General features: G+C 33.1%; 8 protein-coding genes and 3 long non-coding RNA genes across 25 annotated transcripts in view; 5 read left to right on the forward strand and 6 right to left on the reverse strand.

Moving 5' to 3' along the window:
- LOC111429114 (1,5-anhydro-D-fructose reductase-like) overlaps positions 1–6,264 on the reverse strand; it is a 19,013-nt gene extending 12,749 nt beyond the window's left edge. Inside the window, exons 1-2 of one of the 2 annotated variants that reach the window (XM_023064926.2) lie at positions 5,769–6,249; positions 5,461–5,664 (exon numbers count right to left, since the gene is read on the reverse strand). In XM_023064926.2, the coding sequence (XP_022920694.1) occupies positions 5,461–5,664; positions 5,769–6,005 (441 nt within the window). In that variant the 5' untranslated portion in view covers positions 6,006–6,249. Of the gene's footprint in view, positions 1–5,460; positions 5,665–5,768 lie in introns of both variants that reach the window. The other variant, XM_023064935.2, reaches the window with a different exon arrangement.
- Positions 6,265–12,336: 6,072 nt separating this feature from the next.
- Positions 12,337–25,014, reverse strand: LOC111428995 (KICSTOR complex protein kaptin-like). Of its 2 annotated transcripts, none has more exons than XM_023064781.2 (6): positions 24,707–25,014; positions 24,564–24,646; positions 24,170–24,516; positions 23,849–24,112; positions 23,030–23,165; positions 12,337–12,498 (listed from the first exon to the last, which is right to left on the reverse strand). In XM_023064781.2, the coding sequence occupies exons 1-5, from the start codon at positions 24,921–24,923 to the stop codon at positions 23,030–23,032; spliced, it is 1,047 nt and encodes a 348-aa protein (XP_022920549.2). In that variant the 5' UTR covers positions 24,924–25,014; the 3' UTR covers positions 12,337–12,498. The 2 variants fall into 2 exon arrangements, with proteins under 2 accessions (XP_022920549.2, XP_022920554.2); XM_023064786.2 differs by lacking the exon at positions 12,337–12,498 and adding an exon at positions 21,719–21,910.
- Positions 25,015–25,369: 355 nt separating this feature from the next.
- LOC111428988 (DNA polymerase iota) lies at positions 25,370–27,580 on the forward strand. 2 transcript variants are annotated; one of them, XM_023064759.2, is made up of 2 exons: positions 25,370–25,558; positions 25,612–27,580. In XM_023064759.2, the coding sequence occupies exon 2, from the start codon at positions 25,612–25,614 to the stop codon at positions 27,400–27,402; it is 1,791 nt and encodes a 596-aa protein (XP_022920527.2). In that variant the 5' UTR covers positions 25,370–25,558; the 3' UTR covers positions 27,403–27,580. The 2 variants fall into 2 exon arrangements, with proteins under 2 accessions (XP_022920527.2, XP_022920537.2); XM_023064769.2 differs by having other exon boundaries at positions 25,370–25,553.
- Positions 27,581–35,809: 8,229 nt separating this feature from the next.
- Positions 35,810–54,301, forward strand: LOC111429125 (pre-mRNA processing factor 39). The gene is made up of 11 exons (XM_023064946.2): positions 35,810–36,004; positions 36,080–36,318; positions 36,590–36,958; positions 41,301–41,441; positions 43,434–43,706; positions 44,488–44,613; positions 45,209–45,492; positions 45,961–46,249; positions 46,498–46,662; positions 47,297–47,500; positions 53,224–54,301. Exons 1-11 carry the CDS (start codon positions 35,968–35,970, stop codon positions 53,944–53,946), a joined length of 2,850 nt encoding a protein of 949 aa, XP_022920714.1. The 5' UTR covers positions 35,810–35,967; the 3' UTR covers positions 53,947–54,301.
- LOC111429132 (acyl-coenzyme A thioesterase 13-like) lies at positions 54,297–55,132 on the reverse strand. Its single transcript, XM_023064956.2, has 3 exons — positions 55,016–55,132; positions 54,696–54,883; positions 54,297–54,642 (listed from the first exon to the last, which is right to left on the reverse strand). Exons 1-3 carry the CDS (start codon positions 55,082–55,084, stop codon positions 54,477–54,479), a joined length of 423 nt encoding a protein of 140 aa, XP_022920724.2. The 5' UTR covers positions 55,085–55,132; the 3' UTR covers positions 54,297–54,476.
- Positions 55,133–59,456: 4,324 nt separating this feature from the next.
- LOC139430746 (uncharacterized) lies at positions 59,457–59,920 on the reverse strand. Its single transcript, XR_011641128.1, has 2 exons — positions 59,791–59,920; positions 59,457–59,734 (listed from the first exon to the last, which is right to left on the reverse strand). It is a non-coding gene; the product is annotated as an uncharacterized lncRNA (long non-coding RNA).
- A 345-nt stretch (positions 59,921–60,265) lies between these two features.
- Positions 60,266–67,562, forward strand: LOC139430745 (uncharacterized). 5 transcript variants are annotated; one of them, XM_071197992.1, is made up of 5 exons: positions 60,266–61,006; positions 61,071–61,453; positions 61,511–62,858; positions 62,910–63,121; positions 63,177–67,562. In XM_071197992.1, the coding sequence occupies exon 5, from the start codon at positions 63,964–63,966 to the stop codon at positions 65,221–65,223; it is 1,260 nt and encodes a 419-aa protein (XP_071054093.1). In that variant the 5' UTR covers positions 60,266–61,006; positions 61,071–61,453; positions 61,511–62,858; positions 62,910–63,121; positions 63,177–63,963; the 3' UTR covers positions 65,224–67,562. The 5 variants fall into 5 exon arrangements, with proteins under 5 accessions (XP_071054093.1, XP_071054092.1, XP_071054094.1 ...); XM_071197991.1 differs by having other exon boundaries at positions 61,511–61,999; positions 62,286–63,121; XM_071197993.1 differs by having other exon boundaries at positions 61,511–61,801; positions 62,286–63,121.
- Positions 67,563–69,583: 2,021 nt separating this feature from the next.
- On the reverse strand, positions 69,584–77,162 carry LOC111429348 (uncharacterized). Of its 7 annotated transcripts, XM_071197599.1 has the most exons (14): positions 76,657–77,160; positions 76,511–76,596; positions 76,417–76,447; positions 76,295–76,337; positions 75,931–76,231; positions 74,119–74,224; positions 72,838–74,066; positions 72,188–72,315; positions 72,023–72,124; positions 71,583–71,828; positions 71,348–71,520; positions 71,102–71,286; positions 70,653–71,048; positions 69,584–70,590 (listed from the first exon to the last, which is right to left on the reverse strand). In XM_071197599.1, exons 7-11 carry the CDS (start codon positions 72,917–72,919, stop codon positions 71,479–71,481), a joined length of 600 nt encoding a protein of 199 aa, XP_071053700.1. In that variant the 5' UTR covers positions 72,920–74,066; positions 74,119–74,224; positions 75,931–76,231; positions 76,295–76,337; positions 76,417–76,447; positions 76,511–76,596; positions 76,657–77,160; the 3' UTR covers positions 69,584–70,590; positions 70,653–71,048; positions 71,102–71,286; positions 71,348–71,478. The 7 variants fall into 7 exon arrangements, with proteins under 7 accessions (XP_071053700.1, XP_071053702.1, XP_071053701.1 ...); XM_071197601.1 differs by lacking the exons at positions 75,931–76,231; positions 76,295–76,337 and having other exon boundaries at positions 74,119–74,217; positions 76,657–77,162; XM_071197600.1 differs by lacking the exons at positions 75,931–76,231; positions 76,295–76,337 and having other exon boundaries at positions 76,657–77,161.
- Positions 77,163–99,912: 22,750 nt separating this feature from the next.
- On the forward strand, positions 99,913–117,038 carry LOC111429343 (uncharacterized). 2 transcript variants are annotated; one of them, XM_023065225.2, is made up of 10 exons: positions 99,913–100,334; positions 100,394–100,608; positions 100,667–100,738; positions 108,747–108,806; positions 108,863–108,910; positions 109,124–109,201; positions 115,669–115,943; positions 115,997–116,173; positions 116,222–116,634; positions 116,691–117,038. In XM_023065225.2, the coding sequence occupies exons 1-7, from the start codon at positions 100,234–100,236 to the stop codon at positions 115,887–115,889; spliced, it is 795 nt and encodes a 264-aa protein (XP_022920993.2). In that variant the 5' UTR covers positions 99,913–100,233; the 3' UTR covers positions 115,890–115,943; positions 115,997–116,173; positions 116,222–116,634; positions 116,691–117,038. The 2 variants fall into 2 exon arrangements, with proteins under 2 accessions (XP_022920993.2, XP_022920991.2); XM_023065223.2 differs by having other exon boundaries at positions 115,997–116,634.
- Positions 100,745–105,515, forward strand: LOC139430398 (uncharacterized). The gene is made up of 2 exons (XR_011640879.1): positions 100,745–105,382; positions 105,455–105,515. It is a non-coding gene; the product is annotated as an uncharacterized lncRNA (long non-coding RNA).
- On the reverse strand, positions 112,899–115,362 carry LOC139430397 (uncharacterized). The gene is made up of 2 exons (XR_011640878.1): positions 113,838–115,362; positions 112,899–113,766 (listed from the first exon to the last, which is right to left on the reverse strand). It is a non-coding gene; the product is annotated as an uncharacterized lncRNA (long non-coding RNA).
- Positions 117,039–124,174: the final 7,136 nt, after the last annotated feature.

Below are 124,174 nucleotides of genomic sequence, written 5' to 3' on the forward strand. Positions count from 1 at the left end.
ACGTTGAAGAACATTTCACTTTAGCGCCGTATTGGAAATGACGTTTGAAGAAAAAATACTATGTTTTATTCGGAAGAGAAGCAGATTCGTTTGTGGCTGGTCCGTCATTGCCGGACTCACTTCGTTCGTCCGGCAAACTGTCGGACACGCCACAATTTTAACGGCTCATCTGTCATTAGCGACTCACTGCGTTCGTCGCTAAGCGACAGACCACGCCATAAAAAGCACTGCTTCTCTTCCATATAAAACAATATACTATTACCTGCCGTATATGCGGCAGACAAAGTACTTTACCTGCCGCTAATTGCTGTCAATTTGAAAAAAATGCCGTTGAACAGCTGGATTTGAACCCGGTACCTTCTGTATGAAAGTGCACTTCCCTCTCCACTATACTACCGACCTTTGATACCTAGTGTAACTTTATCGAGATATATTAACAAAACAAATCGTTTGACACATGTCAAAATATTGGTAAGTTAGAATATCTTCATATCGTTAAATTTTGCGGTTGGCGATAAAATGTTGTATGCAACACGTCAGCAAAATGTCTTTATCGAACTCGCCTGTTACTCGCCTCGCTCGCTCGACTCGCAAACTCAGACTCGTTCGATAAAGCATCACTTTGTGGACTTGGTACATAAATAACTATTATCGCCAACCGGCAGCAAAAACATAATTTAAGCAATCCATTTGCGGCAGTAAAGTGACAGTTTGTGCTACTGTACTAGTAAACTGTGCATTTAGCGGCAAATAAGTATTTTTACCTAATTCCATTATAAAAATTAAACTTTACATGTCTTTCTGACGTTATGTAACGTCACTAACGTTTTATAACTGGTGATGCAATGATTTCATTACATAAATTGACATCTGTCACTAATAGAATAAGTCAAGTTTTGAACAAACATTGCTTTTTTAATGGAATTAGATCAAATTTTGTACTTAACACGTTATGAAACGGCTAATTTTGTTTGACGAACGTAGTTTTGCAAATTACGTGAGTCTTTTGATAACTGGTTACGTAAATAACTATTACCTAATTCCATTATGAAAATTAAATTTTACATGTCTTTCTGACGTTATGTAATGTCACTTTTTTATACCTAATTAGTGATGTAATGATTCATTATAAGTTTTGAACAAAAATTGCTTTTTCAACGGAATTAGATAAAATTTTGTACTTAACGCGTTATGAAACGGCTAATATTGTTTAACTCACGTTATTGGCAAAACTCGCCCGCTTCGCTCCTTTTGACAAATATTACATTTGTCAAACAAAATTAGTCTTTTCATAACTGAACACGTAAATAACTATTAAATAAGGCATTAAAAAGGCTTACTTTGTTTGCACGGTACTGGATTTGAACCTGGTACCTCTAGCCTGTATACAGGTGTCCCGATACTCAACGTCAAGCGGGTTCCCAACCCAACCCAACCCATACCTGTTCAGGTAAAAATAAAAAAAAATCCACGTCTCTTAGTTAAGTGGTAATAGACATATTTTTGAAAATGTTAAAAATCGTTCCCAAACATCATATGTTTAGTTACTAAGGTCAGAAATGTTCTCGATTGAATAGTGATTTTTTTAATACTGGAATCCTTATTAACCATGTTACTACTATAGTAGTCACAAACTAAACAACAAAAGTCATTAGTTTTCCAAAAAAGAATATTAGTTTGATCGAGTTAAGGTTAAAAGAATTTGTCTATTAAGTTTGACACACGATTTCTAAAAAAAAGGGTAGTACAGCACCCTTGGCAAATAATTTTAAAAGTTGGCCTGTTTAGTCAAGTCTCCAAAATGGTACAGCACTTGCCATTTTTCATTTCATAAAAAATATTATTGCATGTTTTTCTGCAAAAGAAAACACGTTATTTAAAAAATTCATACTTTCGTATGCTATTTGTATTTACTCTTTATTTCGTCTTAACTTTGTTAGAAGATGTGCCACGCAATATCTACGAACTACAAAATGTGGTTTCAAAAAGCTGGTCTTATGTCTTGCAAAAGGACTGTTTTGAATAAGGTTAACCTAAAGACAAAATTAAACAAAAGGAATTATTAATTTATTTATTATTAATGTTCTTGCATTATTTTCATAACACTAAAGCAAATGCTCAAATTGTTTGCCGTCGGCACTAATACAAGCTTTGCGTCATCGCAGAAAAGATCTTTTTACTAAATAGTTATGGAAATCTCTTTGCATTTATTTCTTCTGCTGCTGTATAAATATGGTGGCGCAGTTCGGCAAGATTTTCAATCGGTTTTTAATACACTGTTTCTTTTAGGCAATCCTAATAAAAAAGTCAAGGGAATTTAGGCCCAGAGAATGAGGAAGCCACGGAATCGAACCAAGACGCTCAATCCATCTTCCTGAATATTCTGTATTCAATCCCGTACAAGCATAATGAACTGGGCAACCATCTTGTTAAAACCACATTTCTCTGTAGGTATGAAATGGCACATCTTCTAACAAAGTTGTTAAATTATTTTGGAAGAAATACAAATAACATAAAAAAGTATGAATTTTATAAATAAATTTTTTCGATCGCAGCTATGAAATTGCAAACCTATTTTTTTGGGTTCTGTATGTTTGGATATATTTGTATATTTACGATGGAAATCAAAGAAAAAATTAATTTATTGCAAATTTATAGCTCGTATTAAGTAACGTGAAACATTTATAGTAATACTATAACCAGTAAAAACCCCCTTTGTATGTTGTAAATAGAAGTTATGTTGTGGTTCGTTGTTATTATACTATGTATGTTGTACCACTAGCTAATAAAGTCAACTTTTGGCAAAAAGATGTGTTTGTTATAAACTATACTTAATTCACTATAGTCAATTAGGTATATTTACTAAAATCAGTTTTAAACATTTGCAAGATAATCACAACCTCGGTGTTTTGCAAACCGTAACAACTTTACTATTCAAGCTGGAGTTACTCCAGGTATTCGACTTGCAGCTACAATCTATAAATTACAATAACAAAGAAAAGTAAGAACAACAAAAGTATTAATTAATAATTACCGTTTGTGGTTGAAAAGTCATTAATTTTTCTCTCTCTTCAAAACTTAAATTAAGAGATTCTGAATTATAATTGATGTCTCTTGGTATTAGATAAGCTTCATCTCGTTTCAATTCGGCCACTTCGTTTATTTGCATTGCAATAGCAGATTCGTAAAGTGCTTCAATTCGTAATCTGTTTTTTACTGCTATATCAAAAGTTAAAGGTTTTAATTTAGGTATAATTTGGGCTAAGTCATCGACGGTAATGTTCGCGTTCGTTGATAACATTTCAAAAGCCCCATAATAAAAAGCGTTTTTTGAGCGTTTTTTTTTTTGCAGAAAAACAGGCAATAATATTTTTTAGGAAAAGAAAAATGGCAAGTGTTATACCATTTTTGAATCTTAACTAAACAGGCCATCTTTTAAAATAAGTCGTCAAGGGTATTGTACTACTACCTTTTTTAGAAATCGTGTGTCAAACTTAATAGACAAAAATTCTTTCAACCTTAACTCATTCAAACTAATATTTTCTCTTGTAAAACTAACGACTTTTGTTGTTTGATTTGTGACTGCTATAGTAGTCACAAATAAGGCATACATTATTAAAAAAATCACTATTAAATTGCGAACATTTCTGACCGTAGTACCTAAAGATATCCCGGTACCCGCTTGACGTGGAGTTTCGGGACATCCTGTATGTGGTAACAACTGAAATCAAGACACTGTACGGGGTCTCTCGTTAAGGATACGGAGCGGCTATATCTCGACAACGGTAAGGTCTAGAGGTTTGGGAAAAATGCTTATAGGCAAAGTGAGCAAGAGAAATAGCTAGAAATTATTTTGAAGTTCGACCACTAGGGAGCGTAACTGCCATAGAGAAACATAAACTTAACATTAACATAAAATTATCTCAGAAAGTTAGATGATGCGCTATTACTTTGACAACATCATTTGATAGCTTGGACAATACCGCATGGCTTTTGTTTTGCGGTATTTCGCATATTTGCCATAATAAGAGAGGGGAGGCCAATGCGTTTTCAAATGTTTACATTTTAATGTCTCCTGGACTATTCAACCGATTTGAAAATTTTTGGTATTGTTTGAAAAAGAATTTATGCTCTTTTCAAAGATAGTTTCAGTAAGACCGTTTGGTTTTAAACAAATAAACAGGGAATATATTTTGTCTGCAAGGATTACATATTTTTGTGGCCTACTTTACCGTTGTCGAAATACAGCCGTTCCGTATCCTTAACGGGACACCGATATATAAAGTATATCATACGTAGCCGTGACGTTATACTATACATTGTGTCCATAAAGTAACTGATAGAGGCAATAAAATCATTATAAACGCTTTATGGAAAAGTTCCTGAAAAGGGTCTAAAGATTTCCGCCATTTTTAAACGAGTTATGACGTCATCGATATATTTTTTTAATAGCAATTCCCCATTTTTATTACAGTCCTGTTTAAAGGATTTTTTTCTGAATCTGGTACAGTAAAAAAGTACAGAAAAATTATTTTAAAGTTTCATTACTTCAAATTCGCATGAAATGATAAAAATAGCAGTACCCATGAGTAACTATGGTAACCGTTGATTTACAAATGTTCAAATTCCACCCAATACCCCTTAGAGTAACATGTGGGTTTTCTTGCCTAGCCAGAAACACGTTTCCTTAAACCTATCCTGAAACATTTGGTCGTCCAGACTTCGAGAAATCTCGTAATGCCTATGCTTTTTAAATTTCAGTCACTTTGGCTAATGAGTTGGCGATCACGATATATTGCATTAAAGAGATCAACTACTTACTAAATCAGTTTTTGACACTTAGAAAATTGTTTAATATAATTGGTTACCATAGTTACTCATGGCTGCTGCTATTTTTATCGTGTCAAGCAAATTTGAAGCAGTTAAACTTTAATGTAATTTTTCACGAAAATTTTCTTATGTAAATCTAATATTAATATTAATATTGACTGTACTACATACAGAAAAAAATGTTCTTTCATATTCTGTAACAAAATGGGGAATTGCAATTTGAAAGAATATCGATGGCTTCATAACTCGTTTAAAAATGACGGAAAGAATTTAAATCTATATCAATACATTGCAAAATTAAATCTTTAGACCCGTTTTAAGAATTTTTCCATAAACCGTTTATAATGATTTTTATCGCCTGTATCCGCTACTTTACGGACACCTGTATATTAAACTGTCTTCTAGTACTGCTTATCTATGTTATCTCTAGACATAACTAGTCACTTTTTTTATCAAAAAAAAATTCTTTATTATAAAAAGTAATAAATTCGCATTTTTATTCGTAAATAAATTTGACTGGCCTCCTGTCTATTGTCTGTAATCGAGACTTATTTAATATTTTGCAAGATATGTTTGAAACGCCCTTAAAACAATAAACATAAAACATTTACACTTAAATTAGATACAAACCGCCCAAGTTGCAACATTATCGGTTTCTAAATCCAAAACAAATGTTCCATCCGGATTTTGTAACGGCGTCATTGTGCTCTCATTCATTTGGAATGCAAAGGGCATGTGAATCAAGTACAAATCAACATAGTCGAGTTTTAAACGGTTTAACGACAGTTTTAGGAACTGTTCAACGTCCTTTGATCGATTGCCAATATGAGGGAGCTAAAAACGAAATACAATCTCAGCAAATTTTAATATTTAGTATATATACATACCTATATATGTATACCGTAATTTTCATTCGTTATCAATCTAAATAAACTTACCTTGGTTGTTATAAATAAGTCTTCGCGACTTCCTTTTCCCATTTCCAACCATTTTTCGATGGCCAAACCAATCGCTTCTTCATTATTGTAATTAAAAGCAGTGTCGATATGCCGATAACCGATGTCTAATGCTTGTAGAACACTGTTTTGAACTTCTTCTGGTGGAGCTCGCCAAGTTCCCAGTCCGATCATCGGCATTCTTAGATGTCTAAGGCCGGTGATTGTTAAATAATTCATGTTTGTTTCTAGATTAGCCAGCTTTAAAGTCGTTATGTTTATATTTATATTGAATTGTTGTTGGGTTATCTCTCTTGAGCTTTTTGGGAAATAAATTTAGAATAATGCGTTGACTCTTAGATCATGTGTAGGATAGTTTTTAAATTTAAATTTAGACGGTTGGTTGTGTACTTGAACTTATTTATAGGATGACGTGACAATTACACGTGGTTTGTTTATGTTTGGTATTTTTGATTTTGATCAACTTGATTTTTTTCAGATTATATTTAGGGATTATAATTCATAAAGGTAGTAGCTACAAAACTTTAGGTATAATTAAACAATTGGACACTTTTGTCAATATTATAATTTATTACAAACATTAAGTTTTACAAATATATAAAATTTATAGTTTTATACTAAAAATGGATTTGCTAAAGTTAGATGAGGATAAGGAGTGATTCTTTTAATGATTGTAAGTTATAAACTCAGTTAATTCTCATTATACTTTGCTTATTTCTTTTACTTTTAACACATGTTTTTTAACTTACTGTGGCCGTCTATCTTCTCACTGTTATAACGCTGTTAATTTTCACTTTCTCATATATACGAAGTATATAAAGAGATAGCAATTTAATCATACAAAAATTTGACCTCAAGATTTCGATGAATATATACGCTTTGATTATCCATCAACCATTTTGACCATTTTTACTGAGTTATTTTTCATCTCGTTTGGTGAGAGCACAGGTTTCCAATCCATATGTTCTGTCTGCTTAGACAGATTTCGAGACCTTAACTGTGAAGAATGTGAAGATAGGCCGAAGTGGCACCTATTGGCCATGAATATTCTTTTTTATTTCTTTGGTTGTGTCATTTTGGCAGTCTTTAAGTTACCCTAGATACTTAAAATCCTCCACTACTTATGTTGATTATATTCCATTGATATTCTATCATATTCTATTGATATTTCCTTGTTGAATCCTGTGCTGAAACTTCTCAAGGGCAAGGTTAAATAGGTTGCAAGACAAGCCATCTCTTTGTCTTAGTGCTCTATTAGTCTCGTATCAAATGGGCCTGATAGATCTCCCCGGTCTCCAATTACACACTCGACCATTTTCATTGTTAATTTTATTATTTCTACCAAGGAGCTTAGGACTCAAATTCCAATATTGCTGACCATAACTTTAATTTATCATTAGTGTCGTAATCTTTTTCGAAGTCCACGAAGATGTAATGGCAATCGACATCAAATTCATATGTGTTGTAAAGTATATGCCTAATAAACAAAATTTCATCAATTGTTGAATTCTTTCTTTTGAATTCCTTCTGATAAGCTCCCAGTATGATTTCCACATACGGTATCAATCGTTTGTTAAGTATTACCTACAGGGCTTTATATACTGTATTCCCTTCTTGTATCCTGGGTATATAATTCCAGTGTTCCATTTCTCTGGTATTATATGTTCCTGTCAAACTTGTGTCAACAGCGTGTGGAAGTGTATTGTACAGCATTGTACAGTACAATATTGTTTATGTCCGTAATGGGTAATATCTGTCAGTAACTCTGTTAATAAATCACTTCTTCGTACAAGCGGTTCAGGCACACACAAGACAAACAAATCTGCTTAAAATGGGCGTTTCTACAAATAAAGGTAATGTCAAAGTACAAACCATTTTTTTTTATTTTTTGTAATGAATTGCCATTTTAACGTACATCTAAAAAGTACGAGAGATACCACATCTTATTATAATATATACAGGGTGAGTCAGAAAGAATGGGAAATCCGAATACCGGAGATACTAGACACCAAAATATGATGATTTAACCTAACATCTCTTATACAAATGTCAGTGGTTTTCGAGGCACAGGGTGTTGAAAGTTAAATTTTTATTTCGAAATTTCTTGATAATTTTGAAACTTTTTGTACTATTAGCATAAAATTTGATAGTTTTATGTTTTCAAGCATAAGAAATACGAATTTGAAATTTGTTTTGTTACTCGTAGAGGGCGCTAGATACACACTACTCGTTCGATAAATCAAATCATAAGTTTTTTGGCTGTGAAGCTACGACCAATAAGAGCTACAAATCACAAAGAGCATTCAATTTTACATAAAAAAGGTACTCTTATTTAAATTGTCTAAGTCTATCGGTTTTCGAATTATTTACTAATTGTAAAATTAATGTAATGTAACATTACAGTTATTTTAATTTTATTTATTACATTACTTTTTAAATGTTGGCTTATTTTTCCGCTCATGTTTCGACAATTGCTTGTTAATTGTCAACATTGATCTAATTTCCGTGTGCAATAATTATTTTTACCAACAAGAAAGTTATTACCAATTTGAAAATGCCACGACGTAATGAGTTTTCTAATACTGAGAAATCCAGATTTAAATCCACTGGATTTTTGAATATAGTCACAATATTCTATTGTTATTAATTAATTGTTATTGTTATCGATTATTATCGTACTAATTGGTATTGTTACTGTGTGTTATTGACTTTAAATGTTAACCTTAAAATTACTTTGAAACAATTAAAAGCAGATAACTTGGAAACCAGTAGACTTAGACAATGTAAGCAAGACTACCTTTTTTGTGTAGAATTGAAAGCTCTTTCAGATTTCTGGTTCTAATTCACCATACCTCAACTGACAAAATAGTCGTGACTTGATATCTCAAACATGCAGTGTGTATCTAGCGCCCTCTACGAGTCCCACAAACAACGTTGTAACAACATCTTAAACAAAAAATTCGTGATGCTTGTAATACGATAAGTCGTGATACTCTTAGAAAAGTTACTCATAATGAAGTGAGAAGCCGGTTTCGGCACTGTTTGGCGGCGAATGGCGGTCGACTTGAGCACACTTTGTAGGTGCAACATATTATGTTTCTGTTGTTTTGATTTGAAATCAAAATTTATTGTTTTAAGTTTTAAAAATTTTATGATTGTCTCAACAAATTGTTCTATAGTTTTATTTCGTTTTTATTTTCTTACAATTCAGATTATTATAATGTTTTGTAAACCAACTTCCTGATCTATTATATTTTATATTAGTAAATTTTTAATCCATGGCTACCTATGATAAAAGATATATCAGGATAACACTCGTCAATATTAATTTACATATCCTGCTATACAGTACAGTTTAAAGTTTATACAGTTTAAGATATTTAGAAAAATGTGTTAAAATTTCCTAACTTTGATGGCCTGTATCTTTGCAATTTGAAGACTTTTACTAATTTTTTTTTATATGAATCGTCATCATTTTCACTTGAGTACATGTGGTTACATTTGTTCCCCGAGTCACCGAAACAGCCTGTATATTAAAAACTACTAGATATAAAAAACTTTTTTATTCAATGTTGCTAAGAATTATATAGGCATCCTATTTTTAAACAGAAAAAAATGTGTTCGTTGAAAAAATAAATTTGTGTACGTCGCGACGCCTAGCGTCGTCGTCCAAAATTTGTAACGCCTGAAGTTTCTTAAGGCTGAGAAGATACTATTTTAAAGGGTATACATGTTTTTTCAAAAATTTTACCTGTTTCCCATAAAAGACGTGGGGCGTCGAGTTTGGCTGACCCTGTACATTAAAACATAGTAATTTCAAACAATAAAAACAGTTTTAGCAGCAACGGGTGTGAGTTTAAAACGTGGGGGCTCAAATAGACAGGGCTTCTTCGGTAACGAAGTCTATTATCGTGCCAACTGAGCTACAATTTCAGTCTGCTTTTTACCCATTAACCTCTTCATATTATCGGAGTGCACACGCTCGATTAGCTCTTCCTTTCGACTCTATGGTTTTACCTGGGCTTCGAGTTACTCGATTCGCCCATCCTTCTGGCAAACTGGTATCATCCATGAAAATGGAATCCCATCACGAAAAATGGATGACGCTGTCCGCTTCCCCCGAACGTCGATTTCGAGATTATTTGTACGAACTTGAGGTACTGTATAATGTACCACCGAACTTGCTTCGGTGTCTCACGTAACTGAGAGTGCTGATCCTTGTGGCACTCCCGTTGTCATGGTCCTGGCCGTAGATCGGTGATATTCAAACTCAATTTAGAACGTTCTTTCGCGTAAGAATGACCAAACAAGTTGTAGCACCCGAGTCGATAAGCCGGCCTGGTGCATGTTGAATGAACGCCTTGGATACGTCTAGGAATACTACCCCGGTGTATTCCAGGCGATTGAATCCCTCGGAGATGCGTTTGGGTCAGAATCCGAACTGGGCATCTCGTATGACATTCAGTTCCTTCACTTACTCTGCTAGTCCTCCTAGGGATTTGTCCTGGTTTCAACAAGACGATTACGTCTGCGGATTTCCACGTCTTGGGGAAATACCGTAGCAGAAACATCGCGTTTACGCTGTTTGTGCGGCTATCGCCTTCCTGGGAAGATACTTTAGCGTGTGATAACCGTTTCATATTCCATTACGAGTACCTTGGTCGGGACTCCGTCGTTGCCTGAACATTTCCTCAGGCTGAAACATTTCAGTACCACCCTTACTTCCTCGAACGTGCTTGGGTTGATTTCGTCTCCATCAGCTTCCTCCAGCATCAGTCGTACGGTTCGATGGATGCGTCGGAGGTGGTTCAAATTGACGTCCTCAATGTTCGGACTGAATTGGCGTTTGATGGTTTCCCCGATATCCGCTTTCTCATCGATTGTAAGGGCCATTCCACGTGTGCCGTGAATGAGAGATATCTTCGACGTCAGAATCTTCACGGTCTTCGAAAAGGCGTCTCGGCTTTCGGCTGGCCGTTCGATGACTTCATCGTGTACTTTTTAAATTTAGTCACAGCTAGGCTTACCATATTTTGACTAATGAGTTGGCGATCAGGATATGTTGCATTAAAGAGGTCAACTACTTACTAAATTAATTTTTGACACTTAGGAAATTGTTTAAAATAATTGGTTACCATAGTTACTAATGGGTACTGCTATTTTTATCATATCCCACTTTAAAGTAATTTTTCTCGATAATTTTCTTATGTAGCTAATATTGATTTTGACTCTATTAAATTCAGAAAAAATCCTCTTTCATATTCCATAATAAAAATGGGATTGCTATTAAAAAAAAACAATGACATCATTACTCGTTTAAAAATCTATACCAAATAATTGCAAAAAATTTAAATCTTTAGACCTGTCTGAACAATTTTTGCATAAACTGTTTTTAATTGTTTTAAAGAATTTATCCGTTACTTTTAGGAAACCTGTATATGAAAAACATTTCTCAAAAGCCTGATGTGATAGTCAATTTTTGAAAATAATTTCAGAATTAGAATGAAAATGTAATCTGTTAACCAGTTTAACTAAACAATTCTTGCCAAAAGTTGCAAATCCAAATCAATAATTCAAATTTTTTGTTTTACTTTACAACTATGTATTCTTTATTTTCTTTAATTTAAAACGGGCGTTAAATTGTAACTGTTCTTATGATAAAAGAACTGGGTATTAGCCACTTAAGTGTTAAAATAATATACTAACAAAAAGAAACCATCGAACAGTTAATTATTTTTTTCAAGTTGCTTTAAAGACACAGCCATAGTGTATTACACCTATGGAAAATTGGAATCTGGTTCTAGTTTATTAATGGAATTTTACAACAATTAAAAGCAAAAATAGAATTTTTGAAAACTAAATGAAGGCATTTTACCTAGTATTGCTAGCAATTATTCTAAACGACAAACACTTATTGAGATTCATTTGTTAAGATGGTTTGCAAGACGATGAGACATTGTCTATGTAAAATAATTGAAATAAAATAATCTTGTATTGAGTAACATTCACTCTATTTTTTCGTATATAATCAATTTTAACATATAAAAATTTCGTTTTTACATTTCATGTTGCTGAAAGTGCCAATTATTATTATTCACATTTACTTCTCTTGTTGCAATTTGTACACATCATTTCACGTCTATCTACATTTAAAGTAACAACTGTATTAAGCACAAGAACTGCCTAATTGATTATTCAATCATCCTCCCAATCTTTTCTAGTAACTTTTTCTCTAAAAAATCAGCATCGTGCTAAAAAATGACAGAAAATATATAATAAAATATATATATATAACGGGTGCCAACTTTCTACTTGCCAAACAGCCATAAACTTTACCGAAACATGTTATAAATACGTGAAAAATCTAAGAAAATAAGTAGTCATATACAATGCTTATCAAATGCTGTATGTTCCATTAAAAACAAAATTGATTTAATTTTATCCGCAAAATATTTATATTAACAAAAAATAGAAATCGATATGTTAAAGTTTATAATTCACACCCTATCGGCTTTTTGGTAAGCGAAGGTGCCCTTGGCATTTTAATTACCTGAAAAACATATAATCCTTTTAAGGTAAACACAATCAACTCTTTAACTCTGTCTGCGGTTAAATCCAAGTATTTTATTCGAAAAATTGGGCTCACCACGTACTTTACTTCAAAAATCTTGTATTCGTTTTCTTCGCGACTTTTTTTATATAACAAAATTTCCTTAAATTCAAACCAGAAAAATACATAAACATTTTTGTTTGGTTCAATAAATATTGTATAGGATTATTTAAAGGATTCATTAACTCGACCCGTTTTATATGAAAGTCACATTATACGCCTTTGTTTACAAGTACTGTAGTGTGGTTGTACATTTTCATATGACTTTTTTTGGAGACTATTGTTTTTGTAATTTAATAAAGGGAGATGGGGAATGGAAATAACCATATTATATGACAAAATCTAAGCACATATAACTTTAAGGTTAAAAAACTGCACAATGTTTTTAAAATAATTTTTTCTTCCTTTCATTGGTCTTAATATAACGCATGTCTCAAAATTTCATCAAATAATCGCTAATAATGAAAAAAATTGTAATCGAAAAACAATTCACGTGGACATCTTTATGATGAAAGTCCATATTCACAGGTGTCCCCATAATGGTAGGAGAGGCTGTATTTCGACAATGGTAAGGCCTAAAACTTTGGGAAAAAAAATCCTTATGGGTAAGGTGGGCAAGAGAAATAGCTAGAAATTATTTTGAAATTTTAGGCATAACTATCATGACTTTATTTGTCCCATTAGATGTACATTGACTTAGTATACATAAAATTATTATAAATTAAGACAGGAAAAATTTGGCTTAATTTGCTCTTCCACTCAAACCTAATAAAACTAATTCTATATAAACCTCATTCTGTGACGAAACAACCTTAAAGAAGTGCTACATTTTATAGTTGATGGCAAATCATTAAGAATATGTGTTATTTGGTATGAAAAGCATTTCTTAAATAGCTGGTGATGATGGATCGGCAGGGTAAGAGTGCCCTTGAATCGAATATTCAAGGTATGAACATCGGTACGAAATTTTATTCTATTGAACAAGTATGGAGGTTTCTTCAAAGTAATTATATTAAACAACAATGCCGAATGAAGGATGCGCCTGTTTTTCATGTTGAGCCAACTCAAATCCTTTAATTTGTGCGAAACATGCTGACGCCCCCGTAACCCAAATATCACAAGCGCAAGCAAGAATTTTGAATTTTCTGAATTTTTTTCGTATTACGATTTATGTATCATAATTAAAATGCGATAACACCAAAGCCTCAGTCTTCGCACAAAAGCACCCTTGTTCTACGATTGAGGAACGACCGACCGTCATAAATCGGCTTAAGAGCAGCATACGCGGAACCAGTGCACTTATTGATGTGTTTATCAAAACTCAAATTTTCGTCCAATAAGACACCCAAGTTTCTCACACAATCTTTCAGCGGCAATACTTGATTGTTGACAACTATCTTGACCCGATCCCGAACAGAATTGTCACTTATAACCTTTCTTGGCCCGAATAAAATCATCAAAAGCCCTAAAAACCAGTTCCAAAGCCTCTATACCCGAAGTCAGACCAAAATAAACATCATCGACATCCGATGGCAGAAAAGATATATATAACTGGGTGTCATCCACGTAGAAATGATGATTACAACTAAAAGGGATGAAATTCTCCATATTTCTCAAATAATTAAAAAATAATATAGGAAAAAGTAAAAACTTTTTATGAGAAATACTAAAATATTTAATTTAATTCAAATAGTAAACATGTTTCGAAACTATTGTTTCATCTTCAGTACCTATTAGTGATGGGCATAATCGAGATATATGAATAATCGATTATTTGATTATTAATCGATTATTTTACAATCGAATAAAATAATCAATTATAAAATAATCGAATGAGATAGTCGATTGTTTTTTCATTCGATTATTTTTTCACTCGATTATTTTTTCACTCGATTATTTTTTCATTCGATGATGAAAGTTGAAATAAAATTTTATCTAAAATATTTACGGTATTACTACTTCAGAGGGCTGTTTCGGGGATTTACCGAATTCTTTGAAACTTGATGTATATACACGTGCACACCCCTACCCGAACTACGTTCGGCGTTCACTCGAGCACAAACTACACGGCAAAAAACCGTGTTGTTTTGAAACCAGGTCAAGTGTTTGTGTATTGTTCTGTGTTTATTAAGATTTAATGATATGCCGCGTCAAACTGCAAAGAGATCCTTCGTCTGGGATCATTTTGTACGAAAAGGAGATGTCTCAATGTATAGTGAATGTAAGCGAGAATTTAAATTCTTTAGCAATACTACAAATTTAAATGAACGCCTAAAACGAAAGCACCCAGCCTTATTATTACAAAAATCTAAACCTACTGAAGATACATCATGCGAAGAAATTCGAGGTACACTCCCGTCAACTTCTACAACTGAAACTTCCTCACAACATTCTATAATACATCCATCGCCTTCCAAACGTAAACGCCAACTTGCTCTTTACGGAAAAACACAAACATATAATACATATTTCAGAAAATGAGCAAACCGAAATAGATCAAAGTTTAGTTGAAATGATAGTTTCTGATTTTCAGCCCTTATCCATTGTTGAAAATAAGGGGTTCATAAAATATACAATTAAACTTAATTAAAAAAATTACAACTTCCCTGATACCAAATATATATACAGCAACGTTGAGTAAGGTTAAAAATGAGTTAAATTTGTCGTCAAATTTGTCTATAACAACAGATATATGGACATCATTATCGACGAAAGCAGTTTTGGCAGTTACTGCTCATTACATAAACGGAAGCCAATTGAACAGTTACCTACTGGAAACAAAACAATTGGTTGATCGTCATTCAGCAGGAAATGTTGCCAGTGCACTTCGCAAAGTTTTTGAAAGTTGGGATATCTTTGAAAAAGTTCACTGTATTATAACTAGAGCTCGGATTCTTCGGTACCTAAGTCCAGTCGACCAGTTCACGAATGTTGCGTTATTAACGAACGACGCATAGCCAAGGTCCCGAGTTCTCTGGTTTGCAGCGTTGTCATGGTAATCCATAGGCGCGCGTTAGCAAGGGTCTGTATTAATGCTAAATAAGCAAGTAATTTATATATTTTATCATAATTTTTCTCGACTCTCAGTTCCTATTTGGTGAAATGATTGAATAATAATGACTTTTTCTAAATTTACTTCAGAAAATGACCACCGTTTGGGTGTTAAAATGTCTTTAAATCTAGAAAATGTTTTTTCGACATCACAACTGGTAACTGGCGCAAATTTAAATGCTGGAACTAACGGGCCATATTTAGAAGATATTTCTTGGTTGGAAAATGAATCGGTTGCAATTTCTTTTAAAATATTATAATCGGGATTGCGTGAAATTACTGCATGAATTTTATGCTGCAATTTTGTAGTAAAATCCGCATCTACATTTTTTAATTGGTTCAAAAGTCTCTCAATTTTAAAAATCGACGTAGCAAGTTCAATATTCTGTCTTTCTAAAAACTGTAGCGTTTCTGGTATTTGTTTAAAATTTTCGTAAATAAACTTGAGATCATTGTGTAAGGTTTCCCTCTCTAAAATTTTTTTACATTCTTTAATACTCATTGCAGTGTCTGTTAACTTTTTTATAAAAGATCGTATGTTCTCAAAATTTTGGTAATAAAAAAAGCAGCTTCTAACCAAGTTCCCCAACGTGTAATTACAGGTTGTGGGGGTAGACACAAGTTGGGGAACATTTCTTTATATAAAGATACCCGAAATGGTGCTTTAAGTAAAACTTTTTTAACATTGTTAATTAAGACGTTAACGCCTGGATATGTTTCTCTGATAAATTCGCAAATCCGATGTAATTCGTGGGCTAAACATGTTAAATGTAATGCATTGGAAAACTGTTGCTGTAAAAGCTTTCCGGTTTTGAGCATCACAGCTGCAGCATCAGATACAAAAAGTAATACTTTTTCCGGAGAATTGGACACTTTCAAAATAGCTTTTTTAATAATCTCAAATATGACCTCTGCATTTACGGTATTTCTGAATTCCGTCGACACTAAATAGGGCCGATAATGTCTCTGAGGATCCAAAATACCTACCACTACGTTGACCACACATCTATCTTTAATATCTGTTGTCTCGTCTGCGCTTACCCATATGTAAGAATCAGATACATTATCTTTTATTGTTGCAGTGGTTTTATCATATTCAGGTAAAAGGTACAGTTTTCTAATTGTGGATTCATCAGGAAGTTCTCGCCCGGTATATTTTTTAAATAAATCTCGTAAACTAGGATTATTGAGCTTTGAAAGAGGTATATTTTTTGCAGATACAAAAGCTTGGCAAAAATTCTTTGGTCGATGGTCCCTTCATGTTTTGCTGATGTTTTTTTGGTATCTATATGCACCTGCAATTTCTGCCGCTTTGCAAGAAACACGATATTTTCCGAACAGCAGTTGCAAAATGCTACATTATCGTCAATTAAAGTGAACGTATCGCCAAAAGTCGCTATTAAGTGTGCCATTGAAATAAATTATAAAAACTAAAACAATAGGGCTGAATATGGTAATTCAGTTAATAAAAATCAAAAAATTAACTCTTAATAGAAGTAGTTTTAAACTACAAAACTATATTGATGATAATTAAATAAAATAATCAATCGGTTTGAAATTATAAAAACTGAAACATTCGTACAGTTCTAATTCATAAAAACAAATGGCTTTAACGAAGATAACAAGGATATTAAATGAATACTCGGAACGCAACACGGATAAATGCAGGCCTAGCGTGCTTGTAGATGTGTGAGCGATCGGAACGGTATATCGGGTGGTCGGAGTGCATTTACAATCGTGCCCCATAGGTTCTGCGCTGTCGACGCTACTGAGACAGTACCGAAATATCCGAGCTTTGATTATAACAGATAACGCTTCAAATATGAGAAACGCTATCACTGTTCATCTCAATAAGACTCACCAACCCTGCATAGCACATACGCTGAACCTATGTACCATGGACGCCCTTAAACATGCAGATCTACAGCAATTGCTCGAGAAATGCAAAAATATTGTGGGGCACTTTAAAAGAAGCACTGTAGCATCTGGTGAACTGGCCAAAATGCAGGATCAAATGAAACTTCCTCTGCTAAAAGTGAAACAGGACGTTTCAACAAGATGGAATTCTTGCTTGGCGATGATGCAAAGATTAGAGGAATTAAAAGTTCCGTTGTCAGCAGCAATGTCCAATTTTCCCGGATCACCTTCACTTTTGTCATCGGAAGACTGGGCACTAATTAAAGACTGCATATGTATTTTAAAATCTATTGAAGCTATGACTTCCGAGTTGTCGGGAGAAAAATATATAACATTGTCCATTATCATCCCCTTAATTCGTGGTATCTAACACGCTGTTGAGAATGCACAACCAATAACTTCCACGGGAAAGATATTGCAAACTAATTTTTATGATATCCTATTGAGAAGTTTGGGTTATGTTGAATCTTCAAAAATTTGTGCAAAGGCGACATTATTGGACCCCAGGTTAAAGATATTGGCCTTCGATAAGGTAATAAATGGTAATCAAGACCTTAAATGGATTACAGAAGAAGTAGAGGATTTGATTGTGACTATCACTCAACATCTAGAAACTCCAAATTCTGAAATATCTTGTACTCAAATTATTACTGTTAACTCATTTTCGTTAAAAGTTTTTTTTTGTTTGTTATTGCAATAGTTCGATAATAGAGTATATTTGAATATAAATTTTAGATTCCAGCGAGAACAACCAAGCTAGTTTACTTTGGGAGCATTGTGATATAAAGGCTAAGCAGGAATTCAGCGCGTCCACACCTACATATTCTACCGAAGCACAAATGAAGCAGTACCTAGACCTACCATTGGTAGATAGGAAGCTGAATCCTTTCGGCTTTTGGGAGTCCAAGAAGGAGATGTTCCCGGAACTATATAAACTTGCAAATAAGTACCTCTGCGTGCCAGCAACATCAGTGCCATCTGAGAGGGTATTCTCAAAAGCAGGCGAGTTAACAAAGGACAGAAGGAGTAGGTTAAGCAGCAATATGATCAACGAAATCATGTTTTTAAATAGTAATATGTAGTGCAATAAATATTTTCTTTGAAATATGTATTTTGACTGACCATCCTCCATATTATCATGGGGAATCAAATAATCATTCTTTTTTTACTTCATATTAAACAACTAGTAATGAATACAAACATAAAACGTGGATTCTAGTAATCATTTGAGGCTCTATTTAATTTAAATATTAAAATGAGACATTCAGAGAAGTCGGTAAATTCCCAAAACAGCCCTGAAGTAGCATGCCAGTCAATATTTTATATAGAATTTTAACTTTCAACATCGAATGAAAAAATAATCGGGGGTAAATACACAAGAGCTTGACTTTTAATCGAATAATTTTATTTTTACACGAACGTATTATTACCATGGAAATAACTCAAAATCAAAAGCATGATAAAATCGCGACAGCTTCAACTGGAGCGATTTTATCTTCTGATTTTGATTACGCTCGAGCTTGATTTTAAATCAGGATAATTTTATTTTTAATTCACTCAAGTTTTGTTACCCTTTAGAAATAACTCTCAATCAAAATCAAAAGATAAAATCGCTCCAGCTAAAGCTGTCGCGATTTTATCATGCTTATCATGCTTTTTTCCTATATTATTTTTTAATGATTACAACTTTTTATGTATCTGTTAAAATGCGATGTGTAAAGTGAGTATAGCGATGGACCCAAAATTGAACCCTAAGGAACGCCGGACGTTGTCGAAAGAAACGATGAAACGCGACCATTCACCTTCACGCACTGCATTCTGCCCGTCAAGAACTGTACAAGAATCCCGATGCAACATCATCAAACCCAATGTAGCGAAGCATGGCATATATCAAGTCCTATAAAGTAATACAAGTCCTATATGCTAAATTATTCAGACACCTCTCAGAATTCCTAGGCTACACATCGAAGAAAATATTATTATTTTGGCTTTCGTGTAATACGGTCCCACATTAAGCACCAGCAAAATTTCCGGTGACCTGCGAATCCCAAAAATAATTGTCCACAAGGTTGAGAGTATAATATGCATTCCTACGACACTGTTTTACATCTAACCTCAACAGATACCGATTATGATAACAGATTGAACTATTGTCATTGGCTGTTAAATATGATTCGGGAAAATCCAAACAAATTACGGGAAATTCTGTATCACAAATACTATGAACGGATGAAGCATCTTTCAATAGGCAGGTGGTTTGTTCTGAATTTAGAATAGAAGTAATATTGAAAACTATGAAAAATAAACAGAACAAACATAATAAACTGAAAAGACTAATTGAAGAACGGAAACATAACGAAAAATAATACAAGGACAAAAAGAAAAAAGAGAATAAAAAAGAACAAAAAGATTTTGAAAGTAAAGACAATGAAGAAAAATTCTTTAAATTCACTACCTGAAGAATAACAGTATAAGATCCCGTTAGAAATATTAATATTAAAGATGAAGACTAGAAAATACATAAATTTGCACTTAAATATACTAACCTCAGTAATTTCAACTTAACTGATAAAGATAAAGAAATACTGAATTTAGGACACAAATTCTCAATTCCATACAAATACAAACCGATTGATATCGCTCGACATCAAAAACAGTAACTCCCATAACAGTAATATAAGTAATAAATACAATTCAATTAAAAATAATACTATAGATTTAAAGAAAATAATAAGGATTTAATTGTAACTTTAGGTTATAAAAATGTCGGTCTCGTCATCTTAAATAAGGAAACCTATTTGAATAAAGCATATGACTTATTTAAGGATAACAACATAAAATAAATTAAATATAATCCCACCATAAAATTTAATAACGGTTTAAAGAAATTATTTAGAGAAAAACAAGATTTGCTGGGAAAATTTAATATAACTAAATTCAATTCATTAGAAATGAACCCACTAATTCCCACCTTAAAATCTCTAATAAAACTTCATAAAAAAGATAACAGCATTAGACCCATAATAAGTAATAAAAATACCCCCACATGTCGTGTCGCTAAAATTATACATACATTTTTATACAACATTTTCAATACTGAAATCCTATATAAAATATACAACTCATTAGAGTTGATAGAAAAGATAAGAAAAATTAAACTCCAAAAAAAACTCAAAACTGATATCATTCGACATAAAAAATCTGTAGACTAATGTCCCCATTAATGACTCTATATCAGTGGTTCTCAAACTATGGTACGCGTACCACTGATGGTACGCGAGAAGTTCTCAAGTGGTACGCAAAACAGTTTATATTTGCATTATCATTATTGTTTTTTTTTTGTTCAGTGGTACTACCTGATTTTTAAAATAGCCTTAGTGGTACGCAAGGATATAAGTTTGAGAACCGCTGCTCTATATCCATCATAGAAAGGTTTCTGATTTCCAACTTAGACAAATTAAATTTGAATAAAAAGGAAATCAACGTCTTCATCGAAATGTTGACTAATTCTAGAATACTATTCTAGAATTCTAAAACAATATTAACAAATTAATCTACCCTCGTTCCTATGCTTAACATAAATACATTTCTTTACCATACAACCCTGCAATACAAAGACTTTTTAAAAACAATAAGTATATCCCAGTTCAATACAAAAATCGTTTTTTCTTCTAATAACAATATTGGGAAGACCTTAATTAATAATAACCATAAAGTTAATCAATTAGAGTTAAGTGACATATACTATAAACTGTAAAGATTGCGAAGGTTTTTACATAGGCCAGAAATTTGTACACAAGATTTAAAGAACATACGACCCAAATTCTTCAAAAGCTTCCATAAACACCTAACACAACAAAATCTCAAAACGAATATTATTAAAATATATTATGTCTTATAAAGAAATTAAAAAAATCCAAAGAGTTGGATCTACAAGAGCTACTTATCAGGTCGTTGAGCTGCCGTGCGCTCCGCCAGGACGTTGAGCTGCCGTGCGCTCCGCCAGGTTGCGGTCGAGATGATGTGTGGGTCGGGGGGTTGGGGCGGCGGTAACTCGTCATTGGCAACGAGTAAGCGGTATCGTCACCTAACGAGATGCTTTCTCATACCATCTCAAGCCTCGAAAGGAGAATGCACAAGGGGCCCACTGGGGCCTAAGTGCGCGCGTAAAAACTACGCACTCCACGCTTACATACATACATAAGAGCTACTTATATTCAAAAATAAGAATAATCCCAATTTACTTAACGATACTACCGATTTTAACGCAACAAGATGTTTTATGAGATTTATGTAATTTTTCATCCTTCTCTAATACTACTGTTAAAAAACTTTTTATACTATAATACCTACGTTCATGTCATTGCCTTCACAGTTTATGTTTTCGTTACCTTCACCAATATTATCTACCTTTAGAAATAATTTGAGGTCATTTTACTTGTTTTCTATTCTTCGTTGTATTTTACATGTTTGATAACTAAGTATGCGTAAAACCTAATTTTATTTTTACTGTTATTTCTCACAGTTGTGCTCGATGAAGATAACCCTGTAATCAAAACAATTGCTACACCGAAATAAATATGAAATAAATGAAATATTTACATATATCATTGTTTGAAAGCAAACATAATTTGTTTTATTGTTTTTATACTAAATAAGAAAAACGATGAACCTAAAATCCACATTAGCTACATTTTTTTCAGTTAGTAGATAAGTATAGCTAGATATTAACCGGTGGATATTAACCCCTTTATGCTGTACCTTTGACGTTGGAACGTATGGAGCGGAATACTGGAAGGAAAACTTATAGGCACAAAAATTATGACCAACAGGTCATAATTTATCTATAGGGTAGACTAAAATACCTGTTTTTTTCAAGAAAAAACCAACAACCAGGGAAATATGATGGAGAGAATATGAAATGCTATTAGAAAAGTGTCCAGGACTGATCGTCAAGCATCGTTTTTTTTCCGCCGAAACTAGACATTTTGAACATTTGTCAGCTATTTCTGGCTAAAATTTTAGTAATTCTAAGTGTTTTGGTTTATTTTGTTTTATTCTTATTATAAAGTGTGTATGGTGGCCCTACAAAAATTTTTGTGCTGTGTGATTTGTTTATTAAGGTAACTTGATTCGATTAAAAATTAGGCAGCCCTAATTTTGAAAAACTGATAATGGAATCCGACAACCGACATTATTTGACATATTTTGGTCAAATCCGCGCGGAGTTCCGCCAAGTCGTTTTCGAAATAACCGCATCCTACTAAACCGCGATTTTCCGCGAAACTATATGGAATATCGAAAAAATAAAATATGCCATTCATTAAGAACACATCAGGCTACCACCTGTTCAAAACTCAAATTTTTTCGTTGCCGGACAACAAAGTTGCCGGTACCGTAAAAAAACCCCTTTTTTCATTTAATTCGCGATAAAAAGAAAACCGGGGATCCAAAAATGTTCAAATTAACATATGTTACGTAGAAATGTTCAGTGATTACAATAAACTTTACCGCAATTTGTTTCATCGAGTGGTTACGAAAATATCGATCCCTAAAGGGCATTATCATTATCGAGAGTTGCAGCCAATCCATACCTTTATGGGTACACCCGGCATAACAAGGATATTTTAATAACTAAACTGTAAAAGTTTCTAAAATTCATTACCTATCTACTATTTCCTAACAATATCTCATCCTCACCATCGAAATCCAAATCAGCAACTTCCACACATGAACTTATACTAACAACTTCAGATCTTCTTAATGTTTTATATTGATCCAATCCGTTTTTAATACAATCACTAAAATCGATATCAATATATTATTAGTTTATATACAGTGTGTTTGGTTTTAGTTGTCACAGCAGATATGTTGGTTATTGTTGTAGATATGACAAAATGTTATAGAAGGAAAGTTGCTCCACACTTAATATTCTATTGTCTGCCATATTCAAAAAAACAATTGAGCATCAAATGTGTTGTTAAAACATTTCCAACTTTATTATGTATTATAAAACTAAAAAAATCTATTTACAATGATAGATTATTTAATCAATTAATAACACAAATTAATAATTAAGTAGCAAATGCACGGTTACATAGATTAGTGTTGTTCTCAAAAGAGTAGGCGGTTAAACAATTGACATTATTTGGAAGCTGTCAGTTTTAAATAACAATAACTTAATAAGTCAACCAAATTAAAATTTCAGAATTTGTTTTTAATTGATTAGATAATTATGGCATAAGTCATTGTAAATAGATTTTTTTTATAGTTTTATAATATGTAATAAAATTAGGCATGTTCCATTTAAAATTTTGACATGTTCCCTGTATCTAACACATTTGATACTCAATGGTTTTTTTGAACAGGGTAGATAATAGAACATTAAGTGAGCAACATTTTGTCATACCTCTAACAATAATCAAGATATCTCTTATGATAACCAAAATGAAACACACTGTATATAGTTTTAGTTTAATCATACAAAAATACCACTGATGGCAGTGAGGTATTTGTTACAATAACATTTAAAACTGGAAAATCATTTTCATCCATATCTTTAAGATCATGTTTATTATTTTTGATTAAAGTTCTAGGCTTTTGAATAGATTTGTGCTCCTCAAAAATTTTCACCTGAGACACATAACTTATAAAATTTGTGCTGTGATTAAAAATAATCGTTTTCGTTTTCACACAAATTCTACACATTCGAACATAACCAGCTTCTGTACCAAATACAGTCAATCGCCTAAAAAAATAAATAATAAAAATAAATACACTATATTAAATAATGTAATCAACTTACTGGGAATAATTATTAAAATATTGTATTTCAATCCAAGTAATCATGTCTGGTGTTTTATAAAATTCAGGGAAATATTCCATAAAAAGGATTTCTTGAAATGTATGGAGCAAATTATCTTCTTTATACATATGAACTTGTCGGTCATTTCCAGTCAAAATAAACACAGGTTCTCTCTTAACTAACTTATTATCCTTCCATTTAATTAAGTCTGTGTGACCATGAAAATGTGGAATAAAATTCAGTTGAACATTAAAACAATTCTGTGCAATATTATCAATATTAATTTCCTCATTGTCCTCATATTCTGAGTAAATATTTAGATATGTTTCCACCAAATCCTTACAACTCTAAAAATTTCTAAGTAATCTGCATTAAAACAATGATAAGAACCTACTTTTATTATAGTGATTCCTATAACAAAATCGTTTCTTTTGTCTGATTTATTAAAAGCATCAATAGTTATAATTTCGGAACTAGCTAAAAACTTCAAAAATAAATCTTAATTTAAAAGAAATATAGATAATAAAGATAATTTACATGGAATATAAGTGAATGGAATCTCCTTAGTAGTTGGAATTAGGATAGAATTAGGCTTTTCTAAATATTCCAAGCAAAAAACTTGTCGTTTCAAAGAAGCCACCAATATTTTATAAGTACCATTTATCAACTTTAAAAAACATATGGTATTCACATTTCCTTGGGATGGCATTGGAAAATAATGAGCGTGGTTTAAATTTTCCATTCCTTCTTGCATTTTGCCAAGATGGAAACAAGAACCATAAAATATTTATATAAACCATAAACACCATAAAACAATTATTTGTTGTCAAATTTTGACATGTCCAAAACAATTGGTTCGATTGAACTGTAATTTTAAACTAAAGTAGATAATTATTTCAGTAATTTTAGATATCGATATAATTTATGTTTTACTAAGTTTATAAATGTAAACCGATTTAACAAACAAATTAAATTTATAGTATTTTAAAAATAAGAATGGTTCGATTAACTTGGTCGCTAGAATTTCAAGAATGTTTAAATTATTATATAGGTATATTATAATCTTTATATTCATATAATTATGTATAAATACATTTTTCATATATTAATAATATAAATATAAACAAAATATTAAAAAAGTATTTTTGATAAATTAACTGTTTAAATTTCCCACTCTCATCAAATTCTGCCACAATTTCATTTTACCAACCCACCCAAAAATCACATAACCATACTTTTAATATTAATTTGGAAATTCATAAGATTTTATTAAATAATTAGTATTTTAATAATGTATTTAATCAATTAATTATGAATTCATCATTATAAGTTACGAACTGTAAGAATCTCATCATCATTTAAGCTTCTATCGAAAATAGAAAAAGTAAGGTTAGTTTAAAAAACTAATTAGTGAATATTTTTCACAAAGCCCTTCTTTCTAGATGAATCCGTCAACATTAAACGCAAATTCCCACGACCGAACGATCATCCATGTAGATATGGACTGTTTTTATGCCCAAGTTGAAATGAACAAAAACCCATCCTTGTTTGATAAACCTCTGGGAATTCAACAAAAAAACATTGTCGTCACTTGTAATTATATCGCTCGTGAATATGGCGTAAAAAAATGCATGTTAATTACAGACGCTCAAAAAACGTGTCCTAATTTAGTTTTAGTTAATGGCGAAGATCTTCATGATTATCGTCAAATCTCTTATAAGGTAACAACTTTTTTACAACAATTTACACCTCTAGTCGAAAGATTAGGTATGGATGAGAATTATTTAGATGTAACCAATTTGGTAAAAACTAGGTTAGGTTCAGATTGTGTTAATAAAGTTTGTAGTTTTAATGCTTTAAAGCCCGTGGGCCACATTTTTGGTGATTTAAAGTTTGATGAGGATGATGATTGTGATTGTGGTTGTTTTGAACGATTAACTATGGGAACGATTATTGCTAAAGAAATTCGTGATGCCTTAAAAGCAAATTTTCAATTAACTTCTTGCGCAGGAATAGCTCATAATAAGTTATTAGCAAAAATTGTAGGCGGTATTCATAAACCTAATCAACAAACGGTTTTGTATCCCAATAATGCTTTAGAATTAATGAGTTCCTTATCATCGTTTGCAATGATCCCAGGAATTGGTAAAGTAATGGAAGAAATTTTAACTAAGGAATGTTTAAAACTGGACGATTTGCAATGTATTGAAAATTTGGGGCGATTAAAAACTTTATTTGGCGCCGAAAAGGGACGTTTGATTCATAATCTAAGTTTAGGTATTGATAACTCTTTAGTAAAACCGTCAGGAAAACCTCAAAGTATTGGTTTGGAAGATAGTTTTAAAAAAATTACAGCAGTAGGAGAAGTTAAAGAGAAATTTTTATATTTATTAACCAGATTAATGATTTTGGTAAGCGAGGATGGGCGAATACCACGAACGATAAAAATTACAATACGATTATTCGATGTTTTAAAAAAAACCAGTCATAAAGAAACGAAACAGACTAATTTAAATACTTCATTATTCACAATAGAAAATACTAAGATCCGTTTAAATCCCCAATCGAACGAAAAAATCATCTCAATCATAATGAATTTGGCGAATAAAATCATTTCAAATCATACCAATAAACCATACAACATAACCTTATTGGGTTTATCTTTTACTAAGTTCATCGAAAGAGCAAAAAAGTCTTCATCAATTAGCTCATTTTTAAGAAAAAATGTCGAAGTTCAATCCATAACTAATATAGAACACAAAACCGATTTAACTCCGATGGAGTGCAGTTCAATATCTATGCCAGAAGTAACCACAATGACTACGGACGGATCGGAATCCGATTACGAACCGTCGCCAAAGAAAAAAATTAAAAGACGATCATTTCCGGCGATAATTTCAAAAAAACGATCATCATGTTTCGATCAAGATCTTCCATCGCCGTCGAAATTGAAAGTCGCTGATTTACATTTGAGTAATAATGATGGTAGTGCTGACGATTTTGAGAATGCAACATCTTCTAGTTCAAGTTTAAAGCCGATTCAATGTCCACTAAACGCAACCGAAGAAGTTTTCAGGGTCCTGCCTAGAGATATTCAAGAAGAATTGTGGGCAGAATATACTGCTTCTTCAGCTGTCGCTTCTGTGAGAAGTAGTAGTTGTAAGGAAGAACGTGAAAACGGAACAAAACCGAAAATAAATACATTGTTAAATTATTTTGTAAAGAATTGTTGAACGGCGAGGTATGAATATTTATTCAATAAAGACATGGAAGTTAGGGAAAAAAAGTGTTACACAAAGTTATTTTTGTATCGAGAGAAAATGTTAAGCTAAATACGACTTTTAATTTTTTAATTTATAATTTGGTTAGCGGTTTTATAATACAAAAAATACATTTTTTAAATAAAAAGTTTGCAGTTTTTTTATTGAATATAAACACAATATAAAAAAATACAGCATGTTGTGATTTATCCAAAATTATTCTCAACGAATGCCGAATCCTGTTTAAGATGGTAAAATCACTTTTAGCGAAATAGTTGTATAAAATGTGTTATTCTATCATGATATTATAACTTGCCAAAGCTTTATAACTTACAACTTTCTCAAATTTAGGAAGACAAAATACAAAAATTGGTCATTTTTCTGTGGTATAATCATGCGGTATTTGGCTTACTCTATGACCGGCCTATAATATAGTAATTTTTTTTTGATTAGAATCGTTTCATTACCACAATCCGGATGTTTAATTAATTTTTCTGGTCTTTAATTTTGTTAAGATTATTGTATTGTTGATTATACTGTACGGTTGTATGCAATGTGTATTGAACATACATATACTGAGTTTATATAGTGATAGTCCACACCTTTAACTGTATTTATAATACAGTTAGTATACAGTTTGTCCGTAAAGTAACGGATATAGGTGATAATATCATTATGAATGGTTTATGGAAAAAACCCTGAAACGGGTCTAAAGATCTAAATTTTTTGCAACTTTTTGGTGTAGGTTTTAAATTTTTTCCGCCATTTTTATTCGAGTTATGACGTCATCGATATTTTTTTCAAATGGCAATCCTCCATTTTTATTACGGAATATGAAAGAGATTTTTTTTCTGAATCTATTACAGTCAATATTAATATTGGTTACATAACAAATATTTCGAAAAAAATTACTTTAAAGTTTAATTACTTCAAATTCGTTTGACATGAAAAAATAGCAGTAGCCATGAATAACAATCGGTTTAATTACAAATAAAAAATAAAATTAATAAATTAAATGAATAAATAACAAATAAAATTAATAAATTTAATGAATAAATGAAAAATTAAAATTAAGTTAAGTGTTCAAATTGTGCACCATGGGCAGCTTGACAGTAACCTAAACGATTTTTAAATTCTTCCTGACAATTCTCTAAGATATCAGGAGTTATTCACTGAACTTCTTCTCGGATTCTGATTTGTAGTTCAACCAAAGTATTTGATCTAGTGGTATAAACTTTACTCTTCAGATATCCCCAAAGAAAGAAGTCCAGCGGAGTCAAAATCAGGTGATCTTGCAGGCCATTCAATTGACCCTCTTCTCCCAATCCATTGATTGGGAAATAATTGATTTAAATATGCACGAACAGGAACCGTATAGCGTGGCGGCGCGCCATATTGTTGGAAGAACAATTGCAGTTGAAATCGACTTGGGTCAATATCATCGGGAAATCTGGCCCTTATGGAATGAGATCTGTTTGTAGAAAATCTAAATATCTCTCTCCAGTTAAGGTTCCCTCAAAAAAGTAAGGGCCCAGGATAGTATCCTGTACTATTCCGCACCACACATTAATCTTTTGCGGATATTGGGTATGCGATTCTCTTGTCCAATGTGGATTTTGGGTAGCGCAATACCGACAATATTGTCTGTTAACTTGCCCACTCAATGTAAATGTTGCCTCATCGGAAGAAATTATGTTTTTAACGAAATCACCGTCATTGAGCTCATGAATGACGTTTACCTTACTTATAGGGATGATATTTTGCGGTTTTTAATATTTTGTGAACCGTTGTTTTACTAATGGCCAGATTCGACCCAATATCCCTTACTGTAATATGAGGGTTTCCTTGCACAGCCATAACAACCTTATATTGAGCCTCGTCTGAAACATTTGGTGGGCCAGACTTCGAGAGATCCCGTACATGCCCATGATTTTTAAATTTAGTGACAATGCGGTTTACCGTACTTTGGCTTATGGGTTCATGGCCAGGATATGTTGCATTAAAGAGCTCTACTACTTCTTTTTGAGTTCGAGTTCAATCCCCAATTCCAATCAAACACACAATTTCTATTCTTTCCCGCTCGGTCAAACGTACCATTTTAATAAATTAACAACGAAAACAAATAAAAGTAAACAATAAACAAAAATTAACTCAAAAGTGATGTAAGAACAGTTTAAATCAGTGCTATAAGAAACAACAAGCTTTACTAAATCAGTGCTTGACACTTATAAAACTTATAGAATTGTTTAAAATGATTCGTTACCATAGTTACTCATGGCTACTGCTATTTTTTCCATGTCAAGCAAATTTGAAGTAATTAAACTTTAAAGTAATTTTACTCGAAAATTTTCTTATGTAACGAATATTAATATTGACTGTACTAGGTTCAGAAAATTTCTTTCATATACCGCAATAAAAATGGGGGATTGTCATTTGAAAAAAATATCGATGACGTCATATCTCGGTTAAAAATGGCGGAAAAAATTTGTAACCTACACCAAAAAGATGCAAAAAATTTAGATCTTTAGACTCCTTTCAGGGCTTTTTCCATAAACCGTTCATAATGATTTTATCGCCTATATCCGTTACTTTACGGACAGACTGTATATAACTACGTTTATTTAGTTCACTAGGCTTTAGTTTTTAAATTAAAAAAATAAACATCACATACTCACATTTCTATTTGATTTTTCTTACACGATTCATAATGAATCATTACAATTCTTTTTTTATTTTGTAACCTGAAGCATTAGCTATAAGATGGTATATAAGACATTACTTACTTCCACTGACTTTAGAAAATATTGACTATCAAATGAGGAATGTGACAAAAATGAGGTAACATAGTGGCGTAAATTCGGGGTTAAATCTCAATATTCTGACGCTTCGAAAGAAAAGCAGAAGTGATATGATTATGACACTTTCATATCTCAAGTAAAGTGGATTCATATCCCCATTGTCAAACCCAAAGGAAATGAAACAAAGAGTGTCACAAACGCGGATACTTTAAATCAAAATTTCAATAGAATTTATGCGCGATATTAAATTTCATTTTATTTTTTTATAATACAATTAAATTTGTATAGTAAAAAATTAAATTTCATTTATCGTAATAAACGGTTGGTTAAGTCAGTTGAAAAGCTATACTAACGCATCCTCCCACATTCTACAGTTTATATTACAATTTAATTCTAACAAAAACATATAAATAGACATGAATCCATAAAAATTCATAAAATACTCCAAATTAATCGACTAGAACGTTTTTCGTTAAGTTTGTATATGAACCTCATAAATAAACAAACTTGACCACTTCCGGTTACGCAATTTAACTGATATTTAATATTTACATATTTTCATGACTACAAAGAATTTATTAATAAACTTCATACATTTATTATTACAAAATTACTTTAAAGTTTAACTAATTCAAATTTGATGATATGATAAAAATAGCAGTAAGCATGAGTAAACAATTATTTTAAACAATTTCCTAAGTGTCAACCTCTTTAATACAATATACCCTGATCGCCAACTCATTAGCCAAAGTATGGTGAGCCTAACTGTAACTAAATTTAAAAAGCATGGGCATTTCTCTGTCAAGTCTGGCCTACCAAATGTTTCAGGGAAGGTTCAACAAAACGTGGTTTGGCTGGACAAGAAAACCCTCATGTTACGGGTAAGGAGTATTGGGTATAATTTGGACATTAGTAAATCAGCGGTTCACAAAATTTTAAAACCAACAAAATATCATTCCCATAAAGTAAACGTCATTCACGAGCAATGAATCGTAGTTTTTGCAACAACAATTTTGCAACGATGACGAAGACTGTCAAAAGCATAATTTTTTCCGACGAAGGAACATTTACACTGAGTGAACAAGTAAAATAGACAAAATTGTCGGTATTGGGCTACCCAAAATCCAAATTCGCCAAAAAAGTCGCACACTCAACATCCGCAAAAGATTTGGGGAAACCTTAAGTGGAAAGAGATATTTAAATTGTTTCAAAACCGTTGTCAATTTCCTTTCAGGCAATTGTTTAAAATAATTGGTTACCATGGCTACTGCTATTTTTATCATTTATACAAATTTGAAGTACGAGAACTTTAAAATAATTTTTCTAGAACATTTTTTTATGTAACCAATATTAATTTGACTGTACTAGATTCAGAAAGAAATCCTCTTTCATATTTCGTAATAAAAATGGGGAATTGTCATTTGAAAAAAATATCGATGACGTCATAACTCGTTTAAAAATGGCGGAAAAAATTTGAAATCTATACTAAAAGATTGCAAAAAATTTAAATCTTTAGACCCGTTTCAGGGATTTTTGAATAAACCGTTAATTATGATTTTATCGCCTATATCCGCTACTTTATGGACATACTGTATAAAAAACGATGGATGGTGGGCTGATAAAGGACAACCTCCGGTTACGCTATTCGAGTGAAATTTACCGTATGAATGTTTCTCATAATTTTAATCGCTTATACAATAATTTCATTTGTTTAACTCTCTTTAAACAGCAAGTTTATATTGAACTGATGAATTTTGTCCTCCTAAATTCATGAAATTGACCACTGTGCGTGTTGTAAATAAATTAAATAAAAATACACGTTAGGCAACCAAGGTTGCACGAACGCAAAAAACAGTTGGCAACATCGATTTTAGTTAAGTTTAAGATATACAGTCATGCTTATTCTCCTTGTAAGAACTAGATGCTAGTTGCAATAGTAAAACCACTATCAAGCACAAACGGTCAAAGTGTGTGATATAAAACCTGAAAACCTTCCTGTCCCACTGCGAACAACAGTGCGTCGTGGTGTCATGTTTTAGGGAGGATTAGTCGCTGCTGCTGCCTACTTGGATTTGCTGTATCTCGGTAGAACACACAAAAGATTCACTCACTTTATCACTAACTTTAACTTTTCTCGATGATGTTGGTTCACATTCATCACTATCCCTAGCTTTTCTCTTAAAGAAGTTTGTAATCGGTAGCTGTTTTTGACGACTTTTTAACTAGCTGTTGAAATGAACCATCGCAACATAATCAAATAAATCAATAGCCGTAACCACATTGAACTATGAGCTTCAATCTCTGCTGTTGATAGTTTCTTTTTCTTCCTCTTATCTTCCTCTGCTCCCGACAAACCTTCGTTTAGCTGATGGTGTTCATGTAATTGCTTCAACTCATGGAATCTGAGGTCCTTGCTATGTTCTGCAATGAGTTCTTCGATGTCAGTTTCGTCTATCTCAAGGCCTAGAGATTTGCCTAGTGACACGATTTCTTCGACAGACTCATTTTCACTCGCAACGTCCTCTAAGTTTGCTTCTAAAACCACCTCAGGCCACAACTTTCTCCACGCAGAGTTGAGTGTTCTTTTTGTGACACTAGTCGACACATCATGGCAGGCTGTGTCGATGAGTTTTAAGCAAAGTACACTGTCGAAGTGGTTTTTCCAAAACTGTTGTAGGGTAAGATGTGTAACCTCGGTACGTCGAAGCAGAGTTTGAAAAGCCCTTTAGCAAATTGTCTTTCCATTTTCTTTAGATAGCTCAAAGTTTTCAGTCTTCACAAAGTAGCTAATAAGTCGGAATTTCGTTATTTTGTTAAGTTAGTTGTTATTGGTAATAGTTGAGAAATGAAGCATAATATTATAAACAAACTTTTATAAGAAAACTTTTATTTCATTCTTAACAATATTGCTCTCTTACACTTTTGTTATCAGATGCACAGATATTGAGAAAACTACGAAAAGTTTGATGAATTTCGTTGTTTTATAAATTGTTAATGGTAACACCGGGATTCAAAGCATATCACAAAAAAACTTTTAGAGTAAAAGTTGTAGCAAATCTTACTCTTAACAATATTGCTCTCTTGCATTTTTGCTATCAGACAATTGACAATTTCTTGAAGTTCTTGATCCATCGGCTACAGGATGGAAATTGTGTTGGATGGAAGGAATACAATTGTTATAAAACTAAACTCCTCCAAAATTTTATCCTGTACTCTTTTTGTGTGGGCAGGAGCATTATCCATAAGTAGTAAGGCTTTTTGAGGAAGATTGTTGTCTAGGAGGTATTTTTTTAACTCATGGTAGATCCACACCATCCTCACGCTCGCTCGTCTCGCCTCGGCTGTGCTCCATCCGGAGTCGGTTTTTTTGCACGAGTCAAAGGGCTCTCGCCGAGTCTCGTCTCGATGAAAAAATAACCCCTACACACTTGGACAGTCTCGCCGAGAGATTTCGACGAACACCCTCGCCGAAAGTGTAACGCTAGCATCAGGACCAGCAAAACAGTTTAACCATTGAGCAAACAGCTCTTCGTTGATCCATGCCCTGCTGACCGTTGACCTCCACATAACAGGCACTTGCTCTTTTGCACATTACATCTCTTGAATGCTGACAAGGAGAGGCATTATCTTCATGTCGCCACACGCATTCGCACAAAAGAGAAGAGTCAGACGGTCTTTTATTGGTTTGTGATCTGGTAACTTGGCCACCTCTTGTGTTATATAGGTCCTCTTCGGAATTTTTTCCAGAAGAGGCCTGTTTCGTCGCAATTAAAGACCTGCTGGGGGATGTACTGGCCCGAATTAATAAGCGGTTTGAATTGTTTTATAAATTTTTCTGCTGCTTTTTCGTTGGCACTGGCTGCTTCGCCGTGACGAATGAGACCATCTTCGGCTTTTCGTATATCCACATCAGCAGCAATTTTTCAACTTCTTCTATCACACGTGGTCGCTGCCTCGTCGACATGTTAATTGCGAGACCCTTTGTTGCATCTAAGCTTTTTATTGTCTCTTTACTCCTCAGAATGGTCATATTGTAGATGTTGTCTTATTATACAGGGGGTGTATCTGAATGACGTGCCCAAACTTATCTTAGTTTGGGCACATCATTCAGATACACCCAATGAATGATGTGCCCAAACTAAGATAAGTTTGGGCACGTCATTCAGATACATCTTGTATAACGTTTTGCTTCGAAATTTTGCTTGAGACATGAGTTTCAGCTCGTAACCCGAAAAACTCATAACCTGATTCACTCGTAATCCGAGGTTCCACTGTATAAGACACATTGAATACCGAAATTGAAAAGATATAACGACTGAAAGGTGCTCTCATATTATATCGCTAAAATCTGTTGTGAGAATAATCATTTAAAGAATCATATTTTAACCATCGCCACCTGCTTTATTTATTTTTGTCGCGTGATAATTGAACGAAAGCTACTTATGCTTAAAGTCAATGCCAAGTGGTGTAAAAACTTTTTGTGAAAATGTCTAACTTTGAAAAATAATTATTAAATAATTAAAAAGGTTTTATCTACATGACCAAGGGGTGATTTTTCAGCAAAAATTAAGGGTGTCTTTCATATAACTTTTTGTTCAAAGCCCCTTCTCCTCAAAGTTATAGCCCTCTAAAGTTAAGGGAAAAAATCTGCAACTTTCTTATCTCTTGACATTTTACAACTAACAAATTGTTAGTTTGATCACAAAAGATAAAATAATGCTTCATTTTTTTGACTAATAATAATCAATCTCTAAATTAATTCATTTGAGCCTGTGTATTCCAGTTACAAAAATCATTCCTCTAAATTTCTCCATAGTAGATTTATTAAATGAAAACAATTTTTTACGCCTGACTTTAGAGGGCTGTAACTTGGGAGGGAGCAGAAGGAGTTTATGTTAAAGTTATAGTTAAAGAAGGAGTTTCTTGAAATCTTTCGCATCAATTTAGAAACACCTGTATATAAGCTTATACACAATTGCTATCAACCTTGCTACGTGACGCCATTCTGAGCTAGAAACATGAAAAAGTAACAAACTAATAAGAAAAACACAGCTAAAAGCGCAAATTAATACATCAAATAATGCACATTATAATCATAAACAATTAATCACAAGTGAGGTTATGAAGGTTATCACTCTTTAAGAAAATGGCGTCGTTACATATACACACATAAATTTAAAGTTAACTTTGAATTCCTCCACTATCCTTTCTGGTTATTCTGTTATTTTGGTTATTAACTAAGCTTTCGTAAAAATAAACGGTTCATTACAAGAAATAACAAAATTTAAAAAGCGCTTGAAACAGCTAAACGTCTAAAAAGTTGCTGTTCAAAACCGCCATCTATTGTCATACATTTTAACTGAAACATGTGTGTTTTTGGTTCGATTGATTTAAGCCTACATTTAAATTAATTTAATATTTATGTATATAGTAACAATTTACTCTACTTTATATGTCATTTGCTCTTCTCTTATAAGACGTTTAAAGTAGTACAATTTCTTAAAGTATATCATAGTATTAATATTTAGCTACATTCACAGCACAAATAAAAATCTTCCATATCGAACATCGAAAAGCGTTTTACAGGCGCCCTCTACAAACGTTCATAATCCGTGTGCGTTGTCCTGTTGTCATTTCCTGTTCAATACTAAAACGATTACATTAATTTTGCATTTCAATATCGTATTTGTTTTTCCTGAATTAATAATCGTTTAATCCATTAGTATAGTTCAGTATAGTTATGGATTTGTCCGATGAAAATTTCGATCAACCTCAAGGTAAGTGTTAGATAAACCCGCTTTTATTCCAGCCGAACCGCATTCGTAGCATATTCTGTAAATTTATTTTTTTAGGTCGTAAAACGCGCTCAGGTCGCACTCCTGCTCCCCCAAAACCGAAGCAAACTACACGAAAAACAAGGAAAAAAATGGTTTTGATGGAAGTTGAAGTTTCGGATGAAGAGGAGCTCACAACGGGTGATCCCTTGAGGATGGAGGAATCCAACAAGAAAGAAGAAATGGTTGATGAAAATGGATTGCAACAGGATGAAGGTGAAAGTGAACCCCAAACTAAATTTGTAATGGAGATTGAGGTAAAATTAATCAAATAATAGCTGGTTTATGTTTACTTTTAAATTGGTTTGAAATATAGCATAATTCAGATGCAAAATGTTTATCTTTGAACATCATTTGTATTTCAGAAAGGAAGTTTTCTAATTTAGAATACATTTCAAACCAATATTTTAAACATTTTGAATAGGTGTAAAGTTATTTGTCGAAGTATGGTGTTAAATTATTTCGAAAGTGTGTGAAATTGTTGTGTGCCAAAAACTTTCTTTTTGAGTTATTTATTGATTGTTTCAGGAAATATCTGAGAAATTAGATGAAGAGATTTCAGATCAAGATAAACAAATTCTTGGGAAAGAAGAAGATATTATAGAAAAAGATGAAAAAACAGGAAATGAAATTGAAAATGAGCCCATAATTACTATGCCTTTAGATGGTGAAAATGATGAAAAGAATAATGTAAATGATGAGCAAGGAATCACATTTGAAGAAATTGAAGGTGTAAATATGTCTACTAACAATAAATTTGAGGAAGAAAAGGAGATGGAAGAAGATAATGGCAAAAAACGTGAACAAATTGAACCAAAAATAAGTGATGAAAATTATGAAATGGAAGAAAAGGATGAATATGATGAAATCAATAATGTTAAATCAGAAAAGACTTTGGTAAGTGCAATTTATTTAAATTCAATATTTTAGTAGTACAGTAGTCCCTCCATTTACGCGGGGATTACAACCGCGAAAATCCTGCATAAATAGAAATTGCATAAATTGAAGCATTAAATTATATGGAATTAAGGGGGTTCGGTTCCAAGGATTAAGAAGATCTTGAGTTCTAAAATACTACATTTATTCTAAATATATTATTAGGTATATATTTTATTAATGATGCATTATGAATACACTATTGTTTATATAATTAAAAAAATAGGTTGGTATATTTAGTTCTCAGCTGCATACTCTGAAAATATAGAGAATTTGGATACAGATAATGAATATGGAACTGATTTGAAGTTTAAACTTCTAAGAAAAAAAAATCTGTAATTTTGCGCTATTTTGTTTCATTTTGCAGTGTCTGTTACAGATCTCATGTTGTGTCTTTAAATTTTGTTTAAATTTATTTCTATCGTCCTTTTCTATCAACATTTCTAGTTAGTCTTTCTCCCATTTCTAAACATTTATTAACTGGTTTGAGAGTTAAAATAGCTGGAAAAGTGTTTTCGTTATTTTCGTCACTGTCAGTGCATTCATGATTATCATCAGTTACTAAATCTGCAAGCTTTTCTTCTTTCAGTTCAGAATCATGTAACTTAAGTAGCTCTTCAATGTCTGGCAGTTGAATGATGGTCACTAAAACCATCTTTTGGTAACGACTGCCCTAAAGCTACTGTAGCCCGGATATCATTCTGCGAATTCTCATCTTCCTTCTCTGATCTGACAACGTTTGGCCAGATTTTTCTCCAGCATGTGGATTTTTTCAATTCACGGCACGACTGTTCAATACTTTCTATGCAATCAGCAATGTTATAATTTGTCCAGCATTGTGGTAAAGTTTTCACTGTCCAAATTAAAAAAAGAACATGTTAAACTCACCTCCCCCTTATGAACGAAAAGATAAGAAGAGAATCTTTAAATTAAAAAGTAAATTTGACTCTTTTAATTGAAATAATGGGCGGTGTTAATGTTTCATTATGATTACAGCCTTCAATATTGTTTGAAATAAATGCTGGTTTCAGCTGGTCAATATTTGCATTGTTATTTGTTATAATGGTAAAATATTTAGGTGTTCTTTTAACAACTTTGTAAGGACCGTCATATCTGAGAGATAAAGATGACTTAATTTCATTAATTTTGATTACTACAAAATTGGATTTAATTATAAATGGTATAAATGGTATAAATGGTTTCATATTCAAATGAAAAGCTGTATTTACAGGTTTTAGGTCTGCAAATGTTGGACGAATGTAGCTGGAATGTAGTAATTCTGCTTCTAGAGATGATTTAGCATTAACGAAAAATTCTCCAGGTAGTTGAAGTGGTTGACTATATACTAGCTCTGCAGATGAGCAACTTATATATTCCTTGAGGAATAACTGAGTATAGTATTTCCTCTAGCGATGATTGCGGTTTTTAAAGTGTGGTGAAACCTTTCTAAAATCCCATTGCTTTATGGATGGAAAGTCGATGTATGGATTTGAATTGTCCCTATAAGGGTGTTGAATTTTGAAAATAATTTTGATACAAATTGCCGGCCTTCGTCGTGAGTTACGGTGCTGGGGATGCCAAAGTATCTTTGCAATTGTGTCTGAATTGATATCTTTGAGGGGAAAGGCCCTCAAAGGCCAACAAATAAAAGGTTCTGTTACAGTGAGAACATAAGAACAACCAAGTGAAGGGGTAAAAAGACCGATTAAGTCAATGTATGAACCTATGAACAGGATGTACAAAAAGTATGGAATAATGGTTCCTAAACTTCAACTTATATTAAAAAAAGTTTTAATAAAAGTTACTTGAAACTATTTTCCGCATATCTTGGCGTAGAAATAAAATAAAAATCTTGACAGCAGTCTGAGTTACGACATGGTGAGTGTGTTTTTTAAATGGAACACCCTGTATATTTTAAGGTTTTTTGATTCCTTTTGACAAGGTGTTGCAAAATGCTATAAGGTTTTAATACTTTGAACTGCATAGTTTTCGAGATATTGAAACTTTTATTTAAAAAGATTTGACGTAGCGACAACCAAATTATGACGTCATTATAGATAATAAGAAAATAGACAACCTAAGCCTTGAAGTCACAGTCATGGGCGGAGTTTATACCGACTCCAAACATCTTCGTTGCTAACTGTGTTGCTAACGAAAAATTCCCATATGCAATTTTTCAATAGACTGTCTAAGTCTGACGTCACAGAGATGGGCGGACCTTATACGGACTCCAAACAATTTCGTTGCCAACGATAAATCGCCAAAAAATGTCATTTGAAATGTCATCACTTAGTTTATTTTATTTTAACACTAATAAAAAATCGCATATGGTGATTTACCGTTAGCAACACAATTAGCAAGGAAAATGTTTGGAGTCGGTATAAGCTCTGCCCATCTCTATGACGTTAAGACTTAGGTTGTCTATTAGTGTTAAAATAAAATAAACTAAGTGACATTTTAAATGACATTTTTATGGCGATTTATCTTAGCAACTGTGGTTTAGCAACGAAATTGTTTGGAGTCGGTACAAGCTCCGCCCACCTCTGTGACGTCAGACTTACAGTCTATTGAAAATTTGCATATGGGGATTTTTCGTTAGCAACGAAGATGTTTGGAGTCGGTATAACCTCCGCCCATCCCTGTGACGTCAAGGCTTAGGTTGTCTATTCCATAATGACGCCATAATTTGGTTCTCGCTACGTCAAATCTTTTTAAATAAAAGTTTCAATATCTCGAAAACTATGCAGTTTAAAGCATTAAAACCTTATAGCATTTTGCAACACCTTGTCAAAAAGAATCGAAAAACCTTAACATATACAGGATGTTCCATTTAAAAAACACACTCACCATGTCGTAGCTCAGACTGCCGTCATCATTTTTATTTTATTTCTACCGCAATGAAATTTGGGGAATATGTTTAACTAATAACAGGGCACGTTTTGACCCTATTTGTACTTTCAACCTACCCTTCTAAACTACTAAACGTAACTACCCCCTTTACATTTTTGCTAAAATTTTTTTATGCAGATGATAAATACATTAGAAAAATTATACATAGATAGATGAAAGTATCCTAAAACTTTTTTGTCTCTCTAAAATTTTTTCAAAAACGACTAATTTTTGAGAAAAAAAATAATAAAACAAACACAACGGGGTTGTTGATCAAAAGTTGGAATGAATTTTTAATGACAAAATCTTAGTAGGCTTTGCAATCTTTGTCAGAAATATTTTTGACGTTTAAATGTCAGTTTTTCTTACTATTATTATTGTTTTTCAAATTAATTTTTGAATAAACTTCTATCGCATTTACGCTCGTTCACTCGACATTTCAAAATTTTAAATAAAACAATAACAAAGTAAGAAAAAAATATTTTTGACAACGATTGCAAAGCCTACTAAGATTTTTCATTAAAAATTAATTCCAACTTTCGATTAACAACCCTACAGCTTAACAGTTGGTGTTTGCTTAATTATTTTTTTTCTCAGAAATTATTAAATTTTAGACGAACATCAGGGAGACAAAAAAGTTTTAGAATAGTTTTATCTATCTAACTGAAATTTTTCCAATGTATTTATCATCTTCATAAAAAAAATCTAGGCATAAATTGAACGGGGGTGGTTACGTTTAGTCGTTTAGAAGGGTAGGTTGAAAGTACAAATAGGGCCAAAACGTGCCCTATTATGAGTTAAACATATTCCCCAAATTTCATTTTCCCAGCGTTTATGGTATTTGAGAAAAAAAAATTTAACCAAAATTTTTCGCCATTTTTGGAGGGGTGTAGCTCCTTAGGGGAGCCGAAGTCGCCCATGGTTCATATATCAAAGTACCCTTAAAATTCACTAAAGAATCAGCCCTTGAAGTTTGTTGCAGTCATTCAGATACACCCTGTATATTGCACACTTACGTCGTACACTTGATTGTTCACCTGCGACATCCCAATTATGAAGACTTACTTACGGCACTGCATGTAATTTTAAGGCGTTACTTATTAGTATTGCACAAGAAATTATTACTCGACAGTTATCCCATAGATCTCGAGGTAGTAATACCTCTTATTTTATTCACATTTTAGTAGAATATGTTTGAAATTTTTAATACTTAATATTAAGTACTGCTTTATTTCAGATAAAAGGTTAATTTTTTCGCATAAACAACAAGTGAATCAATAAAGTGTGTTTTGATTAAACAAAATTGACCCGTTTTGGTTTTTTTACCAAATCATTTTCGTTATTGTTTTATTTTATACGATCACTGTTTAAGCTTTATCAATTAAATACATTTTGCATAAAACGTTTTTTTCAGTTACAACCTGATCCTGATACGGAAAATATATCAGAAGATGAATTGCCAAGTGTACAAGTCGTGAAAGTACCGGAAACAGAAGAAGTATCAGACGAGGAACTTCCTGGTCCTAAAAGAGCTGAACTTCCAGCCGATACGGAAGTAAGTTTTATTGAATTATCTTAAAAAATATTGTTGAAATGGCCAAAAATCTCTTATATTATTTTATAATATAACGGTTCGTTTGATATTTGTGTTTCGAATTTCTGTTAACGTGTTGATGTCATGTTTTTGTATACATATGAACCAGCTAATTACCGTTTTATCGAAATATACCTACAGTATACAAAATCCGTATTTGTACACCCACCGAAAAATTGGAAATTTCAAATATTTTTGATGATTTATTTCATTTATACTCTATTTTTTAATTCGGAGGAGTCCTTTCAAATGGAAGCGCTAAAAACTAGGGTTGCCGCCGCTTTATTGTTACAACAGCTGTTACCCTTGTTACTATAGATTAAAAGTATACAGGTGTTTCTAAATTGATGCGAAAGATTTCAAGGAGTGATTTTTCAGCAAAAATTAAGGGGTACCTTTCAAATAATTTTTCGTTCAAAACCCCCTTCTCTTCCAAGTTATAGCCCTGTAAAGTTAAGGAAAAAAAATCTGCAACTTTCTTATCTCTTGACATTTTACAATTAATAAATTGTTTCATCACAAAAAATAAAATAATCATGAGATCAATTCTCTGAATTAATTCACTTGAGCCTGTGTATTGTTTTATTCTTTTGTGATCAAACTAACAATTTTAAGAGAAAAAGTGCCAAGTTTTTAAATAGAAAAATGTAGACGCATTAAAAAGTTCTAATGCAAAGTATTATAGGGGTTGATTTTTTCGGCCCCTTGTAATAACATTTGCGGATTATAAAAATCGTCGAAAAGTGTTATTTTATTAGCAATAGTTATCTGCCAAATTTCATTCTTCTAAATTTGCCAAGTGGTGCAGAAACTTTTTGTGAAAATGTCTTACTTTGAAAAATAATTATTAAATAATTAAAAAGGTTTTATCTACAGACCTACGTGACCAAGGGGTGATTTTTCAGCAAAAATTAAAGGGTGTCTTTCATATAATTTTTTGTTCAAAACCCCCATCTCTTGACATTTTACAACTAACAAATTGTTAGTTTGATCACAAAAGATAAAATAATGCTTCATTTTTTTGACTAATAATAACCAATCTCTAAATTAATTCACTTGAGCCTGTGTAATCCGGTTACAAAAATCGTCAAAAAATGTCATTTTATTAGCAACGGTTATCTGCTAAGTTTCATTCTTCTAAATTTCTCTATAGTGGATTTAATAAATAAAAACAACTTTTTCCCCTAACTTTAGAGGGCTGTAACTCGGTGGGAAAGGGTTTTGAGCAAAAAGTTATATGAAAGACCCCCTTAATTTTTGCTAAAAAATTACTGCTTGAAATCTTTCGCATCAATTTAGAAACATCCTGTATATATTTTTTAATAAATAAGTAATTAAATTCGTAACTACAGTTTACTTAATCCTCTCTGATTTTAAAACTGCCGCCAAAAAATATTTTGAAAAATGCAACTGTCTAAACGTGACTTTTCATTTTACTCCTCCGAATTAAAAAATATAATATAGAAGAGTAAAAGCAAAAGTGGATGTCTTAGTTTATTCACAGTTGACAGCAAAAACCTTATTCATACAGGTCGCAAGATTGTATTTTTGTAAAGATAACTGCTGTTATACAAGATTTTTAATTGTGTTTTGTTCCCCCTTTGATTGTTGACCACTGTCTTTTTCAAAAAAACTTCAATGTCTGTGAATTATTATAAAAATTGCGTAAAATTCGATGTGGGTAGAAAGTCAGCTGAACTTTCAAAAGAACAAAGAAATAGAATAATAAAATTTCGTATAGAATGAAAATCTTTAGTACTAAGATTTAAAAATTTTACAATTTGCAATAAAATGACATATCTGAAACATAAGTGTTTTGGAAACTACTTGATATTGACGTAATTAAACCTAGTGTTTCATAAAAAAATAGAGCGCTTAGTTTTTTCAGAACTTCCTTTCCGTGATATTTGACAGTTTTTATACTTTTTCTAACACCGTATAACCGTCCTGCAGGTTGTATCTGAAGATGAACTTCCGGCGGTAAAACGTGATGGTGGTACCAAACGTAAATTGACTGAAGGTGACTACGATCCGGGTTCGCCAACCTCAGAAAGCGAGATATCTGCCAAAAAACCGTTTTTGGATCAGGATGATTTAGATCAAAAGGAAAAGGAAAAAGAGAAGCCGAAAAAGTTACCAGAACTTGACAAGTATTGGAAGGCTGTCAATGATGATCCAACTGATTTTACTGGATGGACGTACTTACTGCAGTATGTTGATCAAGAGGTAATAAATTAATTATTTTTAATTGCCAAAAGTAGTTATTTATGTATCAACGCAGACATCTTAGTTTTAATATGTGCTTAGGTGGCATTTCATGATTACTTTTGACGTTTCTTAACAGGGCAATGTTACGTCTGGTAACATTTACGTTCATTGACGCAAACAATTGACAATGCATGGCTATTTTTTGAGGTTGACTATGTGTATATAAATTGGTGAATAAGCTACACACAACAATATTCTTCATTCGTTTCTCAGTCAATAAAGCATATTAATGATGCATTTTTAAACAAACAGTTTGTCCCCATTATCAGTTCTTTTTGGTTGTATCTGGTATGGAAGCTATATTATTCCACACACATATAATATTATAAAATTCCAAACAGATTAAGTATTTTTTAAATATAAATTATTTTATTTTGGAATGATATACAGGTGATTCTCAACCTATACATATAAACTTAAGGATTTATTCCTCATGACAAATAATGACTAATACTTTTTATACGTTTTTTACTTTTCTTAATATTCGTGAACGTTACTTTTAAATCATGGAACATTTTGAAATAAAATCACAACAAGTGTTCGAAGTTATTTCCCATATTTACTATACACAATTGGATGGTATCATATGCAATTGTTTGCGAATTTGAAGAAGTGATCAAGGATTAAATGTTGTGATTCAAAATTACCATCAGCTCAAGCTTTAATATAACAACTAGTGTTAAGATTTTATTAATTTATAAAAATTTTTATTCTATTTTAATTGTTCAACAATATTTAGAACGATATGGAAGCGGCGCGAGAAGCATATGATGCCTTTTTGTCCCATTACCCCTACTGTTACGGTTATTGGCGAAAATACGCCGATTACGAAAAACGGAAAGGAAATAAAAAGAAATGCGAAGAGGTAAGTATTATTTTTCTGTTTTTTATGAAAATCCCAATACTTAATTCCGTTTTGTGCAATACACGTAATTCTCATTTTTTAAAATCCCCACAGCTCCATCTTACGCCATTGAAATGTACTACTATTATTATTACTATTTATTATTTATTACCTATTTTATGTGAGATAGTGACTTTGTATTTTATTATTATATACAATACTTACGATTTACTTAAGTATGTATTATATACATTAGAATAGTGTTTGTTTGTTGTGTAAATGAAAAAATCATAAAAATATTCGAGCTTCTTGTCAAACAAACGGCGGGACACTAGCACCCTCTCTCTCTCTCTGAACGTTGGGTTTTTGACGTCACGATGTCAACGATGGAATTCCGGTTGGTTTTTGACGACAATAAACTCTCAAAAATGTAAGGATACGAATGAAATACGTAAAAAAATTTGAAATATGCATATAATCATATATTACGATATTATTTATATTCTTCTTATTTATGGCTAGGTTGATCTACAACATTATATAAAAATATTTTAATGTCCATAGGTTTTTGAAACGTTTCTTTTAATTTTAATTGTATTTCTAATCAAATGCGAAGGTGTTCGAGCGAGGTTTGAAGGCGATTCCTTTATCAGTTGATCTTTGGATCCATTATTTGACGTACGTAAGGACAATGGTCAAACAACCGGAAGAGGACGAAGAGTTCACACGAGCACAATTTGAAAGGGCGCTCGCCGCTTGTGGATTGGAGTTTCGTTCAGATCGTCTTTGGGAGAGTTATATCAAATGGGAAAATGAAGCGAAACGATATCAGCATGCGACCGCCATTTATGATCGACTTTTATCAACGCCCACTCAAGGATATATCACTCATTTTGATAAGTAAATATCTTGTTGGAAAATAATCATACTATACTTATTGCCTAAATCGACCCGGAAATTTAAATTATTATTCTTATGAAAAAAGTTTAGGGCTACTTTCCTTGTTCAAGCATAAACGTGTTGCTATTTTTCTACTTATATGTAGAATCGTCTTAGGTTAAACGCTAAATTTCAGAGTGTAATATCTCGAGACTTTGATGACAATAGACATAGTTTAAATGTATTTAAATGTGTTGTCTAATTTCCAAATTTGCCTCAACCATAAATCAAATACTGTTTAATAATTACTACAATGATGATTTTGTTTAAAGATCATGTTATGACGTTGTTCTAATGTGATCCTGTATTAAAAACTGTGAAGATATTTCGCAAGGGCCATCTGATTTTAATATTAATTAAAGTGTAATAATTTTTTTTCCTTTTCAATAATCAAGTTTTTGTTAATAATTATTTTTTGTTAATATTTAGTTTTCAAGAACACGTTTCAAATAACACACCAAATAAAATCTTAGAAGTTGACGAATTTTTGGCTCTTCGCAAAGAAGTTAAGCACATTTTAAAACATGATGGTTCTTCTACGTCAGAACCGACTGGAACAAGCGGCGACAAATCAGATCTTCCTCCAGGCGAAGATCGCGAAGAAACTAGTTCTGATGAAGAAACGAAGGCGATTCGGGAAAGAATCATTTCGATTCGAAGGAAGATTCATAAAAATACATCAACAGCTGTTACAAGTCGATGGAATTTTGAAGAAGGGGTTAGTATTTTTAGAAAATTTTCATCTTTTATAAAACATTTTTTATTAGTTCGACGGCTCTCAAGGCCTGTGTTACGTACGTCTATTAAAATACTTCGAATCATTAAATTCAAATCAGTTCAAAAGTGACTGAAGAACATTGCAATATGCCATCAGAAACATTAAATAGTTTTAAAGGACGTATGGTTAAACCCGAAAGATTCCAGTTTTAGGTTTGCTTTTATTTATTTATTTATTTTTTTTTGTAGATAAAAAGACCTTATTTTCATGTTAAACCATTGGAAAGATGTCAATTGAAAAATTGGCAAGAATATTTGAACTTTGAAATTGAACAGGGTGACCAAACGAGAATAATTGTGCTTTTTGAGAGGTGTTTGATCGCGTGTGCTCTCTATGAAGAGTTTTGGTTAAGAGTAAGTATTTTAGACTCATATTCATTGTCACTAAATGAGATGAAATTGCTCACCATACTTTATGAATATCCTTGCATGATTGTATGGAGATATTACCACAACACTTAACATCAAAGCATTTTCCAGACAAAACACATACCAAAATTAATTGAATTTTGCTCCTTAAGATAAACAGCTATATCTGGCTTGTATTAGCTTGACATATTAAATATCATTCAAGTAAGTGGGCATCAGTGTGTCTGTTTTAAGGCATATTTCAACATTTGACCCTTCCGCCTGATGTTACCATATCATGTATTGTTTATTAAGAAATGTTATGCTGTATGAGAAATTAAAAAAAAGCTAAATGTAACCAGTGACTAAAAAAGTAACTTACTCCACACTAACTTTTAACATTTATTTAACTTCTCCAGCACGAAACGTTTCAGAAAAAATAAACTCGCTTTGTACAGCTTTATTTTACAAATCTAAATGATATTTAACAACTGATAAATTGTTGTCTCTCTTAAAAGCAAGTACAATATAATATACGTTTTGTTGCTATGATGGACAAATGAACGTCTGAAGGCATTTGAAATACATCAAATCTTTAAAAGCGTATAAACATACTATATATTTACATATTTATTTTCAGTTTGTTCACTATTTGGAAGGTTTAAAAGATACAAATTTACATGGAAAGATCAAAGATGTTTACGAACGCGCTTGCACCATTCATCATATTAAGAAGCCAACTCTACATCTACAATGGGCGATGTTCGAAGAGTCAATTAAAAATTTCAATAAATCCGCTGAAATTTTAGTTAACATCGAAAAATCTGTTCCAAATCTATTACAGGTAACGGTTTTTTTCATATCGACACTGCCAAGCCAAAACGGTATAAACGATGGTGAACGAGGTCCTGTCCCGTGGCCACCTCGTTCACCAGATTTAAATCTGTTACATTTTTGGTTTTGGGGACATTTAAAACAAATAGTTTTTTTCTGAAGACGTTCAAAATGTGCAGGATTTGAAAAATAAAATTAGTAATGCATTTGACACAGTAAAACAAATTCCCGGTATCTTTGAACGCATTAGAAGTTCACTTAAAAAACGTATCCGTTTGTGTTTACAAGTAAATGGTGCGCATATTGAACATTTATTATGACATGAATCCTTTCCAATTTGTTAAATATTCGTTATTTTTATACTGGTTGAACGATTTTCTTCGACAATTTTTGTTACTTGTCTTGTTAAATTATTAACCCTCCGTCGGGCACAATATTAGTGAAAAGAAAACGCATTTATTAAAGAAAATAATACATATAAAAAATTATAAAAAAAATTTAACTAAGAAAAAGAAAATATTAGAAAAAACGAATTTATTTTCAAAATAATATGTAAAAAATTATTGTTGTCTTGTTCACTCAGAGTCCGTTTCTTCGGCAGAAGGCCGACATTGACATGCAGCATAACAGGTACAACACACCATATTTACGTGAGACATGCAGATTGCAGACCGACATTTTTTACATTCATAATTTGTCATCGTGCAATTCCTTTCATCTGTACAGGTTGAGCACCTACGCCATTTTGGAGGTGGAGGAGTTAAATTTTCTAAGTCATCAGCTTCATTGATGGGTTGGAACCGTTTTAGTCGCATTTGGAGCTTGGTATTGATTCCAACTGTCTTCATACTTCTTCAAGTAAGCTGTCACATCGTCAGCTGGTGGGACAATGTTTTTAGAAAAACTCGTCTTTGTAATGGTTCCAGTTGATTGCCGAGGTAAATTACTTGGGAGTTAATACCACTCACATTCAACATTGTGAAAAATATTACCATCGTCCACCGCTTCACATTTCGGTCCACGGCACATATCTGATCTACAGTATCGACAGCGTCCTTGGTGAAATTATAAAAAGTGATTACCTCTTTTGTTTCTCTTCTCAACTGTCTTTTATTTTTTCTCGCAGTTCCAACGTATGATAAGTTTTTCTTTTTCAAAAAATCGATGAGATCTATCGGTAATCCAATTATCGGCTGTAATGTTACGACCGCTTCTAAATATCGGTTTAGCCATTCTTTTTACTACCTCACACGGTTTGTTACTGACAGCGAAAACACGTTCAGGCTGTTTCCCAGCATAAATCCCCATATTCAATGTATATGTCGTCTTGGCATCAGCAAGGGCAAAATTTTATGCCGTATTTGTTCGGTTTGGACGGTATGTACTGCCAAAATGCACACCGTCCTCGGAAATCTGGTAGCATCTCATCGATTGTCACGTTTTCTCCGACGTTACTACTATTTTGACAGTTTTCTACAAATTTTTCAAACACGTCCCGAATTGGAGCAAGACGATCGATTTTTTTTCTTTCTACTGTGGTAGTAAAATCGAAGACAACGTATCGAGTTTTGATTTGACCGTTTGATATTCATTACCCAAAGTTCCTCCAAACTTTGACGAACCAATAAAAGCCTTTAGTTGGATGACGTCTGTGGGCGCGACGTCTCTTTCTCTAGAAAATGTATGCTTTATCGATTCAATATATTGGTTTGTATATCTAACTATTGTATCCAAAATGTCGTCTGTGAACAAATTATGCCAACAATTAACCGCAGTTTGAGCATTTTTAGCGTTTCTTTTGATTCCAGAATGTTCAGTTATAACATTGTGACATCGTCTACGAACATTTCTTGATGGCGGATTTTTATACCATTTGGTTGTTTTATCTTTTCTCAAAAAGCAATTGGCTTCAGTACCAGGTTCGCATTCATCTTGAACTTCCTCACCATCCTGCTCCGTTTCTGAATCGTCTTCACGTTTTTCAACGCAATCTTCCGAATCAATATCACTTTCTTCTCCAAAATCCTCGTTCACTGAGGGATCTTCCATGTCGTCTTCGAGAAGATTTGTTATATCATCAAAATGATTTGAACATTTTTGGGACATTTTAGCGGAAATAAAGGTCCGCCGTAACCACCAGCTATTTTAGAACTAATTTTACTTCAATATTATGTCCTTCTTTTATACCTTTTGCTACTGGGAACAGCAACATTTGCAGTTGTGAGAATTCTTTTTTATTTGGTTTGAGAAATATAAAACGTCGCGACGACTTTTTACTATAACTAGGTTTTGCAGATAAAATATTTGTTCTCACGAAAAAGATATCAGTAGAAGAAAAAATAATAAATAGAAGTATCATAGAATATTACGTGATATGTGCAGAAACAACTAAAATAAACACTTGATCAAAAAAATAATCGATTTATTGGCAAAAATGTTTATGACGCATCCGGGCCCAATGAACTTATGAAATTAATGTAATAATAAATACATTCTAAAAAACGCGCGAGCTAACGGACTAGGTATACTGTAAGCAGCAGGAAAAGAAAGTAGACTATAAAAAAGTACAGATTGCAACACTTTTTAAAACTCAAGAGAGGAGCGAAAACATTCTACTTGTGCCTGTCAGGCCAGTTGCGCCCGACGGAGGCGTTACAATTCATGATGTTAACAATAGGTCAACTTATGAAACTAAAACTTTGAATATCTCGAAAATGGTCCATTTTCGGACCTATATTTATTAGACTTTTTTTGTCTATTTTCGATCAGAGAATACGCTGATGCAGTATTGTACAATCGCATTCTCCTTTTCTTTATTTTTCAATTAATATTAATGTAGCAAGAATTTCTTCCACCATGTTTTCTTGTTCCCGAATTTTGATCTTCAAATTCCAAGAATTCAACTTGAGCATTGCCTCTTGTGTTGTTCTGTGGTTATAATTTAACCCGTAACTACCGTGCCGCAATATTGTTACGTACTCACCGTCGGGCGGTCTAGAAGACCGGCAATTTGAAAAAACGGTTAGAATGAAACCACAACAATATAAACGATATTTTTGTGGTTTTAATTTATTGATTATGTTTTTGAATTTATGTATGACTTGAAAAATTAGACAAAATCGTGATAAAGTTTATTGATATGATAATAGAAAAAACAAATATAAAATATCAAATAAAATGGAATAATATTCTCAAAATGAAAAAAATCTTAAAGACAGATTAAACAAATCTGTCTTGAACATTCAAGACATACAGGATGTTGGCATTTTGTACATGCGTATGCAGTCTTCCTTTTCTTTGGCGAGGGCAAAGGTTACACGTTTTTCGCTTAGGTAGTTTTCTTTCTGGTAACGTCTGTTCTGCGTTTGGTTGTGGAGCCGGTGGAGTCTTTTTATTCAGAATTCTACCAATTATATATGTATTTGACTCCTTGAATGACATGAGGATTATTCAGACGCCTTTCGAGTTGAGGTTTGACAAGTTCTCTGGCAAGATTTTTCAAGAAGTTTATTCTAGGCATAGTTTCATTGTCCTTGCAAGAGTTGTAGAGGACGAAAGCATTGACGTTGCTTATGTCCAGAATTCTAAAGAAAATTGCCATAGGCCATCTTCTGGTTCTACGACCGGTACAATAGTTAGCACATTTCTCATCGAGAGCATCTACACCAGCCTTAGTGCTGTTGTAGAAAGCAATAATTTCTGGCTTGTTGACATCTGGATCGGTACATTTTATATTATGCATTGAAGTTACTAATATCACTGCTTTAGATTTTTTTGGGACGAACGACACCATGGTAACTTCCCGTATGAATCCATACAATGCTGATCCGGGTGTTCTAGTTTTGTTAGGCAGAAATTAACTCGGAATTTCTCTTTTATTTTTTTCACAGTTCCAACGTAGGTCAAACCGTTTTCTCTCAATAGGTGTAGAACAAGATCAATTGATGTGAACCAATTGTCTGCGGTGATGTTTCTGTTACACTTTTCTATGGGCTTGAAAAGACGTAAAACAGATTGCATTGGTTTTAGTAAAGTTTGATATTTTTGCGGCAATGCATTTCCATCCGATCCTTTTTCAATGTAAATATAACCATTGAAAAAACAATGGTTTCTTGAATCGGTGAGCGCCATTAGTTTTAGCCCATACTTTGCTGGTTTTGGAATATACATTCGAAACTTGTAGCGGCCGCGGAAGCTGATGAGCATTTCATCGATAGTAACGCAAGAGCCCAAACTGTACGCCTGTTGGCAATTTTTCACGAATGTTTCAAAAATTAGTGAGATTGGTGCAGCTGGAACTGTCTTCTTGCGTTCTTTTCTAGTATTAGTGTCATCGAATCTAAGAGTGCTTAAATCTGTTCTTAGACATCACAGCACGAAATATCTCGGCACCGGTTCCATCTGTTGCGAAGAGAGTTATATCTTGATGATTTGACTTGAATGCCGCAGTGAAAAAGAGAAGTCCTATAAACGCCTTGCGCTCAATCATATCTAAATCTTTGAGTTCTGGACGTGCCTTATTAGTATAACTGGCTCTTTCTTTCTGTATTTTTATATTTGTCCAACGTAAAACTTATGGTATAATCAATATGGCAAGTATGGCATCATCAATTAACCTATTCCATATGTCTTCAGGACTTGCTTTAGTCGGACGGTTAGGGCCTCGTAATCCAGGACGTTCCAAAACAATATTATGCTTCCTTGTTCTTGTTCTGGAGTTTTCAGGTTCAGTCGACCATTTAAATTTATTCTTTCCATAGATATATGTTAGGGGAATATTACTGTCAGCTTCATTCTCAGATGAATCGCTTGACACATTTTGCTCTTCGTTTTTCCCTCCATCGCAATATTCCCCTCTCTTGGTGTCTGTTTCCCCTTCATTTTCAATAACTTCTATCTCTGTGTCTGAATCGTGATCGCTCATAATATCGTTATTCAGTGGCGCCGACTTTTTAATATTGAAGGGGGCCAGAACTTTTTCAAATGGTACACCTTATTACAATACAATTGTACACTTTTACAATTTTCCAGGGGGGGCTCAAATCCAAGCCGCCGACTACGGGGGGCTCAAGCCCCGCAGCCCCCCCGTAGTCGGCGCCACTGTCGTTATTCACAGAGTCAACATCACATTATCTTCACACTTATCTACTAAATCGTTTTCATCGCTGTCATCGTACCATCGCATTACGGTTTCTTCAAAATTAGCATCTCCCGCCCTTATAAACGCTGGTCCTGGACGGGAAGCCATTATTTTGGGTATTATAATCTATAAAAATTAATTGTGTAAACCGAATAACCTAAAGTCACCGTAAAAATTATGCGTGCCCAAAATAGTTACGTACTCACCGTTGCCAGTCTGTGAGACCGCTTTTAAACGTTTTTTTTTATATATCACAATATACAACACAACTAAACACAGCAAACTACTGTCGCAAACTGATGTGATGTCATTTTATACATAGCTAGACGGAGATCGTGAGATGCGTAAAATAGACTCGATAACTGAATTCGAAAAACAGGTGCCGGTCTGTCAGACCGGCAACGGCAGTTACGGGTTAACAAAAGTCCTTCTTGAATGGTTTCCCTTTTGATTTTGTTTCAATTCCATTCTTTTAAGCAAATAATATTTGTATTTTTTGTTAAATTTGTTGAAAATTCATTTCAAAAAGCTTGTTAAAATCTATTTGGCTGATTTAAATTGCCTATGTTTTAATAAAATTCGATTTGTTTTAGATTGCTTATAGAAGAATTAATTTGGAACGTCGAAGAGGTGATTATGAAAAATGTTCGCAATTATACGAACATTATATAACAAATTCGAAAAATAAGGTGATCTCAACGAATTTAGCGATAAAATATGCTCGATTCGCTTTAAAAATTTTAAATAATCTCGACAAAGCTTTCGAAGTAATCAATATGGCTTTAAGTAAAGATCCGAATAATTCCCGGTTGTATTTACAATTGATCGATTTGACAATGCATAAAAACACAAGTGGTTTAGAAACAGAAATTTTGGGATATTTAGACACGTTTTTAGAGAAAGAATCTGTTGAAATTGATCAAAAAGTTTTATTTGCTCAACGAAAATTAGAATTTTTAGAGGATTTTGGTTCCGATATTTTATCTGTACAATCGGCTTACGATGAATATCAGAAATGCGTGAAATTGAGTAAAGAAAATAAGAAAAAGGATGGAAAAGATTCCGTAAAAAAGGATAAAATGGCGACGACATCCGAGCAGCAAGCATCTAATTCTTATGGAAGCTATGGAAATTATAGTAATTCGTCAGGAAATGCAAGTGCTTATCAACAATATGCAGGTTCTCAGCAAGGTCAATACAATTACACACAATATGGACAAGGAGATCAATATCAATATGGAAGTTGGCAGTATCCACAGGGAAGTTACAGTGGATATAATCAATGGAGCGGTTATGGAAGTGGTTATGGATATTAAGATTTTTAAAACATTGGAGAAGAAAAAAGAAAAAATATTCGCTAGTTTTCTTTTGGTACAAATCATACAAAAATCTTAGTTTTTTAGTGAGATGTAATATTAATACTATGTATCGTATCGATTGTATTTTATTTTGTGTTTCAATTAAATTGATTGACAATGAGAAACAACTTTAAATAAAAAATGTATGGTTTTTTTTACACAAAAATTAAACAATTTATTAAAGATAAAAATTAAGTAATTTTGCTTTGGTGATTTAATTACCATATAAAAATCAGTATGCATCTATTAATTTCCTTCATTCATTACAACAAAACAAATAAAGAGTGTTAAATAAACAGCATCAGAAATATAATTGTTTCATTTATTTGTTTAATATAGTAGGAGTCACAAATTCCTTAGTTTTCTATTATAAATTCTATCATATTTGTTTTCCCCACTTCTTGTATGAATATAATATATAAAATGTATATAATAAATATACATAATAGATAACTCATCTGGCTTATGCACTCTATGATTCTATTGATCTAAAGATTCTTTGGTTTTAAGTAAACTATTTGAGTTCCCCGAACTAATAAATCTCCCGTCTTTTTATTTTTTACTTCTGCCTCCAAGTGAAAGATTTCGTCACCCCTTTTAATAGTTTTACCTTCTATTATAATTTCATCCCCAACTCTTGCAGCTTTTGTATATCTACAAAGAAGTAAACATAATAAAGGATATTTTAAAAATACTTTAAATGATACATTAGATTCATTTCTTTGGATAAATGCATCATGTTGTCATCAACTATCGTTCTTAAACTGGCAATACTGATAGCGTCAATTAAAGTTGCTGAAAACCCACCATGTAATCCTCCCATTGGATTTGTGTGTTCTTGGTCAATTTTTACTTCTGCTTTACAATAACCATTTTTGGTGGAAATTACTTGAACCTATAATTTTAACCTATTTAAAGTTATCTTGAGCACAAACTCTCTTAAATATAATACAAGATATTTAAATAAATAACATATTTAAATATAAATAAATATACATGTTGTTGAATATCAATTTTAAAAATTTACCTTGTCCAGAATTTTATAAAACCCTTTTCCAGATTTTAATAAACGATTCACCTTTTCTAAAGCAGACATTTTTCCAATGTTACAAAAAATGAAAAAATAATACAATTCTTGTCACAATAAACTAATGACCCAGCAAATCGCTTATTTACTAAATACAAAGTTATAAACGTGTTACGTAATCTATTACAGAAAGGTTAGTATCAATTTCATTATTTTTTAAGTTCAGAAGAGATTTGAATAGATAACAATAGATGTGTACTATATTGAGCAACAACATATGATAATTGTCAAGTCTATAGTTCTGTGCTATAGTCATCTTACGAGCGAAATTATAACTACTTTAGTAAATAAGATCAAAGTCCATAAACTAGGTTGTGCCTGATAAGTGATAAGTATAACAGTTGTGAATTATATGCTGTACCAAGTCATAGAATAACCAAAAGGGCAGCGATGTCGGTTCGTTCCTTTCATATTGGAGAAATCGCGTTTTTTGACCTTGATGTAATTCCTCCAACTTATAGAAAGGTATCAAAGGCGCGCATTTAAACGCTTTTAATATACAGGTGTCCCATATCTTTCGGATCAGACCATTATACGGTTGAAGGATACATTATTCAGAAGCGATTTTTCTAATAATTTTTTTTCGAAATGTTTATAATATAATAACCAGCGCCGCGAAGTTGTCGGGCAAGTCATTGGCGGCTCGTCTCCTTGCTGTAGAGACTCGGGCCACATTTTTGTATTTGAGCACTTCTGATTACTTCGTCTCTTTTGGTTTTGTAATGCTTGGATAATTTTAAGCCATTATACAAAATTATTCCCATCAGGTATTTAACCGATTTTATGCATAAGTTGGCAGCATTCACTGTTGGAGATTTTTTACAAATGCGGTGAAACCACGATTTGGAATTTTCCGGAATACTGACTCCCAAGTCTTCAGTTATGTTATTCAATCATTTCAATATTTCGTTGTATAGAGCAGGGGTGGCCAAGCTCTGTGATAATCCGAGCCATTTTTCAATTTGATATTTTTCGTGACCCGCAATTAAGTACGTATATATTAAAACGGTATGCAAAAAAGGTATTACAAAACATTTTTTTACAGAAATTATATCAAATATACTAAAAAAAGAAGGTACTCGGGTACATTTATTGAGAGGCACAAATAATCTTTCAAAGAGCCGCACTTTGGCCACTGTTGGTATAGAGTTTGTAAGTTTGCTGTGGCTTTGTCCAATGTCCAGCGTCGTATCGTCTGCATATTGCAAGATATACAGCTCAGGATTGAAATTCTTCGGAATAGAGATGTTATAAATTAATATTTTTGTGGAACAGGTAACTAATGTTCCACACAGTTGTAACAATTCCAACCTGTTTGATACCTGTTACAACTGTTAATAATAATAATAACATTTATTCAGCTTACAAATGTTTTACATGTAATAAAAGAAAATATAAAACAGATAAAGCACCGTCAAGAGAAAAAATATAAATACATACAAAACAAAGCAATGTATATAGAGAGAAAAAAAATTATATAGTTTACAAAACATCCATCTCCGAAAGTGGTAGTTGAAGAAACTCCTCCACATCATAGAAATCGCCAGCCATCAGGATACGCCGCACAACTTTTTCGAAGCGACAATTAGTCATATTTTTTATTGGCAAAGGGCATTTATTATATAATTTCACGGCTAGGTGATTAATGCTGGTTTGTGAGATATTAATGCGATGGTAGGGAATCTGATAATGTGATTTATAACGGGTTTCATAGATATGAACATCAGAACTTTTTGGAAATGAGGTTTTAGAGGAATGTACGTAAAAAAGACTCCTTAGGATAAAGAGGATAAGGTAAGTATCCTATGTTGTTGAAAAAGTGGTTTGCAACTAGCAGTACTCTTTTCACCTGCTAAGACCCGTAATGCTTTCTTTTGTTAAATAAAAATATCTTTGGCCGCCTGAGAATTCCCCCAAATCAGTATTCCGTACGACGCCCTACTATGAAAGTTGGCAAAGTAGGTTGCTCTAGCAGCCTCATAACCAGCTATAGCCCGTATGCGCCTGACCGTAAATATTGCTACAGCCAGGCATCTTTGAAGACATTCAACATGAAACTTCCAGCTTAGGTTTGACATAACATATATCCCCATGAATTTAATAGGTTCTTGCTCCCGTCCAGCAATTTTAGTTGTTAATAGTAGTTTTTGCGTCTTTTCCACATTAAGTTTCAACCTGTTGGTCCCAAACCATTCCGCAGCTTCGGCTATAACAACTTCTGACTTGTTTTCAAGTTCAACTCTATCTTTCGACGTTAGCACAAAAGATGTATCGTCAGCATATAAATAAATGTCATCACCTGAGATGTTAATAGTAAGATCATTTATGTAAATAATAAAGAGCATTGGGCCCAGAATTGATCCTTGTGGGACACCAGATATAATATTAGCAACATCCGAAGCTCGACCTTTCCACTCTACACACTGCACTCTATTGTTAAGATAACTACGAATCATTTGATTTGGTAGAATTCTTATACCATAATGTTTCACTTTATCCAACAGAACTTCATGTTGGACGCAATCAAAGGCCTTTGACAAGTCACAACACAATAATTGAACATCCTTCTTCTCGTCAAACGCACGTGCTACAGCATCAACCAAGCTAGTTAGAACTGAAGTGGTAGACTTTTGTCCCCGGTAACCGTGCTGAGCTTCATTAAATAATTTGTTAGTTTCCATATACTTAATAAATCTGCTTTTTAATAGAGATTCTAAGATTTTTGAAAAAACAGGAAGTATAGAAATAGGTCTATAGTTTTTATAATCATCTGGACTATCTGATTTGAAAACAGACCACTTGACCACTTTGGCCATTTTAAGTTCATCAGGAAATATGCCGTTTGTAAAGCAACAATTTACCACATAGTACTACTTATTAGTATAAAGAGTATAGCTAACACGTCAATAGCATTTTTAACAAGGTAGGTTGAGACGTTGTATATGTCAGGGTTTTTTTTATTCTGTAGGGAAAGGACCGTCTGGAGAATCTCATGTTCAGTAGTAGGCTTTAAGAAGAAGGAGGACTGTCGACTCCCGTTCAACATTCTGAAGACAAATACACTATGATTTAGATTAGGACCAGGGATAGTTTCGACTGTACTTACTGTACTTACGTTACTGCGATGCTGGAGAAATAACTATTGAAATTCTGAGCATCCAAACTGGAAAAGTAATTACTGTTATTTTCTTTCTTTCCTTTTAGCTCCTTGTTTATCAGCTGTCATATAGCCTTTTGTTTATTGGTCGCAGTATTGATGATTTCGAGAATATGTTTTTGTTTTTCAGTCATGACCGTCGAATTATATTCTCTTCTAGTATTATTGTAAAGATCATTCACTTGAGCGTTCTTCGTTACTCTATTGATAGTATATAACACATCCAAACGTTTCTTAATTTCTTCAAGTTGTGGAGATAATCGTAAGAAAGTAGTACCCCCATGCGATTTTATTACTGTTTTTTCAGGAAAAGCCGAGATAAAACATTCCATAAAGTGGTCATGAAAAAACGAGTATTGCTGGTGTGGAAGCAGCAATGCCATTTCACACCAATGTACATCCTCCAAGAGTTGTCGGAATTTGTAAATATTAGCTGCATTAATTTTTCTTATAGTAATATATTGTTTTTTCTTAGTTTCAGATACATCCAGCAGAGTGAATATTTGGGCCAAATGGTCTGATAGATGCGGTTGAGTTGTTTCAGTATTATAATCCGTTATGAGAGAATTAATAAAAAATTGATCAATACATCTACTTGTTAATTCCGTAATTCTAGTGGGTTCTGTGAAAACATAACTTAAATCAACCGAAAGCATATCAGTACATATTGCTCGTTTTCCAGAATTGTCAGAAATAAAATCGACATTCCAATCCCCAGATACCACTATACGGTGTTGTGCATAACCTTACGAAATTCGTTTAACCTCCCCTGGGGCTGACCAGGGGAGTTTGAAACGTTCCTCTGTTCCAACCGTTATACAATATTATATAAGGTATACTATACTTAACCTATGCCTATATGTAATACTAGTTTGAGTACAGTAGGCTGTTACCGATAAAACCTGGGCTTCATAGTGTTATTTTTTCGTCTCAATTAAACAAATATATTGGTTCACCCTTTAATAAATTTTAAACTTTGTTTGTAATGAATCTATCTCCTACGATAATTTAGAAAATTTTATGATTTTATCTTTTTTCTATTTTGGTAATAAGTATATTATACGAATTTTTACAAAAATAAAAATTTAAAAACTTCGGCTATAAGATAATAATGTAAAGAGACCATATGTAAAAGAAAAAATAAGATCGAGCTGAGCTAACGTACGTCTTTCGTGTTTTATTTTTATTAAATCGTTTATGTTTGAAGCGAAATAAAACAATATATTAATTATTATAGTATTATTAAATTAAACTAAATTTATTTGCTTAATTAATAATTATTAGTGGATAACAAACTGAACGGTTAGTATAAGAAGTGGGTCAGTAAAATAAAGGTATAATTTAACTTTACTATAAATGAGTTGTTGTGGTACCACCCATTTAATAGACGTTAACCTAAATTGTAGTAGGGTAAACGCACCAGTGTTTGACCTGTTAAGGATTTTTTAATGTCAGTGTTTGACCGAGCCATATTATTTTTCTTGTAGATCCCTCTGCCTTTACTTAAAATGATCAAAATATGATTAAATACACATCTGATTCATTTAAACTTACTTACCCTACATATAAGTAGTATAGATTCGCCGATTCTAGAACCTCCTCCTCGAACCTGCGTTCTAGGAGGAGGTTCTTGAATCGGCAAATTTTTTGGGGGTCAGAGGAGGTTCGATGAGGAGAGGAGGTTCTTGAATCGGCGATTCTTTTAGGGGTCGGAGGAGATTCGATGAGGAGAGGAGGAGGTCAATTAACTTGAGAAGGTCATGTTATTTTGACGAAATTATTAAAAATTTATCTTTATTTATTTAGGTCATGTTATTTTGAGAAAGTTATTAAAAATTTACCTTTATATGTAACCTGTTTACCTAGATGAAAACAATGACTATGTTTATCCTTCGACGTTTCTCAATGAACTGTTAGAACATGTCTTCGATATATCTTTTAACTTATTATACACAAAAAGGTATATTTTTTTTATTTTATTATGTAAAGGTATACGGGGCTTTAAAATATGCGAGGAGGTTCTTAAATCGGCAAATTTTTTGGGGGATACGTTCGAGGTATACGGAGTTTAAAAATATACATCTATACAAACGCACTCGATGCATCATTCTCCTCCCAATAAGTTTCAGGAGCGGTGAGGGTTTATAAACGCCTGCGAAATGTGGTATTGACGTAGTTCTTTCATAACAAGTAGAAGTGTACAACATTAAATTGTAAAATGGTCGTGTGTGAGGATTGTGGAAAAAGTTTTACTCGAGTTGACAATTTAAAAAGGCATCAACGATTATCTTGTATTGGCAAGAGAATCAAGCTTGACGCACCGCAAATTCCAAAAGCAGTAAAATGTGAGGCTTGCGATGATTATGTAAATAGACAATGTTACTCTGCACATTTACGAAGCAACGCACATAAGCGTAACGCTTTTGTTATAATCGATGACGGAGTGGAGAGAATAGCTGGAGCATTCGGCGATAAAATCGTCAGTTATCGAAAAAGTGAAGAAGGTTTTTTTGTGGATTTGGATGAATTTTCACATAGAATTCGAGACAAAATACTAAATCTGATACAAAGCGCAATCGATATTCACCGAAATGTAAAATTAAATATGGAATGTTTTGGTTTGTATTTTTTACAATCAAAGGAAGACTCTGAAACAAAATCATTCAATACGAAAAATAAGGTAGTATCATTAGCGTCGGATCTGTATAAAATATATAAGGAATTTATTGATGAAATTTCATCAAAAATGACAGAATTCCAGGAACGAGATTCAGGTAAGCGTAATGAGACATAACATACTTATGCATTAAAAAATAAATGTTTCAATCTTTTATTTAGGATGGACTTTAATGCAAATCCTCTGTATGGAGTTAAATTTAAACAAATATAATCCTATAAAAGCATCTAATTACACCGATTTACCGTCGCAAATAAAAGCAAAGCATGCTATGATAAATATACAAAACGCGGATGATGCATGTTTTGCATGGGCTTTGATTGTGTGGTTCTCATCCGATTTTCCTAACATAACCTCTAAATCATTTCAAGCCATACAAGTATTCAAGTGATTTATACGTTAAGTTGGTGTGTTAAAGAAGCAACAAATCATAATGCCGAAAGTAGGTTTTTCTAAGGCCGAATTGCTTGAAATGTGGATATTAATATCTAACCAGCTAGTGGCTGACGGGAAAGTTGTTTTTTGCAACGCCTGTTCCAAACAAGTACGTATAAATTAAAGTTTTTTGAAAGCTTTTTTCTAGAACTCGTTGATTTTTAAGGTGGCGTGTAATCATATATTATACAACAAGACGATCGAAAATACTCGATAATACGAGACGTATTGCCTGAAACACCACGAGACCGAAGGTCGAGTGGTGTTTTTTAAGGCAATATGTCGAGATTCGAGTATTTTCGATTGTCGTGTTGTATATGGCTAGACTATTTCACGAATAAAAAATATACATATTTTTAGGATTCTGATATTTTTTTAATAAATTACATTGATTGTTATGGAAACACGCATGGATGTCTCGAAATTAATGAAATGTCAAACAAGCGATAATACAAAGGTTCGTATTACAGCGATAATACAAAGGTTCGTATTATCGTTCTCCATGGTTACGGCCAAATAACCGCTGAAATACTCGCAATTGACGGAAAACCCCGAATTCCTATTGGCTGTTAACGAAATGAATGAAATAGTCAAAGATATCAAATTGATCAGCATTTATCGACAACTCTCCACCAAGAATCGGAAAAAAGATCAGGTAGCAAATTAAACCAAAGTTTTATTTCTGATGCAATACCTGAATCATCACAACAAATCGCTGGAAATGAGTTTTTTTTTTCGATTTATGCAACGCCATGGCCCAATCAAATATACCATGGAACAAATTAGCTAATTGGAAAATCCAGAAACTTTACTATTTCAAATTTATAGCTCTTGTAGTTGTAAATAATATCTTTTTATGCTGTTTTGCAATCTTTATATATTATATTTATATACTATTTGTTACAATCAATTTGACCATCAAAAATTACTATACTTTGTAGGTTGCACCGAAACAGCATCAAAAATACTAGGAGTCCCACCAACATCACTCAGGGTGGAACTGGAAAACAGAACCTTATTGATAATCCTCAAAGGAAAACCATTATTGATAAAAACTTTCTTAAGTTTAGCAAGAGCTTCAGTTTGAAATCTAGTGTTGCAAATTTTCAGAATTCTGTTTTTCATTCCCACCAGAGTGTTGATCTTATGATTAAACGAATGACTTGAATAAAAGTTAATGTAGCGACCCGAATATGTAGGCTTGGTGTACCAGTCAATGACTATAGAGGCGTTCTCACGAATAACCTTACAATCAAGGAACGGGACAAAATTATCCTTTTCCGTCTCAACAGTGAATTGAATGTTACTATTAAACGAATTAAAGACCGTCAAAATGTGGGAACACTAGTGATAATATCATCAACAAATTTTTTAATGAATGGTAATTCAAACTCTAACTGAGGAATAACACCATCAAGAACAAAGTCCATAACTATAAGAGCTAAAATAGGACTTATAGGTGAACCCATAGGTGTACCAAACTTCTGCAAATAAACTTGATCATTAAATGAAAAGTAGGTGTTCTCAAAAACAAACTTTAAAAGGTTTCAGAGGAAAACTTACAGTTATCCTTAATCAAATCCCATTTATCTTTAACAATGTTGAGAATTAAATCTAAGGGTATATTAGTGAACAAGCTCACCACATCAAGAGAAATAATGACATAGTCTGATGGAAGTTGAAAGCCTTTTATGTAGTTAACAGTTTTTTGGTCTTAATGAGTAGTCGAGAATTGTTTTGATGAACTTCAACTACCCCGATTTAATTTAACTATGATGTAAGTAAATTTAAAAGTTGTTTTTTCATGTAGTAACTTCGGTGGTTTTTTCTAGTAATTGCCTGTAGAAGAAACAATAAAGTTTCGAAATATTGCAAGTAATAAGTTAGTTACTTTTTGTGTCTGATCCCCGCACCCACTAATCCTACCGTATTATATTCAGAACGTCATGTTCCAACTTGCTCATGAAAATTTGAGCAGCATTACGTCCGCGATATATTTCAAACTTCGACAATGATTCGTCATAAGAACATTTTATATAATATGCAAATGCATAAGGTTCGTGTTTGAAACATTAGTGGTTTTTTCTAGTAATTGCGTGTAGAAGAAACAATAAAGTGTCGAAATATTGCAAGTAATAAGTTAGTTACTTTTTGTGTCTGATCGCCGCACCCACTAATCCTACCGTATTGTCAACAGTTTTTGCAATCAAAAACTCCGCCTAGCGTTGTTCTGAATATATACAAAAATTATTTAAGCCAATCAAAAGAATTGCTCCCATTACCACCTATAGATAGATTAATACATGAGATGTAGGATATCTGTCACATTTGTTCGCACAAAATAAAAGAAGGTAATAAAGTATGAGATCATGATCACCTAATTGGGTTGTATAGAGGACCCGCACATGCTGTATGTAACATCAATTATCAATTACCAAAGTTCATAACTATATTTTTTCACAATCTTTCGAACTACGATTGTCATATGTTTGTGAAAGATATGGCATTAAAAGAAGAAGACGTGGATGTTATAGCACAGAATAAAGAAAAGTACATATCATTTTCGAAAAAAATTATCGTGAAAACATTGACAGCAAGGGAAAGCTAAGGCGGGTTCATATGAAATTGAAATTTGTGGATTCATTTAGGTTTATGGCTTTATCGCTAGAGAAGTTGGGTTCATTTTTGGAAGACAACCAATGCGTTCAAATCAGAAAATATTTCAGGACCGAAGAACAGTTTCGACATATACGACAGAAAGGAGTTTTTCCGTATTCCGTTGTAGATTCATTCGAAAAGCTGAATCTTACCGCTCTACCAGATCGAAATAGTTTTTACAATCAATTATGCGACGATAGTATAACCGAAGAAAATTATTGTCGTGCACAAACGGTGTGGAACTTATGTAACTGTCGCACTTTAGGCGAATATAGCGATATTTATTTAACGTCTGACGTTTTACTTTTGGCGGACGTGTTTGAGAATTTCCGAACCATCTCGATGAAGTACTACTCTTTGGATCCATGTCATTACTTCACAGCGCCGGGCTTCGGTTGGGATGCGTTATTACGAATGAGAGGGGTAAAATTAGTTCTATTAACGGACATAGACATGTTACACTTCTTTAAAAATGGTATTCGCGGTGGATTAAGTATGTGCACTAAACGCAGTGCGAAGGCTAACAATAAATTAATGATGGAATTTGATGAAACCAAAGACCCATCTTATATTTTGTATCTCGACGCTACGAATTTGTATGGACACGCAATGAGACGAAAATTACAGACGGGAGGATTTCGATGGCTATCAGATGAGGAGATTCAAAAGTTAGATATTTACAATACGGAAGACGATTCCGAAAAGGGTTACGTGTTCGAGGTAGATTTAGAGTATCCGGAAGCAATACATGATGAACACAACGATTTACCATTTTGTCCAGAACGGATTGTACCCCCAGGTTCAAAAAATGCAAAGTTAATAGCAAATTTGGAAAATAAAACAAAATACATCATTCATTACGTGAATCTAAAGCAGTGTCTCAAGTTCGGATTGAAACTAACGAAGATTTACAGAGTATTAGAATTTAAACAATCCAACTGGATGCGGAGCTACATCGATTTCAATTCCGATAAACGTGCGAAAGCTAAGAATGAATTTGAAAAAAATCATTACAAAGCAATGAATAACATCGTATACGGTAAGACAATGGAAAATGTCGAAAAGCGAGTGGATATAAGACTAGTTACCCACTGGGAATGTCGTCATAAGAAACCGGGTGTGGAAGCCCTAATAGCTAAACCAAATTTTAAATCTTCAAAAATATTTTGCGATAATTCGATAGCCGTTCAATTGAACGTCGCGGAAGTTCGTTATTGCTAACCGCTGTATGTGGGTTTCAGTATATTAGAGCTTTCGAAAACCGTAATGTACAGCTTCTTCTATGATTACTTAAAAGTTAAATATGGAAATAACACAACACTTTTATACACCGATACTGACTCCCTCATCCTAGAAATTACTACTCCCAATGTATATGAGGATATAAAAGAAAATATTGAATTTTTTGATACGTCCAATTATCCGTTAGAGAATATACACAATATTCCTCGCGGTCGATCTGTGTTGGGAAGAATGAAAGATGAATATCCAAACAGGTGCATAACGTCATTTGTTGGAACAGGAGCTAAAGCGTACTGCATCACCTTGTTGAATGATAATGTAAAAAAGGCTAAAGGAGTAAAGAAATATGTTATAGATAAACATTTAAGCGTGACCGATTATAAACGTGTGGTTGAATGTGGCGGATCGATTCATAAAAAAATGTACATTTTTAAGACCGAATTTCATACTATGTATACCGAATTAAAGAATGAAATTGCTCTTTCATCGTGCGATGATAAACGATACATATTACCGAACGGATGTAATACTTTGGCGTGGGGTCATTGGTTGATAAAAAGATTGAATGCGAATAAATGAATTTAATTTTAGAAAAAAAATTGCAAAAGAATAATAATAATAATAATGTATTTGTATTGTTCGATTGTTAATAAACTCTTGTGAACTTTTATATAGGTCTTTATATGTATATACTTTATACTTTATAGTCGTAACCATTTCACAAACACTTGATTTCCTTTTCGCCGTAGCACTTTTTCCACCAAGTAGACGTCAGGATATTTAACTTTTTGTAATTCTTCTCGATAAAAACCACCCATAATTTTTTCATTGGATGCATCTTTGAGCAGATATGTTGTTGGGAAAGTATTACGAACAGAATGTATTGTAAACACTTCGTTAGACCAATTGGGAGTATAGTTTTTGGTGAAGGCGTGTCGATGCTTGCTCACTCTGACGTGATCACCGATATTAAATTTTTTAGTATAAGGATCAGCAATTTTGATGTAATTATAAACAGTTTTTAACAGTGTCGGTGCGTTTCTGTTATTTACCTCGCTAGGTTTCATTCCTATCGTCCTATGTACTTGGTTGTTATAATCCAGAATTAATTTGGGAAGCAATTCCAACCAACGATAGTTACCTTGCATACTAAATTCTTTCCACATTTTTTCTATTATTGTTCTATTAAACCGTTCAACAATAGAACTCTTTAAATTGGAAAATGAACTGTAGTGATTGATGTAATATCGTGACATGAGCTTCTTAAAATCCTCATTGTAAAATTCTTTTCCGTTGTCCGTTTGCAGATTCTTCGGTATGTTTTTCCGCTTTTCCGATAGAATTGTTTCCATAGCTCGCGTAACTTCTTTGCCAGTTTTGTTTTTTAGTGGTACAGACCATCCATACTTTGAGAAAGCATTAATAACTGTTAGAATATACTTAAAATTACCATTTGCTTTTGAATAAGGTATCATCTCCACTAAATCAGCTTAAAATAAGTCCGTTAAACCTTTAATAATAACACATCTGCGTTTATAATTTTTCCTCACGGACGCGTGCAACTCGTTTACTACGGATCTTTTAATATCGCTTATTTTCTGGATATTTCAATGAGCAGTTCTACCATAAATGGTTTCTTGAGTAAAGTGGTCTTCGTTGTGGGTTTGCAAACTATTTTATCTTCAAAGGAGAGAACATTTAACTTTTTATTTGGATCGAAGATACTCCCGTTAATAATCATTTCAACGTCTCCTTCAAATCGGTGATGCACTATTTCACCAATATAGAAAAAGTTTATATATTTACTTACGTAACCTAAATTTTGAATAATGTAATAATTATCCGTTGTATCCGTAGTTCCATCTCCGCTAAACGTAAGTATTGTTGGTTGTTTGAAATATCGTTGTACGTTTTCACGTTTATTAAAATGAGCAGCAATGTTGTGTCCGTGTACGTGTTTACCAAACTTATCGATCGTCATACTAGACGAATGTTTTCCGAACTTGCTTAAACTCATCTTCTCTAGTTCATAAACGTCGGTGGTTTAAAACAAAAGATGTGAGAGTCGTTTTTTAGATTTATGATAATATTTTAACGTATAATCTCGGCCTCTGTTAGCTCCGATATTATCGATGATATTTCATTGACATGTGCAGAATGACCTGCCGTTTGCGAGGCCATCAACAAACGCAGTCTATCGACAAGTTCGTTGGGATCGTCCCAGTACTCGTATTCGATAAGAGCCCCAGGGACGACTTGTTTTTGTAATACACCACCGACTTTTTTCTTCGGATTCGGCCAGTATTTAGCCCAATGCACCTTGGGTTTGTTACCTTCAACGATAGGCTTGATAATATTCTGAAATTTCTCACTGTCGTCCTCAGTAGTCATACCTGCCTCTGGAATGTAATTAATGTACGGAGCATTTGAACGTAGTAAGATATCTTTGTAGTTGCGCATGTCCTGAATTGTAAATTTGCCCGGTTCGTTTTTAAATAGTAAATCATATAAACCAACGGTTCCCGTATATTTGAAGTTTCCAACGTGAATATCCTGATCCTCAAAGTGAACAGGACTGACTCCAATGTAGAAACCTTCGAGAGTTTCGCGAACACCGTATAAACGATCATAATCATCTTTTAAATCAGTTGTTAAACCAACAATATACGTTCTGGGCAAAGGATGAAACTGACTCAAAGCGGCTTGTACCTCTGGAGACTCCAATCTTTCTTCTATTTCATCTTTAAGTCGTTCTATTCGATTATGTGCGTCCAAAATAAGAGTTCCGGTATCCTCGCTAGAATCGAGGAGTTCTTCTTCTTCGCCCGATGGAACTTCATATACTTCTTCTTCTGCATGAGCTAATGGACCAAGAGGAGAAGACGTGGGAGAAGATACCAACCTTTTTTCAGGAGTCGATGTAGCAAATTTTCGTCGCTGTTCTTTTAATGGAACTTTCGGTTTTCGAATAAAATATTCGGTCTCGGTTTTAGCTGGTACGTCAGAAATATCCGGCGAGTAACGTTGTATCTTAGATATCAATTTTTCTTCTTTTGGAGATAAACTTCGTTTTGGAATGGATAGTAAAGGCGCAGTGTCAAGTTTTGCGACAATATCCTGTAACGGTCTCGCGATGGGTGCATATGCGGTTTCCGACCGAATCCTTGACTCCTCTAAGTCCTCTTTTAAAGAACGAATTTTGTCTCTCACAACTTCTCGTGCTGCGATAAGTTCTGCAGCTATCGTCTTGTTCATTGTATGGTGTATGTGAAGTTACTAAGAACTGTACAGCTGATGTCGTTAGTTTTAAACTTCAATGAATTTATCAAAACCCTTACGGTAACGTCCCTTAGATACACTACAATCTAAATCAATAACTAGGATGCCGTGTCTATTCTCCCAACAAGCGTCGCTAATTTCCTTTAGCCGATGAAACTCCATATCGCTCATTATGTGATCTTCAAACACGTGTTTTAAATTTGTTAAGTCTTGTTTAAATAACACTAAAAAGTTACAATTATCGCGAACTAATTGTTTTGGAATTGCACTATAACTTAACAAATTAGAAAGCAATCTGTTTTTATGTCGACCATACGAAAAAAAATTCCTTAATGACATTTTGACCTGTACAGGAAACATCGTCAAATACGACTATCGAATATTCTTTCGCATCTTCCGGTCGAATGAACTCATCTATATTAGAAAATTCATAGTACACCCAGAGAAATAAGTTGTTGGGCCAAATGTTTTTCCATTTTACCACAAAGAAAAACGTCAATAGATTTTAAGCAAAAGAGTTTTCTGTTATCCCAAAATAGTAGATGTATTTGATTCAAGAGTTAAAATCTGTTTTAACTCAATAAGGAAATCATTTATGGTAAAATATATAATTTTTGGCGTAAAAATAATAACTATTGAATTAATAAACTACCTTTTTAAATTTAATGTGTTAAATATTAAACTTATATGTGAACATTATTGCGATAAAAGTGCGATTTATTATAACAAAACTCTTAAGTTATTGAATCAATGAAGTTTTCCTTTTTGATTAAAATTTGTATCTTTTTATTTCAAAATGAAAACATTATTACTACAAAAATTTTTAATTTTCAGATAAAAACATAAGTTATTAGTGCAATAAAGGTTGTTTTTTCACTTAAAAGTTTTCTTTTTCTTTAAAAAAATTAACCTTTTTATCACCAAATGTTTTAAATTTTCAGTTAAAAGAATAAGTTATTAGTTTAATACAATACCAATTTTATGGTAATAGGTATCGTATTTTATATTAAAATACTTTACCATTTGAAAAAGTAGGAATTTGGTAAGTGAAACACCTTAATTGATTATGTTACTAGTTATTTATTTGAAAGCTATACAATACAAGTATGAGAAAACAATATGATAAGTAGGGTAATTTCGGTTTTGTTGAAAGTGTTAGCATAACGTAACACCAGACAGCTTCACAACTCTTTCCCTGTGCATAAAAAATAAAAATGTGTTGGGCCACTACACACCTCCTTCAAACATTTAACAATGGCACAAGTATGTTTTGAAGCAATCTTATAAACCAGGTAGTGTTCAAGATATTCTATGACCTCCCATTGAAAACAAAGAAAGTAAAATTTATTTTTATCAAAAACAATATTCATTATTTCAAAAATATTTGGGAGCTGCTTAGTGGAATCAAAAATCACAAAACCTTTTTAATATTTGCTACCTTTGTAAGTCAGCTCTTTCACAACTTTGCAAGCGGATAAATCAATTTTATCTCTAAATGCATCGTATTTACTCTCTTGTAAATTTACATAAATTTATAGTAACTCTGAACTTAAATTAAACTTAAAGCTACACAAAAAGCAAGTAAACATGATAGATTTAATTAAAGTAATTTTGACTGATTAGTCTGATTACTAAGCCGCGCAATTAGGCTATCAACAACATTTACACTTCCTTCAGTTATTTTAAAAAAATATGTGGCAAAAAATTGCCATACCAATTTACTTATTGGCGAGAATTCCAAATTAAAAACGTATATTAGTTTTATAGTAATATCAAGACATTCAATAAAAGAATTTAACTTATACTGTATACCATCACTGTACACATAAAATTCTAGAAATTTTTTTTTGTCAGTACCTACTACAATTATGCGTGGTTGCAGTCTGATCTTCTTGTCCCTGTATTTATCTCTTAACGTTTCTATCTTGGAACAAATATCGTTTGTTGTATTAACTTGTAACACAAAATCTTCTTGTGCATCTAATATGGTAGGTTTGTGCCATTTATTAATACGCTTTGGTTGGAGTATCGCATGCAGTAATATTACTATAAAATAGTCCCTTGAATCTACAAAAAGAATCAAATGTTAATGACACATGTTTACTTTGTATAACAAACTACAAACTTACTCCAGTTTCATAACCGATTTAAAAATTTTAAATTTCACTTTGTTGTTTTACCATGGTAATCCACGATAAATCCATGGCTATAGAAAGCATGTTAAAGTGAACTTAAAATTTTTAAGTTGACTCTATAACTGGGCATTAAGGTTTAGAGTTTCTTGTGAATTAACGATTTTCGCTTGTCAATAAACGATAATGTAACACCTTATATAAAAAAATAAGTATTATTATTTTACCTTTTGATAACTGTGTGGGTGTTTGTAGTTGACCTAACAGCTCTCTGTTAAATTGATCTTTTATATCTGCATTATATATGGGTAATATTTTGTCTATAAAGTCATCAAAATTTTGTAGTAGAAGAGATCCTTTACCTTCATGGATATTTTCGAAATCAATATTAATCTAAAAAATTAAATGTTTTAATGAAATTAAAATAAATAATATTCATATTATACCAATTCATATCCTTTTACATCATTATATTTTGGCCACTGTTTTAAAATATCATTTAATGACCCATCAAATGATTTAAATGAATTTAATCTGTATTTCGCAGTGCGCTGCCAATAATTTTTAACTTTTTCCCAAAGACATGGATCGGAGTTTGTTAATAAGAATGCTGTATAATATTCGATGTCATCTACATAAGAACAAATGTAGACATTAGAGATACACATCCGTCACCGACTAACTTATTTTACCTTCTACAAAATCAAGATTTTGTAAACTATTATTTTCTTTATTTTCTTCTGAAACCTTTAATTTTTTTGATTGGTATCGTATATTACTGTAACGGTCGTAAAGTTTTCCACTCGGATTTTTTTTATTCTTTCTAGGAGTGTAGGAAATCGTGTATAACAAAAACCTTTTTTAACTATACATATATAAATATTATTATTTATTTGTTAGGATTTGTATTTCAAATGTTGTATGTACCTGAATTTCAGAAGGAAACAACTCTACTATTGACTTAGCATATTTTTCAAACACATCAGCGGTAATTTTTTTGTTATCTGAAAACATACATTCGACGATTATATGTACAAGATCTGTCTGATGTTTTTTGTCTAAGGATTGATGTTGCTGAAAATATTTCAATACCAGTTGACCTTTAATGGTTTGTTTTAATGTCTGTTCTAAACTTTCTTTGGTAAACTCGGACCAGAGAGTGGGCGGCGTAGACTAAAAATTACCTCGGTTTACTAATTACTTAATTAAATTATAAATTATAATTTGCGTTCCATTAGTAAAAAAGAAAATTGGCTAATAGGCTTGTTTTAGTTCGAGAGTCCTGAGCTTAAGTAACATATAAACAAATCAATAAGCAGATTATTATTCCGCATAATAATATAAAAATATATAAATAAAAAACTTACATCGTCCGGCGCCGGACTAATTACTAACGGAATATTCTCTAACCATGAACCCACACTTGATTGTGCCGCTGACTTTGTTGATGCTAAAGGTGTGAAATAACCCTAAGTGCACAGAAAAAAAATATAAGTATTTGCTTAACTGCGTCTACAATCATAATATCATACATTTTCTTCTTTCCACTTGAATAGATTGCATCGAAATTTAATTCGTTTCCCGAATTTTTCGTACGGTATTAAGTTATCAACGTCTGATATAGTAAGTTCTTTGAGAACTTCTATGTCTATTCCTTTTTCTAAAATTAATTTTTTTTTGATTAATTAACGATGTAATAAACAATGGCAATTACGGTATATCTCGTTGCTAAGTTAAACAAATTATTTAGACGCCACCCGTAAATGTATCCGGAAAACTGAAATTATTCGTTTTAAATTCATGTCGCACCAGTCATCATAAGAGAATGAATAAAAAACTAGAAAAATACTGTAACGAATTTCTTGACTCTTGTCGATGACGTCACGACGTCGCGCCGGCAAACCTACCGCATAAAGCATAAACAGTCTTTGCTCGAATCTAACATAAGACGCATATTTTATTAAACATTTTCAGGCCTCCGATTCAAATGTTTGCGTATGTTATATTCCCCTTTTTCTATTCTGTAACCTAGCCAACACTGATGCGACGTGAATTTAAAACGAATAATTTCAAGTTTCCGGGTACATTTACGGGTGGCGCCTAAATAATTTGTTTAACTTAGCAACGAGATATACCGTAATTGCCGTTATTTGTAACTAGAAATATGATTCCTTTTTCTTACCTTTGAATTCATCTATAAACTCTGGCAAGTTCAACTTGATGAGCAATGAACTTACAATATCGGACTCGTCCATTTCTTCCATTTTCTTCGCTAAACGTGGCTAAACTGTACGTCCCTACTCATTCGCAATCACCACCAAACTAAGAGCACAGCACAGATTATCTCTGTGGAGCACAGGGAGCACAGAAACTAAAGATGAACACCAATGAACACGTGTGAACACGTTCGAGGTCGATCGAAATCACGCGATAATACCACGTGAACAAAACAAAATAATGTACCTTTTCATATAAAAGTGTTATTTTTAATGGCAATAACTAGAAGGTTTTGAATTAAAAAAGTTACTTCTTAAAATAAGATGTTCAAGAAGTTTTGTTAAACAACAAGGACACACTTTTAATTCAAGAACTTTTTATCTTTCGCTAAAATTATATTCATATTACCACAAAAGTCTTTCATAATTTAATACAATAATTTTTGCGATTTAAAATCAACAACTGACATTATTAAAGTAACAACCTATCTATTTTAAAATAAAATACTATCTGGTAGTAACAACAGTTTTCACTTTTAAAACAAAAGGATATTGGTTAAAAGTGATGCCATCTTATTTTAAAATGACATTTTTCTCTCAGTGTAACCGCAATCTTTTATAGGTTCAATTAAACGTCTTAAAAAATCGTACTTATTTTGGTATAACGAATTGGAGCATAAGTATAAGTTTAGGAAGAGCAGGCCATTACGTGCAACTAAAAGCGATAACATAGCATTTGTTTTTCCGACACCAGATGGTCCTACAATTAAACCTCGCTTACATTTTCCACCAAATAAATTACTGTGTCTTGTAAAGTGTTCTTCGATCGTACCTTTACTAAAATTTAATATTGGCAATGTTAGCGGTTGCGGTAAACACTTTAGTTTCTTATCGATCATGATTCTCCCACTAAATGAATTATGACATTAACAGGATAAGACACACAGGAAATACAGGAAATATAGCAAAAGTAACTTTATATAGATACATAAAATATATCGAGTATTGAACTATAAAATAATAGCAATTAGCACTCCTCCTCCTCTTCTTGATATCTTTGGTTTACTTCTTCGTAAGGAGGTGGTGGTGCTGCTGGTGCCGGAGTCGGTGAACTAACAGATGTACAATGGTTAATGTGCATGTTTTGCACATGCACTTCACCCCTCACCACTGCCGATTCTGACACACTCTGCAGCTGAGAAGATAAAATTAATGACATGGAAAAAAGTATTATAAGTATAACGTACCAACTTAAATATAGCTTCTAATTTTACCTCCAACGAGACAACTTTCTGCTCCAATTCGCACAGTCTAATCATATGATTAACTCTCATGTTAGCAGTCATCTTTAAGCTAGGAAGGGAAGTTTACGCTATTAGTAGTGAAACTAGATAAAATAGATTCAGCCTTTTTAATTTCACAGGTTAATGATGCTATGGTGATGTCGAGCGATATTGTTAAAGAATAGTTACAGCTCGACGCCAGCCCTTCTCTAAACTGTGAAAGCTCTCTCAAAGAGGTTTGCAATTGACGAACCTTTTCATGAAGGTCTTTATAAAAATTTTGGTATAAACTATTAATTTCGGCTAAAATCACCCCTTTGGTAGTTTCTACTGCTGTACACGTTGCGTTTGAAAAAAGGCTGGCAGACACATCGGAAATATCTGAAGTAGCAGGTAAACGTCGTTTTACGCCAGGGTTCCGTTCCAAGAGACACCGGCGTAAACAAAATCGGCGTAAAATGAACACAAATATAATGGACGGTATAAGGTTAGGTTCCATGTCAAAATTCTAAGAACAATCTAACATGTTTATTTAATACATATTCTATATATATTCCAAATTCATTTGCATAAGGTCCAACGGCAGCTGTGACACTTCTTTTAACATTTGCGCTTCGATTGTAATCCCCATCTATCTCAGAGAGCTCACATGTTAATCTTTCTATAGAGGAATGGATACGAATTAGATCATCCGTTTTTAGGATTTTCCTATCATTTTCTTTCTCATCCTCCTCTTCTTCTTCGGGATTTTCTGATCGAGGGCGATCATATGCCTCGATTAACTTTTCTAATTCTTGATTTGAGAGTGGTTGATCATGCCCGTCTAACAGATCGGTCACATCTTCAGTTGTTACGTCTTCGAATCCACATTCGCGTGTAAGCCTGATGTCCTCGTTTATGTTAATGTTATTTACCACTTCTACACTTGCACCTTGTATAAATTCAGGCAAAAGTTTACGTCCAACGCCGCTTAAACAATTGTTTGTCACTTCGTCCCAAACCGACTTTAGATTATTTATTCCTTTTAAAATGTCGTATGATCGCCAATAGTCTTTGACGGTCCCATTGGAATTAGTATCTATCGCCTTAATCATTGCTTTTAATGTTATGCGCAAATAATACACTTTAAAGGTAGAAATTACCCCTAATCCATGTGCTATAAAACGGAGATTGTGTTAGAGGGCATGTAAATTACCTTGACGTCCAATTCCGTCTCTAAAGTTTCAAGATTTTCCTGATGTCCTAGGGCATTGTCTAATAGGAGGATTGATTTCTTTGGAAGGTTATTTCGGTCACAAAATTTAAGCACAGTAGGGCAAAAATAATTTTTATACCAGTCTGTAAAAATCTCCTGTATGAATCTCCTGGGGAATCCCACGCCGGCGCCAACCGGCGTAATTGTGAATCGGCGTAAATCGAACCGGCGCAAAACGACGTTTACCTGTACTTTCGGGCTTAACGAAGGAATTTCGGTGTTAGGGATATTTGAGTTAGTAACGGGAGCAGGAGCCAATGAAGCTTTAGAAGAAGAAGAAGAAGCCTTAGTAGCTTTAAGATACTTCCGGTTTACGGTACTACAGTGTTGTGATACCGCCATTAAAGCAAGAGAGTCGTTGGATTTATCGGACTCGTTCTCGGTAACCACTTTCGACTGTGTCATTTCAACCTTCGACGGGGTCGCTGGTTCAACTGACACATACTTGCGTTGGCTACGTCGCGAACGAGCACGTGCCTCCCTTCTTTCCTCTCTATACTTTTCTGACGGTACCCACACACCTGCAACCTTCCTCCAATGTTCACGGTTCCCCGAATTCCGACGAAGTGAAAGGCGTTTCACATTTTTATCGTCGACATTCGCGGAACCTGCGACGTTCAGAAGCGACGGATCTTGCTGCGCATTAGATTCCACGTTAGGATCCATCGGCTGCTCATTAGGTTGCACGTTTGGATCCAGCGCCTTCTCAACAGTCGATATGTTCAACAGGTTTATGTCAAAACTGTTTAACAGGAATAACTCCTGGCTGCTGGCGAAACCGGGGGCAGTTAAATCAATTTGACTAAAACCGTCTTGAGACATCTTGATAAAAAAAGATTCATACAATAATTTATTTTATTTTAATAAAAAATCATGTATACTTACATCGCTTGATGAAAAGAACGTTAAAATCTAATTGCAGTGGGTGCTGAATGATAGGATGTGAATGATAAAAAATTATTATAGATATTATGATACAAACGTTCGAATAATAAAGTTATGCTTACCAACAAAAATTGAAATTTAAAATAGAAGGAGCTATAGGAATGAAAAAACCAAATTAGCAACAATATATGCAAAGAAAAAGAAGGCTATACTTACCAGAAAAAAGTCGCCGAGATTACGAAATTACCAAAAACTGATCGAACTGATCAAACAAAAAAATCGAAGTGATCAGCAGTAAGGTCCTGTAGGAATTGAAAAAATAACAATTTAACATAACAAACAAATAAACAAGTGGTACTCACAAAAACACAAGTTGTACTCACAAAAACAAAGTAGAAAGAGCTGTTATGATGAAACAAAACAAGAATATTTTACATATTATATAAGCAAAGTAAAAAATAAAGTAAAATACTTTTATTTTTCTGTATTTTTATTAAAATGGATGTAATGTTATAAATTCTACCGGTTTCGGTCCTTTTATAAAACCATCTTCAGGAACCTTCAAATTTCCTATTATAAAATAACAACTACTATACTTAAAAATGTTAAAAATCAATTTAAAATTGTATTCATTGAATGTTGATAATAAATTGTCTTTTAGATTAAATACTAAATTTGATTACACTTACGTCAATTTAATTTTAAAGCTCCCTTGACAATTTGCATCTTGAAATCTCTATGAAGCGCTTTATTGAAAAGTGTCTATGTTATTATTAATAGTAAAATTGTGTATCAAGTATCAAGTCTAAACTAAAGAACAAGATGGAATTATGTGTGCACGTGTTTGTTACCGTTATAGGTTAGAAAATCAGTTTTGAAGTTGCCTATATTATATTTTTAAATTTGAAATTTAACGGACCCAGAATGTCGCGATACAACTTGAGGAAAGAAAAAAAGGCACAAATAGGAAACAATAAGTTACATACAAACAATAACGATGACAAACAACAACACATATGTGTTGTTGTTTGTCATCGTATTTCAAAATATTTTTCATGAAAGAATCACAAATTTAACAAACATAAAATTCGATCAACAGGACTTGAGGATGCTTACTAAAGATCACAAATATGCTCTACAATCAAAACCAAACCTAAGAAGAACAGCTTTAGAATTGGAAGCCATGACGAAATACATGCCGAATAGAGAAAATATACAAAAGGAATTTCAACAGATATTAATCAAAGAAGAAACAAGGGAAACAACAAAGAAAAAGGAGGAGATGAAAGAAAGAAGGCACAAATAGGAAACAATAAGTTACATACAAACAATAACGATGACAAACAACAACACATTTTTCATGAAAGAATCACAAATTTAACAAACATAAAATTCGATCAACAGGAATTGAGGATGCTTACTAAAGGTCACAAATATGCTCTACAATCAAAACCAAACCTAAGAAGAACAGCTTTAGAATTGAAAGCCATGACGAAATACATGCCGAATAGAGAAAATATACCAAAGGAACTTCAACAGATATTAATCAAAGAAGAAAAAAGGGAAACAACAAAGAAAAAGGAGGAGATGAAAGAAAGAAAAATCAGAGAAGAAGGCAAAATTATAAACAGCATAAGACATAAAATTAAACAACATAATGACAGTCCTAGAGAAGAATACCTAGAGAAGACTGAACAATTTTTAAAAGAAAACGGTTTCACAATTTCCATAAAAAACCCTACTACAGCATTTCATAAAATAGCCAAAAAAGTCATAATGGATTCAAAATATACAATAGAAAAACATAATAAAAACCCAAAATCACTTTTGTCAACCCAAATTACACAAACACAATATACCAATTCGTCCAATAATAGCATCAAACGACATCAGCACATATAAAACATCAAAGTTCCTTATATCTTTAAAGATATTACTGATTTTAAAGCAAAATATACATTAAACAACCGAGAAGAACTAATCAACATAATAAACAACACAGAACTTCCAGAGGAATTCACTATGATACCTTTTGATATCACTAATTTATATACAAACGTACCCACCAACCAAACAATGGAAATTTTAAAAAACGTTTTGGACGAAAAAATAGAAAACAAAGATGACAGCAAAAACATTTACAATTTGTTCGACATATGCTTAAAACTAAATTTTTGCATTTTTAATAACCAATGCAATAGTTACAATAAAGGTCTCCCAATGGGATCGCCACTCAGTGGCTTGTTGGCAGATATCTTTTTGAATGAAATTGAGATTACCAAGATTATAAATAATAGCAATCCATTTAGAGATAGTATAATTCTATGGCAACGATATGCTGACGACATTATTGTATTTGTTAACACAAAAAATAATAACAACATCATCGACACTCTGCACTCCTATTTAAACACATTACATAAGGACATACAGTTTACAGTAGAAATAGAAGAAGATAACAAAATCAATTTCTTGGACATGACAATAGAAAGAACAAATGAAAAACTAAAATACAATATACAGGATGAGTTAGAAAGAATGGGAAATCCGAATACCGGAGACACTAGACACCAAAATATGACGATTTAACCTAACATGACTTATACAAATGTCGGTGGTTTTTAATACACAGCATGTTGAAAGTTAAATTTTTATTTCGAAATTTCTTGATAATTTTGAACATTTTTGTATTATTAACATCAAATTTGGTAGTTAGATGGTTTGGAGCATGAGAAACACGAATTTGATATTTGTTTTGTGATTACTCGTAGGCCCTCTACGAGTAATCACACTGTACGTTTAAGTTATCAAGACATGACTATTTTGTCAGTTGAGGTATGGTGAATTAGAACCAGAAATCTGAAGGAGTTTTCAATTCTGCACAGAAAAGGTACTTTTGCTTACATTGTCTAAGTCTACTGGTTTCCAAGTTATCTGCTTTTAATTGTTTCAAAGTAATTTTAAGGTTAACATTTAAAATCAATAACACAGTAACTATAGCAATTAGTAACGATAATAATCGATTACAATAATAATTAATTAATAACAATAGAATATTGTGACTATTTTCAAAAATCCAGTGGACTTAAATCTGGATTTCTCACTATTAAAAAACTCATTATGTCGTGGCATTTTCAAATTGGTAATAACTTTATTGTTGGTAAAAATGATTATTGCACACGGAAATTAGATCAATGTTGACAATTAATAGGCAATTGTCGAAACATAATCGGAAAAATAACCCAACTTTGCTTATGTTAAAAACGAATATTTTAGAAGAAAAAATACATTTAAACATTTAAAAGTAAATAATTCGAAAACCGATAGACTTATGTTAGACAATTTCAATAAGAGTACCTTTTTTATGTAAAAATGAATGCTCTTTGTGATTTGCAGCTCTTATTGGTCGTAGCTGTCAAGCCAAAAAACTTATGATTTGATTTATCAAACGAGCAGCGTGTATCTAGTACGAGCAATAACAAAACAAGTTTCAAATTCGTATTTCTCATGCCCGAAAACATAAAACTACCAAATTTTATGTTAATAGTACAAAAACCTTCAAAATTATCAAGAAATTTCGAAATAAGAATTTAACATTCAACACCCTGTGTATTAAAAACCACCGACATTTGTATAAGAGATGTTACGTTAAATCATCATATTTTGGTGTCTAGTATCTCCAGTATTCGGATTTCCCATTCTTTCTGACTCACCTGTATATAGAAAACCTACACAGACGGATGTAATCATTCCGCAAAATTCTCAACATGATCACACACAAAAAATGGCGGCATTCAGGGCTTAAATACACAGAGCCCTAAACACGAACCTAAACAAGATTGAATTGAACAAGGAAATTAACATAATAAAACAAATAGGTCGAAACAACGGATACCGAACAGAATTGATTGATAGAATGTTTGAAAAACAGAAGAATAAAAACAGTCTTAATAGACAGATAACACTCAACATTCCACAAGAAAATAATAACAAAATATACAGGACATTGGAATATCAGGGTAATATAAATAATAAAATAAAAAGGATCCTCAAAAGATATAATATCACACTCATATCCAAAAGTAAGAACACCATTGGACAAATCCTTATAAACAATAAAGACAAAATAGACAAAATGGAAGATAATGGAGTATACAAATTAGAGTGCGGCACATGTGGTGCGGTCTACATTGGAGAAACTAGAAGATCATTGAAAACTAGAATTAAAGAACACAAAAATCAACAAAGGTCCAATTTCGGAAGACACCTTATCTTCAACGGAGATCACAAATTTGATGAAAGAGACAATTCCCAATTAATACACCGAATAAATAAAAATAACTTAATTGAGACCTTGGAAAACTATGAAATTAATAAGTTTAAACATAACCATCCAGGACAGACATGTTTGAACGACCAAATAACACGTGTTTGTGGGGTGGTTAGGGTAGTTAACTCCAGCCACCTCTTAATGTCGTATAGGGTTTATTTTACTGCGTAAATCTTAATTTACAACTAATTTATGGTTTTCTTCAAAATATTGTTCAAAAGTGTTACAGTTTATCACATTATTCTTAAGGAAAGGGGTTATCTATCATACCCCGTAATTTTGCAGGGGATGATCAGAGGCAAATAAGAAAAAACACGTCATTAATATTTTTAAACGTACTATGAGGACACATAATATCGCCAAAATCGACAGGGTAATTTTTAAAATATTCCAAAAAACTAGGGGTAGTTTACCCCCTGAGTTCCTCAGATATATGTGTGACATATCAATGAAAATGAATATCAGTTTAAATTTACCACATTTCGATAGCTATTTTCGTTTTCAGCCTACAAGCGAATATATATATTTCGCCCCGATTTCCAACCCTTATAACTCGCCCCAGGGGCTTTATTAGCACGTATAAAAAAATTCGTAAACCTTATTTTTGGCCATACTATCGCTGTACCAAATTTCAACAAAATCGGTGAGGGACAATTCTGATACTGCCTATAATAATTAATTCTGATATTAGTACATTATGTACTTGTATTACATTTTAATTACTTACTCGTTACGTTAAAAATCCTCTGTACTAAATGCACCAAAAATCTACACGATATTTTTAATATGTACGAAATACACAAAACCTTACTCTGAAGCACAACACTCTGCGGTACAACTTCAACCAACGTTTGTATTTATAGCAATACATAAGGTTGTTGGTTCCAGGTGACCCTAGATACCATTTGCGCTTGGTGTAAGGGAGAGAACCTCTCAATAAACCCGCAAAAGACAATTGTTGTGCCCTTCACCAGGAAGCGAAAGTTGGATGGACTAATCTGCCCAACTATCCAAGGTGTAGAAATTCCTTTCTCAAAGGAAGTCAAATATCTAGGAGTAATCCTAGACAAAACCCTGTCATGGAATGGACATTTGCAGGGAGTTTTGCACAAAGCTAGACTATCCTTGTGGACTTGTCACAGTCTTTGTGGAAAAAATTGGGGTCTTACCCCTGAAAGACTGTACTGGCTCTATGTGACTGTGGTTAGACCTATGATCACATACGGAGCAGCAGCCTGGTATAGGAAAGTCCGACAGACTTCAGTTATCAGTAAACTTTCACGAATTCAACGAGTAGCTGGATTGGCAATCTCTGGTGCGATAGACACAACACCAACTCTAGCAATGGAGGTTCTGCTTGGCCTATCTCCTCTGCACTTGCATATAGAGAAAGTGGCTAGAACAACCATTTACAGATTTAAGCAATATGCTCAAAACTGTTCCGACATGTCCTACCAATGGGCTGCGGAAGACATTATAAGCACTGATACTGTGCTATCAATGTCGTCAGATTTGGCGGTATCACTATCAGTGATTAATGCTCGATACCAGATTGTACTGCCTGAGCGGCAGTCCTGGATCGAAAATGAAAATTCTCTGGTTCAGGCAGACATTTGCTTGTACACAGATGGATCAAAAACGCCTGAAGGGGTAGGAGCAGGAGTATACTGCCAGACACCTCGAATTAAGCACGCTTACAGCCTGGGTACGTACTGTACTGTATTCCAGGCGGAAGTATTTGCTATTGACATGGGTGCTAAAATCCTTCTTGAAAAAGGGGTGAAGAACATGACAGTACGAATTTTCTCAGACAGTCAAGCCGCTCTCCAGGCGCTGCAAGCCGTGAAAACGGTGTCGGCTCTGGTTAATGATTGTAAGATAACATTAAACACACTGAGTTGTGATAACAGAGTCTCTCTGATCTGGGTCCCGGGTCACTCTGGGGTTGCTGGCAATGAAGCGGCAGATAAACTAGCACGAGATGGCAGCGCTGAAGCGTTTGTGGGGCCGGAACCAGCAGTTGGTATATCATTTGCGATGGCCAAATATAGGATTGGACTGTGGGCTGAAGAGAGACTTCGCCTACTGTGGACCAGTTCTCCTGGAATGAGACATGCTAAGGTGTTTATTAACATCGCCACTGTCAAACCCGGGAATATTTTAGGACTTGCCCGTAGTAGCATAAAAGTTCTAATGGGTGTTTTTACTGGGCACTGCCGATTAAAAGCACACCTCAACTTGTTGGGTTTAGCCGACGATGTTGAATGCCGACTATGTGCGGAGGAAGCAGAGACGGTTGAGCATGTTTTATGCCATTGCCCTGCCGTTAACCGTATCAGATTCTCGATTTTTGGGTCGCAGTTTATCTCCTCAAAGGATCTGAATGACCTTTCGCCGAGCAAGGTATTAATGTTCGTTAAGAGCATTGGAGTGCACGGTGAAATTTCATAACGATATCTATCGGGGTACAATAGATCCTTAGGGTCACGGTGCAAGGTTGGTTGGTCCGCCTACCCGATATGTATTCTATGTAATGTAATGTAATGTAAGGTTCTTGGTGGGGGGAGTGATGTTTCACATCATTACCGAATATATCTATTATACATGTTCTAACACGACATTATATCGTGATACGTCAGACACAACGCATGACAAATTTATTAAGAAGCTCCCAAAAAAAAAATATCTCGCAGGTAGATCATGACTCTATTAACAAGTTAGTTGACCTCCTCCTCAGATAGTTGACCTCCTCCTCGAACCTATCTCTCCAAAAAAATTTGCCGATTGAAGAACCTCCTCGCATATTTTTAAATACCCGTATACCTTTACATAATAAATTTAAAAAAATATATCGCAGGTAAGTCATGACTAAGGCCCGGATTTATATGCGACAAAAATAAGCAATATAAGTTTTTTATATGTGTTTAAAATTGGTCAAAATATGGACAATATTATGCGGTCAAAACAAAAAAAAATGCATATGTGTTACATAAATACTACTTTTAATGTTGCATTGTAACAAATAGTATATAAATATAATAAAATATAATATATAAAAATTACAAAACAGCATAAAAAGATATTATTTACAACCATAGCTATAAATTTGAAACAGTAAAGTTTCTGGATTTTCCAATTTTCTAATTTGTTCCATGGTATATTTGATTGGGCCATGGCGTTGCATAAATCGAAAAAAAACTCATTTCCATGTGGCTGAAGTTAGATTCATATTCGAATCTGTACCAGATTCAGATTCATAAAATTACAGTTGTCCAGACAAGTATTGAACATATCAATTGAAAAATCGTTTTCTGAAACTACAGAAGTTGTAGCAATCTGCGACTACCCTGGATAATTCGAATAGACCCTCTAGTATGTTCCCTGTCTACCCTCACCCTCAGATTTGCCGTAGGGGCCGAGGGGTTCCTCGTCTTCAATAGCATACTTAGATATTATTTTCTCAATAACTAGAGACTGCAGCACCCTGGGACTAGTCTAGATTATTGCATTAGGTCCTCTGGTATCTTTCTAGTCCACCAGCACCCCCAGATTTGCCGGAGGGGCCGAGGGGTGAATTTTTTAATATTACTCGTTTTCAATATCAAATTTAAACTTTATTTTCTCAATAACTAGAGACTGCAGCACCATGGGACTAGTTTAGATTATTGCATTAGGTCCTCTGGTATCCTTCTAGCCCATCAGCACCCCCAGATTTGCCGTAGAGGCCGAAGGGTGAATTGACATGAACTGACATTCTGCTAACGGCCCTGCATGAAAACCTAGATGACAATAAATATATTCAATTTCCTAACGGTAGAGTTTTAGTGTATCTCTTTTGCAAAAATACTATAAATAGTATAGTGCCGAAAGGAAATAAAATAAAAATATTTTTTGATTTAACCGGTTCACTGGTACGTCCTTACGTCACAGAAAAGGGCCGTCGTGTATATTACTATGCTGGAGTTGTAAATGTGAAAGGACAAATAATCCCTATTTTTGAATTAATCTCTTCCATGCACGATGCCGTAACAATCTCTTTTTGTCATTGCAAGATGTCATCGAAAATGGCCTATAATTTCTGAAATTGTGACGGATTGGAGCTTTGCTTTAATCACAGGTGTTTGTCTCGCTCTCAACAATATGCCGTTATATGCGTATTTAAAGGTATGTTATAAATATGTGTGCGATCAAGACCAGAGCATACGCGACATTATTATTTTAAGAACATGTGTCGTTCATTTCATGAAGACGATGTCAAATTACCTACATAAAGCAAAAATTAATAAAAACTGCTTAGGTGTAATATTGGACATGGTCGGTGTATTAATACAAAGTCGAAATCTTCAAGAACTATTTGCCCATTTTAGAAGCTTTTTAATTGTAGTAATTAGTCCTGTAATTAACAATGAAACAATTCAATATTTTAAATTGCTTACTAAATTTAACTTGCAATATTTAAAATTAGATGAATTTGACATAACAAATAACAAGGATGAAGAAGACGTCGATACTATCACAGCTTCTTATGCAGATACACCATTTTATAAACATTTTCATCAAATTTATACTGAAGTTGAGAACACAGTAGCAAAATGGAATAAGGATAGTGATGAGAAAAATAGTCTGCAATGTATCCCATTTGCACAATTTTAGCTAAAGAATTATATGCCATTTGTACGTACCTCTTTGGACGTCTGTGATAAACAATATATCGGCAGAAGAAGTTCATCAAATTCAAATGTTGAAAGCTGGTTCAAAATTGTAAAAAAAAATATCTTGGTGAATGACACATACTTGAAAGTTGGACGATTAGTAAGAATTTTAAAAAGAATTATACAAACTAATGTAAAAGAACTTACATTAGATATCAAAAAAATAAAGCAAAAAAGATAAACACAGGACGTTGATAACATTAATAGTTTAACATGTCAGGAACAGTGGCGGCAAAAGGTAAACAAACAGCGGACTCATTTCGATAAAAAGAAACTTGAAGCTTTTTTGAATAAACATATCCACCTATTAAATGATTACAACAACGATACAATTTATTTTGAAGATCAAGACGATATTGACGATCCACCCAGTTATCATGATACAAAACATAAACATATCCACCTACAAAACAATTCGAACACCAAAATAGCTTGTTATGAAGATGATGTTGACGATCCATCTAGTTTTCATGATATAGAATATAACTCATCATCCTCATCATTTTACAAATCAAGTACACTGTCATGTTATATGAACGGACTGATATCTAATAATGAATATTACTTAAAAGCAATAATAAATCAAAATTTACAAAGCACCCAACATTTTTTGATTGGAATATACAAGTATCGTAACACCAGTATTAAATTAATGAGCGACGATTTTTTACAGCGACATTCAACTAAAAATTCTACAATAGTTAATTCAAAAACATTAACAGATAAGTGGTTGTCAGACTACTGCATCTATGCATTTGCGTTTTCATATTTAAAAAACATGACTAATTGTATTTATTACATAGATTCTGTTTCAGTACAATTTATGTTTTCCGGAAACGATTGCTTAAATTTAAAGTATTTGTTGAAAATTTAAATAATTATAAGTACGTATTTATTCCATATAACGTAAACTCTAGTCACTGGATATTAATAGTTTTAAGTATGTCAGAAAAATTAATTTATTTACTCGATCCCGGTCAAACAAATACGGACAATAATATATTTAACAAAATTAAAAAGTTTTTCCACAGGTGTAATAAAACAAAAAGTCGTAATGAACAAATAAATATTAAAGGTTGGAAAATGGCTAAAGACCACAAATATCCTAAACAAACGGATAGCACAAATTGTGGAATATTTGTTATATATTTTATGAGCGTTATAGGAGAACGTGGCAATATTAATGATCTTTTTTATGTAAATAAACAATTGGATACAGAGGAATACCGGTTTAGGCTAGAAACGTACTTGTTGGAAAATTCTGAAAATATTAAAAAGTACTGCCTTAAGTGTGGTCTCTATAACGAATCGCAATACATTTGTTGCAATCAATGTCAACGGTGGTATTTTAAAAATTGTGCCAACATTCCACCAAACATGTCTTTTGAACAAGCGTCCCACGTTACCTTCATATTTACCTGCAATCTTTGTTCAATTTAAATGCTTTAATGTGTCTCAAAATTTAGAAAAATGTCGTTCAAGTTTCATTAATAAAGAAGTAAAAGCCATATGAAAATTATACTTTCAAATCAAACTAAATATTGAATAAATTTTGAATATAATAATCTAGACCAGTCCCAGGGCGCTGTAGTCTTTAGTTCTTCAGAAAATAATTTTTAATTTTGCTATTGAAAACGAGGAATTTTAAAAAATTCACCCTTCGGCCCCTACGGCAAATCTGGGGGTGCTGATGGGCTAGAAGGATAGCAGAAGACCTAATGCAATAATCTAGACTAGTATCAGGGTGCTGCAGTCTCTAATTATTGAGAAAATAATGATAACATTTGATATTGAAAACGAGGAATATTGAAAAATTCACCCTTCGGCTCCTACGGCAAATCTGGGGGTGCCGATGGGCTAGAAGGATACCAGAGGACCTAATGCAATAATCTAACCTAGTCTCAGGGTGCTGCAGTCTCTAGTTATTGAGAAAATAAAGTTTAAATTTGATATTGAAAACGAGTAATATTAAAAAATTCACCCCTCGGCCCCTACGGCAAATCTGGGGGTGCTGGTGGGCTAGAAAGATACCAGAGGACCTAATGCAATAATCTAGACTAGTATCAGGGTGCTGCAGTCTCTAATTATTGAGAAAATAATGTTTACATTTGATATTGAAAACGAGGAATTTTGAAAAATTCACCCTTCGGCCCCTACGGCAAATCTGGGGGTGCTGATGGACTAGAAGGATACCAGAGGACCTAATGCAATAATCTGAACTAGTCTCAGGGTGCTGCAGTCTCTAGTTATTGAGAAAATAATATCTAAGTATGCTATTGAAAACGAGGAACCGCTCGGTCCCTACGGCAAATCTGAGGGTGAGGATAGGCAGGGAACAAACTAGAGGGTCTATTCGAATTATCCAGGGTAGTCGCAGATTGCTACAACCTCTGTAATTTCAGAAAACTATTTTTCAATTGATATGTTCAATACTTGTCTGGTCAACTGTAATTTTATGAATCTGAATCTGGTACAGATTCGAATATGAATCTAACTTCAGCCACATCTCATTTCCAGCGATTTGTTGTGATGACTCAGGCATTGCATCAGAAATAAAACTTTGGTTTAATTTGCTACCTGATCTTTTTTCCGATTCTTGGTGGAGAGTTGTTGATAAATGCTGATCAATTTGATATTTTTGATTACACGCCACCTTAAAAATCAACGAGTTCTAGAAAAAAAAAGCCTTCAAACTTTAATTTATACGTACTTGTTTGGAACAGGTTTGCAAAAAACAACTTTCCCGTCAGTCACTAGCTGGTTAGATACTTTTATCCACATTTCAAGCAACTCGGCCTTAGAAGAACCGACTTTCGGCATTATGATTTATTGTTTCTTTAACACACTAACTTAACGTATATCACTTGAACACTTGTGTGGTTTGAAATGATTTAGAGGTTATGTTACGAAAATCGGATGGGAACCACACAATCAAAGTTATGTTGTAAAGCAGACCACTGCCGCACTTTTAACTCTCTGTCTATTACTAGATACCGCCAGTATCAAATTAACTACTGTTATATTGAAATATGGGTAAAACATGTGCTCATATGAAATTACATGCGATTATATCGAACTATATGGATAACTAAATTTATATGCGATAAAAATGTAAAATATGAAGTTATATGCAAAACATGCAAAAGCATATAAATCCGGTCTCTAGTCATGACTCACTTATTGGTATACCTACATGTCTCAAAACCGTATACCTTTGTGTATAACAAATTAAGAGGTATATCGAAGACATTAACAGTTCATTGAGAAGCGTCGAAGGATAAATATAGTAATTGTTTTCATCTAGGTAAACAGGTTACATATGAAGATAAATTTTTAATAACTTTCTCAAAATAACATGACCTAAATAAATAAAGATAAATTTTTAATAATTTCGTCAAAATAACATGACCTTCTGAAGTTAATTGACCTCCTCCTCTCCTCACCGAATCTCCTCCGACCCCTAAAAGAATCGCCGATTCAAGAACCTCCTCTCCTCATCGAACCTCCTCTGACCCCCAAAAAATTTGCCGATTCAAGAACCTCCTCCTAGAACGCAGGTTCGAGGAGGAGGTTCTAGAATCGGCGAATCTATACTACTCATATAAAATATAACATCATGAAGTAATATTTTTTAAAAATTAAAAAGGACAACAGTATTTCGCATTTAGTGTTTGACCACTTTGATTACATTACTTGACCAATAATAACTAGTCTTTGATCTTAAAACCGTAAATGTTTGACCGATTCTTAATATAATATTCATTTTCATTGTTTTTCCATACTATTTTCTTCACAAAAAATGTTTATATTTTTTGACTCTTTAAGAACATCTTTTAAAACAGGAGCAAAATGTTCTTTACTTAACTTTTCACCCAAATTTTGTGTTTTCCAACTGGGTGTTTGTAACAGGAAAACCCCTATCTGCTGAATGAAACAACCATTCAACCAGTAGTTTTTCTTCATCAGAATTAAAAGTGGTGGGTCCATTTTCCTCTGCATTGGTGTTTTTCCTTTTTCTTTATAAATAAGAGTTGACTTTGGTACATTAAACATCTTGGCTGCTTTTTCATAAGATAAACCCCTACTTCTTACATCGAGAGCATTTTGAAGATCTTTTTCACTATATTTAAACTTAGGCTTCGTTGTCATATTGGTACTGAAAAAAGTTAACCTGATGATATTCCATTTTTAGATAATTGACAACTATAAGAGTCAGTGTTTGACCAACTTTTTATCCTTTCAATTGTATAGATTGATTCCTGCTTCAGTGTGTTCAGTTACTTTTATTGTTATAAAAAATGTTTATATAAATAGAAAAGAACCAAACATTTACACTTATATTTATATTAGAAAAACACAAGTTTTAAAAACAGGTATTACACATTTTTTCATTTTATTAATCAAATATAAGTATTTGTGAGATTATAAAACAACCAATTCGTCTAGTATTTGACCGTTTGGTCAAACACTAATTATTAATTAAATTTAGAACTACCAGTCTTTGATCGGCTTTATTTTAACAAATAATTAATTAAAGCGGTAATTTTTTAATATAACCAATAGAAAAGATTATTAGTGTTTTTTTTTTGTTTGCCAGTGATCGACAACACTATACACGCAAAAACGGTTGAATAGTACTACCTTGTTTGGGCGAATTTCTAAACATAAAAAATACCATTTTTAGCACGATGTGAATAGGCCGGCAGTTAGCGCGAAATTAAACAACAAGAACTCAAGAACAGTATGGTCGTGGACTTTTTTCTTAGTAGGAGGTGGAGAAGAGACTGGTGGCTATTTATGGATAGATTTATATTTTTTTAGATATTCCTTGGATCCTTATTTTTTAAATTTTTTTGCAAAAACGGTCAAACACTGACTAACGGCGTTTTACCCTACTCATGTTCACTTTATTCACGACCAAATAAATATACATATAGTAGCCGTGTTCAATAAAGGAATGTTATACTACAGCTGTTTTCAAACCCATTACAGCATAAAAATATCTCTGATATGTACTTAGATAATTTTGTAATAGAATAATATTCTGAAATATTATGTTAATTAATAAATAACACCAGCGTCCACATATCCACATCGACGTTGTAATAGTTCCGATATACCCCGACGTTCAACGACATTGTGTAAACTTAATCACTCATCCAATAACATATATGGATCCATTAACATACAATTCACAGTATGAAAATACGACTTTTAACAACAGCCAGGAGCATTTAAAACAAATTTCGAAAATTAGATTATCCTTTACAAGCAGATTGATACAATTGTGGAATTCTTGTCTGTCATTTGATTGACTGTATATTATCAAATAAGCCATTTAAATCATTAAATGCAGATTCATACAGAAAAATAATTATTGAAACTTTATTAACAAAACTCCAACTCATTAAAGGAAAAATGTCTCTATTTCGCTAAAGAGGTTCATAATGAATTCAAATGCAAGCAATGCTCGTAGATGGCCCATGATACCTGCAAAAATAGTTTGGACGAGCTGTGTGAATTTTGCAGACACCGACCTTAAACTGTAATGGGGCCGTTACACATTCTTTTTTTTTATTGGCTTATTCGATAGTTTAGCAAAATTGAAGACTTCTATTAATAGGCTATATACGGCACTAAACGTCACTGAAATGTTATCGTCAATTTCCATGGATTGCTTTAATTTCTGATGGCGCTGCCGAAGAAGTTGCGTTATTTTAGAGCTTGTAACTTTGGTATTAACAACAATAGAAACTTGAACAAAAAACAGAAGTGATCAGAACAAACAAGACCACAAACTCCTTATGTTTAAAGTTAATATCTTTTGTCGGTGCACCACAGCAAGCTTCAAAGTATAAGAAGAATAAACGCATTAGCGTTATTCAGCATTGCTGAAATTCGAGTGTGCCAAAATGGGGAAGGTACCTACAGAAATATTGGCAAAGGGTAGACTTCAAAAACAAATCGAAATACGTTCAAATGTTGCACTTTGAAATCTGTCATCATTTTAGGTGATGCGTTTTTTATGCCGGTGAGTGTAGTATTCATACAGGCGTAGGTTAAGTATACCTCACATACTATTGTATAACGTTTGGAACAGAGGAACAGTTGTAACAGGTATTTGGAACTGTTACTTTTTAGGAACATATTGTACCAGTTCTACAAAAATACTAGTTTACAACATCTCTAATATTGTATACGGTAGGAGAAAGTGGGGAACCGTGAAGGACGGCTTGTTTTTGTGGAACTGACATGGACTGACTGAGAATGAAAATGTGTCATCAATATTTACTTCAAGCGTTCTGTTTTTTAGAAATTCATCGATTAAAGTAATCAAGTTTCTTTTGATACCCATTTTTTCATTTTGAATAAATATCCCATGTGCCAAACTCTATCGATCGCTTTGTTAATGTCCAGGAGCAAAGTAATTGCTCCTAGACTAGCAACTTTATACTCCCAACTAGCAATTTCTTATTTTCTTATATTAAAGCTGTAAAAACGTTTCAGTGATAATTTTATATAACATATTCAGCCTCAGCAACGTAATAAAAATGTTTATAAAACAACTATAGCACCAAAATAGGCACAATTTATATAATACATCAGTCTTCTTCAATTATTTTATAGCTGTGTCTTGATCTACTATAATCCTTGTTTATAGATATACATAGTTATTCAACCGATGTTAGTTTGTGCACATGATACCCAGATGGCAGGGTAATTTATGTGTCGCCATTCATAAAAATTTAAATTTTACTATACGCGCCCTAACGTATTACTACGAAAAACGTAAAATAAATTGCATATATTTTAGTATTTCTTGCATAGAAAAAAATCGATAATGTGTCCTTCGAGAATAATACCGAATTGTTGGAGACTATTCGTCGGTAGGTACCGATTTGTAGACTCCAAATTTTTTTAAGTAGGTGTATGAACAGGTTTTATGAGAGGAAACCAACTGCGTTGTATCTTTTTAAGTTTGTTTAAAAGACTATATTTTATATACCGAGTAAGGCATTCAAATTGAGACTACCTAATAACTCATAAAACATCAATTTTATCAAAAAAGTTTCAGATAAAACTTTCATCGTATAAAGGCGGAAAGCATTCTGAACGATTTTTATTGCATATTAGAAGCGCCGTCAATATTTTTCAATTGTTAAGTATGCTTTTCAACGAGTACATGTTTTTTGATAAGCATGGTTTTTCGAAGAAAGGGCCAATTGAAAAGTTTCCTATAATCCCACACAATATATTAACTGCTCAACGTCGTTAGTAATTCATTTCACATAACCAATAAAAATTTTCTAGTAACCAATAAAGCATACTTGTACGTAAGCGTACTTGCACTCCGTGCATAATTAAAATAAGCAATAAAGTTACTATTTTACAACATAAGTAATTTGTAATTTGCAATTATAAGTAGTTAGCAGGATTTGTTATGTTTTTTGTTGTTATGTATTAATGATTTTCATTATGTTCAGTCAACACAATAAAATCAACCTTAAAAAAGTTCATTAATATACAGGCTGTTTCTAAATTGCGGTAATGTCGCTGAAGTTAGCAACGGATTCAGAAACGAAATTTACATTTTTACAGCGGACCAAACAAATAGTCTACTCTATCTATAATTTCGTATTTATTAGTGATAACAACCAAAAAAACATCAAAATTAGCATTAAAGAGAGTAAAATAGATAACCCCTCTAAAACTTAAAAGTAAAATTCATTATTATTAAATAAAAATCACCCTTTCATTATGTGAAAAACTCCAATTTGCATTGAAACAGCTTGATGATCCATTAAGTCAACCCCAAATATCAAAATCACTATTTCGAATAACATATCTAAGCACCACCCGGAAATTCAGGGGATAAGGGGTCGAAATCACCCCCGAAATACGTAAAAAATTCATAACTTTCTTAAAAAATTTTGTGACACCACCAAACTCAGTCCAAAGATCGAAAATAAGGTTTGGAATAACATATCGGCCAGATTCGCGGAAATTCAGGGGATAAGGGGTCGAAATCACCCCCGAAATACGTAAAAAATTCATAACTTTCTTGAAAAATTTTATGACACCACCAAACTCAGTGCAAAGATCGAAAATATGGTTTCGAATAACATATCCGCGAGATTCGCGGATATTCAGGGGATAAGGGGTCGAAATCACCCCCGAAATACGTAAATAATTCATAACTTTCTTGAAAAATTTTGTGACACCACCAAACTCAGTGCAAAGATCGAAAATATGGTTTCGAATAACATATCCGCGAGATTCGCGGAAATTCAGGGGATAAGGGGTCGAAATCACCCCCGAAATACGTAAAAAATTCATAACTTTCTTGAAAAATTTTGTGACACCACCAAACTCAGTCCAAAGATCGAAAATAAGGTTTGGAATAACATATCCGCCAGATTCGCGGAAATTCAGGGGATAAGGGGTCAAAATCACCCCCGAAATACGTAAAAAATTCATAACTTTCTTAAAAAAATTTGTGACACCACCAAACTCAGTCCAAAGAACGAAAATAAGGTTTCGAATAACATATCCGGGAGATTCGCGGAAATTCAGGGGATAAGGGGTCGAAATCACCCCCGAAATACGTAAAAAATTCATAACTTTCTTGAAAAATTTTGTGGCACCACCAAACTCAGTGCAAAGATCGAAAATATGGTTTCGAATAACATATCCGCGAGATTCGCGGAAATTCAGGGGATAAGGGGTCGAAATTACCCCCGAAATACGTAAAAAATTCATAACTTTCTTCTTGAAAAATTTTGTGACACCACCAAATTTTTTTTCTACAAAAACTACGAAAATCCCGTATAAGGCCGCATTTAAATATTTACGGCCTCATAACTTTCTTATATAATATGGAGATAAGTCTGGGACCACATGAACCCTATAGGAAATTTTCTGCTCTTTTCAGCGAAAATACTACGATAATAATTTAAAAAAATTGTTTTTAAAAAATATGAGAACAGTTGACGAAAGTATAACCAAACAATCACTAAACCATATCTTCAAGGGAAACATCAATTGAAAATGAATTTTATGTAAAAGCACGTATTTTTGTCTCGCTTATACTCTTAAAGCCTAGGTCACACGTAACGAATACAGTGGCGAGACAGTGTAATCGGCCGAGTCCTCGGTTGGTATAAACATATTACCGAGTGCTCGGCCGAGCGCTCGACCTAGTACCAGGGCGAGACAGTCACTCGGACCCTATTCTATTTACTGGACCGAGTGCCACGCTACTCTCTCGGCCTAGTGTCATTTTACTGTCTCGCCAGTGTACTCGTTACGTGTGACCTAGGCTTAACTGCCAAAATGTCTTTTCGTTGCTTTGTAGTTTATTCACGTTTAGTCGACTGCAATCACTGGTAGAAGTTGTTTCGCTAGATCAACGTTTTATTTTTGGGCTAGTTCGATTTCCTTGATATTTCTTGAGCTGTTTTTTCTTTGTTTTTTAATATTATTATTGATTAATAATATTAATTAATATTGTCTTGCATTCAGAAGTTTGGGTTGTTTAGGTGTTTGTATATTTATAATCATTTCGTCTTTAGTTTGTATTATTATAATCATTTGAATAAGGTTTATTTTTATTTTTTTCCTCGGAAGGTATAATTTGGTGGTTGTTTCGTTATAGTAATTCTGTAATTTGTTATTTTTGTTTGTTTTGCTCTTTGTTTTTCTGATCTTGTTGCTAGTTTAAGTGTTCGGTTTGTTTTGTTTTCATTTTATTCTTCCCTTTTTGTTGTTAGTTTAAGTGTTCGATTTATTTTCTTTTTCATTTTACTTTCCTGTTTTCTTTGGGAGTTTTGTGACTGTTTTATTTCATTGTAATATTGCTGCATAGATTTTCGTTGTGACTTCAGTAGGAAAAATAAAATAAATTTTTATTTTTTTTATATCATTTTAAGTGACAATTATAGTAGTTTATCTTTGTTTTCATTCCTTATTTTAAATACTTCCTGCTAGGAGAAGGCAATAAATAAGATTCTTTGACAATTCGTTACCTTTATAATATTAATATGGACGGTCCAGGAAGGCCAGTTAAATAAAGTAAGCAGTTAAGGTTACAGAAAATTGCAAATTTTCTTAGTAAAAATAATATTGATACGACTGTTTTAAGAGAATGCTCTGTTCGATCAGAAATATCACATCTATCAGATCTCTGTGTATATGTTGATATTAAAGATAATTTAAAAAATAGAAAGATGTTGCTAATGAACATCAAAAGAGATGCTGATGAAATTGAAAAATACATCAATTCCTCTACTGACGTCGATAATTCTCTTGAGGTTGATGCTGTTGATGGCCACTTGATAGATAATGCAAACACAGCAGTACATGAAACAATGCAACATGCACGAGAAAAAATAGAAATATCCCAGAGTATATCCAAAAGAGATACTGATGAAATTGAAAAATACATCAATTCCTCTACTTACGTCGATGATTCCCTTGAGGTTGATGCTGTTGATGACCACTTGGTAGATAATGTAAACACAGTAGTACATGAAGCATTGCAACATGCACAAGAAAAGATAGAAATGCCCCAGACTATATCGAGTCCAATCAATAAGTTAAAATTTAACTTTTTTAAACCATTTAAAATTAACCGCTATGTAGATAACCACGACATATCCTATAAGTCCGAAGTTAGACATCAGTATTGGCGACAGCAAATAAGTCTATATGGCATTTCTTGTCGTCTAATTTTCAAAGGAAGTCGTATAAACAAAAAAAAGCAGCAAACGGCTTGTCAGATAGTCGAGTATGCAATTTGTAAACATACATCTTGTAGAGAATTTAAATTTATATACAATATTTTAGAAGATTTGATAGATATAAGAATATGCTACAAAGTCCTCACGTGGAAAATCACCACGAAGAGTATGCTTATCAACTGAAAGGTAGAGAAAGGGCGGAGGTAAAGAAGTTTAAGTACAATAATTATTTATATATACAATTATTATTATACACCCTTTATCAACATAATTTCTGCGCGTCTCATAGATAATATATGTTATTGGAATTCGATCTCTGGGCTGAGTTTGGTGGTGTCACAAAATTATTCAAGAAAATTATGAATTTTTTATGTATTTCGGGGGTGATTTCGACCCCTTATGCCCTGAATTTCCGCGAATCTCGCGGATATGTTATTCGAAACCTTATTTTCGATCTTTGGACTGAGTTTGGTGGTGTCACAAAATTTTTTAAGAAAGTTATGAATTTTTTACGTATTTCGGGGGTGATTTCGACCCCTTATCCCCTGAATTTCCGGGTGGTGCTTAGATATGTTATTCGAAATAGTGATTTTGATATTTGGGGTTGACTTAATGGATCATCAAGCTTTTTCAATGCAAATTGGAGTTTTTCACATAATGAAAGGGTGATTTTTATTTTAATAATAATGAATTTTAATTGAAAGTTTTAGAGGGGTTATCTATTTTACTCTCTTTAATGCTAATTTTGATGTTTTTTTGGTTGTTATCACTAATAAATACGAAATTATAGGTAGAGTACTATTTGTTTGGTCCACTGTAAAAATGTGAATTTCGTTTCTGAATCCGTTGCTAACTTCAACGACATATTGCGGTATAAGGAGTGATTTTTCAACAAAAATTAAGGAGAGTCTTTCCTATAACTTTTTGTTCAAAACCCCTTCCCCACCGAGTTACAGCACTCTAAATCCATCATTGCAGGTAACTGTTGTTAATAAAATGACACTTTTTGACGATTTCTATAACAGAGATAATATAAGTATAATCCTTGTTTATAGATATACATAGTTATCCAACCGGACGAGTTGGGGTACTCTAGCTCGTGCTGCCTCTAACGGCAAACGAGAAAAACATCATTTATGAATGAATTGAATAAAATTGGAAATCCAACTTGTAGTAGAAGTTGCATACTCAGAATAGAAGATTAAGTGAATTTATGTGATTTAACACGAAATTGTTTAACATATAAAATATTTAATTACATTAAACATTACATCTAAATATTTTAAAAAATATGTGTCCTTTTTTTATAACAGAGAACCAAAAATTGCCTTGCTAATTAAATGGTGACTTTTGATTTTTGTTCGTCCTATTGCAGACTTAATGCCAGACGTGGTAGCGCCGAGCGTTCCTCCACATATCAAACGAGTAGGTAGTATAAACAAAATTTTTTTGCAACTACTCGAGTTTGGATAAACGATTTCACGTATACAAATTCGTTCTTTATTATTTCGTCGTTGAGAATTCTTTGGTTAAAATACAAATACAAAAATTAAGAAATATTAATTAGAATCAATTAAATAAATAAAAACGATATTTCTGATTTTATTAACGAGTGTTTCTAAATTGATGTAAAAGATTTCGAGGGATGATTTTTCAGCGACAATTACGGGGTGATTTTCATATAACTTTTTGTTCTTCTCCTCCAAGTTATAGCCTTATCTAGTACTGTTGATAGAAATCAACCTCTGGGATGTTGATGATTTCAAGAACTACTTTTGAATGGATGAGAGTTTCTTTAACAAACTGTTACAGATGGTTGAACCATTTTTGAAAAGACAGGATCGCAATATGAGAGAAAGTACAAGTGTTAGGGAAAGATTAGCCTTAACCCTGAGGTATTTTTCCACAGAAAGAAATGTTGAAGACTTGAAGTTTTCTGTTATAATGTCCCCAGCAACTATCAGCAAAGGTGTAATAGAAATCTGTCAAACCTTTATATATGTCCTACAAGACCAACTGAATGAACTAGATGAACCAACAGTATCTTCATCGTCTTGAACGTCAACAACGTCAGGTAATGGGCTTGAACTGAACTGAGTGTAATGTAGAAAATAAGAATTAAACCTGTTTTCAAATCATCTGGGTTAACCTTTTAACGGTTAGTGGCTTCTATAGAGATCACTTATCACTAAGGTCAAATAGCTGCATTACCACAACTAAATCGTTTCTAAAAACGAAAAAATAATTTGCCCTTTAAAGGGTAAAATAACATATGTTTTTCAGTGTGTTGATAGACCTGTTTTGTTATTGTTACCATTAAATAAAAGTAGATATTTAATTTTGAATGTTGAATTTATTACACTGAGTATTGATGGAAATATTGGCGCCAACCCTACACGGTCAATAGTATTATCAATATCCCCTCCAATTTTCAGTATTGATGTCCGAAAATCAAAAAATCCGGATTTTTATCAATACTCCATCAATATTTACCGTCACTAAAATTTTTTTACCTTACACTGTCAATATGCTAAGGTGTTGTCAATATTGATCGTGTAAGGACCGCTTTAGAAAAGCATACTTAACAAATGAAAAATATTGATTGCGCTTCTAAAATGCAATAAAAAATCGTTCAAAACACTTTCCCCCTTTATACGATGAAAGTTTTATGAAACTTTTTTGATAAAATTGATGTTTTCTGAGTTATTATTAGGTAGTCTCAATTTCAATGCCTTACTCAGTATTTGAAATATAGTCTTTTAAAAAAACTTTTTAAAAAGATTCAACGCAGTTGGTGTCCTCTTATAAAACCAGTTCATACACCTACTTAAAAAATTTGGCGTCTACAAATGGGTATCTACCGACGAATAGTCTCAACAATTCGGTATTATTCTTGAAGGACACATTATCGATTTTTCTCTATGCAAGAAATACTAAAATATATGCAACTTATTTTACGATTTTCGTAGTAACACGTTAGGGCGCGTATAGTAAAATTTAAATTTTTATGAATGGCGACACATAAGTCACCCTGCCATCTAGGCATCACGACCACGAACTAAATTCTTTGGATAACTATGTATATCTATAAACAAGGAGTATAATGTTCTATAACTCGAAAATGTTATTACAAGAGGCTGAACAAATCAACCCCATAATAGTTTGCATTAGAACTTTTTAATACGTCTACATTTTTCTATTTAAAAACTTGATTTAAATAGTGGGATTCAATACGCAACTTTTTTGTCTCTTGATATTTTCTCCTAAAATTGTTAGTTTGATCACAAAAAAATAAAATAATACATAGGCTCAAGTGAATTAATTCAGAGATTGATTATTATTAGTTAAAGAAATGAAGTTATGTCAAATTGATCTCAACATTATTTTAATTTTTATGATCAAATTAACAATTTGTTAGTTGTAAAATGTCAAGAGATAAGAAAGTTGCAGATTTTGGAGGAGAAGGGGTTTTGAACAAAAAGTTATATGTAATTTTCCCCGAAATTTTCGCTGAAAATAATCTATAAAATTCTATCTATATAATAAAGTATATCTATAAACAAGGATAAAATAGTTATATAAACATCTATAAAACCATAATAAAAATTGTTTAATAATTTTCTTTATCTTTATATAATAATTTTATAAATGTTGCATAATTGTGTTACAAAATGCGTTATAAACTATCATAGAATATTTATAAGGCATCGCTAATGTATCCAACGATGAATCTGGATAAAACACTAGTGACTAGCCTATAACCACAGAGTAATCTGTGCCTATAACATAATATTACCAGAAGTGACACTGGAGGTATACCGCCAAACTGATTTTTGTGCGCAAGTACGGTGGCGCCATATTTTTGAAGGGAGTTGTTATGTTGTTATTGTGAGAATGATTGTGAGATAAACTCTGATAACCTCACTTGTGGTTAAACGGTTATGTATCTATGCGCTTATGTCTACAACGTGTTTGATTGTTTTAGTGTATTCATTTGCGATTTAGCTTCATATTTTTAGTATTATCTTAATGTTGGTATTTTATCTTAACCTAGTTTAATTTTACAATACTTATTTGAAGTTATTTAGATACAGTTATTATATTTTTCATTCGTTCTTTTACGTTGTGTTTTGTAATAGTAAGTGGTAGTAAGTAGTAATGGATAGGAAGACGTCGAACCGTTGCTGTATGGTGAAGGGTTGTCGATCAAAAGCGGGGAAAACTTTAAGTTTTTTTCGTGTTCCAAAAAATCAAGAACGGTAAATTAGTTTTATAATTGTTTTTCTTGCAATTAAACTTATATCAATATTATTTTCAGAGCAACTCAGTGGTTGGAAGCTTGTGATCGATTAGATTTGCAAAGCAAATCTGTAGAACACCTATATAAAAATTTTTCAGTATGTTCGTTGCATTTCACAGAAAATATGTACAGTGGTCCATACACAAAAAGGTTATTGCCCACAGCAGTTCCCACCAAATTTCATTTCACACAAACAGGCGGAAAACCTATCAATAAAAGTAGTATTTTATATGGTAATTCCTTTAAGTATTGTTAAACTATGTATATTGTTTATTCAAACTTTTGTTATAGATATTTTAGTTAAACCTACTAACTCAAAAGAAAATAATGTAACTACATTATTTGAAAAAGAGACTTTACCAGGTATAAATCAGGGCACAGTGAAACCTCAATATAACAAACCTCGTTTGAATGGGCTACGAATATAACAGACAAAATATTTTTCAGTCATATTATTAATATTATCTATTTAATACATCAGTATATTTAAATATAAACGCTCATATATAGAATCCAACTCAGGTTATTCCCTAAGCTGCTCTATACAATCTATAAATCAAGGCCTGTAGTTCTAGTTTTAATTACACTGTGCTTCAAATTTTAACTTTTTTTGTGTACAGTAGATCAGTTGAGTGTTTTTAGTTAATTATGGGTTGCTGATTTCAAATACAGGTGTCTCAGCGAGACCGGTCATTAGACGTTTCTGGGGCTCTGGCCAAAATAAAAATTTGAAAATTCAGACTTAAGTATACGTTCTCTTCGTCTAAAATATTTTCAGATTTCTAGCACATCCGGTTTTACCGGAAGTCGCCTAAATTGATATCTCAAAAAACCAGTGTTCTATGATTTTTTGAACAAATGTCCGCTGGAGCAGATTTTTCTAGAAAAATTCGAATAACTCGAGAACGGCCGAATCAAATTGCAAAAAGTAAAGTAATTTATAAACCTTCAAAACAGACAAATCCAAATATGTAAAAATATACAGGTGTTCCATTTAAAAAAATAAAGGAGATGTAAGAAATCTGAAAATATATTAGACGAAGAGAACGTAGTTGATAATACTTAATTCTGAATTCTCAAATTTTTATTTTGGCCAGAATCCCAGAAACGTCTAATGACCGGTCTCGCTAAGACACCTGTATGCCTTCCATTTTTTTGTAACACGTCACGTTTGTTTTTATTCAGCTTTCTCATGGCTGCGAGACTTAGGATTTTATAAGGCAACTATAGATGCAATGAATTTGATATTTGGCACTCAGATATAATATATGAGAAATTGTATACTTATGTATATACAGGCTATCCCGAAACTCAAAGTCAAGCGGGCACCGGGTGAGGGGCCAACCCATACCTGTTCTGATAAAAATAAGAAGCAAATTCTATGTCTCTTAGTTAAGTGGTAATAGACGTATTTTTGTAAATGTTAAAAATCGTGTCCGTACATCCTATCTTTAGGTACTACGGTCCGAAATGTTCGCAATTTAATAGTGATTTTTTTAATAATGTATTCCCTGTGAACCATGCTACTATAGAAGTCACAAATCAACAACAAAAGTAGTTAGTATAAGTACGAAGGCTTTCACGGCCGGTGTGAATTAAACTAAGATTAGAACTAAAACTAGAACTAACACTAGAAACTTTCGGGTTTTGCCGTGCGTCTTTTAATAAAAGGTTTGACGTTTCGGATGCCATGTTGCAACCTTCTTCAGAAACTGGTTCGAAGTGACGAGATCAAAAAATCGGTAACTATATATAAGTCGGAAAAAACTAATTAATAATCAGTTAATGCTAATAACAAACTAATTAATAACTAATTGCGTCGCGTCCGGTGTGAGGCGGGAAGAGGTCTTCGTGTTCACCACCATCTTCCATGTTCTGCTAAGCTCCCAGCCATCCTCTCTGTTGACGTTATTTTTATGTCGGTGAATCTCTATGGCTTCTCTTGTCAGTCTTTGGTAGTATCTGTTGTCCCTAGCCAGCACCTTTGTTTGTTCGAAGTCTATTCGGTGCCCCTCTGCGTGGCAATGTTCAAAATTAAACAAACAAAATGAATTATTAATTTATTTATTATTAATTTCATAGCATTATTTTCTTAAAACTAAAGCAAATGCTCAAATTGTTTGCCGTCGGCACTAATACAAGCGCTAATCGTCGCAGAAAAGATCTTTTTACTAGGTGTGGAAATCTCTTTGCATTTATTTCTTCTGCTGCTGTATAAATATTGTGGCTCAGTTCGGCAAGACTTTCAATTGGTTTTTAATACACTGTTTCTTTTATGTAATCCTAATAAAAAAAAATCAAGGGGAATTAGGCCCAGAGAATGAGGAGGCCACGTAATCGAACAAAGACGCCCAATTCATCTGGCTATTCTGTATGCATCCCGTACAGGACAAACATAATGAGCTGGGCAACCATCTTATTGAAACCACATTTCTCTGTAGATATTGAGTGGCACATCTTCTAAGAAACTTGTTAAATTATTTTGGAGGAAATACAAATAATATACGAAAGTATGAATTGTTTAAATAATGCGTTTTTTGCAGAAAAAGAGGCAATAATATTTTTGAGGAAAAGAAAAATGGCAAGTGTTATACCATTTTGGAATCTTGACTAAACTGGCCATCTTTTAAAATAACTTGCTAAGAGTGTTATACCACTCCTTTGTTTAGAAATCGTGTGTCAAACTAAATAGACATATATTCTTTCAACCTTAACTCAATCAAACTAATACATATTTTTGCAAAACTAACGACGTTTGTTGTTTGATTTGTGACTGCTATAGTAGCATGGTTCATAAGGAATACATTATTAAAAAAAACACTATTAAATTGCGAACATTTCTGACCGTAATACCTAAAGATATGATGTACGGGAATGATTTTTAACATTTTCAAAAATATGTCTACTACCACTTAACTAAGAGACATAGAATTTTTTTTTATTTTTACCAGAACAGGTATGAGTTGGTCTCTCACCTGGTGCCCGTTTGACGTTGAGTTTCGGGGCAGCTTGTATACGTATAAAATATAAAAAACTTCTTAGTTGCTTATATTTTAAATATTTATTGGAACCGGTTTCGACACATAAAGGTCATCATCAGCCAAAACCTTGCAAGCGGAAAATAAAAAAGAAAAATTACATCAAAATCTAATTTCGTTATACAAATTATACAGTGTTTCACGTAACTGGTTTGTTAGAACTTTTTAAGGTTCCACTATTCGTAGAGATTTGAAATTTTGGTAGCATGGGTTGTTCATTTGGAACTTTCGATCTAAAATATTTTCAAGATGGCCGCCACTTTCGTTCTACCAGAAATAGACCATAACTTCGCTATTTTAAATGTAGCATTCCATTAGTTTTATTTTATTTTACAATAGTTTTTATTACACAGTTTAATTGTACGTAAAAAAATAAGTTGACTTTGATAAAAGTTATTGGTACCTAGCGTTTTTCGTTTTCGAGTTATTTTGGTTTTAAACTTTTTTTGGTAAATTTCAACATGGTCTTTAAAACTCCATATCTCAGCCAAAGTTCATTCAAAAAAGATCTACTTTGGCACGATTACTCTTCAGATGTTGCCAAATAGATTGTCATTTGTTGTATTGGAGTATCTTATACAGGCTGGTCAAAAATTGAATTACTGTTTCTCCACATTCAATGGCGAGAAAATCGAAAATTTTAAATGGAACGCCCCATATTTTTTTAGACTATCAGAAAGAGAATTTAATTCTCTACAAATTATCTATAAATATTCCCATACCTATTTATTGTTGTTTGCCTCATATTGCGAAATTTATTAAAACATGCACGAAATGCAGGTGAGAGATGCCAGTTTTTGGTCTATGTTTGTATTATTGTTGCCATTAGTTACATTTGACAACGGGTGTAAGTTATTGAACATCATGGTAAACTATTCCAACGCCGATATTTGAAATTTATTTTGTATTGATGGCGAATATAATAAACTTTCGGACAAGACGTGTCGAACACTTAATGAGAGATGCCTAACAAACCTAACGCCCATCACAAGGAAAAATTTCAAAAAATTGATAAGGAATTTATTAGTTCTGGATATATCGAGACCAAAAAAAAATCGCATATTTCCGGTCACCAGTGATGAAGACAACGAAATAAATAATTTAACGTACATATATTATTGCATTTCCAAATTCAATTTAATAACAAATTTATATTATAAATTTATATTTTTATTCAAATCTAATTTTTGTCATTATCTTTTTGTTTTAATAGTTTCATTTATTTGATCTTCTGTTTGTTATTTTTGGTAAGTAAAAACTAGTAAACTAAAAGATTATCAATCGTAGTTAATAGTACAAATAATAATAGAAATAAATTAAACAAAAAACTGTCAAAATGTCATGGCCTTCTAATAAAAATACAAACGGTTTCCTGCATTTCCTGCATGTTTTGATAAATTTACGAATATGAGAGAAACTACAATAAATAAGTATAGGAATGTTTATAGATAAATTGTAGAGAATTAAGAGAATTAATTATTTTTCCCTTTCGTGTAGGCTAATAAAATATGGGCTAATAAATTAACTGGTCATATTATCGACTTGAATAACACCAAAGTTTTACATAATTTCGAGAAAGGGTTTAAACTGGATCTTTTAGAAAAATATGAAATCGATAATCATAGGAGAAATAAAAAAATAAATCTTCTCAACGATCAAGTTGACACTTTTTACAACCCATTATACTCCTTCTTATCAAAAAGCTAAACTAAACAAATAAAATAATAATTTTCCGATTTTACCATCGTTTTATTCATCTGATTTTAATATGTAACCGGTTTATTCGGGTAGTGTACTTACTTTCATTGTAAATTTTCCATTATTGTATGCTGTGTTCGGCTTGTCGTACGTTTCATTTTAATTTGTAACATATTTATTTAATTTTAACATTTTACCATAGTTTATTTATTTAAATTTTCAAATGTGTTATTTTTATAAAACTCAACGTTAACCTTTCTTCATTTATGACGTAAGTTATATAATTTTTATAACGAAATTAGATTTTGATATGATTTTTCTTTTTTATTTTCCGCTTGCAAAGATTTTGGCTGATGATGACCTTTATGTGTCGAAACCGGTTCCAATAAATATTTAAAATATAAGCATGTAAGAAATATATACATTTTCCCATATATAATATAAACTTGCAACATGGATTCATACAATCAAACCTTGATATAAGGTGAAGAGTGCTACCTTTTAGTGGTATTGTCATGTTTGTACCACTTCCGGTTACACCGGAAATTGTTACTACATAACTATTTAAAAAAAACTGTAAAATTTTATTTGGCAGTTGGGTACATAATGTCTAAATAACTTTTATTTGAAAAATTATTTTACATCATTTATAATTTCCCAGAAAAAAAATAAACGAATTCAAAAACGCATTGATATAAGGTGAAGAGATAACATTAAGCAGCAGCTCGATCTATACCCAGACAATGTTCTATAACAGCTTTAAGGCTGTCCCAGACAATTTGCTGATTTGGCAAAAGAGCTTCCTCAAACTGGATATCTTTTATTAATCTGCGAATATCCGGCCCATTCAATATTCCTTAAAATAAATATTTTATGAGATTCCTAAAAATCAAGATATTATTTTATATTATAAATACTATCTTGATTTTAACAAACCTTCTTTTATTTTAGCTTGGCTTAATTTTGTGAAAATATCTCCAAGACGTTTAAAAGCAATGCTCTTTCTACCTAGTGATTTCAGAAAATTTTTCACTAAACCCAATTTTATGTGCAAATGTGGTAGTAAAACGTTATCTTGTGATACAAGTGGTGTGTTTATTACATTTGCACGACGTATAATATACTCTTCATGTGACATCTAATTATTTTTCGCATATTGATTTCCGTGATATCATAGACATAAACAGCACATGTTCTTTGTATATCCTAATTGTAATCCAGTCAACAATCAGATAATCTTTAGATCAGCATAAATTCTCCATTGATGTTCTTCGTATTTCAAAATACCAAAAATAAATTTCATTTTTTCTTACGTTTCACGTGTTTCATGTGCACCAACCGCGACGGCGGTGTACTCCGATGAATTCCCTTCATTTGAACTTGGATGTATTGGAGGTGGATTGACATCACTATGTAGTAGTGGAGTTTGTACTGATGGTACCGTTTTATATTTCAAAAGTAAACGTGACCTATTGTTTGCACATACATAACAATTGTCAATGGAATGTGTTCCTGAATTTGTCCAGATCAATGGAGTACCATATGGCATACATTTGCATTTACTAATAAACCACGCATGGTGCCCATAAGATATTTTGTACGACTGGCATATTAAAATGTTGCAGGTACAAATTGGCAATATGCAATGTAATTTTCCTTTTTCTTGAACTTATACTTGAACGTATATGTACCACAAGCGTAGCAAAACAAACTGATTTTTTTCGAACAAATACTCAAAGACACAACTCAAAATTAGAACTTCAACAACTCTTTATTACGAAATTGAATTGCAAAAATGAATTTTAGCTCCACCTGTTAGGGCAGTCGGATAAAGTATAAAACTGGTATCGCGGGGTATAAGCGGTCTTAAAAACCGGTTTTCAAAACTGTTATCAAAATTTTTTTAAAACCAGTTTTAAAAACTGTTGTCAACATTTTAATATACGTTTAAAAATATTTTTTATGTCAATATTATTAATGTTGTTTTATTCCGCTATACCCGTTTTACCTCAATTGACCTTAACAAAAAGATCTGCTTTAGAAGCATGTAATTCCAAAGTGTTTTTCAATTCGTTTATTTTTTTTTCTGGGAAATTATATATGAAGTAAAAAAAAATTTCAAATAAAAGTTATTTAGAATTACATTATATGTATAACCAACTGCTAAAAAAATTTTAAATTTTCATAAAAATAGTGATGTCAGTAACAATTTCCGGCGTTGCCGAAAGTGGTACAAATATGACACTACCACTAAAAGGTAGATCTCTTCACCTTATATCAAGGTGCCAAATATCAAATTTATTGCATCTACAGTTGTCCTATAAAATCATTTGTCTAGCAGCAGTGAAACACTTAAATAAAAAAAACGTGACATGTTACAGAAAAATGGAAGGCATATTTGAAATCAGCAACCCAAAATTAACTATAAACATTCAAGTCATCAACTGTAGAAATATCTTGCAGCACAGTGTTATTATTCAGCGTTAAATTGTTGTATATTTTTATTGAACTAAAAGTGCAACTAATCTTAGAACTAGAAACGTTCGGGTTTAGCCGTCTTAAAAACACATGGCTAAACTCGATCAAGATCTTTATTTTATATTGTGAACCTTAAGTCTGAAGCTAACAACATTACAAAACGCGTATAGAATAAATTAGGCATTTTCTAATTCAAAGTGAAATGGTAATTGCTTACCTATACGTGACGTCACTTGGTATGAATATAAAGTTATTTAGACTGAACGCAACGGAATGGATAGCTATCCGAATTTGTGTGCATTAAAATTATTTATTCAAACAGTACCATATGGTACTATGTATTAGTCCGTTATATCGAGGTTTTACTGTACTTTATTTTCAATCTCTACAGAGTGTCTCAGCGAGACCGTTCATTAGACGTTTATGGGGTTTTGGCCAAATGAAAATTTGAAAGTTCAGGTTTAAGTATAATCAATTGCGTTCTCTTCGACTAAAACATTATCAGATTTTTAGCACTTCCGGTTTTACCGGAAGTCGCCACCTACTTTATTTTTTTAAATGGAACACCCTATATATTTTTACATATTTGGATTTGTCTATTTCTAAGGTTTATGAATAACTTTACCTTTTCCAATTTGATTCGGCCGTTCTCGAGTTATTCTATTTTTCTAAAAAAATCTGCTCTAGAAAACACTCGATTTTTGGGATATCAATTTAGGATTCAAAACATGATTAAGCAACATGATGAAGTATGTTTTGGTGCCTAGAACGGCTGTCTAGATCCTTTGATCACTTTACTTTTAAAATTAACTTTTCGAAATTTGGAAGTACCATAACTTCATTTTTTTAAATGGTACCCACCATATTTTATTACTTAGTTGTCTTCGGCGTCTCAACTTTTATATCCCATATTCATAAACCTTGAAAACAGACAAATGCAAATATGTAAAAATATACAGGTGTTCCATTTAAAAAAATAAAGTAGGTGGTGACTTCCGGTATAAGCGGAAATGCTAGAAATCTGATTTTAGTCGAAGAGAACGCAATTGGTAATACTTAAATTAGAATTCTCAAATTTTTTTTGGCCAGAGCCCCAGAAACGTCTAATAAACGGTCTCGCTGAGACACTTGTATATTAATTTTTAAATATCTTGTAGAAGCAGGAGAATCCAGAGATCAATATATAGAAGTTCATGATACACAAGAACAGTTATCAGGTAAATTCAAAAATATGTTTATTTAGTTTACCATTATTACAATTCTTTATTTTCAGAAGCAGTATTCAGTCCTTTATTGGTAGAAATACGTTCAGAGTGCATAGGTAAAATTTTACTTTTTATTTGGGCCTTTATCTTCATAATTTTATTAATTTTTTGTTCTCTACATACTGTTTTTATTATCACTGACATAAATATTGTGGTTTATTTTTTTGTTAGATCAAAGAACTAAATTTATTTAATTAATTAAGATTATTTTATTAATTAAGAATGAATTTAATTTTCTTATTGTAATTATAAATGCATATATTTTATAGACCGCCCAATATTTGGTGAAGTGGATACACAAGCGACCCAGGTTTTGCCAGTTCCATCCACTTCTAGGTCTACATCAGGTATTGTAATATTTCCTATTAGGTATTACTGTTGATTACTGTAGTAAATTTGGAAGTGGACCACAAAATCGGTATTTTAAATTGAATAGTGTGGTTTTAATTATAAATTCTTTAGGCAAAATTACGTTGACTTTGATAAAAATTGTTGATTACAGTTTTTCGTTTTCCAGTTATTTTAATATTCAATTTCTTTCAGCAGTTATCAATATGTTTGTTTTAAACCGTATTTCTTAGCCACTGTACAAGTAACAATGTTGGAAATTTGTGTAATTATGCTTTAAATGTTCACACGCAATTAGGTGTAGATATGATAATAATTACCGAGTTTGGGCCACAGCGACCTCAGTTTAATTAGTTAAATCGAGGCGTTACAATATCAGCACTGTCAGGAATGTATAATATTAATCACTGAACCTAGGCTGCAAGCGACATCAGCTTAATTAGTTAAAAGAGTTACAACGTCATTTGATAAACCGAAGCCTCTTGCGGCCAAGAACAACAGTGTAGTGCATTTTTCTCCTCATCTGACATATCAAATGTCAGATGAGTTTTATCCATATTCGCTATTTGGCTTAGTTCCACACTAGTTTTCTTTCGATATTTAATGATAAAGTGATGGAAAGATAATATTTTCTCTTCGTGTACTTGCGGCATTTTCTGAAATATTTTGGTTTTGGTTTGCATGCTAAGTCCATGATGTTTCATAAACCTGAAACAATGTTAGCAAGCTTGTAAATCCCCGCAACTCATGCTCGTCGCATCGGTGCACTGCTGCTCCCAGTAGAATGCAATGTTTCCAGATAGAGATTGGTTTTCTGCAGCATCGAATATATGAGCATTTTTAACTGGCGGCAATTTTATATCAATTTTGAGTTTAAGACGCATCTGAATTTTGGAGGCGATTAACCACTGAGCCTCATCAATACACTTTCAGGGCAGAAAGACTACGGTCGATAGCCATTTTGGGCCAACGTTTTTTTATATATACAGGGTGATTTGTAACATACGGAGCAGACTAAAAGAGTAGGTACTAGGAGACAAATTGAAGATAGTTTCTTAATAATGTTTTGATCACAACTTAATAATCACAAAGATATAGAACGTTAAAGTTGAATTAATGGCCGAGCATTTCTTAGCATATACGGTATTACACTACGTTTAAATTCAAACTGCGAATATTTCGAGGTTATTCCCACAATGCAAAATTAATAAAAATAATAAAACCTTTATAATATAGCAGTTACGGCTATTTAAAAATTTGTTAAAACACTCAAATGGTGGTGTTTGTTTATTGAGAACCGCTGATACCATGTTTTTATTGCTGCCAATCCAGTTGATTTGGTTACTTAGCAGCGGACAAGTATTTTAATTATTTTTTACTGAATATCAGCGGTTCTCAAAAATGGACGTTAAATTATTCAAAACATTAACATGCGATATCTTTGTAACTATTAAATTTTTAACAAAACATTATTAAGAAAATCTCTTCAGTTTTATCTCTAGTACCTACCCTATTAGTCTGCTCCGTATGTTATAAATCACCCTGTATACATTTTTTTTTTCTTTCTATCTTTGTTTTCTTATTGTAAATATTTTAATTTGTTGACCTAAATAAATATTGATCTCTCTGTCCCCTATACTTGTATGTATGTATGGATTCGGGAGCGCGTGCGTTTACCGCCCATTGCACACTCTTGTCACATCAACCAGCCTAAGGTTTTGCCAAAGGCTAGGATAGCTCCTAGAGGTGCATTCCTGATATCATCTGTGGTTGGCCATTCCTCCCCAATCACACAATATGTGTTTAACCGTCTCGTCATCCTGTTCGCAGGCTTGACAGAGAGGGGAGTCAGCAAGCTTCATATTTTGAAGGTGCTGATTTACCTTACAGTGTCCCGGAGGAGACCTGTGACAGTTCGAAGGGCACTTTTCCCAAGCCCTACGAGGAACTGAGCTGTTGCGGCTGAAGGATATTTTAACAATTCCTTGGCGAGATGACAGCCCGGGGTTCGGTCCCACTCGCTTAAGAATTTTTTGTGGATAATGCGCTTAATTGACTCGATATGAGTAGCTAAAGAGGGGGTAATTATTGGCTCGGGTGCACAGAGCGCTCTACCGGCAGCACGTTTGGCTAGCCTGTCCGCGTGGTTGTTACCCTTGGAGCCAGAATGCCCCTTAACCCACTGGATTCTGACTCGATTATATTTCACGGCCTCCTGCAGTGCTGTGTGACAATCCATTACAAATGCAGACGTTATAATAACTCTGCTTAACACTAAAAGACATTGTTTACTGTCTGTAAAAATAGTAAAACACTTACCCCGCTTGTTGGAGTCAACAATGCAGTCGGCAGCAAGTTTAATAGCAGTCAGTTCCGCTTGTATGACGATGGTACTAGATCCTAAAGGTTCTGAGAGGCGAATCCGGGGATCGTGAGAGAAGACCCCCACGCTTGAACCATTTCGTTCTTTTGAACCATCAGTGTAGATCTTAAAAATTCTATGTCCATCTACTACTGTGGGACTGACGTGGGTGAGGTACTTCTTTGAGAAAACATATTTTGCTGGTCTGTGATGTCTTACACTCGAGTAAGGGTGTGTCTAACACTGCTCTCCTCCAGAGTGTTGAACTGCTGCCAGCGTCCCCATCCTTCATAATTCCTGCTGATTGTAGTCTTTTCATGGTTACCAAGGCCACTTCTTGAATATGTAGGTGGAGTGGTGGTAAATTTAACATGACTTTCATGGCCGCGGTGGGGGTTGATCTCAGCGCACCTGTAAAATACAGACACGCGAGTCTCTGTATTCTATTGCGTGCAGTGGTGGCAGTAGACTTAGAAGTCCTAGTTCACCATACCACCGTACCGTAGGTTAGCATTGGGCGAACCACGGCAGTATAAATCCACAGGGCTATCTTGGGGGGACAAATCCCATGTCCCCCTACTGGCCGAAGGCGACACAAGCTTTATTAACCTTTAACCCGCGCTCTATAATGTATTATGTACACCACATATATGAATAAGAGATGTATAGGGATAAGAAAACATGTTTCCTCGATTTTTCATGCTGTTTTATTGAGATACAAAAACTACAGTTCTCAACAAAAAAGGCAAACTCTTCAACAAAGAAAAGATTCAAGAAAAAAAAAGCCTCTAAATATTAATATCTCACATATTATGTATGGTTAGTTTGTTTTATCCGCTGCTTGCTTCACCATTTTTGCAGGAATCGCATGTAACAACTGTTGTCATATGTTGTTTGCAAAGTGACCTGCGTGCAACTACTCTCAACTTCGTTCAGAGAGATATGGCTTCATCAAACCTAAGGAGAGCACCAACAAAAATTTTCTTCTGTGCTTGTAAACTGCATCGACATGAGTAGCATTATAGAGCAGTTATCCATTGATCCCCGCGATGTTCATCAGTTGGAAGAATATAAACAAAGGCCATCTTCTTGTCCTTCTTGATATTGAGTATGTGCCACACATTTTATCAACGGTATCAACTCCTCCTTTGGTGACGTTATAATGTAAGATGACATCAGGCATACTCGAAATTGGATCTGTATCTCCATCCTCGTGCATTGTTGAGATTAATACGACCGCTTTATTTGTTTTCGGTACGTAGGAAACCAATGTTACATTTTTCTGGAATCCAAACAACGAAGATTTCACAGATCTAGTTTTATGAGGCAAAAAATCTTGGTCCCAATCATAGTAATTTTATCTTCCAATAATTCTTTCGCTAGCGGATAACACTTGGAATATACTGAAGAAAACTACAGCGTCCTCGGAAAGGTATCAACATTTCATTAATTGTTAAAAATTCGCCCACAGAGTAGTTGTTCTTGCAATTCTCTATGAATTTATCTATGACCCATCTTATTGCAGCTGATTTATCTATCTTTTGTCTTTGATTCCTTGTACTTTTATCATCAAATCGGATATCGGCAAGTAAAAATAGGAATCTGTCTTTACCCATACATGCTCGCAAAATTTCAGAACTGGTACCATCTATTGTCCAGAGTTCCAAAAAGTGATTTTATTAAAAGTGTATGATTTTGCTTCTTATATCCAGATAACAATAGCAAACCCATGAATGCTTGCATTTCTGTTTTTTATACGTCTTTAGCGTCACGTTCTCTCATAAATTGAGACCTAACATTCGAAATGTGTAGATTCGTGCATTCAGTTATGTACTGTATCATTTCATCAGTGAATATTCTCATATAGCATCTACTTCATTTTGAATGTCCCTTGCTTGTTGTTTGCCACCGGGAAAAATTTTCACACTGAATTTGTTTTTTAGCGAATTTTTGCTCTATCTAGTCAGTTTATCTTTGGCAATAAAGTAACTGCTATTTCCAACATCTTCTAAATCATCGGAGTCGTTACCTTCGATTTCTGATTCGGAGTCATGTTCAGTGTCCTCTATGTACATTTCAGAAGAAGTATCAGCATCATCGTCGTGTAATTCTTCTTCCGAATCGGAGTCGCAAATTACTTGAGCCAGCTCCTCTAATTCACCCTGCTTCAATTTTTTGGAATCTTTTATTTTTACTTTGTCCCTAAAATGATAAAAATTAAAACTAATTCTATGGACAAATAAGAGCCCTAAATGGCAGTCAATATTACTTACATAGCTACCCGCGCGGTGTAGTACACCAAATAAATTGTCAATAAACCAACTAACTTTCCAGCCACCAAAGTGTAAGTATCTGAGCACCTCGGTCGTAGGCATGAGTGGGGTTTTAACCGCTTTTTAAGTAGAAATGGTGTATTTTATACACCGGTGCGGATAGTTAAAGGTTAACTCTATTATCTAGGTGGGATTTCCACGTTAACTTACTGTCTATTATTAAGCCCAAGTACTTCACTTCCTGTAGACAGTTTAAGTTTAGTTTTAGCAAGGGTTGGCAGTCTAGGATTGCCTATGTTGCGCATGCGTGTAAAAAGAACCATCTCTGTCTTCTTGGGATTGACTTAAAGGGATTGTTTATTACACCAATTCTCAATTAGATTGAGTGCTTCCTGCATCCTGTCGAGGAGTACATCTCCTACACTTCCCACTGTAATTAAGTCGAGGCCGCTTGTGGACGAGGTGTAGCAATATGATGACCACTTTCAGATTAATATATATACACAGAAAGAAGAATGCCTATGTCCATATGCCTTTTTTATAAGTAACTGTTTTCTGCCAATCTTACTACGTGCAGGAATTGCCCACATTTTCTTATTGCTTGCTACATTTTTAGCTTCCTGTGTAGTTTCCTCTTTTGGTGATTATGTTATTTACTGTTTTATCCCAAATGTCTCGCGATCTTCCTCTTTCTCCACTCTGTTGCTTTCTTGCCCACCATATTCGTTTCACCTGTCAAATATCCTACATTCTCTGTAGATGTTTCCACCCACTGAGCTGCTTCTTTTCCATAAAATCGTCCGTAGCTCCTTGTCTGTCTTCGTCGCTCACTTTACTCTTCTCAGGTATTTCATCTCTACAACCTACAATCTACTCTTTTCCTGTCTTACGCTTTCCTTTTACGTCTTTTCTATTCTTGTAGGTATTTATCTCTTTTTCTTGGTTTCCATAGTTATCTATTTCGATTCCAAGGTACTTGAATTGCTTAATATTCAATATTCATTCCATCAATCACTATTTTCAAATTTTCATTTCCACTATAATTTTTGTTTTCGATTTGTACATCTTTATTCCAAAATCCCATTCCATTAATTTAAACTTACATTTAGTTCTTTTTTGCTTCTAGCTACAATAACTACGTTATCCGCGAATGCAGTAGTAAGATTTCTGTTCCCTGTGATTCCAAAGCATATCATTCCAGTGTAATTAAAACCGAGGCCACTTGCGAGCGATGCACCACGATATAATGACACGTTTCGTTGATATATTAATTACTTCGTCCCGATATATACGAAATTATTGGCATAATTTGATTCCAAATCGTAGCATTGGACGGCCATGTATTTTCTTCTTTGGGGATACCTTAAGTGTGAGGAGTATAAGATTAGAGCTCATTTCGGGATATTAACCATTTTTAGAATATTATAAAGGAATATGTTAAATACGTTAAAACAAAAATAAAAATTAAATTAGCGAAGCGTAATTATACAACTTTTTGACTTTGTTGCTTTTACAATGACCGAGAAATACGGCTTCAATCCGTTCATTGCCAAGCAGATAAGTGAAATTTCGTGTGGTGGCCAAATCTTTTTTTTTTTAGTTTTTTCCACGCCATATCGCGTGATCAGCCGTTTGGTGAGAATTCACATCACGTGGTACCGCGTGATTGACAATGAACGTGTTAAAATACACTTTTTGGCGACATTCTATATTCATTTTTGATGTTATGAATTTAAATATCATACTACAGCGGATGTAGAACCATTATTACTAATTGATATTTCACATACATATTTACTTTATATAAATATTTTGACTGTTTTGTTTGTAGAAACCCAGACGCAAATAAATAATTCTCTGTCTTCGAGAACACCGCGCAAGAAAATATTGAGAATTCTTCGACAAGAAAATTTAAAGGTGCAAACGTTGTTCCCTGAGGCTGCTGAAAAATCGTACACGATTGAAGATTTCTACAATTGTTGTGATAAATTTTTACCTAAAGACTTAGCAAAGTTTGTAAAAGTCCAAGCGAGATTGTATAATAATTCTTGAAAAGAGAGACGACATTAGATGTGTTAAGTGTACACAATTGTGACACGTGCCACAGTATGTTTTTAGATAGTAATTTAGAAATAAGTAATTTATTTATTCATTTTAAGGGGATTCCGGTAGAGAGGATCCAAGAATGCATTGTCTTTTATTTTTTTTGCAATTAAATACCTTGTAAAATATGTTTGTGAAAGTATATTAAAAATTCGCATTATTTTAGAAGATATAGCATATGAAACGTATACTTCCACGCAGTATACGTGGAACACTTCAAAAAGCGAGTTTTAGTATGTTCTTCTTTAGTTTATACCATTTTTCTTTGTAATATATTTTAGAGACTTTAACACAACAAATTTGTACAAGAAAGTACAATGAACTGACAACGTACTATGGCTTGGCTACCTGAAAACATTCCGAATCTATAGAAGATATTAACAAAGAAATTTGGGCAGTGTACTGTTATAAAAGTTCCATAGATGAAAACCCACAACATCAAAAGTATCCCGAAGACTGAAACAGTTAATGTGAAGTGGTGTAAAGCCGAATTCGCATATTTAACATATTTCTCATCAAACTCGCCGCTGGATTTACATGTTATAGAGAAATTAAGGTCCCTTTGTCAAGACTTATCCCATGATGAGCTGCTCGAACGTTGCTTTAGTGCAGAATCCAAAAATAATAATAAGTTGTTAAATCCGCCAATTTACTCTGAAACATTTACATTATAGGACAGTTACAATTACATAAGGTGCAGCTTTCATAACTATTATAATCCTTAATAATGAATTAATACTAATTTTGAAGATTATGGATCTGACGGGAATAAAAATTGACCAAGCAGAATTGCATCACATAGCCGCAATCATCCCCATTAGCCAAGCAGGAATATGTTCGCCCGATTGTATAAGAAACGCATCACAGAGATGAAAGAATTTACTAACTAACTGTAAAGACTTGTATTTCAGAGTTTCCACAACTTAATTGGTAATCATGATTCCTTATAATCTATTGACTCAAATTGCGCTCAAACTTTGTACACATAGGTTTCGTCTGAACTAAAACCAAATAAAAATATTAATTTTTATTAATTCTAGAGACCTTTATAATGTAAAAAAGAACATAAATAGACGGAATGCAATCTTCAAATTAGCACCATTTTGTTTCTTTTGTCATTTTTTTATTTTATACCCTTACACCTTAATATATTAATGAAAATACGGCTGGTGAACAGTATTTAAAGAAAGAGACCGTATGTAAAGAATTTTACGTTTTCATATATTTTAGTGGCAGTCAGGAAGAGCTTCCATTTAACTGATAAAGAATATAAACTGGTAGTAAGCAGTTGGTTACGACAAGCGAATTTACGTTATAATGGGCGAAATAAGGAATATTGTTATTTTATTTTAGTATTCTTTCTTTCGTCTACTAGTCGCAATACTGAAAACGTAATGCAAGAATCGCAGCTCAAATATGAACCAAATGAAAGTTGTTCTGTGCGAAGGGGGAGATCATATGACGATAACATTTTTTATCTTGACCTTATTTTCAAGGTTATATGAAGGTGACGACCAATTTTTTAAATGACACCCTATATATTTTATTGTAAAATCTGAATCTGTGGATAAAAGAAAGTAATTAAAAAAAAATAAATAAAAAAGTTTACTGTTTGGTTTTGCCAGTACAATGGCAAAACATCTTTTGAAAAAAATTGAAATTTCTTCAGAAACAATTAACTAACGTTTATAATCTAGCAAAAATAAATAAAATTTATGAATTTTTAAACATTTTCCTATCCGCTTCGATACATTGTCTCTAGTTCTTAATTCTTAGAATACTATTTAAGAATGCTCAACAAAAAAATCTAGAAGAGGTACATCGGGTGATCTGGCTCAATACCTTTGGAAAGAGGTCTAAAAGGTTCCGACATTTCTCCGCCTTTGTCAATTTGATAATAGATTAACACATGAAAACAAGAGTTCGTGGAACTGCTCATGTCGGCATTTTCAGAATATCGCTTTCAGAGACTTAATTGGTTGAATTGTTTTAAAATGTAACAGGTAACACTAAATTTGCATAAAAACTGCTTGGCAACAAATTCTGAGTACATTCCATCGTTTTACATTTAGGCAAAGTGTTTAAACTAAGTCATTAAATCATGGATACTCTAAGTGTGGCAGAGAAAGTGGAAATGATTTTTATTTATGGAGAAAGTGGCAGAAAACTTGCTGATAGTATCTTTGTATCGAGAACGTTTTCCTGATCGAAATACGCCTTCAAGAGGTACCTTTTACAGAGTTGTGAATGATTTTACTAACATTGGAAATGTGGAATCAAGAAAAAGAACTCGGCCAGCAACTGTAACTACGGAAAAAAAGGAAATTGCGGTATTAGCTAGCGTTGAGGTAAATCCTTAAGTTAACACTCGACGACTTACAATTGACGCCGGAATATCGAAGACCACATTTCATTGCATCAATAGCTTTATGGATTTTGAAAATCGATTAATATTTTGTCAATGGGCACAAGAACGAATGCGGTTGGACGTCAATTTCTTTAGTAACGTTCTATTCTCGCATGAGTCTAGTTTTACAAACAAAGGACAAGTCAATAGACATAACATGCATTATTGCACGGCTGAAAATCCGAGATGGTTGCGTGAAGTAGAACATCAACGACCTTGGTCGGTTAATGTTTGGTGTGCCATAATTGGTGATAAATTGATCGGTCTATACTTTATTGATGTTACTTGTAGATTTGACCAGGGACGAAAGACAAAATATGTGGCTGGAAAATGTTGGGTGTCCATCACATTTTTCACATATTGCACGTGAAGCTTTAGATCGGGATTATGCTGGGCGACGGATTGGAAGGGGAGGTCCAATTTCCTGGCCTGCCAGATCACCTGATTTAACACCTCTTGATTTTTTTTGTGGGGCGTCCCTAAGGATAATGTTTATCGCGAAGTACCGACTACGCCAGAAAACATGAAAAAGCGAATAAGAAATGCATGCAGAAATAGTCAGAGGCAGCGCTACCGGGGGGTGCAAGGGGTGCACTGCACCCAGGCGCCGTCTAAAAGGGGGCCTTTTTAATGTTTTCTCTTATCTTATCTTATAGTCTTCAAAAAGCAGTATTTAGTCTCCACAAAGCAATTTTAGTCTTTAGAAAGCAGTATTTAGTGTTCCAGACGTTGTATTTAGACATGTCGGCAGTATCTAGTCTTCAGAAAGCAGTATTTAGTCTTCTAGAAGCAGTATCTAGTCTTCTGCCAAAGTTATGTATGTTTTCTCCAAAATATTTTATCTTTCTTTTGCAGTATTTAGACCTGTTAGCAGTATCTAGTCTTCAGAGAGCATTATTTAATCTCCACAAAGCAATTTTAGTCTTTAGAAGGCAGTATTTAGTGTTCCAGACGCTCTATTTAGACCTCCCGGAAGTATCTAGTCTTCAGAAAGCAGTATTTAGTGTCCACAAAGCAATTTTAGTCTTTAGAAAGCAGTATTTAGTGGTCCAGATGCTGTATTTAGACCTGTCGGCAGTATCTAGTCTTCAGAAAGCAGTATTTAATCTTCCAGAGCAGTATCTAGTCTTCAGAAAGCAGTATTTAGTTTTTTAGAAGCAGTATCTAGTCTTCTGCCAACGTTATGTATGTTTTGTTCTTGATACTGACAGCTACTTCTATCTGGGTGTCTATCATCATCTTTTTGGGAGCCTCTTATTATCTATACGGATCTTGTAGCACCCGGTACGTCATTTCTGCAGCTGTTACTTTGCTTTTGTGCTTATCCTGCATTGGCAAAGTTTCCGTATTGGTGATTTCCTGTCCTGTGCAATAACAAGACAAGTTCATCGGTTTCTTGTTCATATTCTTCGCATTCTTTTATTGAACACATAAGTATTGCCATGAAAAATCATGTTTGGTCATCACTATTTTGGCAGATGTAACCCTTCACAATAAAAATAATTTTTCGAAATTACACTCGGGTCCGGCCAAATATTCTTAGCGATTGTACAGAGAGGACCCACAGCTTTCGTAACCGTTAAAAAGTTTTTTAAAAAATTATAGAGTGTGATCAGAAATTTGCTCCGTATGTCCCTGTCTCGAAAAGTCAAAAACTTCATTTTTTGAAATGGCAAACCCAATTTTTTCCTTCACTAGCGTATTGTACGCTGAAAAATAAGGGAACTTTGTCATTACTTCCCTATATCTAAAATGTATAGTTTTCGTAGAAACTTGAAAAAAATTAAATTTTCTTGGTTATTAGTAAATTTAAAATTATCAGTTGGCTTTGGTTTGTGTGGTATTGTGGGTTTACATTAAACACTGTTTTGTTATGGTTTAATCACTCTATTACCAATTATTATACTTTAAAAGCAAATAACAATCTGTTTGGTACAATATTTTAATGTGCATCCGTTCTCTGTAACAGTTGTAAAGCAACTCTTTGAACGTGTTTTAATCTGTTCTTTTGTGGAGTCAAATGGTTGTCTTCTACAGTTGGTTCCATCTTTTCTATGTCTGGTGGAGAATCATGTTCTGTTGTAGGTTCACTCACTTCCGGTGGTGTTTCAATACATATTTCAACCATTAAAATATGATGGCTCAATTTTAGGTGATGGTACTCTTGGTATTTCATCGTCAACCGCTATCCTTTGACGTAATTGATCTGCGTGTTTTCTTTTTGGTGTTCCATTTACATCCACTTTACAGGTGTCCCGTATCTTCCGCATCAGAGCATTATACGGTTGTAGGAAGCATTATTCTGAAGCGCACGGCATCACGGCAGAAGGTTGCAACATGGCATCCGAAACGTCAAACCTTTTCTTAAAAGACTTGTTTTGTTTGTATTGCCGCTTGTTTAAAAACGCATGCCGACGCTTGTACTTCTTCGAACGTTACATTGTTTGAAGGGTGTGAACGAATGATTTGTTCTTGCCAACCCGTTTGATTAATTTCAATTATTAATTGATCTCTTAACTGCTCTTTAAGATTATCACCGAAATCGCAATTTCCCGCTAGACCGCGCAGAGCCGAAACATATTGGTTTATCGATTCGTCGTGGCGCCTAAATCTACATGCGAAATTTATTCGTTCCTTAAATACGTATGTTTGTTTCCCGTAAAAGTTATTCAGCACTTGTTTAAGTTCGTCATATGATCTTTGTTTACCGCAATCGGTTTGAAATGGTCCACTAGCCTTTTAAACACCGTTATGTTATGGTTTAATCACTCTGTCAGCTATTAATATACCAACGGTGGGCAAATGCGGCTCGACGAGCCGCATGCGGCTTTTTGAAAAATTATTTGGGGCTCTCGATAAATGTAGTCGGGGTCTTTTTTTTTTTTTAGTATATAAAATATAATTTCTCAATTTTAATATATACGTTTTAAAAGTTTATCAAATAAAAGTTTTTAATACCTTTTTAATATATGTATACGTATTTAATTGCGGCTCCCGAAAAATTTCGAATTTTCAAAAATGGCTCGGACTATCAAGGAGCTTGCCCACCCCTGTAATATACAGTATGTCCACGGAAAAGGTGTTGAATAGGAAAAACTTTTTTATTTTTAATTTTATCGAAAAAAGTTAATCTTGATACAAAATTTTGCTAGTTACTAGAAAAAATTGTTCAAAAATAAAAGGTAGTCTCTAATACCAATTTTCGAAAAAATCGGCCTACTATTATTTATTTGTGATCATTTTTGTACTAGTAGGCGTTGATAGTGACAAGCTTTATTGACGCTGTTATACTTTATTAGCCGTAGTATTGTTGGCTTAAAATGCTTACTTTACAGCAAAAAATTTACTTGGTGCAATGTTATGGGAAAGGCGAAAAATGTTATCGTCGTGTTATTCAGGAATTTAATGAAAACTTCCTCAATGTGTACGTTTCTGAGACTACTTGCTGTAAAATAATTTTGAAGTTTCTAAGCACTGGGTCATTGTTGCGAATACCTAGAGCAAAGAAGAGATACGATGAAAATAATGCAAGCACTTTGTTGGTATTACATTCAGTAGAGGTACACCCAAAATTATCATTAAGAAAAGAGCTGAAAATCTCCAATTTGTACAACAAGAAACATCCATACAAGTCAGTTTATAGTCATGTTTTGGAAGTTGGCGATGGAGCAACACCTTTAGATTTTTGTTTGTGGATTGGCAGTATGGAAAGAGGATTTCATAAGAAAATAATGTTTTCTGATGAATCAACTTTTTCGGCCAATGGTGTTGTGGCTTCGCAACATCGTACATATTGGAGTAGTGTCATATTTAGAATAGAGCCATACTTCTTTGACACTACTTGTAATGCGAATAGTTATTTAGCTATGTTAAGAAATGTCCTCGGCGGCGAATTAGACAATCTTCCATTAGAATACAGTCGTTCATTTTATTTTCAACAAGATGGATACCCAGCACATTATGCGGCAACGGTTAGACAATGGTTAGACCGTACGTTTCCCGACCACTGGATTGGGAGACAAGGACCAGTTCAGTGGCCTCATAGGAGTCCAGATTTAACATTAATGGATTTTTTCCTATGGGGCTAATTGAAATAAATTGTTTATCTACAACTATTGAATTATCTATTCATTATACATTTGATTTTTGACAGGTAATGACACGCATTACTCATGACTGACAAAGTGTTGAATAATGAAGCCATTATTCCACAGTTCTGACACGGCCTACTAATCAAAAAATAAAATATTAACAGAAATTACAGCTTTCTTATATTGAGGTTATGTCTGAAATGTCTATCAAGTTTATTTTTTTTCATTTTTTTGATTTTTTTTTCAAAATTAAATAGTTGTAGATAAAGTATAGTATTCAACTTGCGTATAATGGATGTTGCAACTTCATATTCGTGGGTAACAGCCGCCATTATACGCTTGTTCAATAATATGCTATTGTCCACGACTACCTTATAATATATACCTTATGAATGAGTTTTCTAAAACAAAATGGTAGTCATTTTTCACGGAGTGAATAATAGCGGTGAATAATAATCATTATTCACGGGTAGCCATCTTGACCAGACTAATAATAATTATTTGAAACGTTAAAAGTTCAAAAAACGTCAATTTAATTCAATTTTTTAGTAGTTTCTAAATGTTTGACATTAAAAAAACCTAAACAAATTCGTTTTTTCGTATGATTTAAGCATAAATTAATTAATTTTCGTAAAGAAAACGACGTTTTATAAAACTGACACTTAATTTTGACAAATTGTTGTGAAGTTGGTTACAGTTAGTAACATTGAATTTGTGTCACATTGACGTTTAACCTTTATTCAAAAATTTATTTAAAAAATAAATTTATGGAATCAATTTCAATAGTCGTGGACAAAGTATAGTATTCTACTCGCATATAATGAGCATTCACTCAGGTTAATTATGCCACTCGCCACGCTCGTGACATAAACTTTACCTTCGTGAATAATAGCCCTCATTATATGCTCATATAATAATATACTAGTTTGCCCCTAGTACCTACCCTTTTAATCTACTCCGAATGTTATAAATCATCCTAAAATTTAAACTATATAAAAAACTTCTTACTTGCTTAATATCAATTTATTCGGAACCGGTTTCGAGCTTAGCCCATCATCAGCCGAATCTACGTAAAAGTAATTACATTATGATCAATTAAATATAATGAAAAACATAATAAAAGTATTACAATCATAAACTTACTGTCAAATAGTTAAAAAGAAACCCACGACGTCATTAAAACAAAAATTATGAAAAGAATACATATTGAAATATATCAATCAACAATGATGTATGTTATTGTGAACAATTAAAGTTAAAAACACAGTGTATAAATAAAATTGTATAGATAAAATATTGTAAAACACTTTAAAAAGAACGAAACGCACGAAACAAAATTTGACATGAGCACGAGAAAAACGACTCTGAAACAGAAAAATAAAACCGGATACAAGAGCCTAAACGAAAAACGATATGAATTTTTAAGAAAAATTACAGACAATAAACAACAACAGTGCGTTTCAAAAGTAACGGATAAATTCGATAAAATCATTACAAACAATTATGAAAAAATCGCTGAAACAGGTCTAAAGATTTAATTTTTTTTAATGGAACACCCCATTTTTTATATCGGAATTTGAAAGAAGATTTTTTTCTGAATTATGTACAATAAATTTTAAGAAGAAAATTTTCGAGAAAAGTTAATTTAAAGTTTCATTATTTCCCATTCATTTGATATAGAAAATAGCAGTAGCAGTGCGTAACCATGACAATCAATTGTTTTGATTTGACATTAC

The sequence above is a fragment of the Onthophagus taurus genome, chromosome 7, assembly GCF_036711975.1.
Source record: "Onthophagus taurus isolate NC chromosome 7, IU_Otau_3.0, whole genome shotgun sequence".
NCBI lineage: Eukaryota > Metazoa > Arthropoda > Insecta > Coleoptera > Scarabaeidae > Onthophagus > Onthophagus taurus.

Excerpts from the sequence above, each read along its gene's own strand:
- LOC111429125 (XM_023064946.2), top strand. The coding sequence starts at position 35,968 with ATGGATTTGTCCGATGAAAATTTCGATCAACCTCAAG. Across the intron at positions 36,959-41,300 it reads TTAAATCAGAAAAGACTTTG|TTACAACCTGATCCTGATAC; the intron begins GTAAGTGCAATT and ends CGTTTTTTTCAG. Across the intron at positions 46,250-46,497 it reads GATGGAATTTTGAAGAAGGG|ATAAAAAGACCTTATTTTCA; the intron begins GTTAGTATTTTT and ends TTTTTTTTGTAG.
- LOC111428988 (XM_023064759.2), top strand. The coding sequence starts at position 25,612 with ATGAATCCGTCAACATTAAACGCAAATTCCCACGACCGAACGATCATC.
- LOC111428995 (XM_023064781.2), bottom strand. The coding sequence starts at position 24,923 with ATGCAAGAAGGAATGGAAAATTTAAACCACGCTCATTATTTTCCAATG. Across the intron at positions 24,517-24,563 it reads TAGGAATCACTATAATAAAA|AGTTGTAAGGATTTGGTGGA; the intron begins GTAGGTTCTTAT and ends AGAAATTTTTAG. Across the intron at positions 23,166-23,848 it reads CTGCCATCAGTGGTATTTTT|TGATTGTATTAAAAACGGAT; the intron begins GTATGATTAAAC and ends TATCGATTTTAG.
- LOC111429343 (XM_023065223.2), top strand. The coding sequence starts at position 100,234 with ATGGATAGGAAGACGTCGAACCGTTGCTGTATGGTGAAGGGTTGTCGA. Across the intron at positions 100,335-100,393 it reads GTTCCAAAAAATCAAGAACG|AGCAACTCAGTGGTTGGAAG; the intron begins GTAAATTAGTTT and ends TATTATTTTCAG. Across the intron at positions 109,202-115,668 it reads CACTTCTAGGTCTACATCAG|AAACCCAGACGCAAATAAAT; the intron begins GTATTGTAATAT and ends TTTTGTTTGTAG.
- LOC111429132 (XM_023064956.2), bottom strand. The coding sequence starts at position 55,084 with ATGTCTGCTTTAGAAAAGGTGAATCGTTTATTAAAATCTGGAAAAGGG. Across the intron at positions 54,884-55,015 it reads TTTATAAAATTCTGGACAAG|GTTCAAGTAATTTCCACCAA; the intron begins GTAAATTTTTAA and ends TTAAAATTATAG. Across the intron at positions 54,643-54,695 it reads TCCAAAGAAATGAATCTAAT|ATATACAAAAGCTGCAAGAG; the intron begins GTATCATTTAAA and ends ACTTCTTTGTAG.
- LOC139430745 (XM_071197989.1), top strand. The coding sequence starts at position 63,964 with ATGAAATTGAAATTTGTGGATTCATTTAGGTTTATGGCTTTATCGCTA.
- LOC111429348 (XM_071197598.1), bottom strand. The coding sequence starts at position 76,231 with ATGTCTCAAGACGGTTTTAGTCAAATTGATTTAACTGCCCCCGGTTTC.